The 132,331-nt window shown below is 40.2% G+C and overlaps 1 protein-coding gene across 1 annotated transcript; it reads left to right on the plus strand.

The window, feature by feature from the left end:
* The first annotated feature begins 11,535 nt into the window (after positions 1-11,535).
* Positions 11,536-96,122, plus strand: LOC128661244 (uncharacterized). The gene is made up of 3 exons (XM_053715523.1): positions 11,536-11,654; positions 69,596-72,444; positions 96,108-96,122. Exons 1-3 carry the CDS (start codon positions 11,552-11,554, stop codon positions 96,120-96,122), a joined length of 2,967 nt encoding a protein of 988 aa, XP_053571498.1. The 5' UTR covers positions 11,536-11,551.
* The last annotated feature ends 36,209 nt before the right edge of the window (positions 96,123-132,331 follow it).

Genomic DNA, 132,331 nt, shown 5'->3' on the forward strand with positions numbered 1-132,331 from the left:
TAAAAGGTTTATTTAGTGGCAGCAATGTGGGTGGCCGGAGGTTTAGGAGTTAATAACTTTATTATAGTGGCAGCGATGTTGGGGAGTGGAGGAATAGGGGTTAATAACTTTATTTAGGTGTCAGTGATGTCGGGAACGGCAGATTAGGGGTGTTTAGACTTGAGGTTTATGTTAGGGTGTTAGCTTTAAACTTAACTTTTTTTCCCCATAGACATCAATGGGGTTGCGTTACAGCAATCGCCATTCCGCACTTCAGGTGTTAGATTTTTTTTCCAACACTCTCTCCCCATTGATGTCTATGGGGGAAAGCGTGCAAGAGCACGTAAAAGCAGCCCTTGGATTTTGTGCGGTATGGGGCTTAACGCAACCATATCGCATGCACAAGGAGGCTTTACAGAATCTCGTAATGCTAGCGCTATGGAGGGTGAAATAACGCAGCTTTTGAGGTCTCCCATATTACAAGTCGCGCGGTAGGGCTATACCACAAGCGTTTTAGCATGTACCGCAAATCTCTATATTTTGAGGTCTCCCGTATTACAGGTTGTGCAGTCTGGCTATTACTAGCATTATAGCTTATACCACCCTGATCCATTCTGTGATCAGAGACCAGTAGTTATGGATTTTGCGAAACAAAAATGTTACAAATTATACTAACACCCATAAACTACCTTTAAACCCCTAAACCCCATCCCCCCGCATTGCAAATACTATATTAAACATATTAACCCCTAATCCGCCTCCCACCCACATCACCAACACTAAATAAACCTATTAACTCCTAAACCGCCGGCCCCCCACATCATGACACACTAAATTAAACTGCTAAACCTAACACCCCCCTAACTTTAAATTAAATTTAGAATATAACTATCTTAAAATAAATAAAAACTTACCTGTGAAATAAAAAAAACTAAGTAGTAAACTATAAATTTACCTAATATAACTATTTAAAAAAAATAAAATTAAAATTTTACAATACAAACTTACGTTACAAAATAAACTTTACGAAAAATAAAAAAATAATAAACAAAATTATCCAAAATAATAAAAATTAAACCTAATCTAATAGCCTTATAAAAACAAAAAAACACCCCCTAATCTAACAATAAACTACCAATAGCCCTTAAAGGGATAGAAAGGTCAACATTTAAATGTGCCTTAATGCATTTTAATTTGAAATAGAAGCATTTTTTAAATATACTTCCTTTAGCAAAAAGGCTTCTAGTAAAAGTAATTACTGTTTTTCTGTGGCATACGCACATATCCCGTGAGGGCTCGTGCCCCAGTATTAAAGCTCAGAGAGCTGGCAATGGTGCGTATTTCTTCTCTGAACTGAAGACGTAATTTGTGTTATAGAAGCCACCACATGCTGTTTTAATACTGGTGCAGGGCCCTCACAGGATATCTGCATATGCCGCAGAAAAACAGTAATTACTTTTACTAGAAGCATTTTAGCTAATGTAAGTATGTTGCAAAAATGCTTCTCTTTCACATTAATATGCACCCACATACATTTCATGTGTGCACCAAAACCAACCCCCCAAAATAAAAAACCTAAGTCTTAAGAAACATAAGATACCCATTGTCCGTAAAGTGGCATTTGTATGGGCATTGCCCTTAAAAGGGCAATCATTTCTTTTGCAGTCCATAAAAAAAAAAAAACTAATCTAAAAAAAAAAAAAAACCCAAAGAAACAAAAAACGTATTCTAACCCTGAAATAAGTACTCACCGTTCCTGAAGTCCGGCGGTGAAGGTCTTCTTCCAGGCTGTGACATCTTCATCCAGCGTGGGACCTTCTTCTATCTTCTTCCCGGAGGTGTGGAGAGGTCTTCACAGATGCGCAGATCCGGATTGGCGGTCCTCAGCGGAGTGGAGGCTCCTCTTTATGCGATCTCCACCGTACACTGAAGATTGAATGCAATGTACCCCTTTTATATTTGGGGTACCTTGCATTCCTATTGACTTAAAATTTCAAATCAGCCAATAGGATGAGAGCTGCTTAAATCCAATTGGCTGATTTTAACAGCAAATAGGATTTAAGCAGCTGTCATCCTATTGGCTGATTTGAACATTTCAGCTAATAGCAATGCAACGGTACCCCAATATAAAAGGGGTACCTTGCATTCAATCTTCAGTGTGCGGCAGAGGATCGCATGAAGAGGATCCACATCGCTAAAGACCGCAATCGCTGAAGAGGACCTGTGCTCCGGTCTCCGGATGAGGACCAGTGCTCCAGATCCGCTCATCGCCGAAGACCACTCCGCACCTCCAGGAAGAAAATAGAAGATGGTGCCGCCCTGGAAGAAGATCTTCGCCGTCTGGATGAAGACTTTGCTCCGCCTGGACTTCCAGACTTCAGGAACGGTGAGTACATTTTCTGGGGGGGGTGGTTAATTATTTTGTTTTTTTCAAGATTAGGGATTTTTTGATTTTTTTTATGTGCAGCAAAAGGCCCGATTGCCCTTTTAAGGGCAATGCCCATACAAATGCCCCTTTAGGGGCCATGGGTAGCGTATGTTTTTTTAGACTTCGTTTTTTTATTTTGGGGAGTTGATTGGGTGGTGGGTTTACTATTAGTGGGTTCTTTGTAATTTTTTTATGTAAAAGAGCTGATTGCTTCAGGGCAATCCCCTACAAAAGGCGCTTTTAAGGGCTATTGGTAGTTTATTGTTAGATAAGGGGGTGTTTTTATTTTGGGGTGGCTTTTTTGTTTTTATAGGGGTATTAGATTAGGTTTAATTTTTATTATTTTGGATAATTTCATTTATTATTTTTGTAATCTAACGGCTAGATTTAAAGTTGGGCAGTAGCCGTCAAAACCAGCGTTAGAGGCTCCTAACGCTGGTTTTGGGCTACCGCCGGTATTTAGAGTCAGTCAGGAAAGGGTCTAACGCTCACTTTCCAGCTGCGACTTTTCCATACCGCAGATCCCCTTACGTCAATTGCGTATCCTATCTTTTCAATGGGATCTTTCTAACGCCGGTATTTAGAGTCGTGTCTGAAGTGAGCGTTAGAAATCTAACGACAAAACTCCAGCCGCAGAAAAAAGTCAGTAGTTAAGAGCTTTCTGGGCTAACGCCGGTTTATAAAGCTCTTAACTACTGTGCTCTAAAGTACACTAACACCCATAAACTACCTATGTACCCCTAAACCGAGGTCCCCCCACATCGCCACCACTCTATTAAAAATTTTTAACCCCTAATCTGCCGACCGCACACCGCTGCCACCTACATTATCCCTATGAACCCCTAATCTGCTGCCCCTAACACCGCCGACCCCTATATTATATTTATTAACCCCTAATCTGCCGCCCCCGCTATCGCTGACCCCTGCATATTATTATTAACCCCTAATCTGCCGCTCCGTACACCACCGCCACCTACATTATCCCTATGTACCCCTAATCTGCTGCCCCTAACACCGCCGACCCCTATATTATATTTATTAACCCCTAATCTGCCCCCCTCAACGTCGCCTCCACCTGCCTACACTTATTAACCCCTAATCTGCCGAGCGGACCACACCGCTACTATAATAAAGTTATTAACCCCTAATCCGCCTCACTCCCGCCTCAATAACCCTATAATAAATAGTATTAACCCCTAATCTGCCCTCCCTAACATCACCGACACCTAACTTCAATTATTAACCCCTAATCTGCCGACCGAATCTCGCCGCTACTGTAATAAATGGATTAACCCCTAAAGCTAAGTCTAACCCTAACACTAACACCCCCCTAAGTTAAATATAATTTAAATCTAACGAAATAAATTAACTCTTATTAAATAAATTATTCCTATTTAAAGCTAAATACTTACCTGTAAAATTAACCCTAATATAGCTACAATATAAATTATAATTATATTATAGCTATTTTAGGATTTATATTTATTTTACAGGTAACTTTGTATTTATTTTAACCAGGTACAATAGCTATTAAATAGTTACGAACTATTTAATAGCTAAAATAGTTAAAATAATTACAAAATTACCTGTAAAATAAATCCTAACCTAAGTTACAATTAAACCTAACACTACACTATCAATAAATTAATTAAATAAAATACCTACAATTACCTACAATTAAACCTAACACTACACTATCAATAAATTAATTAAATACAATTCCTACAAATAAATACAATGAAATAAACTAACTAAAGTACAAAAAATAAAAAAGAACTAAGTTACAAAAAATAAAAAAATATTTACAAACATCAGAAAAATATTACAACAATTTTAAACTAATTACACCTACTCTAAGCCCCCTAATAAAATAACAAAGCCCCCCAAAATAAAAAAAATGCCCTACCCTATTCTAAATTAAAAAGTTCAAAGCTCTTTTACCTTACCAGCCCTGAACAGGGCCCTTTGCGGGGCATGCCCCAAAGAATTCAGCTCTTTTGCCTGTAAAAAAAACACATACAATACCCCCCCCCAACATTACAACCCACCACCCACATACCCCTAATCTAACCCAAACCCCCTTAAATAAACCTAACACTATGCCCCTGAAGATCTTCCTACCTTATGTTCACCATACCAGGTTCACCGATCCGTCCTCGGAAGTCTTGATCCAAGCCTCGGAAGTGTTGATCCAAGCCCAAGCGGGGGGCTGAAGAGTGACGTCCATCCTCGGGCTGAAGTCTGGATCCAAGCGGCGACTGAAGAAATTCATCATCGGGCTGAAGTCGGAAGTCCATCATCTGGATGAAGTCTTCTATCAAGCAGCATCTTCAATCTTCTTTCTTCGGGAGCGGAGCGGAGCCATCTTGTTCCCAGCCAACGCGGATCCATCCTCTTCTAACGACGCCTACTAGCCGAATGACGGTTCCTTTAAATGACTCAGCCAATCAGCCAATCAGATTGAGCTCGCATTCTATTGGCTGATCGGAACAGCCAATAGAATGCGAGCTCAATCTGATTGGCTGATTGGATCAGCCAATCGGATTGAACTTGAATCTGATTCGCTGATTCCATCAGCCAATCAGAATTTTCCTACCTTAATTCCGATTGGCTGATAGAATCCTATCAGCCAATCGGAATTCGACGGACGCCATCTTGGATGACGTCATTTAAAGGAACCGTCATTCGGCTAGTAGGCGTCGTTAGAAGAGGATGGATCCGCGTCGGCTGGGAACGAGATGGCTCCGCTCCGCTCCGGAAGAAAGAAGATTGAAGATGCTGCTTGATAGAAGACTTCATCCCGATGATGGCCTTCCGACTTCAGCCCGATGATGGATTTCTTCAGTCGCCGCTTGGATCCAGACTTCAGCCCGAGGATGGACGTCACTCTTCAGCCCCCCGCTTGGGCTTGGATCAACACTTCTGAGGCTTGGATCAAGACTTCCGAGGACGGATCGGTGAACCTGGTATGGTGAAGATAAGGTAGGAAGATCTTCAGGGGCTTAGTGTTAGGTTTATTTAAGGGGGGTTTGGGTTAGATTAGGGGTATGTGGGTGGTGGGTTGTAATGTTGGGGGGGGTATTGTATGTGTTTTTTTTACAGGCAAAAGAGCTGAATTCTTTGGGGCATGCCCCGCAAAGGGCCCTGTTCAGGGCTGGTAAGGTAAAAGAGCTTTGAACTTTTTAAATTTAGAATAGGGTAGGGCATTTTTTTTATTTTGGGGGGCTTTGTTATTTTATTAGGGGGCTTAGAGTAGGTGTAATTAGTTTAAAATTGTTGTAATATTTTTCTGATGTTTGTAAATATTTTTTTATTTTTTGTAACTTAGTTCTTTTTTATTTTTTGTACTTTAGTTAGTTTATTTCATTGTATTTATTTGTAGGAATTGTATTTAATTAATTTATTGATAGTGTAGTGTTAGGTTTAATTGTAGGTAATTGTAGGTATTTTATTTAATTAATTTATTGATAGTGTAGTGTTAGGTTTAATTGTAACTTAGGTTAGGATTTATTTTACAGGTAATTTTGTAATTATTTTAACTATTTTAGCTATTAAATAGTTCTTAACTATTTAATAGCTATTGTACCTGGTTAAAATAAATACAAAGTTACCTGTAAAATAAATATAAATCCTAAAATAGCTATAATATAATTATAATTTATATTGTAGCTATATTAGGGTTTATTTTACAGGTAAGTATTTAGCTTTAAATAGGAATAATTTATTTAATAAGACTTAATTTATTTCGTTAGATTTAAATTATATTTAACTTAGGGGGGTGTTAGTGTTAGGGTTAGACTTAGCTTTAGGGGTTAATCCATTTATTACAGTAGCGGCGAGATTCGGTCGGCAGATTAGGGGTTAATAATTGAAGTTAGGTGTCGGCGATGTTAGGGAGGGCAGATTAGGGGTTAATACTATTTATTATAGGGTTATTGAGGCGGGAGTGAGGCGGATTAGGGGTTAATAACTTTATTATAGTAGCGGTGCGGTCCGCTCGGCAGATTAGGGGTTAATAAGTGTAGGCAGGTGGAGGCGACGTTGAGGGGGGCAGATTAGGGGTTAATAAATATAATATAGGGGTCGGCGGTGTTAGGGGCAGCAGATTAGGGGTACATAGCTATAATGTAGGTGGCGGTGGTGTACGGAGCGGCAGATTAGGGGTTAATAATAATATGCAGGGGTCAGCGATAGCGGGGTCGGCAGATTAGGGGTTAATAAGTGTAAGGTTTGGGGTGTTTAGACTCGGGGTACATGTTAGAGTGTTAGGTGCAGACTTAGGAAGTGTTTCCCCATAGAAAACAATGGGGCTGCGTTAGGAGCTGAACGCGGCTTTTTTTCAGGTGTTAGGTTTTTTTTCAGCTCAAACAGCCCCATTGTTTCCTATGGGGGAATCGTGCACGAGCACGTTTTTGAAGCTGGCCGCGTCCGTAAGCATCGCTGGTATCTAGAGTTGCAGTGGCGTTAAATTATGCTCTACGCTCCCTTTTTGGAGCCTAACGCACTGAAAACCCAGCCATTCTGTGAACTCTAAATACCAGCGGTATTTAAAAGGTGCGGGAGAAAAAAAGCACGCGTAGCTAACGCACCCCTTTGGCCGCAGAACTCTAAATCTAGGCGTACGTGTTTATTTTTCTTAATTTAAAAAAAAAAAATTTTGGTAATGTTAGTTTTTATTTTTTGTAATTTTAGTGTTTGTTTTAGTATTTTTTTTTATAGTGTTTAGATTTTATAATTTTGTAACTTAGATTTTTTTATTTGTCGCTTATTTTAGTTTTTAAAATAGTAATGTTAGGTTTTTCTATAGTTTAAGCTTAGGTTTTTTAATTTCACAGGTAAGTTTTTTTTTATTTGAAGGTAGTTATATTTTGTAAGTTTAATTTAAAGTTAGGAAATGTTAGGTTTAGGGGTTAATAGTTTTAGTTTAGTATTAGTGATGTGAGGGGCCGGTGGTTTAGGGGTTAATAGGTATATTATAGTTGTTGCAATGTTGGGGGCCAGTGGTTTATGGGTTATTAGGTTTATTTTAGCCTTGGCTTATCGCACCATAGCACACAACAAAAGAAGGTTTTCATGTAACTTATAATGGCAGCACTATAGAGAGTGCGATACACTAAATTTTTAGCTTTATTTACGCACCGGGTGTAGCGTAATCTCGGTGATATTTAACTATTTAGCAGTTTACTCCACAAAATACAAAATTCAAACATTCCTCTTAGTGACTATCAAGAATTATAGTAATAGTCACATTTATCTATTTCATATGTATTCTTACCTTATTAAATGTATCCTCCTGAGCAGTTCCTGGTAGTAAGTTATAGTGGACACATACGTCATGAAATAGATTGCTGAGAGCGTGCAATTTGGTGCTTGCTTGTGCACATGATGCATGTATGCCTGATTATGTTTGTTTGTAGGCCCAACTGACATTACATATACAGGACAGATTATTATCATCCACATGTTGGAAACTACATTTTATAAATTAAAGACAATCACCTAGATTACGAGTTGTGCGTTTTGAGTAAAAAAGCATCGTTATGGCTCATAACGCTGCTTTTTTACTACCGCCGGTATTACGAGTCCTGTAGTTATAGCTGTACCACACACCTTTTTGGCTGTAGCGCAACATAACTACCGCAGCTTTTAAAAAGTCCTTTTCCTATGGGACTTCCACAGCGCCGGTATTACGAGTTTGCCTGTCCAGCCAAAAAGTGAGCAGTACAGGCTATAACTACAAGATCTGTACGGCACCTGAAAGTCAGTAGTTATGGGTTTTACGTTACAAAGCTGTACCATAAAACTCAGAACTAAAGTGTTACAGAGTACACTAACACCCATAAACTACCTATTAACCCCTAAACTGAGGCCCTCCCGCACCACAATCACTATAATAAAATTATTAACCCCTAATCTGCCGCTCTGGACATCGCCGCCACTATTATAAATATATTATCCCCTAAACCACCGCACTCCCGCATCGCAAACACTAGTTAAATATTATTAACCCCTAATCTGCTGCCCCCAATGTCGTTGCCACTATACTAAAGTTATTAACCCCTAAACCTAACCCTAAGTCTAACCCTAACACCCACTAACTTAACACTAATTAAAATAATTACAAATAAAACTTACAATTAATACCTAAATTATTCCTAATTAAAACTAAAAACTTACCTGTAAAATAACCCCTAAGCTAGCTACAATATAACTAATAATTACATTGTATCTAGCTTAGGGTTTATTTTTATTTCACAGGTAAGTTTGTATTTATTTTAACTAGGTAAATTAGTTATTAAATAGTTATTCACTATTTACTAACTACCTAGTTAAAATAAATACAAAGTTACCTGTGAAATAAAACCCTAACCAGTCTTACAGTTAAACCTAACATTACAATACAATTAAATAAATTAAATAAATTAAATAGAATTATCTAAATGACAAAAAACAAAAAAACACTAAATTACACAAAATTAAAAAGACATTATCAAATATTTAAACTAATTACACCTAATCTAATAGCCCTAAAAAAATAAAAAGCCCCCCTAAAATAATAAAACCCCTAGCCTAAACTAAACTGCCAATAGCCCTTAAAAGGACCTTTTGCGGGGCATTGCCCCAAAGATAACAGCTCTTTTACCTGGCAAATAAAATTACAAACAACCCCCCCAACAGTAAAACCCACCACCCACACAACCAACCCCCCCAAATAAAAACCTACCTAAAAAACCTAAGCTACCAATTGCCCTGAAAAGGGCATTTTGATGGGCATTGCCCTTAAAAGGGCATTTAGCTCTTTTCCATGCCCAAACCCTAAGCTAAAAATAAAACCCACCCAATAAACCCTTAATAAAACCTAACACTAACCCCCAAAGATCCACATAGAGTTTTCGAAGATCGGACATCCATCCTCATCCAGCCGGCGAAGTCTTCAGCCAAGCGGGCCGAAGTCCTCCTCGAAGCCAGCAGAAGTCTTCATCCAGACGTCATCTTCTATCTTCTTCCATCTGGCGCGGAGCGGGTCCATCTTCAAGACATCCGGCGTGGATCATCCTCTTCTTCCGATGGTAACCATAAAATGAAGTTTCCCTTTAAGGTACGTCATCTAAGATTGCGTCCCTTACATTCCAATTGGCTGATAGAATTCTATCAGCCAATCGGAATTAAAGGCAAAAAAATCCTCTTGGCTGATGCAATCAGCCAATAGGATTGAGCTTCAATCCTATTGGCTGACCCTATCAGCCAATGGGATTGAGCTTGCATTCTATTGGCTGTTCCAATCAGCCAATAGAATGCGAGCTCCATCTCATTGGCTGATAGGGTCAGCCAATAGGATTGAAGCTCAATCCTATTGGCTGATTGCATCAGCCAATAGGATTTTTCTGACTTTAATTCTGATTGGCTGATAGAATTCTATCAGCCAATCAGAATGTAAGGGATGCAATCTTGAATGACATACCTTAAAGGGAAACTTCATTCTATAAGGATGGATGTCCGGTCTTCAAAAACTGTAATGGATAGCTTAGGGTTTGGGCATGGAAAAGAGCTAAATTCCCTTTTAATGGCAATGCCCATCCAAATGCCCTTTTCAGGGCAATAGGTAGCTTAATTTTTTAAGATAGGTTTTTGTTTGGGGGGGGGGGGGTTGGTTGTGTGGGTTATGGGTTTTACTGTTGGGAGGGTTGTTTGTAATTTTATTTGCCAGGTAAAAAACACTGATATCTTTGGGGCAATGCCCCGCAAAAGGCCCTTTTAAGGGCTATTGGCAGTTTAGTTTAGGCTAGAGGTTTTATTATTTTGGGGGGCTTTTTTATTTTGATAGGGCTATTAGATTAGGTGTAATTAGTTTAAATATTTGATAATTTCTTTTTTATTTTGTGTTATTTTGCGTTTTTTTGTTTTTTGTAATTTAGACAATTCTATTTAATTAATGTAATGTATTTAATTGTATTGTAATGTTAGGTTTAACTGTAAGACAGGTTAGGGTTTTATTTTACAGGTAACTTTGTATTTATTTTAACTAGGTAGTTGGTAAATAGTGAATAACTATTTAATAACTAATCTACCTAGTTAAAATAAATACAAACTTACCTGTGAAATAAAAATAAAACATAAGTTAGGTACAATATAAAGATTAGTTATATTGTAGCTAGCTTATGTTTTATTTTACAGGTAAGTATTTAGTTTTAATTAGGAATAATTTAGGTATTAATTGTAAGTTTTATTTGTAATTATTTTAATTAGTGTTAAATTAGTGGGTGTTAGGGTTACGTTAGGGTTAGGGTTAGACTTAGGGTTAGGTTTAGGGGTTAATAACTTTAGAATAGTGGCAGCGACATTGGGGGCAGCAGATTAGGGGGTTAATAAATGTAGTAAGGTGGTGACGATGTTGGTGGCATCAGATTAGTGGTTAATAACTGTAATGTAGGTGTCTGCGATGTTAGTGGCAGCAGATTAGGGGTTAATAAGTGTAGGTAGGTGGCGACGATGTTGGGGGCGGCAGATTAGGGGTTAATAAGTGTAGGTAGGTGGCGGCGATGTTAGAGGCAGCAGATTAGGGGTGTTTAGACACAGGGTTTATGTTTGGGTGTTAGGTTTAAACATAAACAAAAAAAAATCCCCATAGACTTTAATGGGGCTGCGTTACGGAGCTTTACACTCCGTTTTTGCAGGTGTTAGGCTTTTTTTAGCTGGCTCTCCCCATTGAAGTATATGGGAAATCATGCACGAGCATGTAACAGCAGCTCAAAGCAGCGCTGGTATTTGCATGCGTTATGGAGCTCTACGCTGCCATACCCCCCCCCCCCCAAACGCCGGGTTTTTTAAAACCTGTAATACCAGCGCTATAGGGAGTGCCATACCGCTGAAAACAGCTACAGATGTTACTTTCCCTATATCGCTCAAAACTTGTAATCTGGGCGATAAATTGATTGAGTTAACTTAAATGACCATATGGATTAATCTCTCTCTCTGCTGGATCCCAGAATGCTTTGAATTGCCATACTTTGTGAATCTCACTGAACATATAATATCAAACCAAGAGCTGTCTGTATAACTGAGTAGTGTAATTTGTTTTATTGTTAAGAAATGTATCTAAATCATTTTCTGATTCATTTCAGATAAACAGCAATTGTAAATAAAATGAATCCATCAGGCGATGTGATGACCATAGAGATGCCTGCGTTAGGACGTCCCTTTTCCCTTGGTATGCTCTATGACTGTCGGGATGAAAAACTTATTTCAGGTAAAGAGATTACGTGACTGTGATAATTTAATATCAGGTAAGGGAATTACATGACTGTGATAATTTAATATCAGGTAAGGGAATTACATGACTGTGATAATTTAATATCAGGTAAGGGAATTACATGACTGTGATAATTTATACCAGGTGGGGATTACATGACTGTGATAATTTATACCAGGTGGGGATTACATGACTGTGATACATTTTATACCAGATAAGGGAATTACATGACTGTGATAAATTTATACCAGGTAAGGGAATTACATGTCTGTGATAAATAGTGATGTCGCGAACCTAAAAATTGAACTTCCACAAAAGTTCGCGAACAGGCGAACCGGGCGAACCGCCATAGACTTCAATAGGCAGGCGAATTTTAAAACCCACAAGGACTCTTTCTGGCCACAATAGTGATGGAAAAGTTGTTTCAAGGGGACTAACACCTGGACTGTGGCATGCCGGAGGGGGATCCATGGCAAAACTCCCATGGAAAATTACATAGTTGATGAAGAGTCTGGTTTTAATCCATAAAGGGCATAAATCACCTAACATTCCTAAATTGTTTGGAATAACGTGCTTTAAAACATCAGGTATGATGTTGTATCGATCAGGTAGTGTAAGGGTTACGCCCGCTTCACAGTGCGCAGTGTAGGTGATATACCTGCCCTGACCATGCTTTGCAGACCAGGTATCAGTGGTCAGATGGACCCTTGCCCTAACACTGTGTGCCAGACATGCCATTATAGCAGACTTATATGGCTTTGGCGTTGGTTTTTGGTAATTAGAAGGCTGCTAAATGCCACTGCGCACCACACGTGTTTTATGCCCAGCAGTGAAGGGGTTAATTAGGGAGCATGTAGGGAGCTTGTAGAGTTAATTTTAGCTTAAGTGTTGTGTAGTAGACAACCCAAAGTATTGATCTAGGCCCATTTTGGTATATTTCATGCCACCATATCACCGCCAAATGCGATCAAATAAAAAAAAATTGTTCACTTTTTCACAAACTTTAGGTTTCTCACAGAAATTATTTACAAACAACTTATGCAATTATGGCATACATGGTTGTAAATGCTTCTCTTGGATCCCCTTTGTTCAGAAATAGCAGACTTATATGGCTTTGGTGTTGCTTTTTGGTAATTAGAAGGCTGCTAAATGCCACTGCGCACCACACGTGTTTTATGCCCAGCAGTGAAGGGGTTAATTAGGGAGCATGTAGGGAGCTTGTAGAGTTAATTTTAGCTTAAGTGTAGTGTAGTAGACAACCCCAAGTATTGATCTAGGCCCATTTTGGTATATTTCATGCCACCATTTCACCGCCAAATGCGATCAAATTTAAAAAAAACTTAAATTTGTTCGCAATTTTAGGTTTCTCACTGAAATTATTTACAAACAGCTTGTGCAATTATGGCGCAAATGGTTGTAAATGCTTCTCTGGGATCCCCTTTGTTCAGAAATAGCAGACATATATGACTTTGGCGTTGCTTTCTGGTAATAGAAGGCCGCTAAATGCTGCTGCGCATCACACGTGTATTATGGCTAGCAGTGAAGGGGTTAATTAGGTAGTTTGTAGGGAGCTTGCAGGGTTAATTTTAGCTTTAGTGTAGAGATCAGCCTCCCACCTGACACATCAGACCCCCTGATCCCTCCCAAACAGCTCCCTTCCCTCCCCCACCCCACAATTGTCCCCGCCATCTTAAGTACTGGCAGAAAGTCTGCCAGTACTAAAATAAAAGGTTCTTACATTTTTTTTAATTTTTTTTTAGCATATTTACATATGATGTGGTGTAGCATCCCCCCTTAGCCCCCAACCTCCCTGATCCCCCCCCCCCCCCAAAAAAAAAAAAACAGCTCTCTAACCCTCCCCATCTGCCTTATTGGCAGCCATCTTGGGTACTGGCATCTGTCTGCTATTATTTCACAGTCAAAAAAGTGTTGTTTTTTTTAAATGTACACTACTGTTACACCAGATATGAGTGGTGGCACTGGGCAAGTGGGCAAAGTATATGCTGTGAGTCTGACACACACACTGGCAGGCAGGCAACTGCAATTAGATTACACAGGGGAAAAAAAAAAAAAGCAGACTGATGTTCTAGCCCTAAAAAGGGCTTTTTGGGGTGCTGTCCTTACAGCAGAGATCAGATGAGTCCTTCAGGACTGTAGTGGACACTGAATACACTAGCCTAGCTATCGATTTCCCTATTAAATCAGCAGCAGCTACACTGTCCCTCCTCTCACTAAGAATGCAGGCTCCGAATGAATCTAAAATGGATGCTGTCCAGGAGGTGGGAGGGTCTGGGAGGGAGGGTCTGCTGCTGATTGGCTGTAATGTGTATTCTGGCTGTGAGGTACAGGGTCAAAGTTTACTCAATGATGACGAATAGGGGGCGGATCGAACATCGCATATATTCGCCGTCCGCGGCGAACGCGAACATGCTATGTTCGCCGGGAACTATTCACCAGCGAACTATTCGCGACATCACTAGTGATAAACTTATAATAGGTAAGTGAATTACATGACTGTGATAAACTTATAATAGGTAAGGGAATTACATGACTGTGATTAATTTATACCAGGTAAGGGGATTACATGACAGTGATAGATTTATACCAGGTAAGGGGATTACATGACTGTGATAAATTTATACCAGGTAAGGGGATTACATGACTGTGATAGATTTATACCAGGTAAGGGGATTACATGACTGTGATAAATTTATACCAGGTAAGGGGATTACATGACTGTGATAAATTTATACCAGGTAAGGGGATTACATGACTGTGATAAATTTATACCAGGTAAGGGGATTACATGACTGATAAATTTATACCAGGTAAGGGGATTACATGACTGTGATAAATTTATACCAGGTAAGGGGATTACATGACTGATAAATTTATACCAGGTAAGGGGATTACATGACTGTGATAAATTTATACCAGGAATGGGAATTACATGACTGTGATAGATTTATACCAGGTAAGGGTTTTATATGACTGTGATAAATATATACCAGGTAAGGGGATTACATGACTGTGATAAATTTATACCAGGTAACTGGATTATATGACAGTGATAGATTTATACCAGGTAAGGGGAATACATGACTGTGATAGATTTATACCAGGTAAGGGGATTACATGACAGTGATAGATTTATACCAGGTAAGGGGATTACATGACAGTGATAGATTTATACCAGGTAACTGGATTATATGACAGTGATAGATTTATACCAGGTAAGGGGAATACATGACTGTGATAGATTTATACCAGGTAAGGGGATTACATGACAGTGATAGATTTATACCAGATAAGGGGATTACATGACAGTGATAGATTTATACCAGGTAAGGGTTTTATATGACTGTGATAAATTTATACCAGGTAAGGGGATTACATGACTGTGATAAATTTATACCAGGTAAGGGGATTACATGACTGTGATAAATTTATACCAGGTAAGGGGATTACATGACTGTGATAAATTTATACCAGGTTAGGGGATTACATGACTGTGATAAATTCATACCAGGTGAGGGGATTAAATTCCTGTGATAAATTAATACCAAGTTAGGGGATTACATGACTGTGATAAATTTATACCAGGTATGGGAATTGCATAACTGTGATAAACATACCACGTAAAAGGATTACTTGACAGTGATAGATTTATACCAGGTAAGGGAATTACATGACAGTGATACATTTATACCAGGTAAGGGAATTACATGACTGTGATACATTTATACCAGGTAAGGGAATTACATGACTGTGATACATTTATACCAAATAAGGGTTTACATGACAGTGATACATTTATACCAGGTAAGGGAATTACATGACAGTGATACATTTATACGAGATAAGGGGATTACATGACTGTGATAAATTTATACTAGGTAAGGGGTTTACATGACTGTGATACATTTATACCAGGTAAGGGGATTACATGACTGTGATAAATATATAACGTTAAGGGAATTACATGACTGTAATAAATTTATTCTAGGTAAGGGGATTACATTAATGTGATACATTTATACAGGGTAAGGGGATTACATTAGACTTGTGGGTTCAGTTCGGATCGATTCAAATTCGGAAAAATTCGAATGAATTTGTTTCAGATTTGTTTCGGATTCATTTGGATTCGAATAAATTCGGCTGGATTCGGTTCGATTCGGTTCGGAAATTCAGAATTTTGGTATGTGTTAGGTGGGATATGCTGTGTATTAGACTAGTATTATGTACTGTATATTAGGTGTAACCCATAGCAGAGTGTAATCCATTGCCATCCGAATCTACCGAAAAAATCTGAACTAATTCGGATTTATTCGAAGATTCGGCACTATTTTAATTCGGAAATTCGAATCGATCTGAATCTCCGAATTTACCGAATTCGGCCGAATTTCTGAATCGATCCGAAATGAATCGCACATTTCTAGATTACATGACTGTGATAAATTTATACCAGGTAAGGGAATTACATGACTGTGATAAATTTATACCAGGTAAGGGGATTACATGACTGTGATAAATTTATACCAGGTAAGGGGATTACATGACAGTGATACATTTATACCAGGTAAGGGGATTACATGACTGTGATAAATATATACCAGGTAAGGGGATTACATGACAGTGATAGATTTATACCAGGTAAGGGGATTACATGACAGTGATAGATTTATACCAGGTTAGGGGATTACATGACTGTGATAAATTTATACCAGGTAAGTGGATTACATGACTGTGATAAATTTATACCAGGTAAGGGGATTACATGACTGTGATAAATTTATACCAGATAAATGGAATTACATGACTGTGATAAATTTATATCAGGTAAGGGGATTACATGACTGTGATACATTTATACCAGGTAAGTGGATTACATGACTGTGATAAATATATACCAGGTAAGGGGATTACATGACTGTAATAGATTTATACCAGGTTAGGGGATTACATGACTGTGATACATTTATACCAGGTAAGTGGATTACATGACTGTGATAAATTTATACCAGGTAAGGGGATTACATGACAGTGATAGATTTATACCAGGTAAGGGAATTACATGACTGTGATAAATTTATACCAGGTAAGGGGATTACATGACTGTGATAAATTTATACCAGGTAAGGGGATTACATGACTGTGATAAATTTATACCAGGTAAGGGGATTACATGACTGTGATAAATTTATACCAGGTAAGGGGATTACATGACTGTGATAAATTTATACCAGGTTAGGGGATTACATGACTGTGATAAATTTATACCAGGTGAGGGGATTAAATTCCTGTGATAAATTAATACCAAGTTAGGGGATTACATGACTGTGATAAATTTATACCAGATAAATGGAATTACATGACTGTGATAAATTTATACCAGATAAATGGAATTACATGACTGTGATAAATTTATATCAGGTAAAGGGATTACATGACTGTGATACATTTATACCAGGTAAGTGGATTACATGACTGTAATAGATTTATACCAGGTAAGGGGATTACATGACTGTAATAGATTTATACCAGGTTAGGGGATTACATGACTGTGATACATTTATACCAGGTAAGTGGATTACATGACTGTGATAAATTTATACCAGGTAAGGGGATTACATGACTGTGATAAATTTATACCAGGTAAGGGGATTACATGACTGTGATAAATTTATACCAGGTAAGGGGATTACATGACTGTGATAAATTTATACCAGGTAAGGGGATTACATGACTGTGATAAATTTATACCAGGTAAGGGGATTACATGACTGTGATAAATTTATACCAGGTTAGGGGATTACATGACTGTGATAAATTTATACCAGGTGAGGGGATTACATGACTGTGATAAATTTATACCAGGTTAGGGGATTACATGACTGTGATAAATTTATACCAGGTGAGGGGATTAAATTCCTGTGATAAATTAATACCAAGTTAGGGGATTACATGACTGTGATAAATTTATACCAGGTATGGGAATTGCATGACTGGGATAAACATACCACGTAAAAGGATTACTTGACAGTGATAGATTTATACCAAATAAGGGAATTACATGACAGTGATACATTTATACCAGGTAAGGGGATTACATGACTGTGATAAATTTATACCAGGTAAGGGAATTACATGACGGTGATAAATATATACCAGGTAAGGGGATTACATGACTGTGATAAATTTATACCAGGTAAGGGGATTACATGACTGTGATAAATTTATACCAGGTAAGGGGATTACATGACTGTTACACATTTATACCAGGTAAGGGGTTTACATGACAGTGATAGATTTATACCAGGTAAGGGGTTTACATGACTGTGATACATTTATACCAGGTAAGGGAATTACATGACAGTGATACATTTATACCAGGTAAGGGGTTTACATGACTGTGATACATTTATACCAGGTAAGGGGATTACATGACTGTGATAAATATATAACGTTAAGGGAATTACATGACTGTAATAAATTTATTCTAGGTAAGGGGATTACATTAATGTGATACATTTATACAGGGTAAGGGGATTACATTAGACTTGTGGGTTCAGTTCGGATCAATTCAAATTCGGAAAAATTCGAATGAATTTGCTTCAGATTTGTTTCGGATTCATTTGGATTCGAATAAATTCGGCTGGATTCGGTTCGATTCGGTTCGGAAATTCAGAATTTTGGTATGTGTTAGGTGGGATATGCTGTGTATTAGACTAGTATTATGTACTGTATATTAGGTGTAACCCATAGCAGAGTGTAATCCATTGCCATCCGAATCTACCGAAAAAATCTGAACTAATTCGGATTTATTCGAAGATTCGGCACTATTTTAATTCGGAAATTCGAATCGATCCGAATCTCCGAATTTACCGAATTTGGCCGAATTTCCGAATCGATCCGAAATGAATCGCACATTTCTAGATTACATGACTGTGATAAATTTATACCAGGTAAGGGGACTACATGACTGTGATAAATTTATACCAGGTAAGGGAATTACATGACTGTGATAAATTTATACCAGGTAAGGGGATTACATGACAGTGATAGATTTATACCAGGTAAGGGGATTACATGACTGTGATAAATTTATATCAGGTAAGGGGATTACATGACTGTGATAGATTTATACCAGGTATGGGAATTACATGACAGTGATAGATTTATACCAGGTAAGGGGATTACATGACTGTGATAAATTTATACCAGATAAATGGAATTACATGGCTGTGATACATTTATACCAGGTAAGGGGATTACATGCCTGTGATAAATTTATACCAGGTAAGGGGATTACATGACTGTGATACATTTATACCAGGTAAGGGGATTACATGCCTGTGATAAATTTATACCAGGTAAGGGGATTACATGACTGTGATAAATTTATACCAGATAAATGGAATTACATGGCTGTGATAAATTTATACCAGGTAAGGGGATTACATGACTGTGATACATTTATACCAGGTAAGGGGATTACATGACTGTGATAGATTTATACCAGGTAAGGAGATTACATGACTGTGATAAATTTATACCAGGTAAGGGGTTTACATGACTGTGATAAATTTATACCAGGTAAGGGGATTACATGACTGTGATACATTTATACCAGGTAAGGGGATTACATGACTGTGATAAATTTATACCAGGTAAGTGGATTACATGACTGTGATACATTTATACCAGGTAAGGGGATTACATGCCTGTGATAAATTTATACCAGGTAAGGGGTTTACATGACTGTGATACATTTATACCAGGTAAGGGGATTACATGACTGTGATACATTTATACCAGGTAAGGGGTTTACATGACTGTGCTAAATTTATACCAGGTAAGGAGATTACATGACTGTGATAAATTTATACCAGGTAAGGGGATTACATGACTGTGATAAATTTATACCAGGTAAGTGGATTACATGACTGTGATACATTTATACCAGGTAAGGGGATTACATGCCTGTGATAAATTTATACCAGGTAAGGGGTTTACATGACTGTGATACATTTATACCAGGTAAGGGGATTACATGACTGTGATACATTTATACCAGGTAAGGGGTTTACATGACTGTGCTAAATTTATACCAGGTAAGGAGATTACATGACTGTGATAAATTTATACCAGGTAAGGGGATTACATGACTGTGATAAATTTATACCAGGTAAGGGGATTACATGACTGTAATACATTTATACCAGGTAAGGGGATTACATGACTGTGATAAATTTATACCAGATAAAGAGAATTACATGACTGTGATAAATTTATACCAGGTAAGGGGTTTACATGACTGTGATAAATTTATACCAGGTAAGGGGATTACATGACTGTGAAACATTTATACCAGGTAAGGGGATTACATCACTGTGATACATTTATACCAGGTAAGGAGATTACATGCCTATGATAAATTTATACCAGGTAAGGGGATTACATGCCTCTAATAAATTTATACCAGGTAAGGAGATTACATGACTGTGATACATTTATACCAGGTAAGTGGATTACATGACTGTGATACATTTATACCAGGTAAGGGGATTACATGACTGTGATAAATTTATACCAGGTATAGGAATTACATGACTGTGATAAATTTATACCAGGTAAGTGGATTACATGACTGTTATAAATTTATTCCAGGTAAGGGGATTACATGACTGTGATAAATTTATACCAGGTAAGGGAATTACATGACTGTGATAAATTTATACCAGGTAAGGGAATTATATGACTGTGATAAATTTATACCAGGTAAGGGAATTACATGACTGTGATAAATTTATTCCAGGTAAGGGCATTACATGACTGTGATAAATTTATACCAGGTAAGGGGTTTACATGACTGTGATAAATTTATACCAGGTAAGGGAATTACATGACTGTGATAAATTTATACCAGGTAAGGGGTTTACATGACTGTGATAAATTTATACCAGGTAAGGGAATTACATGACTGTGATAAATTTATACCAGGTAAGGGAATTACATGACTGTGATAAATTTATACCAGGTAAGGAGATTACATGACTGTAATACATTTATACCAGGTAAGGGGATTACATGACTGTGATAAATTTATGCTAGTAAAAACATAATTTATGCTTACCTGATAAATTTATTTCTCTTGTAGTGTATCCAGTCCACGGATCATCCATTACTTGTGGGATATTCTCCTTCCCAACAGGAAGTTGCAAGAGGATCACCCACAGCAGATCTGCTACATAGCTCCTCCCCTCACTGCCATATCCAGTCATTCGACCGAAACAAGCCGAGAAAGGAGAAACCATAGGGTGCAGTGGTGACTGTAGTTTAATTAAAATTTAGACCTGCCTGAAAAGGACAGGGCGAGCCGTGGACTGGATACACTACAAGAGAAATAAATTTATCAGGTAAGCATAAATTATGTTTTCTCTTGTTAAGTGTATCCAGTCCAGGGATCATCCATTACTCGTGGGATATCAATACCAAAGCTAAAGTACACGGATGATGGGAGGGACAAGGCAGGAACTTAAACGGAAGGAACCACTGCCTGTAGAACCTTTCTCCCAAAAACAGCCTCCGAAGAAGCAAAAGTATCAAATTTGTAAAATTTGGAAAAAGTATGAAGGGAAGACCAAGTTGCAGCCTTGCAAATCTGTTCAACAGAGGCCTCATTTTTAAAGGCCCAGGTGGAAGCCACAGCTCTGGTAGAATGAGCTGTAATCCTTTCAGGAGGCTGCTGTCCAGCAGTCTCATAGGCTAAACGGATTATACTCCGAAGCCAAAAAAAAAGAGAGGTTGCCGAGGCCTTCTGACCTCTCCTCTGTCCAGAGTAAACAACAAACAGGTTAGATGTTTGGCGAAAATCTTTAGTAGCCTTTAAGTAAAACTTCAAGGCACGGACTACGTCTAGATTATGCAAAACACGTTCCTTCTTTGAAGAAGGATTAGGACATAATGATGGAACAACAATCTCTTGATTGATACTCTTGTTAGAAACCACCTTAGGTAAAAACCCAGGTTTTGTACGCAGAACAACTTTATCTGAATGAAAGATCAGATAAGGAGAATCACAATGTAAGGCAGATAACTCTGAGACTCTTCGAGCCGAGGAAATAGCCATCAGAAAAAGAACTTTCCATGAAAGAAGTTTGATATCAATAGAATGAAGGGGTTCAAACGGAACCCCTTGAAGAACTTTAAGAACCAAGTTTAAGCTCCATGGAGGAGCAACAGATTTAAACACAGGCTTAATTCTAACTAAAGCCTGACAAAATGCCTGAACATCTGGAACTTCTGCCAGACGCTTGTGTAAAAGAATAGACAGAGCAGAAATCTGTCCCTTTAAAGAACTAGCTGATAATCCTTTGTCCAAACCCTCTTGGAGGAAGAACAATATCCTATGAATCCTAACCCTACTCCATGAGTAATTCTTGGATTCACACCAATGAAGATATTTACGCCATATCTTGTGGTAAATTTTCCTGGTGACAGGCTTTCGTGCCTGTATTAAGGTATCAATTACCGACTCGGAGAAGCCACGCTTTGATAGGATCAAGCGTTCAATCTCCATGCAGTCAGTCTCAGAGAAAGTAGATTCGGATGATTGAAAGGACCTTGTATTAGAAGGTCTTGTCTCAGAGGCAGAGTCCATGGTGGAAAGGATGACATGTCCACTAGGTCTGCATACCAGGTCCTGCGTGGCCACGCAGGCGCTATCAATATCACCGATGCTCTTTCCTGTTTGATTTTGGCAATCATACGAGGGAGCAGAGGAAATGGGGGAAACACATAAGCCAGGTTGAAGAACCAAGGTGCTGCTAGAGCATCTATCAGTGCCGCTTCTGGGTCCCTGGACCTGGATCCGTAACAAGGAAGCTTTGCGTTCTGGCGAGACGCCATGAGATCCAATTCTGGTTTGCCCCAACGGAGAACCAATTGAGCAAACACCTCCGGATGGAGTTCCCATTCCCCCGGATGAAAAGTCTGACGACTTAGAAAATCCGCCTCCCAGTTCTCTACACCTGGGATATGGATAGCTGACAGGTGGCAAGAGTGAGTCTCTGCCCAGCGAATTATCTTGGAGACTTCTGACATTGCTAGGGAACTCCTGGTTCCCCCTTGATGGTTGATGTAAGCCACAGTCGTGATGTTGTCCGACTGAAATCTGATGAACCTCAGTGTTGCTAGCTGAGGCCAAGCCAGAAGAGCATTGAATATTGCTCTTAACTCCAGAATATTTATTGGGAGGAGTTTCTCCTCCTGAGTCCATGAACCCTGAGCCTTCAGGGAGTTCCAAACTGCACCCCAACCTAGAAGGCTGGCATCTGTTGTTACAATTGTCCAATCTGGTCTGCGAAAGGTCATACCCTTGGACAGATGGGCCCGAGATAACCACCAGAGAAGAGAATCTCTGGTTTCCTGATCCAGATTTAGTAGAGGGGACAAATCTGTGTAATCCCCATTCCACTGACTGAGCATGCATAATTGCAGCGGTCTGAGATGCAGGCGCGCGAATGGCACTATGTCCATCGCCGCTACCATTAAGCCGATTACTTCCATGCACTGAGCCACCGTTGGGCGCGGAATGGAGTGAAGAACACGGCAAGCATTTAGAAGTTTTGATAACCTGGACTCCGTCAGGTAAATTTTCATTTCTACAGAATCTATTAGAGTCCCTAGGAAGGAAACCATCGTGAGAGGAGATAGAGAACTCTTTTCTTCGGTTACTTTCCACCCATGCGACCTCAGGAATGCCAGAACTATCTCTGTATGAGATTTGGCAATTTGAAAGCTTGACGCCTGCATCAGGATATCGTCCAGGTAAGGAGCCACCGCTATGCCTCGCGGTCTTAGCACAGCCAGAAGTGAGCCCAGAACCTTTGTAAAAATTCTTGGGGCTGTAGCCAACCCGAATGGAAGAGCTACAAATTGGTAATGCCTGTCTAGAAAGGCAAACCTCAGGAACTGATGATGATTCTTGTGAATCGGAATGTGAAGGTAGGCATCCTTTAAGTCCACTGTGGTCATGTACTGACCCTCTTGGATCATGGGTAAAATGGTTCGAATAGTTTCCATCTTGAATGACGGAACTCTGAGGAATTTGTTTAGGATCTTTAAATCCAAAATTGGTCTGAAGGTTCCCTCTTTTTTGGGAACCACAAACAGATTTGAATAAAACCCCTGTCCTTGTTCCGTCCGCGGAACTGGATGGATCACTCCCATTACAAGGAGATCTTGTACGCAGCTTAGGAATGCCTCTTTCTTTATCTGGTTTGCAGATAATCTTGAAAGGTGAAATCTCCCTTGTGGAGGAGAAGCTTTGAAGTCCAGAAGATATCCCTGAGATATGATCTCCAACGCCCAGGGATCCTGAACATCTCTTGCCCACGCCTGGGCGAAGAGAGAGAGTCTGCCCCCTACTAGATCCGTTGTCGGATAGGGGGCCGCTCCTTCATGCTGTCTTAGAGGCAGCAGCAGGCTTTCTGGCCTGCTTGCCCTTGTTCCAAGACTGGTTAGGTTTCCAGGCCTGCTTGGATTGAGCAAAAGTTCCCTCTTGTTTTGAAGCAGAGGAAGTTGATGCTGCACCTGCCTTGAAATTTCGAAAGGCACGAAAATTAGACTGTTTGGCCTTTGATTTGGCCCTGTCCTGAGGAAGGGTATGACCCTTACCTCCAGTAATGTCAGCAATAATTTCTTTCAAACCAGACCCGAATAAGGTCTGCCCCTTGAAAGGAATGTTGAGTAATTTAGACTTTGAAGTCACATCAGCTGACCAGGATTTGAGCCATAGCGCCCTACGCTCTTGGATGGCGAATCCGGAATTCTTAGCCGTTAGTTTAGTCAAATGAACAATGGCATCAGAAACAAATGAGTTAGCTAGCTTAAGAGTTCTAAGCTTGTCAACAATTTCAGTCAATGGAGCTGTATGGATGGCCTCTTCCAGGGCCTCAAACCAGAATGCCGCCGCAGCAGCGACAGGCGCAATGCATGCAAGGGGCTGTAAAATAAAACCTTGTTGAATAAACATTTTCTTAAGGTAACCCTCTAATTTTTTTATCCATTGGATCTGAAAAAGCACAACTGTCCTCAACCGGGATAGTGGTACGCTTTGCTAAAATAGAAACTGCTCCCTCCACCTTAGGGACAGTCTGCCATAAGTCCTGTGTAGTGGCATCTATTGGAAACATTTTTCTAAATATAGGAGGTGGGGAAAAGGGCACACCAGGCCTATACCACTCCTTACTAATAATTTCTGTAAGCCTTTTAGGTATTGGAAAAACATCAGTACTCACCGGTACTGCATAGTATTTATCCAGCCTACACAATTTCTCTGGCACTGCAATTGTGTCACAGTCATTCAGAGCAGCTAATACCTCCCCAAGCAATACACGGAGGTTCTCAAGCTTAAATTTAAAATTAGAAATCTCTGAATCAGGTCTCCCCGATTCAGAGACGTCACCCACAGACTGAAGCTCTCCGTCCTCAGGTTCTGCATATTGTGACGCAGTATCAGACATGGCTCTTAGAGCATCTACGCGCTCTGTATCTCGTCTAACCCCAGAGCTATCGCGCTTGCCTCTCAATTCAGGCAATCTGGATAATACCTCTGACAGGGTATTATTCGTGATTGCAGCCATGTCCTGCAAAGTAATCGCTATGGGCGTCCCTGATGTACTTGGCGCCATATTAGCGTGCGTCCCTTGAGCGGGAGGCAAAGGGTCCGACACGTGGGGAGAGTTAGTCGGCATAACTTCCCCCTCGACAGACCCCTCTGGTGACAATTCTTCTATAGATAAAGACTGATCTTTACTGTTTAAGGTGAAATCAATACATTTAGTACACATTCTCCTATGGGGCTCCACCATGGCTTTTAAACATAATGAACAAGTATCCTCTGTTTCAGACATGTTTGCACAGACTAGCAATGAGACTAGCAAGCTTGGAAAACACTTTAAAGCAAGTTAATAAGCAATATAAAAAACGTTACTGGTAACCACGTGGCGGGGTGTCTGATGACTCTACGCTGACACTTGAGATCACAGAGTCCCTTTTTTGCAGCAGAGTTACCTGCTTCTTGCCTTCATTTTATAAGAATCTACGCCGCAATTCAGCTCTCCCGGTTATTGTTTTTACTCTGCTCTTATAGCCAAATTTGTCCAGAGAAGTGACCTACGGTATATTTTAACATCAGCTCACTGTGCAAGTACAATGAACACAAAACGCTCCACGAAATTGAATAAACCCCCTAAGATGCACAGCCACAGAGACAGTATGGTCGCTCAGTTTTTCTCACCCCCTGCTACAAAAGTTAGTGAAGGTATTGAATCTAACAAGTCGCCCAAAAAGAGGGTACAGACCTCCCTAGTGCAAGAAGAAGACACCGAAGAGAGCACACCTATCCCTAACACTATCCTCTCCACTTTGGCTTCCAAGCAGGATATAGCCGACATAATCCGCTCTTGTATCCGTGAGGAGATAGCAGAAATAAAACAGGACCTCCATTCTGTAGGCAACAGGGTGGAGGCCTTAGAAGAGTTCACAGACCACCTTCAAGTAGAGATCAACTCGACTCATGATTCAACAACCCATCACACAGCCCTTATTGCAGATCTTTTCGACAAAATCGAAGATCTGGAGAATAGGAGTCGCAGAAAAAAACTCAGAATTAGAGGTGTACCTGAATCGGTATTACCCAAAGACTTCCCAATTTATCTCCCGGCTCTATTCGCACACCTCAGAAAAACCACCCCAACTACCGATATTCCCTGTGTTCGGGCCCATAGAGCCCTCAGACCGAAGCCACCGGACACCACTCCCCCCAGGGACATCATCATGAAGTTCAGAGAGTTCAATGAAAAGGAAGAGCTTCTAAACCTCTCCCAAAGGCACCAGCCTGTGAAATTCAGGGGGGTTGTTCTTCATTTTTTTCAGGATCTCTCTCAACATACACTGCAAAGGAGGAGAGACCTTGCCCCTGTAACGTCTCTGCTTAGACAGAAGAAAATTCTCTACAGGTGGGGATTCCCCTTTCATTTATATGTGCTTCATGGAAATAGAAAACTAATCTGCAGAACCTTGGAAGATGTCAACACCTTCTGCCACGCACTAGAACTGGACCCGCCGGAGGATCTTTCCCCTGAGAATTCCCACAAGCCTCCTAGAAAGAAATCTACAGGATCTGCCCAGAAAGAATGGCAACGTATTCCACCCAGATCTCAGTTTAAACCATTGGCCAAGCCTCCAAACCCGCTCCCTAGAGCTACAACTTAGCTGGTATTTCTTAGCCGGGCTACCCCCACGAACTGAACAATCCATCAGGGGCTTTACCCGATGCTCCACTTTTGTCGTTGGGTAATGTATAGCCTTATTGGTCATTATGCTTTACCTGTCAGACGACTCCTGGTCTAGAAATTTAGAAATTTAGAAAATTAGAAACTTAGATATGTAGAAATTTAGGAATTTAGGAATTATTGTATTTATGTAATTGAGTTTTAGTTAGTCTTAAATGCTTAAACCACTTACTATGGAATGGATTATAATCCCTCCTCTTTAACACCAACAGTTAAATGTTTTCTTTAGTATCTAGAATTTCTATGAGAAAATGTATGTTCTATTTTATGTTTTTGTTCATGTTTTTTTTGCTATGTGACAGAGGTATGGGTCCCCGGGCCTATTTTACCACCAAACGTTTCATGTCTTCGTTAGTATCTAGAATTTCTATGAGAAAATGCATGTTCTATTTTATGTTTTTGCTTATGTTTTTTTTTGCCATGTGACAGATGCAGGCTATAAGGCCTACCTAACACAGTCTATTTGTTTCATCCTACTCCCACATTTGCATGCCTATCACCTCTTGCTGCCTTCAATCCACAGACACCAGACACATCAACCTCATGGAAGCCCCCACTAAAACTCTCACCTTAATAAGCCAGAATACTAAGGGATTGAATTCTGCACAAAAACGTTCATTAGCCATTAGAGACCTACATAGGAAAGGGGGCGATATTCTCTTCCTTCAGGAGACACACTTTTTAAAACACAAGGAGCCTACTTATTTTGGGGGTTTCTACACACAGAGTTTTCATAGCTCTTTTGACCACAAAAGACACGGTGTAAGCATCCTCATTAGCAGACAGATTCCCTTTACACACATTCACACTTTTACCGACGCTGAGGGTAGGTTCCTATGTGTAACAGGCATTTTGTTTGGCTCCCCTGTGACACTAGTCAATCTGTACGCTCCTAACACCAAACAACTCCCTTTCTTTAAGAGAAGTTTTGCACAGATTTTAGATCACACAATAGGAGCACTATACCTTGGGGGTGATTTTAATCTCCCCATTCAACCGCATTTGGATTCATCAAACCCAAGACCCACAACACCTAAGCACACGACTAAACAACTGTGGAAACTTATGCTAGACCAAACACTGTTTGACACCTGGAGATTTATCCACCCAGAGAAGAGGGATTACACCTTCTTTTCAGCCCCTCATAGATCATATAGCAGAATCGATTACCTTTTCACTAACCAAAGAGGCCTTTCCAATGTAGCATCTTCCCGTCTCTCACATACAGTATGGTCAGACCACTCAGCGGTACTAACAACACTTAATTGGCCATCGGCACCTAGCGGCAACTATCAGTGGAAGCTGGATGAGAAACTATTAGATTCCCCAACCCTGGTGTCCAATTTAGAAAAGCTCTTACAAGAGTATTTTAGATTTAATTCCCTGCCGGAAACAGACCCTTTTGTTGTTTGGGAGGCTCACAAATGCTTCATTAGGGGGGAACTTATAAAACAACAAGCACAAGTTCGAAAGAAAGCACGACAGGTATATAAAACTTCCACTGACCTATTAGCCAAACTCGAATACGACCATAAACGAAACCCTTCCTCCCCCCAGCTATTAGCAGACTTAATGAATGCCAGGAAAACAGTCCATGACTTACAACTTAGTGAGGCCAATGCATTGGCTTTATTGACCAAGCAAAATTTTTATTTTGAAAGTAACAGGGCAGGAAGTCTCCTAGCTCGTTCCTTAAAGCTTAAAAAACTTAAAACTTTCATTCACGAAATAAAATCTCCAACGAATCAAACAGTTAATACCACACCTGAAATCCTTTCCCAATTTGAGTTGTATTATACCAATCTCTATAACCTCACTAACCCTGACCGCCCCTCTGACCCTAGCAATGTTATAAACAATTATCTCCTAAACACCTCTTTACCACAACTCTCCGATGCACAAGCGACAGAACTGGACGAACCCTTCTCAATGACTGAACTCGCAACCACCCTTAAAAATCTACCCTCGGGCAAAAGCCCTGGCCCTGATGGATTCTCGGTCGCTTACTACAAAAAATTCGCCCCCAGCCTGCTTCCACAGTTATGCTCTTTATTTAACTTAGTTGACCGGGAACACCCTTTTCTCCCCCCCCATGCTGGAAGCACATATTTCGGTGATCCCTAAGCCTGGAAAGCCTGCAGACAGCCCCTCTAATTTTCGACCTATCTCGCTATTAAATGTAGACGTTAAGCTTTATGCTAAACTCATATCCTCTAGGCTTAACAAATTCCTTCCTCAACTGATCCACACAAATCAAGTAGGTTTTGTCCCTAGTAGAGAGGCGCGAGACAACACCATCAAAATTCTAAATCTAATCGAATACTCTCAGTCTCAAAAAATCCCCTCTATCTTTCTGGCCATCGATGCCGAAAAGGCTTTCGATAGGTTGGATTGGTTGTTTCTCAGGTCAACACTAACCCGATTTGGCCTGGGAAATAGACTCATTGAGAAAATAATCGCCCTATATCAATTGCCGACAGCCCGTATTAAGTTAAACGATTCCCTGTCAAATGCATTCCCCATTTCTAATGGTACGAGGCAAGGTTGACCTCTTTCCCCCATATTGTTCATTTTAGCCATGGAGGTTCTGGCCTCCAGGATTAGGAATGACGAAAAGGTTCGCGGCATTCATATAGCTGATACTCACTACAAACTAACACTTTACGCGGACGACATCCTATTCTCACTGGCCTCTCCCTCACAATCCCTAGAAGCACTTATGCCGGTTATTAGTACTTATAGCACCCTTTCCAACTTCAAAATAAATAAGCAGAAATCCGAGTTCCTAGGTATCGTTATCCCCGATCAGACAGCCCAACAGATCACTAACCTTTACCAATTTCGGTCCCAACCCTCTTCCATAAACTATATAGGGATAAAATTAACGACCTCGAGAGAGGCTCTGTTTCGCCTAAACCACCAGTATCTTCTGGATTCCATCAAAGCAGATATGGGAGCTTGGCGTAATAAATCTCTCTCTTGGCTAGGCAGAGTTCAAGCCTTTAAAATGAGTATCCTGCCTCGCTTTTTATATCTGTTCCAAACCCTACCTATCCAGCCTCCCCTACATTATATTCGCAGTGTGCAATCCTTCGTTAATAGCTTTATATGGGCCCATAAACGCCCTAGAATATCCAAGACCACCCATTATAGAAACAGAAACGAAGGGGAACTAGGGGTACCCAACCTTTTGTTATATTTACAGGCAGCGCATCTTACTAGAATAGTTGACTGGTGTAGAAATAATGCTGACAAGGAATGGGTTAAGCTCGAACACGACCTGTCTACCTCTGATAGCCTGGGGTCTATGTGTTGGACATATAGACACCATAGGACTTTTCCACCTCTGACACCCTCGCTAGTATTCGATACATTCTACACATGGGACCTCCTTACGAGATCACAGAAAGGCATATCGACTGTACCCTCTCCTCTTACCCCCTACTACACAACAAAGACTTCCCTCCTTTACTTCACAAACGGTCTCTGGTACAATATTCTCTATCTGCGGGTTTACCCTGCCACCTTGTCCTTGAAGGAGGCACTATCTTACAGAAAGCCGCTCTTTCGGACAGAAACATAGTTTTTTTCGATAGATGGTTTGAATACCTGCAATTAGCCCATTTTTTCTCCCATCACAAAGAAAAATCCAACTTGGCTAGAAACCTAAACACTTTTGAAACACTATGCCATTCCCCACTTTTAGCGAAGGGCACTCTTTCTAAGATATAAAATTCTTACTACACTACACTCCGTAAAACTTCCGCCATACACCAAAACATGGGAAACCGAGTTGGGATATGAAGTCCCTTCCGAGACATGGGACATAATATTTCAACAAATGGGGAAGGCCCCCTCCTCAATGGGCATCACTGAAACGAACATAAAACTCTTAGAAAGATGGTATCTTTACCCCAGCAGGCTCGCTAAGATTTATCCCCATACTGATCCACTATGTTGGAGAGACTGCAAACAAGTAGGAACACTCCTTCACATCTGGTGGGACTGCCCCACACTTCAGCCCTTCTGGCTAGATATCCACAGGGAAATACAAAAGGTTCTCAACATACCCATCCCCTTTGATCCTTTAACACTATTATTTAACAAACCCCCTATGGTCAAATGCAAGTACAGGCAGGTCTTATTATATATTATGTTAAGTGGGGCTAAGCAACTGGTCCCCAGACTTTGGAAACAGCGAAATATCCCTACTCAGAAAGATTGGGTGCAAAATGTCACCCTCCTCCTCTCCCTGGAAAGGTTTAATTACCAAAAAACAAAAAGGATGGACTTCTATTGCGCCATGTCATTCTATTGGGAAACATATACCCACACACTTACTAGGACTCCTTTGTAGCTAATTAATAACTCTCTAGTACTAAGATACCCCGCATACCCAAAACACCCCCATAGTTCATAGCAACATTAAGAAACATTCGATTTACCTCGGGGTACCACCTTTAAACTGTAATTTGCCCGGCCTGGTCCCCTAGACCTTACACCCGACTATTTAGCCACTACCTCACTGACTGCATCCCTTTTTTATGTGTGTCTACATAAGCAAGACCTTTTCTTTCGTGTTTGGTTCTCTGTCGCATTGCAGGATTTAAATGTTAAGTGGAAGTTTCATCTACTAGTGTTAGTTCAATAAAATAAAAACGCTACAAGCTACTATGAACTTTGCCAGAACTTTTTATGGGACTCTGCAAATGCTAAGTTCTATGGATCAGTATATAACAGATATTGTCGATCCCGCCCTTTGTATCTTTCTTCCTTATTGTTTTCTTATCAATGTTATATAACGCCGGATTAATTCCATGGCAATTGTAAATCTTTTTTATTACCAATAAAGCTTGTTGAAAAAAACAAACAAACAAAAAAAAAAAACGTTCCTGTGCCTTTAAGAGAAACAAATTTTGACAAAATTTGAAATAACAGTGAAAAAAGGCAGTTACACTAACAAAATTTTTACAGTGTATGTAACAAGTCAGCAGAGCATTGCACCCACTTGCAAATGGATGATTAACCCCTTAATAACAAAAACAGAATAATAAATGACAAAAACGTTTTTTGTTTTTTTTAAACACAGTCACAACAACTGCCACAGTCTACTGTGATTGTTACCCTCCTCAAACACGACTTTGAAGCCTTTTGAGCCCTTCAGAGATGTCCTGTATCATGCAGAGGGAAGCTGAATGTCTCTGTCAGTATTTTTATCTGCACAGAAAAGCACTAAAATAGGCCCTTCCCACTCATATTGCAACAGTGGAAAGCCTCTGTTTCTAGGCAAAAATCAAACCAGCCATGTGGAAAAAAACTAGGCCCCAATAAGTTTTGTCACCAAACATATATAAAAACGATTAAACATGCCAGCAAACGTTTTAGATTACACTTTTATAAGAGTATGTATCTCTATTAATAAGCCTGATACCAGTCGCTATCACTGCATTTAAGGCTTTACTTACATTAATCCGGTATCAGCAGCATTTTCTAGCAAATTCCATCCCTAGAAAAATATTAACTGCACATACCTTATTGCAGGAAAACCTGCACGCCATTCCCCTCTGAAGTTACCTCACTCCTCAGAATATGTGAGAACAGCCATGGATCTTAGTTACTTCTGCTAAGATCATAGAAAATGCAGGCAGATTCTTCTTCTAAATACTGCCTGAGATAAACAGTACACTCCGGTACCATTTAAAAATAACAAACTTTTGATTGAAGTTAAAAAACTAACTATAATACACCACTCTCCTCTTACTACGTCCATCTTTGTTGAGAGTTGCAAGAGAATGACTGGATAGGGCAGTGAGGGTAGGAGTTATATAGCAGCTCTGCTGTGGGTGATCCTCTTGCAACTTCCTGTTGGGAAGGAGAATATCCCACAAGTAATGGATGATCCGTGGACTGGATACACTTAACAAGAGAAAATAGTTAAGCACTATAAGCACGGGTTAATATACTATAAAGTGTTATAAAGTGTTATCTAACTAATAGCGCTTATACCTAACTTGTAACAAGTAAGTTAATGTATGTAACCAATTAAATCGTATGTCAGAATAAATATGTAACCAATTAAATCGTATGTCAGAGTAAATATGTAACCAATTAAATCGTATGTCAGAATAAATATGTAACAAAGGGATTACCATCCAATAAATAAAAGTAGCAATTTAATCAAATATAAACAAATTACATCCACTATAGCATATACATTTTAAAAATAAAAATAGAGTAAAAGGGACGTCTCCCTTATAGCAACATAGCTAATATTAGCCAAGTTAAAACACAACAGAACATTTTTTGTACTTGCGCTTAAAAGATGAAGCAAAGTCTTGGCCTTAGGCTATAATAATATCTTGACATAAGAGGGAAATTGCGATGTTCGCAATTTATGAAAGATAAACGGTGAACGCTGTTTGGCAATATCGGAGAGACCAAACACAGCGTGTTGTGTGGCGGGTAGGCTCACTTCTCCTTTGTGGTGAGGCATTACCGACTGAAAGTGGGTGGCGGCTTTTGTGTGATGCATTTGATGTCACAGGTTAATCTTCCGAAACATGAAACAGCCGGAGTAACTTCTTAGATTTATTTGGAATGCAATATAGCAGACAAATTCAATATATTTCTTTTGTATTAGCCCCTATTCCTTACCAAGCTAAGGGGTCTTGGGGGAAATACAGATAGTCTTGGCGGTCACAGATTGTGACTCTGTTCTCTTGCTATCGATTGTTGAAAAGTGATGATCGATAGTGGAAATACAAAACTTGAGCTAGAAGAGTATGTAGACAAACTTGGCGGTCGCAAGTAGTTGTTATTTTTGATGTAGGCAAATGGCAAAAGCCCACAAAAGGACAAGTTATTTCTGCAGACCCCTATTCCCTAATTTCAGAGGAAGTCCTGGGGGAAATTTACTGTAGATGGTCTTTGCGGTCACAGATTGTGACTCTTTTCCTTTTTTTTCCTTTGTTGAAGACGATGAAAGGAACTTCACAATGCCTTGTGGTGTTTGCAGATGGTCTTTGTGGTCGCTATTTTAAGCAACTAGAGAGTCCTCTATTTCAAGGCACAGTACATATAGTCCTTATTAAGAACAATGTATACAAATGGTAACAGAATAAAGGTGACAGCAGTGTCAAATCAACGCATTTCGCCCTTAGGCTTTATCAAGACATGTGTGTCTGTGTCACCTCAAAATATTTAAATGCTAACAAACTTTCCTATTGGATGTATGGGAGATGGCAATTAAAGGTGGAATAAGTGAATTAAAGGTTATGTGTTTAAAGGTGGAAATCACATCTTCTATAGGCATAAGAGTATATTGTAAAATATATCACAAAAACATATAGAAAATATGTAACAATGTTCTACTAAATGAGTGAGTAAGTCCCTATGGTTATAGAATACAGTAAAATGAAAATAAATATGTTCTTATCACAACCTGACTGATTTTTCCATATGCAACAGTGTTATCTCATCCAAAGAACTAGAACAATTATGACATCTTTAAGTGTATGTTATATCCCACAATGATTTAACAATAGTGAAGAGAACTAACTAATTAAAGAATATGTATAACAATATTATACTAAATTGTATATAAATCCCTATGATTAAGGGATATATTTATCATATAAATGGTGTAATAGAAATGGTGTCAGAAATATGGTATAAGAAATACATACAAAGAGTGTGTTCTTCAAAGACCTGTTTAATATGTAACAAAGTTGTCTTATCCAAAAAGATAAAGTAATTGTGACATCTTAAATGATTTCTATATCCTATAGTGAGTTTAACAAAGATAAAGGGAACTAACTCAATATGGGGAAATATCTTATTCGCTTTGGGCCCTAGTGTATTCTTTATATAAACTAATTCAGTGTTTGAGGTGGTATTACAAGTATAAAAAGGGGAGAAGTTTTATAGGTAAGTCTTCATAAAAATGGTGAAATATCCAATTCTGAGTTGAGGCCTATTGGTTGCAAAGTATCCATATTATAGATTAATTTTGCTTCTAATTTTAGAAGTTGTTTTTCCAGATTACCCCCTCTCCAGTTTAACTTGACCTTTGTGAAACCCCAAAACCTAAAGTGTTTGAGATTATTATTATGGACTTCTCGAAAATGTGAGTACAAGTGTGTATCAAGATTACCTCTGTCTATGCATGATAGATGTTCTCTAATTCTCTCGCGGAGAGTTCTACTTGTTTCTCCAATGTAATACTTTTTACATGAGTATTCAATAATATAAATAACCCCTTTGTCTTGGCATCTGATGGTTTCGTCAATTTTGAAATGAAAGTTATTAACCTCTGTCTCTTTAATTTTACAACTATATTTGCAGGAGCGACATCCAAAGCAGGGGAAGAAACCCCTTAGTTTTTTACCTTCTAAATCTGCGTCATTACTTTTAGGTTATAGGGGTTTTAACTCACTCTGTGCTAGAGTACTTTTAAGATTCTTGGCTCTGTAAATTGTCTTAGGGTATTGTGATACTTTGTCTCCTATGATAGGGTCTGCTTGCACTAAGTGCCAATGTTTTTTTAGGGTTTTGTTAATGATTTTACTGTTACAATTAAAATCTGTTATGAAAGCTACTTCTATGGTATCTGGATTGTCAACATAGTTATTAACCATTTTTTTATTTTTATATGTTAACAGATTTTTTCTGTCTATTTTATCTGCCTCTTCTTTTGCCAGGTTAATAATCCTCTCATCGTATCCCCTTTCTTTAAATTTGTTTTCTAGAACTAGTATTTGTTTTTCATAGTCAATGTTCCTAGAACAGTTTCTTTTTATACTAAGGTATTGCCCTTTAGGAATGTTATTTTCCCACCTATCCAGGTGGCAGCTTCTGTAGTGTACAAAATTATTGGCATCTGCCTGTTTGAAGTGGGTTGATGTAATTAATTGGTTATCTATTACTTCAATATCTAGATCTAAAAAGATGGCCAAAAAATTGTTAATAACTATGTTGACAATCCAGATACCATAGAAGTAGCGTTCATAACAGATTTTAATTGTAACAGTAAAATCATTAACAAAACCCTAAAAAACATTGGCTCTTAGTGCAAGCAGACCCTATCATAGGAGACAAACAGGCCCATTTATCAAGCTCCGTACAGAGTTTGAAGGGCCGTGTTGCTGAAGACTCGCCAGAAACACAACTTATGAAGCAGCGTTCTAAAGACCGTTGCTCCATAACCCTGTCCGCCTGCTCTGACCAGGCGGACAGGAATCGCCGGAAATCAACCCCGATCGAATACGATCGGGTTGATTGATACCTCCCTGCTGGCGGCCGATTGGCCGCGAGTCAGCAGGAGGCGGCGTTGCACCAGCAGCTCTTGTGAGCTGCTGGTGCAATGTTAAATGCGGAGAGTGCATTGCTCTCCGCATTTAGCAAGAATTGAGGACCTGATCCGCAGTGTCGGATCAGGTCCGCAAGACCTTTGATAAATTCGGGCCATAGTATTACAATACCCTAAGATAATTTACAGAAGAGCCAAGAATCTTAAAAGCACTCTAGCACAGAGTGAGTTAAAACCCCTAAAACCTAAAAGTAATGAGGCAGATTTAGAAGGTAAAAAACTAACGCCTAGATTTAGAGTTTGGCGTTAGCCGTTAAAACCAGCGTTAGGGGCTCAGTCAGGAAAGGGTCTAACGCTCACTTAACAGCCGCGACTTTTCCATACCGCAGATCCCCCTACGCCATTTGCGTATCCTATCTTTTCAATGGGATCTTTCTAATGCCGGTATTTAGAGTCTTGGCTGAAGTGAGCGTTAGAAATCTAACGACAAGACTCCAGCCGCAGCAAAAAGCCAGGAGTTAAGAGCTTTCTGGGCTAACGCCGGTTTATAAAGCTCTTAACTACTGTGGTCTAAAGTACACTAACACCCATAAACTACCTATGTACCCCTAAACCGAGGTCCCCCCACATCGCCGCCACTCTAATAAATTTTTGTAACCCCTAATCTGCCGACCGCACACCGCCGCAACCTACGTTATCCCTATGTACCCCTAATCTGCTGCCCCTAACACCGCCGACCCCTATATTATATTTATTAACCCCTAATCTGCCGCCCCCAACGTCGCCGCCACCTACCTACACTTATTAACCCCTAATCTGCCGACCGGACCTCACAGCTACTATAATAAAGTTATTAACCCCTAATCCGCCTCACTCCCGCCTTAATAACCCTATAATAAATAGTATTAACCCCTAATCTGCCCTCCCTAACATCGCCGACACCTAACTTCAAGTATTAACCCCTAATCTGCCGACCGGACCTCACCGCTACTCTATTAAATTTATTAACCCCTAAAGCTAAGTCTAACCCTAACACTAACACCCCCCTAAGTTAAATATAATTTTTATCTAATGAAATAAATTAACTCTTATTAAATAAATTATTCCTATTTAAAGCTAAATACTTACCTGTAAAATAAACCCTAATATAGCTACAATATAAATTATATTGTAGCTATTTTAGGATTAATATTTATTTTACAGGCAACTTTGTAATTATTTTAACCAGGTACAATAGCTATTAAATAGTTAATAACTATTTAATAGTTACCTAGTTAAAATAATTACAAAATTACCTGTAAAATAAATCCTAACCTAAGTTACAATTAAACCTAACACTACACTATCAATAAATGAATTAAATAAAATACCTACAATTACCTACAATTAAACCTAACACTACACTATCAATAAATTAATTAAATACAATACCTACAAATAAATACAATTAAATAAACTAACTAAAGAACAAAAAATAAAAAAGAACTAAGTTACAAAAAATAAAAAAATATTTACAAACATTAGAAAAATATTACAACAATTTTAAACTAATTACACCTACTCTAAGCCCCCTAATAAAATAACAAAGCCCCCCAAAATAAAAAAATGCCCTACCCTATTCTAAAATTAAAATACAAAAGCTCTTTTACCTTACCAGCCCTGAAAAGGGCCTTTTGCGGGGCATACCCCAAAGAATTTAGCTCTTTTGCCTGTAAAAAAAAAAACATACAATACCCCCCCAACATTACAACCCACCACCCACATACCCCTAATCTAACCCAAACCCCTCTTAAATAAACCTAACACTAAGCCCCTGAAGATCTCCCTACCTTGTCTTCACCTCACCGGGTTCACCGATTCGTTCTGGCTCCGACGTCTTCATCCAAGCCCAAGCAGGGGGCTGAAGAGGTCCATGATCCGGCTGAAGTCTTCATCCAAGCGGGAGCTGAAGAGGTCCATGATCCGGCTGAAGTCTTCTATCAAGCGGCATCTTCAATCTTCTTTCTTCCGGATCCATGTTCATCCCGCCGACGCAGAACATCCATCTTCACCGACGACTTCCCGACGAATGACGGTTCCTTTAAGGGACATCATCCAAGATGGCGTCCCTCGAATTCCGATTGGCTGATAGGATTCTATCAGCCAATCGGAATTAAGGAAGGAAAATTCTGATTGGCTGATGGAATCAGCCAATCAGATTCAAGTTCAATCCGATTGGCTGATCCAATCAGCCAATCAGATTGAGCTCGCATTCTATTGGCTGTTCCGATCAGCCAATAGAATGCGTAAAAGATGCGTAAAAGAGCTTTTCTATTTTAATTTTAGAATAGGGTAGGGCATTTTTTTATTTTGGGGGGCTTTGTTATTTTATTAGGGGGCTTAGAGTAGGTGTAATTAGTTTAAAATTGTTGTAATATTTTTCTAATGTTTGTAAATATTTTTTTATTTTTTGTAACTTAGTTCTTTTTTATTTTTTGTACTTTAGTTAGTTTATTTAATTGTATTTATTTGTAGGTATTGTAATTAATTAATTTATTGATAGTGTAGTGTTAGGTTTAATTGTAGGTAATTGTAGGTATTTTATTTAATTAATTTATTGATAGTGTAGTGTTAGGTTTAATTGTAACTTAGGTTAGGATTTATTTTACAGGTAATTTTGTAATTATTTTAACTAGGTAACTATTAAATAGTTCTTAACTATTTAATAGCTATTGTACCTGGTTAAAATAATTACAAAGTTGCCTGTAAAATAAATATTAATCCTAAAATAGCTACAATATAATTATTATTTATATTGTAGCTATATTAGGGTTTGTTTTACAGGTAAGTATTTAGCTTTCAATAGGAATAATTTATTTAATAAGAGTTAATTTATTTCGTTAGATTTAAATTATATTTAATTTAGGGGGGGTGTTAGTGTTAGGGTTAGAATTAGCTTTAGGGGTTAAAAAATTTATTAGAGTAGCGGTGAGCTCCGGTCGGCAGATTAGGGGTTAATACTTGAAGTTAGGTGTCGGTGATGTTAGGGAGGGCAGATTAGGGGTTAATACTATTTATTATAGGGTTATTGAGGCGGGAGTGAGGCGGATTAGGGGTTAATACATTTATTATAGTAGCGGTGCGGTCCGGTCGGCAGATTAGGGGTTAATAAGTGTAGGTAGGTGGGGGCGACATTGGGGGCGACAGATTAGGGGTTAATAAATATTATGTAGGTGTCGGCGGTGTTAGGGGCAGCAGATTAGGGGTACATAGGGATAACGTAGGTGGCGGCGGTGTGCGGTCGGCAGATTAGGGGGTAAAAAATTTTAATAGAGTGGCGGCGATGTGGGGGGACCTCGGTTTAGGGGTACATAGGTAGTTTATGGGTGCTAGTGTACTTTAGAGCACAGTAGTTAAGAGCTTTATAAACCGGCGTTAGCCCAGAAAGCTCTTAACTCCTGACTTTTTTCTGCGGCTGGAGTTTTGTCGTTAGATTTCTAACGCTCACTTCAGCCACGACTCTAAATACCAGTGTTAGAAAGATCCCATTGAAAAGATAGGATACGCAATTGACGTAAGGGGATCTGCGGTATGGAAAAGTCGCGGCTGGAAAGTGAGCGTTAGACCCTTTCCTGACTGACTCTAAATACCAGCGGTAGCCCAAAACCAGCGTTAGGAGCCTCTAACGCTGGTTTTGACGGCTAACGCCAAACTCTAAATTTAGCCGTAAGATAGCTACAATGTAATTAATAATTACATTGTAGCTATTTTAGGATTTATATTTATTTTACAGGTAACTTTCAGGCCCATTTATCAAAGGGCTTGCGGACCTGATCCGACACTGCAGATCAGGTCCGCAAGACCTCGCTAAATGCGGAGAGCAATACGCACAAGAGCTGCTGGTGCAACACCGCCCCCTGCTGACTCGTGGCCAATTGGCCGCCAGCAGGGAGGTGTCAATCAACCCGATCGTATTTGATCGGGTTGATTTCCGTCGATTCCTGTCTGCCTGCTCAGAGCAGACGGACAGGGTTATGGAGCAGCGGTCTTTGTGGCCGCTGCTTCATAAGTTGTGTTTCTGGCGAGTCTGAAGACTTGCCAGCAACACGGCCCTTCAAACTCTGTACGGAGCTTGATAAATGGGCCTGTTTGTATTTATTTTAGCTAGTTAGTATAGTTATTAAATAGTTATTAACTATTAAATAACTACCTAGCTAAAAGAAATACAAAATTACCTGTAAAATAAATCCTAACCTAAGTTACAATTAAACCTAACACTACACTATCATTAAATAAATTAAATAAATTAAATACAAATAACTACAATTAAATACAATTACATAAACTAACTAAAGTACAAAAAATAAAAAAAGCTAAGTTACAAAAAATAAAAAAAATAAGTTACAAACATTTAAAAAATATTACAACAATTTTAAGCTACTTACACCGAATCTAAGCCCCCTAATAAAATAACAAATCCCCCAAAAATAAAAAAATGCCCTACCCTATTCTACATTAAAAAGTTAACAGCTCAATTAGCTTACCAGCCCTTAAAAGGGCCTTTTGCGGGGCATGCCCCAAAGAAAACAGCTCTTTTGCCTGTAAATTAAAATACAACCCCCCCCCCCAACATTAAAACCCACCACCCACATACCCCTACTCTAACCCAAACCCCCCTTAAATAAACCTAACACTACCCCCCTGAAGATCATCCTACCTTTAGCCGTCTTCAGCCAGCCGACCACCTATGGAACCGAAGAGGAGATCCGGAGTGGCAGAAGTCATCATCGAAGGGGCGCTGAAGAAGTCTTCCATCCGATTGAAGTCATCATCCAGCCGGCGTCTTCAATCTTCATCCAGACGAGCCTACGCGGAGCCATCGTCTTCCACCGACGACTGAACGACGAATGACGGTTCCTTTAAGTGACTTCATCCAAGATGGCATCCCTCGAATTCCAAATGGCTGATAGGATTTTATCAGCCAATCAGAATTAAGGTAGGAAAAATCTGATTGGCTGATCCAATCAGCCAATCAGATTTAGCTTGCATTCTATTGGCTGATCGGGACATCGGGATATTCTCCTTCCCAACAGGAAGCTGCAAGAGGATCACCCACAGCAGAGCTGTCTAAATAGCTCCTCCCCTAACTGCCACCGCCCAGTCATTCGACCGAAGACAAGCAAGAGAAAGGAGAAACTATAGGGTGCAGTGGTGACTGTAGTTTAAAAAATAAAAAACACCTGCCTTAAAATGACAGGACGGGCCATGGACTGGATACACCACAAGAGAAATAAATTTATCAGGTAAGCATAAATTTTGTTTTCTCTTGTAAGGTGTATCCAGTCCACGGATTCATCCATTACTTGTGGGATACCAATACCAAAGCTATAGGACACGGATGAAGGGAGGGACAAGGCAGGCGCTTAAACGGAAGGCACCACTGCCTGTAAGACCTTTCTCCCAAAAATAGCCTCAGAAGAAGCAAAAGAATCAAATTTGTAGAATTTAGAAAAAGTATGAAGCGAAGACCAAGTCGCCGCCTTACAAATCTGTTCCACAGAAGCCTCATTTTTAAAAGCCCATGTGGAAGCCATCGCTCTAGTGGAATGAGCTGTAATTCTTTTAGGAGGCTGCTGGCCAGCAGTCTCATAAGCTAAGCGGATTATACTTCTTAAAGGGACACTAAGGTTAAATTAAACTTTCATGATTCAGATACAGCATGTAATTTTAAACAACTTTCCAATTTACTTCCATTAAAAAAAATGTGCATAGTCTTTTATATTTACAATTTTGGAGTCACTAGATCCTACTGAGCATGTGCAAGAATTCACAGACTATACGCATATATGCATTTGTGATTGGCTGATTGCTATCACATGGTACAAGGGGAGTGGAAATATTCATAACTTTGAAATTTGTTATAAAAAAATCTACTACTCATTTGAAGTTCAGACTAAGGGGCCTAGTTATCAAGCCGTCAACCTCAAATACGCGTATTTGTGGCGAGGCTGATTCGCCTTAGTTATCAAAGGCTAGAGACCGGCAAAAGTAGAATTTAGTGACGTAAGCTTTGTTCCACCGGACTCAGTCCGACACAGATCGGACTGAGTACGTAGGGCGCACTAAAAGGAAGATAAGAAGTAGACTGACAGAACATTTATACAATATAAAAGAAAAAGTCGATAATCACAGTGTACCAATACATTTTGCAGAACATCATGGGGGAGACCCTAGGTCTCTAAGAATACAAGCAATTGATTGGATACCTAACAGTTGTAGTAATAGGTTGATGAGCCTAAGGAAGCAAGAAACCTTTTGGATACAAAAACTTAATAGCTTACATCCAAAAGGATTGAATATAGATATTGACATAGCAGCTTTTATGTGACTATTGATTCGATCTAAATAGATTTAGGGTTCCTTAGTAGCACTTCTTGTATAATTTTTTCTTTTTCAATTTTTTCTTTTTCATTTCTCCTCAGTTTTAAACAAAGTTTAAATAACCTCTAATTATCACATTTTAAATATAAAATGAATTTTTTAATAATATAGTGTTAGGTAATAATCATATTTTTAATATACACAATACCGTTTAAATGTGATCTCCAGAATGTTTTTCACATATAGATGAATTTTGATTAGCTTGCAGGGATTCAACTTCTTAATATGTGCATAAAATATTTTGTATTAATTTTAAGTATTAATTTTACATATATCTCTTATAAAATTTTACCTAGTTTAAGGATTTTAATATTATTGCTACATATTTATGTTTTAGGATATTTATATTTGGTGCAAATTATTTGTTGTTTGCGGCATGTATTAATTTTAGATATGTTGTTATTAAACCGTATATCCTTGTTATCAGGAAAAGTAACATAGCATTATGGATTTGGTCTCTAGGACCCAGAGCATATATATTTTTTACCTGTAGAACATAGAGGAAATTTTAACCAATAGGATCTGCCATGAGGGTTTTTATTGTGACTGACATCGCATCCACCCAGCATTTGACTCTTCATCCTCTTGAGAAAGTCTGCACGATAGCAGAAGAAACGCGTAGAGGTATCATAGGATTGTACTTTGGTTCTTCAGAGGAGCCGTAGTTCTAGGAATAGAACGCTTTGCTTTTTGGACATTTAGGGCTACCATAGCCCCAGGAACAAGGATTTCCCATACACGGATAGTTCCGGTGAACAGCTGAAGGGAACGGACATTGAAAAAAAGACAACTAGGCTGAGTATTTGGATATTTTACCCTAAAGGAGAAAGCTGTGTTTTTAAACTGCTGTATTATTAATAAAACATTGTAAGTGCATATTTTTAAGAGCAGCAGCGTTTGTGTTATTTATTGCACTTGAGTCTCTCTTTGCGCTTTTTCAGAGTGAAAGTTTTTGCCCTACTTCATTTGGTGTGAAGGATCCATTTGGTAAACAAGCAGCAGAGGACTATAGTGATTTATGGACTGACATCTTTTGGAAAGTGGTAAAACGTTTTTGTTATTCCATTTGTTTTACTGTTGATTTGTGTGTATTCTATTTTGATTACCCTATAATTGCATACAGGGATTTGATTTATTAATTTAATATTTATTGGATACCACACATGTTTGTTGTAAGAATTGATAAACAGAATTGACATTAGTGATTTTATTATATTTTAAGAGGGAGTTAGCGCCACTATTATTTTTTTTTTTTGGTGGGTTAGTATTTTGGATCTTTTTATAAATAGGCAGCATGACTACCCTGTTAGATAATATTGAAACCCCAGAGACCTTTGGGGACTATAGCGCTAGGAATAATAGGAAAAGGGATTTAGATCTTACTAATGACATTTTAAATTCTACTAACAATAGTATAGAATCACCCGATTTGCTTTTTAAAAAATTAGAGAAGTTATTACAACAGGATACACGTGAATGGCAGGATTTAATACTGCTAGATAATTATGTACTTCATAATGTGGTTCCAAGGGGCCTTCGTATTTTTAAATATCCTGCTTTTGACTTGGAGGATGTGGAATACACTAGCGAATGGGAGGAGGCTTTACAGGAGTGTTCTCTTAAACTAATCAAAGTTCTTATTAAATATAGAGAGTTCAAGTTAAATAGGATTAAAAAGGATCTGGATGAAATACTTCCCAAAATACAGGTTTTTAAAACTGAGGAGAAATGGGTGACTAGGAACAATAGCATCCAAAATAGAATCAAACAATTAGAATTAGAACTTAAGAGGAGTAAACAACAAAAATTAACTAGGGATATACAAGATTTTAAGGAGGATAAAGTTTACAATTTTAAAAAGAAGACTGAAAATATGCGATTGATAAATAGAGGTAAAAACCCACAGGGAAATTATTTTAAAAGAGGAGGCAACACTCAAATAGGTATTCATTATCAATATACTGAGGAAAAACCTGAAGGAGGTATGAATAGAAATGAAGTAGGTTATAATAACAACAATAGGATAGCTCCGCCAACTAATAGAACATATATGGATAATTATAATCACAATAAGAGTGGGAACCATAGAAGACCTTTTAATGATAACACTAATAGGCAGGTTTGGATGGATAAACATTATGAATATCCAAATAAAAATCATAATAGTTATGGCAATCATGAACAATGGAAGGGAAGAAGGGAGGATAGAGATGGCCCACCTAATTTTAATAGGAGGGACAATCCCAGAGAAAACTTAAATGGTCCCAACATTAATACATCGAATAGATTTGAAGTGCTTAATCAATTTCAGAATGAATCAAGCTGGTCTGCTTTGGGGGCTCGCCCCAAATCTGACTATCAAGAATATAACCATAGATCAGAGAATAATGAATGGAGAAATAGTCAAAGACATGAGGGGAATATCAACCATCAGAACCATTTTTTAGGGAAAACACCATTGCCCCACAATCCAAGATTAGAACCAGAACCGAGGCACACACAACAAGGAGCGTGGGAGACCAGACAAAGACAAAACAAAAGAGGTTTAGAACAAGGAGAGGAAAGAGAGGAGGGGCCAGAGCTACAACAACCAAACAGAAGGCAGAGACGAGAAGAAGACAGGAATTAGATATCTTTAACTTGGCTAATTTAGAATTAGATGCAAATGATATCAAACTTTTAAACAAAGGTCTTAATTTTTCACCTAAAACATTACCTAATGATTTTGAAGTGTTTATCGACATTCAGAAATTTGTTAGAAAGTTAGTTTTAAAAAGATTTTATGCTAAAAAGGAATGTAATTTGAAATCAGCCGTTAACAAAGATCATTTAGAAGGGAAAGATATAGAAACTTTGTCCATTCTAAAATCCCTAGAAGATATGGGTGTGAATGGCCAGGATGTTAATGAGAGTATCAATACAATAGAGGAATTGCTAAATATTTCTATATACGAGGAAGAATCTACGATTAAGCATAGTAATTTGAAAAGACCTTCTACATTTTATCCAGTTGGGACACAGGGGGATCAAATTCCAGTTTTTACAAAAATGGTTATGGAAGAAGTTTTTAATTTATTCCACAAGAAAAGGAAGAATTTAGTTAATAAGTACAATGATAATTTAACCTCCCAGGAGAGAAACTCTCTTAAGAAATTGATGGATAATAAAGATATCATTTTTAGGGCAGCAGATAAGGGGGGCGGGATTGTCATACAGAAGAGGGAAGACTATTTAGCTGAAGCTTACAATCTACTAAAAGACACAGATACTTATCAAATTATTAATGGGAATCCAACTAAACAATATCAGAATAAGCTGAATAAAATATTAGTGTTAGCAAAAACAGAAGGAGTCCTTGATAACGATGAGTTTAGATACCTACAGGAGAATGAACCTAGGATCCCAATTTTCTATCACCTGCCAAAGGTGCATAAGGATATACAAAAGCCACCTGGGAGGCCTATAATCTCAGGGATTGATTCCCTGAGTGACAAAGTCTCAAAATATATTGATTTTTACTTACAACCAATTGTTAAAAATACTAAATCATATATCAAGGACACCACACAAACCATCAATATATTTGAAGGTTTAGATTGGAAAGAAAGTTATTGTTGGGTAACTTTAGATGTGTCAGCGCTTTATACCTCAATCCCCCATGAGAAAGGATTGAAGGCCTTTGAAATGGAACTGTTGAACTGGAAATTTTCAATAGAACAATTGAATTTTATCCTTGATTGCACGAGATTCATTTTAGAGCACAATTATTTTAGTTTTGAAAATGTGTTCTATAAACAGGTCAAAGGAACAGCGATGGGGACTACATTTGCCCCATCGTATGCTAATATTTATATGCACAGATTTGAAATTGAGAAGGTATGGAATAATAATCCTTTTATAAATAATATTATAAAATATTATCGTTATATAGATGACGTAATTATCCTCTGGGATGGTGACGAATCATTGATAAATAATTTTTTATTACATATGAACAATAATGATTTTAACTTAAATTTTACAGGTAAACACTCAAGAACAAGAATAGAATTTTTAGACCTTTGGTTATATGTAGAGGACAACTTAAAAACAGCGGTGAGTAATTTTAGTAAACCAACGGATAGAAATAGTTACATAGACAATGGAAGTGCACACCTTAAAAGGTGGAAAGATAATGTGCCATATGGACAGTTCTTAAGACTCAGACGCAACTGTACGGATATAGAGATGTTTAAAAGAGAGGCTGAAAATATGAGGACTAAGTTCAGAGAAAAGGGCTATAACAGAAATATAATAGAACTAGCATACAATAGGGCGCAGGAAGCAGATAGAGATTCTATCCTAAAACCTAAAAGTAATAAATCAATTCAAGACAATAAGGATACTTTAAGGTTTATTACTACCTACAATGAGGGTCATAAAATTATTAAGAATGTAATTAAAAAACATTGGGGTGTTCTTAAGACTGACCCTGTACTGGCTCCTATTCTGACAGAAGAACCTGTGTTCACCTTTAAGAAAGGGAGAAGTTTGAAAAACCTTCTAGCTCCCAGTAAATTGAGGAAGTTTGAAACAACAGAAATCAATAGAAAAAGCAATTCGCTGAGTCTAAAACCAGGCACATACAAGTGTGGGAAGAAAATCTGCAGTATGTGCAAACATATCAATAAGGATAATCAATTTAAAGATAGCGATGGCATTAAGTCTTTTAATATTAAGAGTAGATGTACATGTGACACCACTTATGTAGTGTACCTCTTAACCTGTGGGTGTAACAAAATCTACGTAGGGCGCACTAAAAGGAAGATAAGAAGTAGACTGACAGAACATTTATACAATATAAAAGAAAAAGTCGATAATCACAGTGTACCAATACATTTTGCAGAACATCATGGGGGAGACCCTAGGTCTCTAAGAATACAAGCAATTGATTGGATACCTAACAGTTGTAGTAATAGGTTGATGAGCCTAAGGAAGCAAGAAACCTTTTGGATACAAAAACTTAATAGCTTACATCCAAAAGGATTGAATATAGATATTGACATAGCAGCTTTTATGTGACTATTGATTCGATCTAAATAGATTTAGGGTTCCTTAGTAGCACTTCTTGTATAATTTTTTCTTTTTCAATTTTTTCTTTTTCATTTCTCCTCAGTTTTAAACAAAGTTTAAATAACCTCTAATTATCACATTTTAAATATAAAATGAATTTTTTAATAATATAGTGTTAGGTAATAATCATATTTTTAATATACACAATACCGTTTAAATGTGATCTCCAGAATGTTTTTCACATATAGATGAATTTTGATTAGCTTGCAGGGATTCAACTTCTTAATATGTGCATAAAATATTTTGTATTAATTTTAAGTATTAATTTTACATATATCTCTTATAAAATTTTACCTAGTTTAAGGATTTTAATATTATTGCTACATATTTATGTTTTAGGCTATTTATATTTGGTGCAAATTATTTGTTGTTTTCGGCATGTATTAATTTTAGATATGTTGTTATTAAACCGTATATCCTTGTTATCAGGAAAAGTAACATAGCATTATGGATTTGGTCTCTAGGACCCAGAGCATATATATTTTTTACCTGTAGAACATAGAGGAAATTTTAACCAATAGGATCTGCCATGAGGGTTTTTATTGTGACGGACATCGCATCCACCCAGCATTTGACTCTTCATCCTCTTGAGAAAGTCTGCACGATAGCAGAAGAAACGCGTAGAGGTATCATAGGATTGTACTTTGGTTCTTCAGAGGAGCCGTAGTTCTAGGAATAGAACGCTTTGCTTTTTGGACATTTAGGGCTACCATAGCCCCAGGAACAAGGATTTCCCATACACTGATAGTTCCGGTGAACAGCTGAAGGGAACGGACATTGAAAAAAAGACAACTAGGCTGTGAAAACAGACCGGAGCAGCTGAGTATTTGGATATTTTACCCTAAAGGAGAAAGCTGTGTTTTTAAACTGCTGTATTATTAATAAAACATTGTAAGTGCATATTTTTAAGAGCAGTAGCGTTTGTGTTATTTATTGAACTTGAGTCTCTCTTTGCGCTTTTTTCTTTTTCAGAGTGACAGATCGATTCTTACGTCACTCCAGATGTTCCGCACACAAGTGCAGCACAATCTGACTACTTTTGCTAGTTATCAAAAAACTAGCAGGTACGCTCGCCACTTTTCCGGCCCAGCGTACCTGGTTTTCAATCCGCCGCCCTGGAGGCGGCGGATCCCATAGGAATCAATGGGAGTCTGACCATAGCGAAAGTACAAGTTCGCTGCTGCCAGACATCCCATTGATTTCTATGGGAGATGTCTGCACCTAACACCCTAACATGTACCCCGAGTCTAAACACCCCTAAGCTGTCCCCCCCTACACCACCGCAACTAAATAAAGTTATTACCCCCTAAACCGCCGCTCCTGGAGCCCACCGCAAACTACTCTATACATATTAACCCCTAAACCGCCGCTCCCGGACCCTGCCGCAACCTATATTAAATTTATTAACACCTAATCTGCCCCCCCTACACCGTCGCCACCTATAATAAATTTATTAACCCCTATCCTACCCCCCTACACCGCCGCCACTGTAATAAATGTATTAACCCCTAAACCTAAGTCTAACACTAACCCTAACACCCCCTAACTTAAATATTAATTAAATAAATCTAAATAATATTTCTATTATTAACTAAATTAATCCTATTTAAAACTAAATACTTACCTTTAAAATAAACCCTAATATAGCTACAATATAAATTATAATTATATTGTAGCTATCTTAGGATTTATTTTTATTTTATAGGTAACTTTCAATTTATTTTAACTAGGTACAATAGCTATTAAATAGTTATTAACTATTTAATAGCTACCTAGCTAAAATAAAGAGAAATTTACCTGTAAAATAAAAACTAACCTAAGTTACAATTACACCTAACACTACACTATACTTAAATAAATTATTCCTATTTAAAACTAAATACTTACCTGTAAAATAAACCCTAAGATAGCTACAATGTAATTAATAATTACATTGTAGCTATTTTAGGATTTATTTTTATTTTACAGGTAACTTTGTATTTATTTTAGCTAGTTAGAATAGTTATTAAATAGTTATTAACTATTTAATAACTACCTAGCTAAAAGAAATACAAAATTACCTGTAAAATAAATCCTAACCTAAGTTACAATTAAACCTAACACTACACTATCATTAAATAAATTAAATAAATTAAATAACTACAATTAAATACAATTACATAAACTAACTAAAGTACAAAAAATAAAAAAAGCTAAGTTACAAAAAATAAAAAAATAGGTTACAAACATTTAAAAAATATTGCAACAAGTTTAAGCTAATTACACCTAATCTAAGCCCCCTAATAAAATAACAAAGCCCCCCAAAATAAAAAAAATACCTACCCTATTCTACATTAAAAAAGTTCAAAGCTCTTTTACCTTACCAGCCCTTAAAAGGGCCTTTTGTGGGGCATGCCCCAAAGAAAACTGCTCTTTTGCCTGTAAAAGAAAAATACAACCCCCCCAACATTAAAACCCACCACCCACATACCCCTAATCTAACCCAAACCCCCCTTAAAAAAACCTAACACTAATCCCCTGAAGATCATCCTACCTTTAGTCGTCTTCACTCAGCCGAGCCACCGATGGAACTGAAGAGGAGATCAGGAGCGGCAGAAGTGATCCTCCAAGGGGCGCTGAAGAAATCTTCCATCCGATGAAGTGATCCTCCAGGCGGCGCTTAAGAAGTCTTCCATCCGGGCGATGTCATCTTCCAAGCGGCGCTGAAGAAGTCTTCTATCCGGGCGATGTCATCTTCCAAGCGGGGTCTTCAATCTTCAATCTTCATCCTGCCGACGTGGAACATCCTTCTTTGCTGACGGACTACCGACAAATGAAGGCTCCTTTAAGGGACGTCATCCAAGATGGCGTCCCTTCAATTCCGATTGGCTGATAGGATTCTATCAGCCAATCAGAATTAAGGTAGGAAAAATCTGATATCTGATTGGCTGATTCAATCAGCCAATCAGATTTTTCCTACCTTAATTCTGATTGGCTGATAGAATCCTATCAGCCAATCGGAATTGAAGGGACACCATCTTGGATGACGTCCCTTAAAGGAGCCTTCATTTGTCGGTAGTCCGTCGGCAAAGAAGGATGTTCCGCGTCGGCGGGATGAAGATTGAAGATTGAAGACCCCGCTTGGAAGATGACATCGCCCGGATAGAAGACTTCTTCAGCGCCGCCTGGAGGATCACTTCATCGGATGGAAGATTTCTTCAGCGCCCCTTGGAGGATCACTTCTGCCGCTCCGGATCTCCTCTTCAGTTCCATCGGTGGCTCGGCTGAGTGAAGACGACTAAAGGTAGGATGATCTTCAGGGGCTTAGTGTTAGGTTTTTTTAAGGGGGGTTTGGGTTAGATTAGGGGTATGTGGGTGGTGGGTTTTAATGTTGGGGGGGTTGGATTTTTCTTTTACAGGCAAAAGAGCAGTTTTCTTTGGGACATGCCCCACAAAAGGCCCTTTTAAGGGCTGGTAAGGTAAAAGAGCTTTGAACTTTTTTAATGTAGAATAGGGTAGGGAATTTTTTTATTTTGGGGGGCTTTGTTATTTTATTAGGGGGCTTAGATTAGGTGTAATTAGCTTAAACTTGTTGTAATATTTTTTAAATGTTTGTAACCTATTTTTTTATTTTTTGTAACTTAGATTTTTTTTATTTTTTGTACTTTAGTTAGTTTATGTAATTGTATTTAATTGTAGTTATTTGTATTTAATTTATTTAATTTATTTAATGATAGTGTAGTGTTAGGTTTAATTGTAACTTAGGTTAGGATTTATTTTACAGGTAATTTTGTATTTCTTTTAGCTAGGTAGTTATTAAATAGTTAATACCTATTTAATAACTATTCTAACTAGCTAAAATAAATACAAACTTACCTGTAAAATAAAAATAAATCCTAAAATAGCTACAATTTAATTATTAATTACATTGTAGCTATCTTAGGGTTTATTTTACAGGTAAGTATTTAGTTTTAAATAGGAATAATTTATTTAAGTATAGTGTAGTGTTAGGTGTAATTTTAACTTAGGTTAGTTTTTGTTTTACAGGTAAATTTCTCTTTATTTTAGCTAGGTAGCTATTAAATAGTTAATAACTATTTAATAGCTATTGTACCTAGTTAAAATAAATTGAAATTTGTCTGTAAAATAAATATAAATCCTAAGATAGCTACAATATAATTATAATTTATATTGTAGCTATATTAGGGTTTATTTTAAAGGTAAGTATTTAGTTTTAAATAGGATTAATTTAGTTAATAATAGAAATATTATTTAGATTTATTTAATTAATATTTAAGTTAGGGGGGTGTTAGGGTTAGTGTTAGACTTAGGTTTAGGGGTTAATAAATTTATTACAGTGGCGGTGGTGTAGTGGGGGGCAGGATAGGGGTTAATAAATGTATTATAGGTGGCGACGGTGTAGGGGGGGCAGATTAGGGGTTAATAAATTTAATATAGGTTGTGGCAGGGTCCGGGAGCGGCGGTTTAGGGGTTAAACTATTTAGTTGCGGCGAGGTGCGGGATCAGCAGGATAGGGGTTAATAACTTTATTATAGAGGGCGGCGGTATAGGGGGGACAGGATAGGGGTTACTAGGTATAATGTAGGTTGCAGCGGTGTCCGGGAGCAGCGGTTTAGGGGTTAATACATTTATAAGAGTTGCGGCGGGGTCTAGGAGTGGCGTTTTAGGGGTTAATACATTTATAAGAGTTGCGGCGGGGTCTAGGAGCGGCGGTTTAGGGGTTAGTAACTTTATTGAGTTGCGGGGGGCTCCGGGGGCGCCGGTATAGGGAGTAGAACAGTGTAGTTTAGTGTGGGTGTTTAGTGACAGGCTAGCAATAAAGCTGTAAAAAAGCCGAAGAGCAGCGAGATCGGATGAGTGATAACTCTCACAGTCCGCTGCTCATTGCCCCGTACTTGGTCCGCGGCTTTTTGACAGATTTATTTGATAAATTAGGCGAAATTTTTCAGGTCCGCGGCGGCGAAGGTAGGCGAGCTTAGGCAGGCGTATTGGGCCGGCGAAGGCAGGAAAGTTGACACGTTGATAACTACCCCCCTAAGTGTTATTGCATTGTCTTGTTATCTTGCATTTGTTGATTATGCAAATCGAATGTGTTGACTGGTCCTTTAACCAAAAAGAAAGAGAAGTTGCTGAAGCCTTTTGGCCTCTCCTCTGTCCAGAGTAGACAACAAACAATGCAGATGTATTTATTATACAGTTAACAACATCAGCATATTTACAAATTTTTGGTCAGTTGATTTCAATTGTCTTTTCTTAATGGAATACACAGTGACATGGATATCTTTATTGAGTCAACACACCTTAAATGGCTATCACATACATCTCACTTTTATTAAAGGCTTAATCACTTTAATCACATCCACAATAAAGGATAGATTGATTATTTCATACACCTCCAATTGCCACAATGAACACATGATTCATGGATCATGCTAAATTTTGGTTTTTGTTCTATAAGAATTATTCTTATTTACACCAAGCAACACATGCAAGCTCTATTTGATTCACTTTTATTATAATTTAAATTTTTTGTTATAGGATTAACCTGTAATACAATATAAATGACCACTTTTTTGACACTTTATTCTCTCTTTTTCATACAAGAAAAAAGAAGCACCAATGAATACACTTTGATATTCTATACACCCTATTGTATTATTCATCCTAGAAGTGATAGATTGACTATTTCACCTTATTGCATTACTCATTTCAGAAATGAGAGATTGATTTTTGCATATACCTTTAAATGCCTGATGTACAAATAAATATATTATCACGTATATCAATTAGTATAAAATACGCTATTTATTATTTATTTTTAGGATGGAAAAACTCTTTCTATTTGTATCAAGACAGAGGTAATATTAAGCATATGCAATACAGTTTTGCAATTATCTCAGTTTAGGATATATCCAACTCTCATACAATTATTTTTGCGTCTGTTTTCTAACAATTGCTATTCATTTTTTAGCTATTTTTTAGCTATTGTTAAAACTTTATTTATGATATCCCAACATACCAGAAATTATGAAACTCTTAATATATGCGCATATATACCATCAAACACATTTATCAGTACAAAAGCTGTTACCCTTTGTTTATTTTTAAGACGGAATATGTTGTCTTTCTTTGTATCACATCGAAACATAGATTTCTAAACTATTCCAGTTTAGGATATAGCCACTATCTCAGAGATTTCATGCCGCTTTTAGTAAAATTATATCTTTTGACTGCTCCTATACATCCTCTTACTTATGATATCATAACAAGGTATAAAGATTCAGTTCATGAATATCGATATAAAACTTTTTTTATACTAAAGTGGAAACACTATTCATATTGTGTTGATATAATCGCTAATGTGATATAGACCACAATTTTTCAACAAACTCCTTTACGCATCACAATAATATTTATAGGGTAACATCCTCTAACATTTGTACTAATAAAAATGATAATGTATCTGGCAACTCCTTTCAAAATGACAATGTATCTGACAACTACTGTCGAAATGTCAAAATGTTGAGTCTTCCCGTTCTGACTTAACAACCAGTGACGCTTGAAAACATATCGAAATGATTGGTCCATTCAAAGGCATGCTCAAATTATGTTAATCAATTGCAATTGGAGAATAATATCATGATGATCCAATCAATGGATCTGGTCGGGTCTTACATTAGCTTATTACCCGCTTAGTTCGGCCGGCGCGTACCCCTCTGAAGAAGCGTTATGTGAAACGCGCGTCAGGGGCACTGTTCACGAGGTCATAGTACCTCACTGCTTTTAGATGCTCGCTCATTCAGATCGATGATATTTTCCAATACTTGATCAATCGTATTTAGTTCAGGATAACGTTAATACAGTCTCCAATATAGTAGAGACTTTTCTAGCTCAGTTATGTGTTTGTTCTAAAAATCCAGCCAGCATAATGTTAATCATAGCCTCCGCTATAGAAGAGGCTTTTTGTAGAAAGGCAATACTTTGTATCCACTAGGTCTTTTGCTACCACGCTTAAGCAACTTATTGCTCTAAATATCTTGACAATATCTATTTCAAGTAATTTGGTATATTTGGAAACAAAGTTATATCGTTGGGCAATGTTATAATTGACAGGACATGCTTGCATTTATTTCAGAGTTGGCTTAAATGACTATTATGACAGTATTTGCATATGTGAATCAGTGCATCAGTGAAGTCAACTGGGGGGTTGCCGTGCCCTTCAAGTAAGCTGTGAATGTTTGAGCCAGCAAGGGACTTCTACTTGTAATAGCTTATAGTACTCAATTGGAATCCTATCAGGGCCTGGGGTCTTGCCCAATTTGGCTGCTTTAATAGCTTTCATGACTTCCGACGCATGAATTGGGGCATTAAGATGTTCTAAATTGTCTGAACTAAGGGAGGGAGGATCGACCTGGCCCCAGAATCGGTCCCTGTCATTCTGTGTACAGTACATGGCTGCGCGGTGTAGGGTGTGGAATAGAAGTTCAAGAATTCCGTCGTAATTGATCTGGTGTCTGAGTGGAATACCCCTTGTGTTTGTATGGAGGGAATTATGGATTTAGGATTTTCCAGTTTTACCACATTGGCCAATAATCTCCCCGTCTTATCTCCGAATCTATAGAACCGTCCTTTTCTATGTGTTTGAAATAGATGGTCCTGTTGAGACAGGGCATCCTCCCTTAGTTTCTTTTTCTCGTAAAATTTGTTTCTATTTTGGGGGGAGGGGTGGGCTATATACTGGTTGTATGCGGCTGTCACTTCTGCGGTGGTTGTGGTCTCTACCTTTTTTCGTTTAACATTATAGTGGGCGGTGAAACTAGTAATTTGCCCCCTCATGACTGCCTTGGATGCCCCCCAAAAAATGCCTGGGCTATTAAAATGCTGGGCATTGAAGTTGTGATATTCTTCCCACTGGGTTTTTAGGTGCTTCCTGAACTCAATATTGTGGTATAGGTAGGTAGGGAATCTCCAGTTCCTTTGAGTAGGAGTACTGGGCCAAGGGCCAAGTTGCAGCCAGATGGGCGCATGGTCTGAGATTATTATGTCTGAGATGTCTGTTTGTGGGATTTGTGCATGTAGTTGTTTAGAACACAAGAAGAAGTCAATATGGGAGAGTATCCCGTGTGTTTTGGAAGCGCACGTGAAGTCCATCCTGGTCGGATTGCGTGAGCGCCATAGGTCAATGAGGTTTAGTGAGTTTTTGAAAGCAGCTATAGTTGCTGTTTCCTTTTTCCATTTTTTAGTGTAGAGTCTTTCCTGTCTCTTTGTGTGTGTGTCAACCCTGCGATCTAGTGGCAAATCTTGGGCCAGGATGAAATTCCCCCCATATTAGAAGCGGTTTATCAGCAAGTACAGCTAGGGAAGTTTGTAGGGAGTGCCAGAATAGCGTCCTTAATTGGTTGGGGCCGTAGATGTTACATATAGTGTATGTTTGGTTATCTAACTATAAGCTAGCTATAATGTACCTATCCCTTGGGTCTATTGTGATGGGGTTGATATGGGCTGACAGTCCCTTTCTAACCAGTATAGCCACTCCCCTTTTACGCTCCTCCGTGGGAGTGTAGTAGACCCGGTCTACCCATCTGCTTTTTAATTTCTCATGTTCCGCCTCCGTGAAATGCGTCTCTTGCAAAAGAGCAATGTCCGTATGAAGGCGCCCTAGGTGTTGCAGGATAATACTGCATTTGGCCGGGGAGGTAATGCCTCCCACATTCCAGGACACAATTTTAAGGGGGCGTGCCATAATGTTGAGAGGTGAGAGGTAAGTTTGGTAGATGCCTTATAGTGAGTGTGCAAATTGTGAATCTATACTGTCTTTGCTTGGTTAAATGAGGGGTGATGGATTTTTTGTTTGGTCCATGAAATGATTGAGAGGCGGGGTCAGTGTGCTTATGAGTGTGTGTCTGAGGCTTTAGAAACTTACAATCCAAGGTATACGTGATTATCAATCTGGACGGAATCCGGGTGCTCCTCCCACAGCCTGAGGAATGAAAGGTGCATAGATGTAAAGAGATTACAACCTGATGTCTGGCGGGGGGAGAGGGTAGGGGAGGGTAGGAGGAATGCAAAAAGGATGAGATAATGGTTGGGAAGGTGAAGGGAGACACATGGGGCAAAAAGAAACTTAAAGGGACACTCAGGTTAAATTACCTTTTCATGATTCAGATACAGCATGTAATTTTAAACAACTTTCCAATTTACTTCCATTAAAATAAATGTGCACAGTCTTTTATATTTACAATTTTTGAGTAACCAGATCCTACTGAGCATGTGCAAGAATTCACAGACTATACGTATATGCATTTGTGATTGGCTGATTGCTATCACATGGTACAAGGGGAGTGGAAATATACATAACTTTGAAATTTGTTATAAAAAAATCTACTACTCATTTGAAGTTCAGACTAAGTGCTATTGCATTGTCTTGTTATCTTGCATTTGTTGATTATGGAAATCTAATGTGTTGACTGGTCCTTTAACAGTAAACCCATAGGGGTTCAAATATACGCATTTGCAGAATTACATCAACATAAACATAAACATGAACATATAAGAGCAGATACTTAGTCCTTAAGTTAGATGTTAGTAGGAGTCTTTGAGGCAGGATACCCATTCTATAAGATGAATGGGGTGAGAAAATGGATGTACACAGGGTATCCCCCTCAACCCTCGCCATTACAAGTTTCAGCGTTTAGGAACTCTTGCAGCTGTTGTGGGTTCAAGAAGAACTTAGGGCCTCCAGGTGTCATCAGTCTCAACTTGGCTGGATAGAGAAGTGAGGTTTGCCGACCCATGGAGTGTAACTTGGAGCAGAGGGGGGCAAACTCCTTTCGTCTTCTGGCTACCTCCGCAGAGAAGTCTTGAAAAATGAGAAGTTTGTGACCCTCGTAAAGTAGATCAGGTTGAGACCTTTATGCCTTTAGGACCACCAGCTTCTCTTGGTATCTAAGTAGCTTGAAGATGACTTGTCTTGGCCTCTGGTTGGATTTGGCTGGCGGTAGTTCTGGGCCTATTCTGTGTGCCCTCTCGATATCCAGTGGCATTGTCTCTTGGTCCATCTTTAGTAATTTAGGCAATGTGTAGGCCGTGAACTCCAGGAGATGCTTATTCTTAATCGACTCAGGGACCCCCACAATCCTTAGATTGTTGCGATGAGATCTATTCTCGAGGTCGTCTAGCTTTTCCTGTAGCATTGAGTTATGGCATTCTAGACGTTGTACTGCTATGGTGGATGTTTGTTGGGAGTCCTCCACATCAGATATCCTTTGCTCTGCATGTCGCAGTCTAGTGGAATATTGTCGAATCTCAGTAGTGAGAGTGTCCATTCCCGCCTGCAGCGTGTCCATCTTAGGTAGAAAGAAGGCATTTAGGTCTTGGAGTAAGTCAGGAGGTGGTTCAGAACTAATGTCTCTCTGAATAGGGGAGGCAGGGTCTGGGTGGATTTCTGCAGCATGTTTCTTGCTCTTATCTGATGCTTTTTGTTTACCCACCATAATGGGTATAGCCTGTGATGCCGATACTTTAAAGTATTTGTCGACTTTCATAAGGGATGCTGTTCGCTGTACTCCCTCTATATGTGGTCTCAGTTAGTGTTCTGCGATGGGTTGCACAGTTGCAACTGCAGTTATAAAAGATGTTCCTAGGTGTCTGATTTATTATATCTTGGTAGGGGATGCAGGTGCAGCTCTGTCTCTCTCACCCTCCTAGTAGGGTATTTCTATCAAAGTGTGACCCTTTCTTAATGCAGGAGCTGGTAACAAAAGTTCCTGGCGTAGGACGTGAGGGTGACAGTCCCTTTTTCTGATGCAGTGATTTTTCTCTGCACTCTCTACTGACAGATGTAGTGTGGAGAGTTAATGCTTTATCGCCAGTTGGCTTTGCTTGCTTCTTCTCTCTGGGTTAGATAGGTCTGAGGCCTAAGCCACGTGTGTTAAACGCAGCCAGGTTAATGAACACCCTGCCCCTCAGCAGTCTCTAACATATGTGTCCTTATGCAACCGGACAGTGGGGACCCTTAATTTGATATCCCTTCTATGGATGTGATATCCCTTCTATAAATGTGTTAACCTGCTGGGGGTGTCCAATAGTCTGTGACCCGTGTAGCTCTCCTGTCCCCCTTTGCGATTTCTCAGCTGCCCAATCTGAGCTCAGCAGTGTCTTTCACCCCTCACAACTCCCAAGAGAAGATCTCCTTTCTGGATGTTAGGCCGATTGCTGTGTATTCAGAGCAGGCCGTGCCTGCAAGGATTCCATGATGGCGCCGCAGCATCTGATGCCTTTTGCAGTCCGGAGCTCCCGGCGGCCAGGATCATTGTTCTACGTCCTGCACACTGAAGTAGGCAGCCGGCATAGGTGTCCTCTATCCGGCAAGTCTGCTGTGTGGGGTCTGGCAGCTCAAAAAGCGGCGTTATATGAGGCAGTTTACTCCATTTTGCGGAGCTCTCTCTTTCTGCGACTGCACAGGAAGCCCGCCTACCGGAAGTCCCTATAGTATACATTTTTACTAGAGATTTTTTTCATATTATCACTATTATCACTCACACCCTTTATACTATATTCAATTAATTAAATTTATATTGCTACAGCATTATTACTGCAGACATTAAGACCTAATTATGAACGTGCGAGCGGACATGATCCGATATTGCGGATAATGTCCACTGCACATTGATAAATGCCGACAGCATACACATTTATCATTGCTGGTGCAATGCTGACCCCTGCAGATTTGGGGCCACTAGCAGGGGGTGTCAATCAACCCGATCGTATTTGATCAGTTGATTTCACCCGATCTCTGTCCGCCTCCTTAGAGCAGGCGGACAGGTTATGGAGCAGCGTGGGTGTGTAACCAAGGACTAAAATTATCTTTACACCCTCCATCCCGCATGTTCATGTCGTCACATATGGGGAGTGGTCAGCGTCCTTGCGCTTTACCGATCCTATGTTCTCACAAGCATCTGATTGGATAACTACATGGCCCAGAATATAGAGGTTAAACTAGACTCCTTCCATGAACATCGCACTATTATCGTTTGAAGATTGATCTGACATTTAGACAGTATGCTATTTCACAGTTGGTGAGCGCTTGTTGATTGCAGATGTCTATGTGTAATTGGAATCACGTCTTGTTAGCTTTGGTCTCGCTTTAATTTGGGGCTGAACGCGTTAGTTTAGCCTGATGAGTATATCATTCATTAGTTTAAAGTGTCAGAATTAGGTATTATATGGGCTGATTTTATGCTATGTTTATGTTTTTGTTTTCATGGTGATATAACTTTTAAAATATTACAATATTATCTTTATTGTTATGTTATGATGGTTTGACACCATAGTCTTTTGTGTATAACACGTATTTAATTATATTTATTTATTGGTACATTTATGTTTTAATGATGTTTTATATTGTTTTTATTATCATTCCAGTATGATACCCCTTTGTGTGTCTTTTATACTTTGTGCACCATGACTACTAATTGATGAGGGCAGGATGTTTTTTAGCCTCATGGGTGTTTTTCACCAAATAACGACACACATAGGTGTATATATAGCAAGTGTCAGTAGTATATTGTATTAAGCCTGAGGAAACAGCATATTCCCCACTCATCTGCTTTGGAGGCTGAGAAACGCTTCACTTTTGTTTTAATAATAAACTACATTTATTCATCTACACACTTGCTAATTATATTTGCCATTTGGGACCATTTGGAGAGTATCCTTCTATCGTTTGGTGTAACAGTCAGCTGGGCGGCTGCAAAGCATCAGCCTGTATAAACTGCACCTGGAGGTGCTTTTGTTTTGTACCCACCTTTGTGTTCCTCACGCAGAAGTCTTCACTCTTTACCGGAGATAGTTAGCTGGGCAACTACGAAGTTCCAGCACACTCATACCGCACCATACAGGTGCCGTCCTCTTGTGGGTTTAACTGACTTAATTACTATATAATTTAGTTTTATTGAGACTGTACTATGCTATTTGGCACTTTTGTATTTTTAGAGCTTTTACCTTTGGGAGTCTGACCACCTTCGTACCTAGGGTGATTACTTAAGTCTGTGAACCCTGACTTGTTCCCAGTTTGATTATTAGCCTTCATTTGTGTGCGTGGCTGCAGTTGTGTGGCTGTATTAGGGACTTAGGTACTTGGAAGAGACCTTGACAGGGTACCTGAGATTGTCCCCATTTGGCCAAATGCAGTATCTAACTCTTCCAGTTTTGCTTTTAATCCTAGCTGAGAGCTAGTGAGTGAGTGCTGAATTTTTTTAATGTGTGTGTTGTAGTGTCTGATTTTGTAATTCACCCTATGGATTTGCACCCAGGCAGGCCCGGGGTTAATTGTCTGTCACTCTGTTAATATGGTAACTTTATGTGAATGCATTAGCAACTAAAGATGGGCCTTGTCTGAAATGGGATGTGTACCCGGTCCTGTCTGGTTGTGCAGACTTTTCTCCTTGTTTTGTTAGCTGCCTGTTATTGGACGTCACTATTGCCATCTTTATATGGACTTATATATATTGTATATCATTGTTGCTTACAATCATATCATTTTATTAGAGAATGCCCCCTAGAGGCTGCTTATGTGATACCAGTACATGTGTGTGTATGCCAGTACATGTGTGTGTATGCCAGTACATGTGTGTATACCAGTACATGTGTGTATACCAGTACATGTGTGTGTATGCCAGTACATGTGTGTATACCAGTACATGTGTGTATACCAGTACATGTGTGTGTATGCCAGTACATGTGTGTATACCAGTACATGTGTGTATACCAGTACATGTGTGTGTATGCCAATAAATGTATGTATATGCCATTACATGTGTGTATGCCAGTACATGTGTGTATACCAGTACATATGTGTGCATGCCAGAACATGTGTGTGTATGCCAGTAAATATGTGTGTATACCAGTACATATATGTATGCCAGTACATGTGTGTGTATGCCAGTACATGTGTGTATACCAGTACATGTGTGTATACCAGTACATGTGTGTGTATGCCAGTACTGTTATTGGACGTCACTATTACCATCTTTATATGGACTTATATATATTGTATATCATTGTTGCTTACAATCATATCATTTTATTAGAGAATGCCCCCTAGAGGCTGCTTATGTGATACCAGTACATGTGTGTGTATGCCAGTACATGTGTGTGTATGCCAGTACATGTGTGTATACCAGTACATGTGTGTATACCAGTACATGTGTGTGTATGCCAGTACATGTGTGTATACCAGTACATGTGTGTATACCAGTACATGTGTGTGTATGCCAGTACATGTGTGTATACCAGTACATGTGTGTATACCAGTACATGTGTGTGTATGCCAATAAATGTATGTATATGCCATTACATGTGTGTATGCCAGTACATGTGTGTATACCAGTACATATGTGTGCATGCCAGAACATGTGTGTGTATGCCAGTAAATATGTGTGTATACCAGTACATATATGTATGCCAGTACATGTGTGTGTATGCCAGTACATGTGTGTATACCAGTACATATGTGTGCATGCCAGAACATGTGTGTGTATGCCAGTAAATATGTGTGTATGCCAGTACATATATGTATACCAGTACATGTGTGTGTATGCCAGTACATGTTGTATACCAGTACATATGTGTGCATGCCAGAACATGTGTGTGTATACCAGTACATGTGTGTATGCAAGTACATGTGTGTATACCAGTACATGTGTGTATGCCAGTACATGTGTGTGTATGCCATTAAACACTCACATGTACTGGCATACACACACATGTACTGGTATACACACATGTACTTGCATACACACACATTTACTGTTATATACACACATGTACTGGTATACACACACATGTACTGTTATATACACACATGTACTGGTATACACACACATGTACTCTTATATACACACATGTACTGGTATACACACACATGTACTGTTATATACACACATGTACTGTTATATACACACATGTACTGGTATACACACACATGTTCTGGTATACATTCACATGTACTGTTATATACACACATGTACTGGTATACACACACATGTACTGTTATATACACACATGTACTGGTATACACACACATGTACTGGTATACACACACATGTACTGTTACATACACACATGTACTGGTATACACACATGTACTGGTATACACACACATGTACTGGTATACACACACATGTACTGTCCTACACACACATGTACTGGTATACTCACACATGTACTGGCATACACACACACATGTACTGGTATACACACACATGTACTGGCATACAAACACATGTGCTGGTATACACACACATGTATTGGTATACACACACATGTACTGGTAAACACACACATGTACTGCCATACACACACATGTACTGGTATACACACACATGCACTGGCATACACACACATGTACTGGTATACACACATGTACTGGCATACACACATGTACTGGCATACACACACATGTACTGGTATACACACACATGCACTGGTATACACACACATTTACTGGTATACACATACATTTACTGGTATACACACACATGTACTGGTATATACACACATGTACTGGTATACACACATGTACTGGTATACACATATGTACTGGCATACACACATGTACTGGCATACACACATGTACTGGTATACACACACATGTACTGGCATACACACACATGTACTGGTATACACACACATGTTCTGGTATACACACACATGTATTGGTACACACACATGTACTGGTATACACACACACATGTACTGGTAAATACACACACATGTACTGGTAAATACACACATGTACTGGTAAACACACACATGTACTGGCATACAAACACATGCACTGGTATACACACACATGTACTGGCATACACACACATGTACTGGTATACACACATGTACTGGCATATACACACATGTACTGGTATATACACACATGTACTGGTATACACACATGTACTGGTATACACACACTTGTACTGGCATACACACACATGTACTGGCATACACACATGTACTGGCATACACACACATGTACTGGTATACACACATGTACTGGCATACACACACATGTACTGGTATACACACACATGTACTGGTATACACACACATGTACTGGTATACACACACATGTACTGGCATACACACATGTACTGGCATACACACACATGTACTGGTATACACACACATGTACTGGTATACACACATGTACTGGCATACACACACATGTATTGGCATACACAAACATGTACTGGCATACACACATGTGCTAACATACACACATGTACTGGTATACACACACATGTACTGGTATACACACACATGTACTGGTATACACACACACATTTACTGGTATACACACAGAGGTACTGGTATGCACACGTGTACTGGCATACACACATGACTGGCATACACACACATGTACTGGTATACACACACATGTACTGGCATACACACACATGTACTGGCATACACACATGTACTGGTATACACACACATGTACTGGCATAAACACATGTACTGGCGTACACACACATGTACTGGTATACACACACATATACTGGCATACACACACATGTACTGGTATACACACATGTATTGGTATACACACACATGTACTGGCATACACACATGTACTGGCATACACACACATGTACTGGCATACACACACATGTACTGGTATACACACACATGTACTGGTATACACACATGTACTGGCATACACACACATGTATTGGCATACACAAACATGTACTGGCATACACACATGTACTGGCATACACACACATTTACTGGTATACACACACATGCATTGGTATACACACATGTACTGGTAAACACACACATGTACTGGTAAACACACACATGTACTGGCATACACACATGTACTGGCATACACACACATGTACTGGTATACACACATGTACTGGTATACACACACATTTACTGGTATACACACACATGTACTGGTATATACACACATGTACTGGTATACACACACATGCACTGGTATACACACACATGTACTGGCATACACACACATTTACTGGCATACACACACATGCATTGGTATACACACATGTACTGGTAAACACACACATGTACTGGTAAACACACACATGTACTGGCATACACACACATGTACTGGCATACACACATGTACTGGCATACACACACATATACTGGTATACACACACATGTACTGGTATACACACACATTTACTGGCATACACACACATGTACTGGTATATACACACATGTACTGGTATACACACACATGTACTGGTATACACACATGTACTGGCATACACACATGTACTGGCATACACACATGTACTGGTATACACACACATGCACTGACATACACACACATCTACTGGCATACACACACATGTACTGGCATACACACACATGAACTGGTATACACACGTGTATTGGTACACACACACACACATGTACTGGTAAACACACACATGTACTGTTAAACACACACATGTACTGACATACACACATGTACTGGTATACACACACATTTACTGGTATACACACACATGTACTGGTATATACACACATGTACTGGTATACACACATGTACTGGCATACACACATGTACTGGCATACACACATGTACTGGTATACACACACATGCACTGACATACACACACATGTACTGGTATACACACATGTATTGGTACACACACACACATGTACTGGTAAACACACACATGTACTGGCATACACACACATGTACTGGTATACACACACATGCACTGGCATACACACACATGTTCTGGTATACACACACATATACTGGTATACACACACATGTACTGGTATACACACATGTACTGGTATACACACACATGTACTGGCATACACACATGTACTGGCATATACACACATTTACTGGTATACACACACATGTACTGGCATACACACACATGTACTGGTATACACACACATGTACTGACATACACACACATGTACTGGTATACACATGTACTGGCATACACACACATGTACTGGTATACACACATTTACTGGCATACACATACATGTACTGGTATACACACACATGTACTGGCATACACACACATGTACTGGCATACACACACATGTACTGGTATATACACACATGTACTGGCATACACACATGTACTGGTATATACACACATGTACTGGTATACACACACATGTACTGGCATACACACACATGTACTGGCATACACACACATGTACTGGTATACACACATTTACTGGCATACACATAAATGCACTGGTATATACACACATGTACTGGCATACACACACATGTACTGGTATACACACATGTACTGGCATACACACACATGTATTGGCATACACAAACATGTACTGGCATACACACATGTACTGGCATACACACACATTTACTGGTATACACACACATGCATTGGTATACACACACATGTACTGGTAAACACACACATGTACTGGCATACACACATGTACTGGCATACACACACATGTACTGGTATACACACATGTACTGGTATACACACACATTTACTGGTATACACACACATGTACTGGTATATACACACATGTACTGGTATACACACACATGCACTGGTATACACACACATGTACTGGCATACACACACATTTACTGGCATACACACACATGCATTGGTATACACACATGTACTGGTAAACACACACATGTACTGGTAAACACACACATGTACTGGCATACACACACATGTACTGGCATACACACATGTACTGGCATACACACACATGTACTGGTATACACACACATGTACTGGTATACACACACATTTACTGGCATACACACACATGTACTGGTATATACACACATGTACTGGTATACACACACATGTACTGGTATACACACATGTACTGGCATACACACATGTACTGGCATACACACATGTACTGGTATACACACACATGCACTGACATACACACACATCTACTGGCATACACACACATGTACTGGCATACACACACATGAACTGGTATACACACGTGTATTGGTACACACACACACACATGTACTGGTAAACACACACATGTACTGTTAAACACACACATGTACTGACATACACACATGTACTGGTATACACACACATGTACTGGTATACACACACATTTACTGGTATACACACACATGTACTGGTATATACACACATGTACTGGTATACACACACATGTACTGGTATACACACATGTACTGGCATACACACATGTACTGGCATACACACATGTACTGGTATACACACACATGCACTGACATACACACACATGTACTGGTATACACACATGTATTGGTACACACACACACATGTACTGGTAAACACACACATGTACTGGCATACACACACATGTACTGGTATACACACACATGCACTGGCATACACACACATGTTCTGGTATACACACACATATACTGGTATACACACACATGTACTGGTATACACACATGTACTGGTATACACACACATGTACTGGCATACACACATGTACTGGCATATACACACATTTACTGGTATACACACACATGTACTGGCATACACACACATGTACTGGTATACACACACATGTACTGACATACACACACATGTACTGGTATACACATGTACTAGCATACACACACATGTACTGGTATACACACATTTACTGGCATACACATACATGTACTGGTATACACACACATGTACTGGCATACACACACATGTACTGGCATACACACACATGTACTGGTATATACACACATGTACTGGCATACACACATGTACTGGTATATACACACATGTACTGGTATACACACACATGTACTGGCATACACACACATGTACTGGCATACACACACATGTACTGGTATACACACATTTACTGGCATACACATAAATGCACTGGTATATACACACATGTACTGGCATACACACACATGTACTGGTATACACACATTTACTGGTATACACACATGTACTGGCATACACACACATGTATTGGCATACACACACATGTACTGGTATACACACATTTACTGGCATACACATACATGTACTGGTATACACACATGTACTGGCATACACACACATGTACTGGTATACACACATGTACTGGCATACACACATGTACTGGTATATACACATTTACTTTCATACACATGCATGTACTGGTATACACATACATTTACTGGTATACACACACATGTACTGGCATACACACACATGTACTGGCATACACATACATGTACTGGCATGCACACACATGTACTGGTATACACACATTTACTTTCATACACATGCATGTACTGGTATACACATACATTTACTGGTATACACACATGTACTCGCATACACATACATGTACTGGCATGCACACACATGTACTGGTATACACACATTTACTGGCATACACATACATGTACTTGTATACACACATATGTACTGGTATACACACATGTACTGGTATACACACACATGTACTGGCATACACACATGTACTGGTATACACACACATTTACTAGCATACACACACGTGTACTGGTTTATACACACATGTACTGGTTTACACACACATGTACTGGCATACACACATGTACTGGTATACACACATGTACTGGTATACACACACATGTACTGGTATACACACACATTTACTAGCATACACACACATGTACTGGTTTACACACACATTTACTGATATACACACACGTGTACTGGCATACACACATGTACTGTTGTATACACACATGTACTGGCATACACACACATTTAATGGCATACACACACATTTACTGATATACACACACATGTACTGGCATACACACATGTACTGGCATACACACACATTTAATGGCATACACACACATTTACTGATATACACACACGTGTACTGGTATACACACACATGTACTGGTATACACACACATATACTGGCATACACACACATGTACTGGTATAAACACACGTGTACTAGCATACACACATGTACTGGTATACACACATGTAATTATATACACACACATGTACTGGTATACACACACATGTAATTATATACACACACATGTACTGGTATACAGACACATGTAATTATATACACACACATGTACTGGTATACACACACATGTAATTATATACACACACATGTACTGGTATACACACACATGTAATTATATACACACACATGTACTGGTATACACACACATGTAATTATATACACACACATGTACTGGTATACACACACATGTAATTATATATACACACATGTAATTATATACACACACATGTACTGGTATACACACACATGTACTGGTATAAACACACGTGTACTAGCATACACACATACGGGCTGGAATAAAACACATACAAACACAAATAGGGTTATATTTACACACAAAGGCACATACACACTTACAGATAGGGCCACACACTGGATAACAATTACACACAGGGTACACACAGTTACAGACACTTAAACATAGGAACATAAACACAAATAGGGTTATATTTCCACGTGAGGCATTTTGTTTTTATACCATGTCAGTGTGTATTTGTAGCAGTAAGTAAACAATCCAATATGCTTCATTATTTATAAAAGGCTAGACACTCTAAGATCCAGAAGCAATCACACATTCACTAATATTGGATATAAACAATAGTAATAATATTTGAATTAAGTACATATTTATTTAATTGTTTATTTATTTTTTTGCTTTTTCTTTTACACAGGTATCACTTTATGGAACCTGGAAGAACTTAAAAAAGACATTGCTACATCATCTCAAGATAACACGTCCTTTGAGATTCTAGCATCAGATACGGTCTCTGATAAGTCTTCTACAATGAATATCACAGCTTCCCTAAAAGCCAGTTTTTTGGGAGGTCTGGTACAGGTTGGAGGAGCTGCTACATACATGAATGACAACAAGACGTCTAAAAACCAAGCCAGAGTCACTCTTAAATATTCAAGAACCACAAAGTTTGAACAACTGAATATGAGTCACTTAGGATCCCAGAACATAATCTATCATGAAGTGTTTGATAAAGGAACAGCCACCCATGTGGTCACTGGTATTTTATATGGGGCTGATGCCTTCTTTATATTTGATCAAGCGGTGTCAACATCAGAAGACACTGAGGACATCCAAGACAATCTTAATATTATGATAAAGAAAATACCAACCATGAAAATGAAAGGAAATGGTTCCCTGTCAATGAATGATAAAGAAAAGGAAATGTGTAAAAGAATTAGCTGCACATTTCATGGGGATGTGACTCTTGATTTTAATCCAGTGAATTATGAAGAAGCTGTTAAAATCTATGTCAGTCTTTCAAAAGCTTTAGGGCCAAATGGGGAAAAGGCAGTGCCAGTGAAGGTCTTGTTGTATCCTCTAAAGAAGCTGGACAACAGAGCAGCTCAATTGGTTCAAGAGATGAATGTGGACCTTGTTTATCGGGCAGAAAATATAATTCAGCAGCTGGAAGACATAAACATGCAGTGTAATGATCTGATAAAACACCCAGCTGCTGTGACCTTTCCTGGACTAAAAAAGAAAATTAATATGTTTAGAAAGCAAAGCTCTCAACTTAAACTCAATTTCCAAAAGCAACTTGCAAAGACATTGCCCTGTATTCGTGGTGGAGAATCCAATGAATCTGAGCTTGTGGATATTTTAACTAATATAGAACAGTCACCATTTGGATCTTTTCATGTTGACTTGTTTCTGAGCACAAAACATCAAGAAATGGATTTTGTTAAATCATATCTCAATGTCCTGTCAAATTTTAAAATATTACATACAGACAAGGAGCTAAAGGATACATTAAGAGATCCCACCTATGACAATGTTGTATGTTTTAATTTTTCCTTAATCAATGAAAATGACCAATACTTACAAGATGTTAGTAAATGGTTAGATAATCAATATCAAGTAGATTTCTATAAGCCTGAGAAACCAGCCATGCCATGGTTCAAAAACAGGAATGTTATAAATATGTCCAGGCAATATTTAAAGGCATTTCAAAAATTTGCTCAAACCAATGAACCCCATAGTCATACCTGCTACGCTATTTCTTGTGCTTCTGATCCCACATACCCTGAAGTTTCCAATCATCTCTATGAATATGGGCAACTGGTAAATGCCAGGTTTGAACTTCCATCAAAACTAGATACACATAACAGTATGGAACTGCTCCTGCAACCAGCAGACTTTGGAAAGCAAAATATTGAAGGTTACAAAGTGGGATATAAATGTGCTGAGTCAAACAACTGGTTATCTATAAATATAAAGAAGAAAGAGGAGAAGATTATAGTAACTGGGCTTAAAGCCAATACGTACTATACCTTTGGGTATTCTGCACTGTGTAAAGCAGGACAAAGCATGAACAGTGACATTACAGCTGCACATAAGCCCATTCCCAAAGGTTCACAAGAATCACTACAGATTATAGCTGAACCAACGTCTTTGATGGTATCTTGGAAAACTCCAAAAGTTGTGGGAGATGATGAGACTATAAAGGAACATAGATTTGAATATTCAGAGGAAAGTGTCATTAAGTGGCTTAAAATTCAAACCCAGAAGAATCCTACAGAGTGTGTTATTCAGAGCCTTAAGTCAAACACTGAATACCAAGTTAGCGTTAAGGCCATTTGTGAAGATGATCATGTGGAAAATCTGCTCATTTCAGCCCCAAGAGAAGAATCATGTGGTTTAGCTAGTAGTCTCTGTCAAGAAAGTACTTTGCTAGTCAATGGAACACCATCTGTTTACCAGCTTAATTCTGTACTTTCTCAAGGTCAATACCAAAATTACATCTGTAAAGAGAATCTGTACTCAAGTAACAAAGTCATCTTGTTAGTAGGTGCTACAGGGACAGGAAAAACCACACTCATAAATAGCATGGCTAACTACATTTTGGGAGTGAACTGGGAAGATAACTTTCGATTTAAACTTGTAAATGACGTTACACATCTGTCTCAAGCAAACAGTCCGACTGCAGCAGTTACTGCTTACAAGATGAATTATAGCAGTGGGTTTACAATACCATTCTCCCTCACTCTAATAGACACACCAGGATTTGAGGACCTTGGAGCCACTGAACAAAATGAAAAGATAACTGAATCTATCTATAACTTTTTCTCCTCTTATAATGGAATTGATCATATAGATGCTGTGTGCTTTGTAGTACAGTCCTCACTGCCTCAGCTGACACCTACACAGAGATATATATTTAACTCTATATTTTCTATTTTTGGAAAAGATATCAAAGACAACATATTGATACTTACCAGCTTCTCAGATGGACAGAGACCTCCCATTCTAGAAGCTTTAAAAGAAACTGACTTCTCCTGTGCTGTGGATGACAATGGTGACCCTCTCCACTTCAAGTTCAATAATTCTGCTCTGTTTGCAAACAATGAACCAAATGAAATGGGTTTTGATAAAATGTTCTGGGCCATGGCACAACATAGTATGGAGAAGTTTTTTAGAGCATTAAACAAAATGAAGACTAAAAAATATGAAGAAGCTCATCGAAAAATCTTGATTGATGATATAATCTTCAAAGACTTTAGCAAGGTATGTCCCGAGGAAAGCTTTATTTAAAAAAATAAAAATGGTTAAAGTGGCTCTGAGATTGGTCTAAGGTCAAACCCTTAATAAATCCCAAATGCATTGATCTAATGATATGATGGTTTGTCGAGATATTCTAATAAAAGGGGTGTTTCTGAGCAATGCCAGCGAGCAGGGATGTTTGTCCCTTAGAAGTCAATCCACCCACATCGCCGCTTATCGGCATTTTGCTGTGGCCACGGGAGGGCCCTATTTGAAGTGTGCCTACACATGGATCAGACAGTGCGTTCACTTAAACTAAAATTAGTTTCTGAGTAGGCACATGTCAAATGTTGCCGTGGGGACCTAGGTTTAACCTACACTAACTTGCTCAGGCAACAAACACGGCTGCTCTCAAACATGGCCGCTATCCTTTTAACCTGCACTTCATTGCTTCGAGCATATCAATATTGTGTCGATGTGTCCGAATCAAATTGCAGGCTACTCCCACTAGCATGCCTCACTTACTCCTCCTGAATGCCTATAACAATGCCTACACTCCCCCTGCTCTGCCCAGCTAACTCATGCCTAACCTACATACCCCCAGAATGCCAATTGAAGTCCCTAATACTGCCTACACTTACATAATGCCTAACCTACACTCCCCTGGAACACTCCAGCTCACTCCCACATACTGCCTATAGTAAAAAAAATAACTCACTATAATAAATAATACTAAATAATAAACACCTGTATTGTAATTATGAAGCTATGTCACTGAATTGAACCGCGGTCCACTGTTTCTTAAAAGGGGTGCAAATCTAGCAGGGTGCAGGGGAACAAGTCGCCACTTGTTTGGGGGCTACCTTCTGGGACACTTTAAATCCAGTCCTTTCTATTGGATTATTAAAATTTAAAAATGTTCTTGCTTTTGACTGATTTAAATAAGCCAATAGGGATTAACTTATTTAAAATCAGCCAATCAGAATTAAGTGGTACCCCTATATATTGGGGTTCCACGCTTCCATAATTTCAGTCTATGGCAGCAACCACATAAAGATGAAGGCTCGTAAAAGAGAGCTGAAGAAAAGAAGATGCAGAGTGGAGGTGGAAGAGGCCGCTAGATGTCTGCTCCACTGCCTTGAAGGTGGGACCCCGGTGCCAGGTGCTGGGATGAAGAGGGCACCCTCTTGAAGAAGATTGTGGAACAGAGGTGGCAGAAAATGCCGCCAAAGTCCGCCTCCGCAAAGACGTCCCCCCGGCGCCAGAAACCAGTATAAAAAGGGCCTAACATCAGATCAAAAGGATATGGTTTTGCCAATGGTGAATACTCTTATTGGGGTTATCTAAGGCTTTTTTGGGGGTAGGTTTTTTTACTTTTATTTTCTAGGTTAGATTTTTTTTAGGTGGATTTTGTAATTTTGGGGGGTGAGGTTAGTTGTATTATAGATGTTTTTTTTGTAATTTTCTTTTTGCAAAAGAGCTGATCACTTTAGGGCAATGTGGGGCTTGTAGTTTTTTCTCTCTCTCTTTTGATGCTGTTTATTTATTGTAACTTAGATTTTTTATTGTAACTTAGATGTTTGTTAATTAGTGGTGCTAGTTTTGAGGGGGTTTATGTAGGGTTAGATGGCATTTAGGGTTCTGGCGGTTTAATTTAAAATTTAGTTTTTTTATAGATTTTTATTTTAACTTAGGGGGTTAGGTGTTATTTTGCATTTGATGTTATGTGGCAGAATAGGGGTTAATAGTTATTGCGGTGGGTATGTGGCGGCATAGGTGTTAATAGTTATTGCGGTGGGTATGTGGCAGCATAGGGGTTAATAGTTATTGCGGTGGGTATGTGGCATCATAGGGGTTAATAGTTTGTTTATTGTGGTGGGTATGTGGCAGTATAGGGGTTAATAGTTACTGTGGTGGATATGTGGCAGCCTAGGGGTTAATAGTTACTGTGGTGGGTATGTGCCAGCATAGGGGTTAATTGTTACTGTGGTGGGTATGTGGCAGCATAGGAGTTAATAGGATAGATGAGTATGTGGTGGCTTAGATCTTTATTAGTGCAGTGTTAGTTTGTGATCGTCGGGTACTTCATCGTCAATATGGTCTGCAATGCTTGGTGTTGTCTTTAGCCAGCATCTTTGCCCAATGGCGTGCATAGTAAATGCCTCTCAGTGATGCCACTTTGTAGACAGATTCGCTCAACATAGTGGCGGATCCCTTGGAATAGTTTGCTGCCTCGTAGCACTTTTGATCATTGGAGCCATAGGCTGAAGAACATGATGCTAAAGCAGGATATAAGGACATGGTCCAGTCACTGAGTTCAGATATCAGGCTAGGTTAAAACAGAAGAGGAAAAGAAACAAGCAAGTCAATAAATGGAGTAGCTGGAGAATAACACATATATTATAATTCATATTGTTTACTGTGCAGCAGGACAAGTTTAATATCCACATATCTCAGTATAGACCATGACTACCAAGAGTGAGCTATCATCATGATGTTGGATTGTTCTGTGGGCTACAGCCCCCAGTAATAGACTTCTAAGGGGTGAGCTGAAAACCCATGTCGGCTACTGCTCCAACACTAAGCTGAAGGTGAGCTAAACCTCAGCTAAAGTAGTGGAGTTCCACTTGTGAGAATTAATAGTGCTCCTTGCGCTAAAGATTTAAAAGTATACTGTGAGCTAAAAAATTTGAAGCCATGTTATCTTTATCTGTAAACCGTCCAATTATAATACCATAAGAATACTCAACCTGTGCTATCGATAGCGCATCAATTGTAATCAACTCTATAATTTGTTTTACTTTTGTTTTATGTTTCACAAAAAAATAAAAATATAGTTTATGCTTGACCAATCAATTTCTTTCTTTCCTAATGATGGGAGTATATGAAATCATACCTGACAAGTGGGATAAATGTCCTGTCCACCAGGAGAAGGCAAAATACTCAAACATTACAGACCTGTGTCCACCCTGTACTCCCTGCATTCCCCTACCATTGTCAGTTATACAATTGGCAAAGCAGAGACGGAAATGCCAGAAGGAACCAGGCAGATGAAGTACAATCCAGGACATGCCGCCAACTGACTGATGGTTGTCCCAGCTTTATTCTGTTTACTACTCTGACTAGCATCACAAAACGGGAAGATATTTACCTAAGGGTGAATTATATTGAACCACTAAGGCATATCCACCAAAAAATGCTGAGTGTGTTATAATTTTGGGGTAGCTAGGCCTCAGGATCTGTCTCTGGTCAAAAACTTCCTGATGAAGAGAACATTTCCCTGGAGGGAAGCATTGACATTTGAGAGAATACACCTACCTTTTGTTTACCCATGGAATATGAATGGCTGATATCAAAGTCTAAAGGTGTTCTGCCAATCTGAGGATGTGTAATCTGCCCCACCACAAGAATCGTCTCCTGATTGGAGGAAACACATTCATGCTGAGTTGGTAGTGGGAGTGGGCTTCTAGGTCTTAGACCAAGATAAAGCTAGCTTCTAGGAGCATTTTGTTGAAGGTAGATGTAGTCTTAATTGCCAAGTGGAGCCTGGACCTTGCCTTGGACTTTTCTGTGGCAGAAATGTTCTTTTGCTACAAGTCACAGGGGATATAATAGCATCCAAAACTATTTCAAACAGGATTTAACACTGAAAGGGAAGCATCGGAAGCCTGCCATTGGAAACAATATCAGTATACCCTTATTTAAACCATAGTGATTACCTAGCCAAAGTCTTAAAAAGTGAAGAGGAAGAGCACAGACTCAATTCAAATGTAGAGTAAGGATTTTAATATAAATATACACACTAATAGTATCAACTCACAAGATGTAAGAATAAAAGCAACACATCACATAGCATATCACACAGATGTAGTGCTGCAGAATCTGTTGCTGCTCTACAAATAACCGATTATAATATTAATAATGTAGGACTTGTGCCAGATACGTGTAGCCAGACTCCGGTATCCCAGTCTGATGTGGTCCCATACTGTGAAAGGAAATAGTAAGATTTCAATCCGGTATTCAAGCCGTTTTTCATTGCTACTAGGAAGTCCAGTAAGCCTGCTAAAAGATGTTTTCCAAAGGAGCACACACCCTCAGCTCTAACCAATAGAAACCTCACTGCAGACGAGGATCTACGGAAGCCTCACTGGGTCATAAAAGTTCATGTAATATTTCCACGCGTTTTTTTCCGATCAACAGGAATTTCTCAAGAATAGATTCTGGACAGCGATGTGCTCTATACGAAGGGTGATAGATGCACATGCCCCCAGAAAAGAGACAAATCATTGGCGGTTAGAGATAAGGGTAATTCATACAAAGCAGAGTATATTTGCTTTTGCATTTATATGTTTTACTGCCATTAACATTTGTAAAGCTTAGACAACCTTTTAAATCTGGACATTTAACTAATTGGTGTGGAGCACCTTTGGGCCTTTATCCTTGTAAGATAAAAGATTGCATAATGTGTCCATGTATAGGACACAATAGTGCTTCTTTTACAAATTTTAATGGCAGATGTACTTGCCACACAACATATGTGGTATATCAATTAATCTGCAAATGTGGCTAAATTTACATTGGCCGAACTAAAAGAAAAATTAAATACAGATTAAAAGAGCACATTAGAAATATTTAGACCGGGTTTGAAAATCATAGTATATCATATCATTTAAAATTATTCCATAACCAAAATCCTCAGGATCTTAGTATCAAAATTGTAGAATGGATTGCACTGAATGTTTGGGATACAAACAGACTTTTGAAACTTAGACAAAGGGAAACTTTTTGGATTAAAACCCTAGACTGTTTGGAACCCAAAGGGTTAAACATTGAACTTGACATGAAGGCATTTTTATAAATTGTTTCTGAATTTTATCTTATATATGATTATGTTTTTCATTATTATTTTTTGGTTTATGAGTTTCTATTATGAATTTTCGTTGTTGCACATTTTGTACTCTATAAATACATGAATTCGTGTTTTTGTAAATGTATATACTTATGACATATTTTAAATTACTCTTAGAACAATTACTCCATTTGTTTATATATTTATTTAAATGAATTGTTTTGTGTTTTTTAATCTTATCAGATGGTTGTAATATGATAAAAAAAAAAATTAATATACATGAATTGCCATTTGTTGCAATAGAATGTTTAGTGTGTCATGTTGGGGCCAACGTTGCGCTCTGTATGAATTACCCATCTCTATAACCGCCAATGATTTGTCTCTTTTCTGGGGGGCGTGTGGATCTATCACCCTTCATATAGAGCACAGCGCCGTCCAGAATCTATTCTTGAGAAAGTCCCGTCGATCGTGTAGAAATATTACATGAACTTTTATGACCCAGTGAGGCTTCCGTAGATCCTCGTCTGCAGTGAGGTTTTGTTACAGAAGCATTAGTTATTTTGTTGTGAAGAGCTTATTTCCCAGCAGCAATGCCTGAACCAGCAAGCCAGCGCCTAAGAAGGGCTCCAAGAAAACCGTAACAAGTATCATTTCATAAAGAGTTAACTCTTTTTTTTCAGCTTTTAGAAACTATTGCCTAAATACACATTTTTGCTGGCCTCAGCTCTAAGTTTAGGGATAACCAATCCCATTGTCTAATCACCTCTGGAGCCAGACTGCTAATTGATAAGATGAACTTGTAAACTTGTTATCTTAAGTACTGTAATCCTATTGTGGCCTGTCAAAGGACAGTGCTCTCTATCTAAATGTGTGATGGGGGATTTTGTGCTTCCCCCCCCCTCTCCCCCTGGGAGTGCCCTGTGTGCATGTAACCTTAATAAAAAGCAGGCTGGGCATCCCAGTGCTGAGTTCTTGTTTGACCCTCAATCGCAGCGTTGACTCGTTTTTGTGGGCAGAAGGGTATCCTAGCTGTACTACAGCTAAGGGAGATTATTCTATATTTGCGAGACTCATATAGAATACTATGGAAAGCAGCTTCTCCCCTCTTTAGCAATAGGGATCCAGGCTACTAAGCGGTCCATCTCTCAGCGAGACTAAGGGTAACCGTAACATTTGGCGGCAGCGGCGGGATTTTCCTGGATTTCCTAGGAGAGGTACAGAACGGATGGAGAGCGCTTACGAAAAATTGAAGCGTACAACCCTAAAGGATTTACTTGAAAGCAGAGGGGGGTACACCAGCAACCGGCCGAGGAGAGAGCTGATCGCAGAATTGAACGAACTGGATCAGAGCTTCACAATGGTGGAAACACCGACCACGATTAGTGACGAAAAAACCAGGATTGTTCGGGAAAGGCTCTCATTATACGGGCCGAACCCCTCCATGGAATTGGTACAGCAGTTGATGGCGGAGGCGGACGAGGATATACGAGAGACTCGAGCCCACGAACTCAACCTAGCGAACGCACACCGCAATGCTGTAGCCCCGCAGGTAATCATCCCTGTCGAAAATGCTGGGAGGCCCAAGATACCCTATACAGCATTTCGACCCTTTCTAGAGAGCGAGACAGGGATTGATGAATATTTGGCGGACTTCGAAAGGCAATGTGCCCTGCACCAGATTCCCAACAGAGAGTGGCCCACGATATTGTCTGGGAAACTATCCGGGCGAGCCCTGGAAGCCTTTCGTACTCTGGGTGCTAAGGAAGTGACACAGTATGAGCTAGTTAAGGAGACACTGTTGCGACGGTACGCTGTAACTCCGGACATGTATCGCCGACAGTTTCGGGGCACGGAAAAGAAGCCTAACGATACCCATATGGAATGGGCGCACCGAATGCGGAGAGCGGCAAATCACTGGCTGAGCGGAAGTAAAGCGGTGACTGGGGAGGAAATTTTACAATTGTTTCTCTTAGAACATTTTTATAATGGCATGGAACAGCAAGGGAAGGAATGGCTGCGAGACAGGCGGCCTTCTACCTTAGAAGAAGCAGCCAAATTGGCCGATGAACATTATGACTCCCGTCTTCACGAACCCATGAACTACCGAGCTCCAGCACGGGTCGAACCCAGAGAGGTTTACCGTGCACCCCCTCGTGCTGAATTCCGAGCCCCGGTGCCCACAGGGCCCGTCCGACACTCAGGACCACCCAATAACAGCTCTGAGCATCACAGACCGACTTGCCACCGATGCAAGCAACCAGGGCATTTCATGGCTAGCTGCCCCCTTAATACGCACCAGACACCCAGGAATTACAATTACCCCTCTGGGTCCTATCGTCCGGCCCGGGTCCTCTGTGTTAACCAAGAGGCCCCTATGGAGGGATATGTGGGGCCGCTTCACGAGGCAGACCCTGTATATGCTGCCTCAGATAACCGCCAGCACCATCGGCAGAGGGTATGGCTCGAGGGGCGATCTACCGAGGGATTGCGAGACACAGGGGCTACTATCACGCTGGTACAGAGTCATTTGGTGCCAGAGCACAAGCGATCCGGACAGACTGTGGCCGTTAGAGTGGCGGGGGGGGATGTGTACAAAATTCCAACAGCTAAAGTGCATCTTGATTGGGGAGCGGGAAAGGGGGCTGTGAACGTGGGCCTAATGGATAATTTACCTGCCGAAGTACTACTGGGCAACGATTTGGGCCCCATGACTTCTGCCTATGCTCCAGTATGCAACAACGAGGCGGACCCAGTGACTACACGGGCCCAAGCCCGGACGGAGCGAGAGCTCTCACCCGTGCGGGAGACACAGGTAAGACCTACCCCGACCTTGCCTGACAGGTTAGGCCCCATACCCTGGGACACCCCAGATGCTTTCGAGGCAGAGTCTAAGACTGACCCGACCTTACAAAAGTACCGGGAACGAGCAGAGACCGGAGGGGGCGGGGCAGATAACGAAACATTCTTATGGGAAAAAGGGAAACTATACCGCTGGACAGAGAAAAGGGGACAGCGTAGGCGACAGCTGGTAGTGCCCCACAAATACCGTCAAGAAATCCTCAAAATAGGCCACGACATCCCCTTAGCAGGCCACCTAGCCGTTACTCGTACCCTACACCGCATTACTCACACGTTCTTTTGGCCAGGGGTGCACGCTGACGTTAGAACTTACTGTAACACCTGCGATGTGTGTCAAAGAGTAGGAAGGCGAGGCGATCACCCTAAAGCCCAGCTAGTAAATATGCCCATTGTAGAGGAACCCTTCAGCCGGGTTGCTATTGACCTAGTGGGACCACTGGCTACCCCTAGTCCCTCCGGTAAGCGCTACATTCTTACCGTAGTGGACTACGCTACCAGGTACCCAGAGGCTGTCGCCCTATCCAACATACAAGCGGATACTGTAGCGAATGCACTAGTACAGGTGTTCTCCCGGGTAGGATTTCCAAAAGAAATCCTATCCGACCGAGGCACCCAATTTACGGCTGAATTAACCCAACAACTCTGGCAGGTTTGCAAAATTAAGTCCCTCCTGAGCTCCCCATACCACCCCCAGACGAACGGGCTGTGTGAGAGGTTCAATGGGACCCTCAAGCAAATGCTCAAGACGTTCACTCAGGAATACCGAGACTGGGAACGCTTCCTGCCACACCTCCTATTTGCTTATCGGGAGGTGCCCCAGGAAACGACAGGGTTCTCTCCCTTCGAGTTGCTCTACGGAAGAAAGGTACGGGGACCCCTAAACCTGATCCGGGAGCACTGGGAGGGAGAGATGGAGGCTGACGGTGTCCCCATTGTGCCATACGTGCTGGAACTCAGGGACCGAATGGAGCAATTAGCCAAATCCGTGCGGGCTAATCTCCAGTTGGCCCAGAGAAGACAGAAAGTATGGTACGATCGGGGGGCCCAAAAGAGAATCTTCACCATAGGACAAAAGGTGTTAGTACTTAAGCCGGTGAAGACAGACAAATTGCAGGCGTCCTGGCAGGGTCCCTACCAGATCGTAGAGAAAAGGGGAGACACCACTTATGTGATAGCTAGCTGCCATGACAACAATCTTAGAAAGACATTCCATGTAAACATGCTCAAGGAATATTTTGAGCGACCAGAGAACGTGACGGCCGTATGTTGTTCCCCTCAGGAAGACCCCGACAGTTTACCCATTCCAGACCTATTAGAAAAGAGTCTCCCCACAGGTATAGTGGCGCAGGTTCAGATAGGGGACCGACTTAGCCCCACTGAAAGGGAGCAGCTCAACCAACTCCTCCAGTCCAAACACCTCACCTTCTCCCCGAAGCCAGGGTACACTACTTTAACCACCCACCAGGTAGATACTCCGGGACAAGCTCCCTTGCGCCAGGCTCCGTACCGAATCCCCGAAGCAGTTAGGACAGGAATGAAGAAGGAGATCGATGAGATGCTCCAGCTCAGGGTAATTGAGCCCTCCGATAGTCCATGGGCCTCCCCAGTTGTCTTGGTGCCCAAGAAAGATGGGACCACCCGGTTCTGTGTAGACTATCGGAGGCTCAATGAAAATACCGTGACGGACGCTTACCCTATGCCCAGGGTAGACGAGCTACTCGATCGTATAGCCAGGGGAAATTACCTGACCACTATTGACCTCTGCAAAGGTTACTGGCAGATTCCCCTGGCCCCGGAGGCTATCCCCAAGTCGGCATTCGTCAACCCATTCGGCTTATATCAGTTTAGGGTAATGCCGTTTGGGATGAAGAATGCCCCAGCTACATTCCAGCGCTTGGTGGATAGGCTCCTGGATGGCTTCCAGAGTTTTGCTTGCGCCTACCTGGACGACATAGCGATCCACAGTGAGTCCTGGGAGGACCACTTAGCTCATGTGGGAATGGTTCTGGATCAGATCCGGGCTGCTGGCCTGACTCTGAAGCCAGAAAAATGCCACTTTGGGATGGCCGAGGTACAGTACCTGGGTCACCGGGTGGGGTGTGGAAAGCAGCGACCAGAGCCGGCCAAAATAGAAGCTGTCGCCAATTGGCCCACCCCCATCACTAAGACTCAGGTCCTAGCCTTCCTGGGCACGGCAGGGTACTATAGACGGTTCGTACCAGACTACAGCACACTTGCCAAACCCCTGACTGACTTGACCAAGAAGAACTTACCTCGACAGGTCCTGTGGTCTCCCCACTGTGAAACGGCTTTCCAGGCTCTCAAAAATGCTCTAATTAACGCTCCTGTCTTGGCGGCCCCAGCCCTTAACAAACGTTTTATCGTCCATACAGACGCTTCCATGTTCGGGCTGGGAGCTGTCCTCAGCCAAGTAGGCGAAGATGGAGGGGAGCATCCAGTTGCCTACATCAGCCGGAAGCTCCTGCCCCGCGAAGTCAGCTATGCAGCGGTCGAAAAGGAGTGTTTGGCTTTGGTGTGGGCATTAAAGAAATTGACTCCCTATTTATATGGTCAGGAGTTCACTCTGGTCACCGACCATAACCCGTTGGTGTGGCTGAACCGGGTCTCTGGAGATAACGGCAGGCTATTACGTTGGAGCTTATCGTTGCAACCCTTCAATTTCACCATTACTTACAGACCTGGGAAACAGAATGGCAACGCCGACGGGTTGTCCAGACAAACAGACCTCAGCCCTGCATAACCAGCGGTCTGGACAGCCTTAGTCTGCCCCGAAAAGGGGTCAGACCGTGTCTGCCAGAGTGTTCCACAGAAAGGGAGCACTGTTACAGAAGCATTAGTTATTTTGTTGTGAAGAGCTTATTTCCCAGCAGCAATGCCTGAACCAGCAAGCCAGCGCCTAAGAAGGGCTCCAAGAAAACCGTAACAAGTATCATTTCATAAAGAGTTAACTCTTTTTTTTCAGCTTTTAGAAACTATTGCCTAAATACACATTTTTGCTGGCCTCAGCTCTAAGTTTAGGGATAACCAATCCCATTGTCTAATCACCTCTGGAGCCAGACTGCTAATTGATAAGATGAACTTGTAAACTTGTTATCTTAAGTACTGTAATCCTATTGTGGCCTGTCAAAGGACAGTGCTCTCTATCTAAATGTGTGATGGGGGATTTTGTGCTTCCCCCCCCTCTCCCCCTGGGAGTGCCCTGTGTGCATGTAACCTTAATAAAAAGCAGGCTGGGCATCCCAGTGCTGAGTTCTTGTTTGACCCTCAATCGCAGCGTTGACTCGTTTTTGTGGGCAGAAGGGTATCCTAGCTGTACTACAGCTAAGGGAGATTATTCTATATTTGCGAGACTCATATAGAATACTATGGAAAGCAGCTTCTCCCCTCTTTAGCAATAGGGATCCAGGCTACTAAGCGGTCCATCTCTCAGCGAGACTAAGGGTAACCGTAACAGGTTTCTATTGGTTTGAGCCCAGGGTGTGTGCTCCTTTGGAAAACAGCTTTTAGCAGGCTTACTGGATTACCTAGCAGCGGTGAAAAACGGCTTGAATACCAGATTGAAATCTTGCTATTTCCTTTCACTGTATGGGACTACATCAGGCCGGGAAAACCAGAGTCTGGCTACACGTATCTGGCACATCTGTGTGATACACTATGTGATGTGCTGCTTTGATTCTTTTAAAATCCTTACTCTACATTTGAATAGAGTCTACGCTCTTCTCCTCTTCACTTTTTCAGATTTTTTGGTGGGTCTTCTGGAACTACCCTTTTAAGAGGAGCAGTCAGACTTTATTTTTCTGGACTGTGAGTATTGGATTTGACTGTAATTGGATACATCTATTTTTCTTTTTCCATGGGAACATTGATCTCTCATGCGATAAAACATTTATAACCTCACAAGGTTTTTTATATTTGCCAAATATCTTTAGGATTGGTTACCATTGTTTTTATTGTTGTGTTTTATGTTTATATTCATAGGTTTGTATATATTATATATACTCCATATACTTCTCTCTAATTTATATTTTGCACACGTTTACAGCGCTACTCTGTGTATTTTTATACATCATTTTCTTGTCTGTGTAATACCTAACCAAAGCAATTCACAATTTTTTTTTTTAATGAGCCAGACACAATTTTGAATATCCTTCAAGGATACTTCTGTTGAAGCTACCTTAGAGAGTCTGTAACACCAAACTGACACAGCTGTCGTAAATTCCACAAGTTGAAAAGAGCATATATGGAAACCTTCAAAGTTCCTGTCCATTGGGTCTAAAAAGAAGGTGCTAACCTGTAGAGGGATCGTAGCCAGTCTGAACAAAGTGGAGATCTCTCCATCCACCATATGGACTGTCTCCTAGACTTCCACATTAGAGGCTATTAAAGGAAACATAGCCTTAAACTTTTAGTTGATCTAAAAAACCTGCCCATCATGTTTGCTGTGCACTGGTCTGGAATACTAGAAAACTCCACCACTTCCAGCAAGGTTAACCCTTTCCTTAATACAGAGCATATGTGCTCTAGCCTGAAGATTAACACTGCATTCTCCCCCACTGTAACATCTGGGGCACCCTCTGAATCACGGATTGAATCCACATCTGAGGAACAGTCTGTATCAAAGGTTCCCCTTTTATTCCTTAGTTACCTGGATTACTCGCTATCCATAGGTGATACAGGGGAAATTGTTCATAAGGAAAAGATAGGAGCCATAGCAGAGTGAATACAATCCCTACATCTAGGGGACTGTAACTCAGAAAGCAACAGACCCCTGGTTACCATGAGGGATAAGTAACACACTAGATCCCTCTTTAGGGTTAGACCAATGCTCAGCACAGGAGTTAAGAAGCTCAGAGAGGGCAAACATGGTAGAACATTTAGAAATTATAAATAAATTATAGGGGCTTATGTGATCAGCAGATCTACCCTCCCCTAGAGACCTGAGTACCACTGCCCTGCTGCATAGCAGATATAGAAGGGAGGAAAATGAAATATGTCTGAGGCTCAAACCCACTAGTGGGAGAAGCATAACACTAAACTTGCACAGTGAAAAAAGCAGCTATACAACCCTGATATACGTGCACAGAGTAAAACACACGGCCCAAAAATAAAAGCACACTATACAGGTTCAGCATGTAGATGAAAATCCCATAATGCCACATATTGTGCTCATTCCCCTAACCCTTTGCTTTCCTGTCCAGCTATGCAATATCCTTTGAGGACCCGGAGCCCAAAAATAAGTGAAACATAAGTATGCAGCTTCTGAAAACACTGGTGTAGTTTACAAGGTCTCTTTAAGAGACAATACCTATATTTTGCCAGATTAGCTAAAAAGTGGCAAAATGTGTTTAATGCCCTCAGGATAATAAGTCAGTGTGTAGGCCTGTAGGTTTGTACTTACCTGTAACATCTTTCTTTATACACCACATCAGCTGTACAAGTCTGCATCAAGTAGAAGGGCCAATCCACAGATTTGCAAGCAGAGTTCCAAGGAAATCCAAGGAAGAGTACACTGTAGGCCAGAAAACTGGTCGATAAATCCACATTTACCTGTGGTACAGTGACATTTTGCACTAAGTGAAGATCATTCACTTCCTGACTGCATTTCTGTTTACCCCTCTGTCCATGAGACACTATTAAAATGGATAATGGTTCTCATATCAGTCCGAGAACTCAAACATTGTCATAAACTGGAGCACTTTAAAGTTTCACCTTCTCCTGCTGGAAGCAATGCTGTAACCGAGGATGGTGCAGTAATGGTGAGCGTATAGGGTGGAGCAAAGCTCTAGAATGAATAGGTGTTTTTGCCTCCCACATTAAGGCCTCTAGTTATCAAGTTCTGTACTTACCTGCATTCGACGGCCCCAATATGCTCGCCTATGTTCGCCTAACATCGCTGACGCGGACTTGAATACGCTCTCCAAAATTATCAAGAAAGCTGTCAAAAAGCCGTGCACCAAGTACGGGGCGATGAGCAGCAGATTGTTAGCTAACAGTCATCGATCTCGCTGCTCTTCGGCTTTTTCCCAGCTTTATTGATACCCTGTCACTAAGCACTCACACTATACTATACAGTTTAACCCACTAAACCACCACTCCCGGAGCCCCCCACAACTAAATAAAGTTCTTAACCCCTAAACCGCCGCTCCCGGACCCCGCCGCACCTACATAAAGTTATTAACCCCTAAACCTCCACTCCCGGAGCCCACCACCACCTACATTATACATATTAACCCCTAATCTGCCGCCCCCTATACCGCCGCCACCTACATAAACTTATTAACCCTTATCCTACCGCTCCCGGAGCCTGCCGCAACTAAATAAAATGTTTAACCCCTAAACCGCCGCTCCCGGAGCCCACCCCCACCTACATTACATTTATTAACCCCTATCCTGCCCCCCCTACACTGCCCCACCTATATTAAACTTATTAACCCCTATCCTGCCCCCCCTACACCGCCGCCACCTATATTAAACTTATTAACCCCTAAACCTAAGTCTAACCCTAACACTAACACCCCCCTAACTTAAATCTAATTTAAATAAATCTAAATAAAATTACTATTGTTAACTAAATTATTCCTATTTAAAACTAAATACCTATAAAATAAACCCTAAGATAGCTACAATATAATTAATAATTACATTGTAGCTATTTTAGGATTTATTTTTATTTTACAGGCAACTTTGTATTTATTTTAACTAGGTACAATAGCTATTAAATAGTTATTAACTATTTAATAACTAACATATAAATACATTAAAAAAGCGCCCCAAATTCACAAACTATTTTTCAATATAAATGAATGACACATAAAATTTGCACATCAAATAGTATCAATAAAAGGATATATGTCTGTAGATAGACTGTCACAGGCTAGGAGGATCGCATAGGTCACATCAAAGGGTTGCTGCCACCATATAAACACAGTTCTGGTGACTGGATGAACTAAAAGAATGGACAAAAAGAGAAAAACAGGGCACAACCCCTCTAAGTGCAATATGTTAGTTAAAACACAAATATTTATTCAAATCACAAATTCCCACTCACAAAGTCGAACCTCAAACATATGAGGTATGATATGCGCACTGGGGAACAGATTGTAGGTCTCTCAAGGCACAAACACACTGCAGCTTGTTCTATGAAGCTCACTCAGTCTGGAGGTCCGGTCTGTGTATATCTCAAAGTCCGTGGCAAACAAATTCCACTTAAACAGTCCCAGTTTTACCTTAAATCCTCTTACTGTCCCCAAATGTCATGAATGCCATTCCATAAATGCATATCATATCGTAGATGTAAAGCACAAAAGTCTTTATAAATACCACCACGTCTAATCCTCAAACGGTGATCACACAAGTTGATAAGCCGGCTGCTTGTGGATACTGGGTTCGGTAAACGTGATGACGTAATACGGTGGGCGTGGCCTTTAATAACTACCTAGCTAAAATAAATACAAAATTACCTGTAAAATAAATCCTAACCTAAGTTACAATTACACCTAACACTATACTACAATTAAATAAATTAAATTAATTAAATACAATTACCTACAATTAACTAAAATTAACTAAAGTACAAAAAACAAACACTAAATTACAGAAAATAAAAAATAAATTACAAGAATTTTTAACTAATAAAACCTAATCTAAGCCCCCTAATAAAATAAAAAAGCCCCCCAAAATAAAATTCCCTACCCTATACTAAATTACAAATAGCCCTTAAAAGGGCTTTTTGCAGGGCATTGCCCCAAAGTAATCAGCTCTTTTACCTGAAAAAAAAAGAAATACAACCCCCCCAACATTAAAACCCACCACCCACACACCCTACGCTAAAACCCACTCAAACTCCCCTTAAAAAATAAAAAAAAACACTAACCCCCTGAAGATCACCCAACCTTGAGCCGTCTTCACCCAGCTGGGCCGAAGTCTTCATCCAATCCGGGCGATATGGTCCTCCAGACGGTCTGAAGTCTTCATCCAATCCGGGCAGAAGAGGTCCTTCAGACGGGCAGAAGTCTTCATCCAGGCGGCGTCTTCTATCTTCTTCCATCCGACGAGGAGTGGGTCCATCTTGAAGCCATCAGACGTGGAGCATCCTTCCAGCACGACGACTACTCGACAAATGACGGTTCTTTTAAATGACATCATCCAAGGTGGTGTCCCTCGAATTCCGATTGGCTGATAGGATTCTATCAGCCAATCGGAATTAAGGTAGGAAAAATCCGATTTGCTGATGCAATCAGCCAATCGGATTGAAGTTCAATCTGATTGGCTCATCCAATCAGCCAATAGGATTTACCTTGCATTCCATTGGCTGATCAGAACAGCCAATAGAATGCGAGGTCAATCCTATTGGCTGATTGGATCAGCCAATCGGATTGAACTTCAATGGAAGAAGATAGAAGATCTTCTGCCCGTCTGGAGGACCTCTTCTGCCCGGATTGGATGAAGACTTCTGCCCATCTGGAGGACCTCTTCTGCCCGGATTGGATGAAGACTTCGGACCGTCTGGAGGACCACATCGCCCGGATTGGATGAAGACTTTGGCCCGTCTGGGTGAAGACGGCTCAAGGTTGGGTGATCGTCAGGGGGTTAGTGTTAGTTTTTTTTAAGGGGGTTTGGGTGGGTTTTAGAGTAGGGGTGTGTGGGTGGTGGGTTTTAATGTTGGGGGGGGTTTATTTCTTTTTTTCAGGTAAAAGAGCTGATTACTTTGGGGCAATGCCCCGCAAAAAGCCCTTTTAAGGGCTATTTGTAATTTAGTATAGGGTAGGGAATTTTATTATTTTGGGGGGCTTTTTTATTTTATTAGGGGGCTTAGATTAGGTGTAATTAGTTTAAAATTCTTGTAATTTATTTTTTATTTTCTGTAGTTTAGTGTTTGTTTTTTTTGTACTTTAGTTCATTTTAGTTAATTGTAGGTAATTGTATTTAATTAATTAATTAAATTTATTTAATTGTAGTATAGTGTTAGGTGTAATTGTAACTTAGGTTAGGTTATATTTTACAGGAAATTTTGTATTTATTTTAGCTAGGTAGTTATTAAATAGTTAATAACTATTTAATAACTATTCTACCTAGTTAAAATAAATACAAACTTGCCTGTAAAATGAAAATAAATTCTAAAATAGCTACAATGTAACTATTAGTTATATTGTAGCTATCTTAGGCCTAGATTTGGAGTTTGGCGGTAGCCGTCAAAACCAGCGTTAGAGGCTCCTAACGCTGGTTTTAGGCTACCGCCGGTATTTGGAGTCAGTCAGGAAAGGGTCTAACGCTCACTTTCCAGCCGCGACTTTTCCATACCGCAGATCCCCTTACGTCAATTGCGTATCCTATCTTTTCAATGGGATCTTTCTAACTCCGGTATTTAGAGTCGTGTCTGAAGTGAGCGTTAGAAATCTAACGACAAAACTCCAGCCGCAGAAAAAAGTCAGTAGTTAAGAGCTTTCTGGGCTAACGCCGGTTTATAAAGCTCTTAACTACTGTGCTCTAAAGTACACTAACACCCATAAATTACCTATGTACCCCTAAACCGAGGCCCCCCCACATCGCTGCCACTCTATAAAAAATTTTTAACCCCTAATCTTCCGCTCCGTACACTGCCGCCAACTACGTTATCCCTATGTACCCCTAATCTGCTGCCCCTAACACCGCCGACCCCTATATTATATTTATTAACCCCTAATCTGCCCCCCCTCAACGTCGCCTCCACCTGCCTACACTTATTAACCCCTAATCTGCCGAGCGGACCGCACCGCTACTATAATAAAGTTATTAACCCCTAATCCGCCTAACTCCCGCCTCAATAACCCTATAATAAATAGTATTAACCCCTAATCTGCCCTCCCTAACATCACCGACACCTAACTTCAAGTATTAACCCCTAATCTGCCGATCGGAGCTCACCGCTACTCTAATAAATTTTTTAACCCCTAAAGCTAATTTTAACCCTAACCCTAACACCCCCCTAAATTAAATATAATTTTATTCTAACAAAATAAATTAACTCTTATTAAATAAATTATTCCTATTTAAATCTAAATACTTACCTGTAAAATAAACCCTAATATAGCTACAACATAAATTATAGTTATATTCTAGCTATTTTAGGATTTATATTTATTTTACAGGCAACTTTGTATTTATTTTAACCAGGTACAATAGCTATTAAATAGTTAAGAACTATTTAATAGCTAAAATAGTTAAAATAATTACAAAATTACCTGTAAAATAAATCCTAACCTAAGTTACAATTAAACCTAACACTACACTATCAATTAATTAATTAAATAAACTACCTACAATTATCTACAATTAAACCTAACACTACACTAGCAATAAATACATTAAATACAATTCCTACAAATAAATACAATTAAATAAACTAACTAAAGTACAAAAAATAAAAAATAACTAAGTTACAAAAAATAAAAAAATATTTACAAACATTAGAAAAAAATTACAAAAATTTTAAACTAATTACACCTACTCTAAGCCCCCTAATAAAATAACAAAGCTCCCCAAAATAAAAAAATGCCCTACCCTATTCTAAATTACAAAAGTTCAAAGCTCTTTTACCTTACCAGCCCTGAACAGGGCCCTTTGCGGGGCATGCCCCAAAGAATTCAGCTCTTTTGCCTGTAAAATAAAACATACAATACCCCCCCAACATTACAACCCACCACCCACATACCCCTAATCTAACCCAAACTCCCCTTAAATAAACCTAACACTAAGCCCCTGAAGATCTTCCTACCTTGTCTTCACCTCGCCGGGTATCACACCGATCCGTCCTGGCTCCAAAATCTTCATCCAAGCCCAAGCGTGGGCTAGACATCCATCATCTGGTGGCTGAAGAGGTCCAGAAGAGGCTCCAAAGTCTTCATCCTATCCGGGAAGAAGAGGCGATCCAGACCGGCAACCATCTTGATCCAAGCGGCATCTTCTATCTTCATCCGATGAGGACCGGCTCCATCTTGAAGACCTCCACCGCGGACCCATCTTCTTCTTCCGACGACTTCCCGACGAATGACGGTTCCTTTAAGGGACGTCATCCAAGATGGTGTCCCTCGAATTCCGATTGGCTGATAGGATTCTATCAGCCAATCGGAATTAAGGTAGGAATATTCTGATTGGCTGATGGAATCAGCCAATCAGAATCAAGTTCAATCCGATTGGCTGATTCAATCAGCCAATCAGATTGAGCTCGCATTCTATTGGCTGTTCCGATCAGCCAATAGAATTCGAGCTCAATCTGATTGGCTGATTGAATCAGCCAATCGGATTGAACTTGATTCTGATTGGATGTTCCGCGTCGGCGGGATGAACATGGATCCGGAAGAAAGAAGATTGAAGATGCCGTTGATAGAAGACTTCAGCCGGATCATGGACCTCTTCAGCTCCCGCTTGGATGAAGACTTCAGCCGGATCATGGACCTCTTCAGCTCCCGCTTGGATGAAGACTTCAGCCGAATCATGGACATCTTCAGCCCCCCGCTTGGGCTTGGATCAAGACAACGGAGGAGCTCTTCTGGATCGATTGGTGAACCTGGTATGGTGAAGATAAGGTAGGAAGATCTTCAGGGGCTTAGTGTTAGGTTTATTTAAGGGGGGTTTGGGTTAGATTAGGGGTATGTGGGTGGTGGGTTGTAATGTTGGGGGGGGGGGTATTGTATGTGTTTTTTTTAAAGGCAAAAGAGCTGAATTCTTTGGGGCATGCCCCGCAAAGGGCCCTGTTCAGGGCTGGTAAGGTAAAAGAGCTTTGAACTTTAGTAATTTAGAATAGGGTAGGGCATTTTTTTATTTTGGGGGTCTTTGTTATTTTATTAGGGGGCTTAGAGTAGGTGTAATTAGTTTAAAATTGTTGTAATATTTTTCTGATGTTTGTAAATATTTTTTTATTTTTTGTAACTTAGTTATTTTTTATTTTTTGTACTTTAGTTAGTTTATTTAATTGTATTTATTTGTAGGAATTGTATTTAATTTATTTATTGCTAGTGTAGTGTTAGGTTTAATTGTAGATAATTGTAGGTAGTTTATTTAATTAATTTATTGATAGTGTATTGTTAGGTTTAATTGTAACTTAGGTTAGGATTTATTTTACAGGTAATTTTGTAATTATTTTAACTATTTTAGCTATTAAATAGTTCTTAACTATTTAATAGCTATTGTACCTGGTTAAAATAAATACAAAGTTGCCTGTAAAATAAATATAAATCCTAAAATAGCTATAATATAAATATAATTTATATTGTAGCTATATTAGGATTTATTTTACAGGTAAGTATTTAGCTTTAAATAGGAATAATTTATTTTAGTTCATTTTTATTTTAGTTCATTTATTTCGTTAGATTTAAATTATATTTAATTTAGGGGAGTGTTAGTGTTAGGGTTAGACTTAGCTTTAGGGGTTAATACATTTATTAGAATAGCGGTGAGCTCCAGTCGGCAGATTAGGGGTTAATGTTTGAAGATTGGTGTCGGCGATGTTAGGGAGGGCAGATTAGGGGTTAATACTATTTATTATAGGGTTAGTGAGGCGGATTAGGGGTTAATAACTTTATTATAATAGCGGTGCGGTCCGCTCGGCAGATTAGGGGTTAATAAGTGTAGGCAGGTGGAGGCGACGTTGTGGGGGGCAGATTAGGGGTTAATAAATATAATATAGGGGTCGGCGGTGTTAGGGGCAGCAGATTAGGGGTACATAGGGATAATGTAAGTAGCGGCGGTTTATGGAGCGGCAGATTAGGGGTTAATAATAATATGCAGGGGTCAGCGATAGCGGGGGCGGCAGAATAGGGGTTAATAAGTGTAAGGTTAGGGGTGTTTAGACTCGGGGTACATGTTAGGGTGTTAGGTGCAGACGTAGCAAGTGTTTCCCCATAGCAAACAATGGGGCTGCGTTAGGAGCTGAACGCGGCTTTTTTGCAGGTGTTAGGTTTTTTTTCAGCTCAAACAGCCCCATTGTTTTCTATGGGGGAATCGTGCACGAGCACGTTTTTGAAGCTGGCCCCGTCCGTAAGCAACGCTGGTATCGAGAGTTGAAGTTGCGTTAAATATGCTCTACGCTCCTTTTTTGGAGCCTAACGCAGCCATTCTGTGAACTCTCAATACCAGCGGTATTTAAAAGGTGCGGCCAGAAAAAAGCCAGCGTTAGCTACGCACCCCTTTGACCTCAGAACTCTAAATCTAGGCGTTAGGGTTTATTTTACAGGTAAGTATTTAGTTTTAAATAGGAATAATTTAGTTAATAATTGTAATATTTATTTAGATGTATTTAAATTATATTTAAATTAGGGGGGTGTTAGGGTTAGGGTTAGACTTAGGTTTAGGGGTTAATAACTTTAATATAGTGGTGGCGGTGTAGGGGGGGCAGGATAGGGGTTAATAAGTTTAATGTAGGTGGCGGTGGGCTCCGGGAGCGGCGGTTTAGGGATTAAACATTTAATTTAGTTGCGGCGGGGTCCGGGTGCGGCGGTTTAGGGGTTAATAAGTTTAATGTAGGTGGCAGCGGTGTAGGGGGGCAGATTAGGGGTGTTTAGACTCAGGGTACATGTTAGGGTAAAAAATAATAATAAGCAAAGTCACACTTGCAGTTAAATGGAGTAACACACAGCACTTCAGTTATTGGCGGACAGAGACACCGGTGTACTCCAAGTACAAACTCCTCTCTTCACCTGCCACACCGCTAATAAACCCCCTCACAGTGTTACCTGACTTCGGCAGTAAATCACTGTATCTCTCTTCTGGGGCGGCTTACTTTGGTTCGGCAGAGATGGTGACCACGATGCAAACGGGATCATCAACCTCTTTCTATTCCCCGGCGTTGCCAATAGCGGGTGCAGGACTTACTCCCGGAAGTGACGTGGGTGTCTTCGGTCTCCGTTTCAGCTCCGCTCTCTCCTGAATATCCGATCCAGGCTATGTAGGTGAATATTATAATCATGCTTAAACTTGCATATTGGGAGAAAAGAGCAGGGGCTCCTCACAACCCTCGGTAGTAGCAATGAAAAAAGAAAAAACAGTCCCAAAAAAAGTATGCTATAATAAAAAGCGTATACTTTATTCCATATTTTAAAACAGCATAGAATTCAAAAATAAAAGTGAAAGAATAGGTCTAAGAGACCTATTCTTTCACTCTATGCTGTTTTAAAATATGGAATAAAGTATACGCTTTTTATTATAGCATACTTTTTTTGGGACTGTTTTTTCTTTTTTCATTACATGTTAGGGTGTTAGGTGCAGACACTTCCCATAGAAATCAATGGGATATCGGGCAACAGTGAACATGAGCTTTCGCTGCTGTTAGACTCCCATTGATTCCTATGGGATCCACCACCTCCAGGGTGGCAGATTGAAAACCAGGTACGCTGGGCCGGAATAGTGGCGAGCGTACCTGGTCTTTCTTTGATAACGTCCAAAAGTAGTCAGATTGTGCCGAACTTGCGTTCGGAACATCTGTAGTGACGTAAGTATCGATCTGTGTCGGACTGAGTCCAGCGGATCGTATGTTACGTCACTAGATTCTACTTTTGCCGGTCTGTAGGGCTTGATAAATATGGCGAATCAGCCACACCACAAATACGCTGCAGAATTCCAGCGTATTTGCGGTTGACGGCTTGATAAATAGAGGCCTAAATCTTTTTCTGGACTCTCACTGTCTTATGAAAGAAAAAAGATTATGAAATAAAAAGTCTATGTTTAGAAAAGTTGAATAGATCCTTTTTTTTTTGTTTTTTTAGATTTTACCAACTTTTTTTTTTATATATAGTCTTTTATTGAGGATTATTAAAGACACAAAACAAAAGAAAAACATTTTGACAGCATAAAGACAAATAAATCTCAATGATGCTACCAACAACTGTACTGTCAACATAAAATGATAAAATGCAGCATAAAATTATAATCAATTTTATCTAAGTAAAAACCTCATTTTATATATTCATATAGCCCAGTATAAGTAGCTATTATCAAGGCCCCAATTGGGCCAACTGAGGCAGAAAGAAATCTAATTAGCTACAGTTCTGACCTACAAGGTTGTATTCTTAAGATTGCTATGGGTCAGTAAAGGTTTTATATTGGGTGATATAGTTAGAATTATTCTTCTTCATCCTTTAATATAGAGGGGTATAAGTAAATGAAGAAATATTGATATCAGTTATGAATAAGCATGTAATCCAATGTATTAATTGACCCATTACAATTGGAGGTCTTGTTGTATAAATGTAAAGTGAGTAAGGGGGAGGGAGTTCAGCGGGTAAGCCCCGCTATATGAGTTGGATGGATGTAAGGTACTGAGATATAGTACGTAAATGCATTAGCAACTGATGTTTAATATGAAATATATATATAAAAGGCTAGTACACTAATAAAGGCAGTCTGAGATTGAATCTACAGGGTGGCTTCATACAATCTAGATGTAGACTACAGCTTAATTAGAGGGTATCCCCTTCTGATCTATAGTGGTCATTAATTGAATATTCAATGTGGGGTAACCTATAGTCTGCATAATGTGAAATGTACACCTTGTGCTGATAGAATTGCTAGTGGTGCAAATGTACATGGGTGCATGTAAAAGCAAGTATACAGGAGTACATAAGAGTTGCAGTGTAGGATGTAGATCCCTCTTAATACGGATCAAATTATAGTAGGTAAAGCTCTATTGGCAAGAACAATAGATACCCTTTTTTTTTTTTTTAATATTTTTTATTAAGATTCAGTGACTAGCAATACAAATAATGCAATCCAATACAGAATATGTCAAAATTAAAGATTATGTCTCCATATACATCAAATGTTAATTGAACAGACTGTATGTAGAAATATAGCTGAAACAAGAGACCACTTTTGGACCTCCCATTGTCAGAAAAACCAAAAACAAACAAAGCTCTAGGAGACTGACTTGGATATTGGGGGACGACTCATGCATCCCTATGATGAATCTTAATTTTCTTTTTTATAGGATGTTCATAATTAAACATTCACTTATGTTACTTAACATTATAAATATAATTCAATAACATATCCATTAAAAGCATGCCATTCTTGAATTCTAGTAATCTGGAGCATAAATATAATCTACATTCTTAGTCAATATAATATCATATCGACACAACAAAAGTAGCTGGGCTATTAAGAGTGTTATCGTAACTGATTTAAGAACGTAGGTCAAACCGTGAATTACAATACAAATGGACAATGGAAGATAGACATACATGAACCGCATAGGCAAATTTCTATCGGATATATTTTCCTTTGCCTACAAAGTAGGTCCAACGGTGTATGGGGGTGGAGTTCTTATATATGTAATATGGAGCTAAAAGCTAGTGTGATATAGGTTTGCAGATCATAGATTATATAAAAGGCAAAATACAGACCAAAAAATTGTATCAGATATGTAGTATATGTCCCAAACTATATTGTGACATATAAAATCATAGACAATATGGGTCCCAAAAACTATAAAAATAGTACCTAACTGTAGTAGGGTGTAGGTCATCACATTGGGCTAGCAGACTTTGGCATGCCAGAGTGCTCAGAAGAAACTTACATAATGAGAACTATGTGAAGACCTGTATTAGAACAGATCACCATATTCTGTCCCTCTGCTTTGCTATATAGTAGTAGAATTGGTTTGCTTATTACATAAGATGGACATATCAATTGCAATGCCTACATTCCCACTTGATTGTAAACAGAAGGACTAGTTTAACAGATTAAGAAACTGTCACAAAACTTTCAGCACTCATAATAGCCATAAAAAAACAATGTAAACCTATATAACATTTATAACAGCAGATCAACTACTCTGAACTACACAAAAAGTAGGCATATATATGTACAGTATATACTGGAACAATAAGTCTATAGGGGTATCCTGTGGATCCAGTTGGGGACCATTATATTGGTAAAGTGGGATTAAATATCTTGTATTCAGGTGTTCCATTTGATTGCAGATCATCTAACAGTCTATAAGGACAAGATCCATTGTGCAGAAAAACAGTTAACCTATTCATATTATTAGGGGATGTCCAACTATGAAACATGGAGCCAACCAGTGCAATAAAATTCTGTCCTAGGGGCATGGGCCCTATGCCCCAGAACAAAGGATATATAGTTCACCTCACTGGCTTAACATGGGCTGTATAATACAATCAATATGGAAATATAGCTAGTACATAAGAAATAAGGCCTTGGGACTCATACGAAATAGGGTATATTAGTACATCATAAGGGAGCCACTCCATAGGTATATACTAAACTAGAGAGGAACCTAAGCACTATACTAATTGAGAACAGAATTATACCTGACATAGTTTCCCTGTCAATATGGCGGCCTGAAGTAAGAATGTAATAGAAGATATATAAAGGAGTAAATAGCCTAATTCAGAATCCTTAAACATTAAGCTATGTTCAAATTTACCTGGGTTAAAACTTTATATAATAACAATTAGGGTACGAGATTGTTACGGTACCAACAGGATGCCAAGGGTTAACACCAGATGAACAATGTCCTGCATAGGGAATCAGCAATTCACAACCCAGCCAGTTTTCAGGTTTAAAACAGAATGTCATTTATTAAAAGGCTGTGCCTAGTATTTATGCAGGTCTGACCCCCCAGATGGGGGGGGTTGAAGGAATGTTGTAAATTACATGGAGGGACAACACCCTTTTACAGGCCACATAGATTCACATTACTTTACTTAGGCAGATAACAAGTTAAACATAAGACACAATGTAGTCCTTATCACCAACAGTCTGACTCTGGAGGTGATTAAACAATGGAATGTTTATTACTTAAACGTAATTATAGCACACAATAGCTGAGGCCAGCAAACCTGTCTTTAGAAATTAGCTTCTTAAAGCTAAACACAGTTAACTCCTTCAGTCCTGACAGAAGGGTCTGTCACAGAGATTAGTCTTGTAGGATACATATTGTATACTAGACCTAGCACTTTAAACATAGAACATAAAGATAAGGACGGAGCAAACAGATTCAAAACCTTCATGAAGTTGAGTATCTCAGTAAGCATTACTGACTGTAAAAAATACTGCAAAAGAACACAGGAAGTCTTAAAGCATAGAGAGAGTTCGGGTGTCGGGAAACACAATAGCTTACAATAATCATCTCCCCTTTAGTCCCTCATAGAACTCAGTACCTATCCCACACCAGATGGCCAAGGTAGTAGAGTTCTAAAACTGTTCCCTGGTAGTGGCCGGGCAGGCATAGCCGATATGGAGCAGTAAGATTCTAAAGATTTATGACCCCTATGAAGTATACCCTTTTCGTTACTGTTATGGGGACTAAGCAGGGTGAGTAGTGACTTGATCCTAGGAGCAGCCACTAGGTCCAGGACTATCTCGTTATTACGAGTATTTCTGGGTATATATGGACCTGCCTTCAGAGCATAGGTGGAATGCTGTAGTGGGACTCCACATGACTCAAGTCTCGAAGGTCTCAAATCTCTGTTGCGATCAGAAGGCCAGGACTTTCCAGGGTTAGCCCCCAGACCGGTACCAGGTAGGTCAGCAGTTGTCTCTCTCTTTTTTATTGATCTTGCCAGTACTATATTGCGGTCCTCCTCCCATATCTCGCCGTAAGTATCTGCTCCGTTAACTGCTTCTGTCACCTGGCTCGGCTGGTAATTATCTTTAAGAGCAAGGTTCCGCTCCTGGATCACAGCTTCTTCTCTCTGCGGGGAGGAGATTGTGGTAGGGGCAGTATCCTCTGGTCTAAGTAGATCTATCAGGAGATCCCCTTGATCATTTGGGATAGGCATGTAGCCCCTGGAATGTTTAGGGCTAGTGTAGTTTGTAGGTTCAGTGTCCCTTGTTGCCTCCAGCGGCATGGTGTATTTAGTGCGGGTGATCTGAGGTAGGGAGTCCAATTCTCTGAGGAGTAATTCCTCTAGCTTCGTACAGAGAGCAATCAGTGTAGTGGAAATATCTTCCATATTTAAGGTTCAACTGGCTCCCAAAACAGCTATGACTCAAGTGACTCCTTCCGTGCTGTTAATGCGGGTGTATTCAGCGATCTAGGCCTCCAAAACAGCCATGCGATCCCAGTCAGGGGTAAAAGATTAGAATATTAGCAGATTGTACATTCCAGCTTCCAGATCATTATCAATAATTTATATTGCCATAATTATATTATAAGTGGGTCACAAATATTGTTAGATTTTATCCTTTAAACTTAAAAAACATAAAAAAGGAGTTCTCATGCATCACGTCCTGTGGCTTTGGCTGCCGGCTCCGCCCCCCTAGATACCTTTTTTTGGTAGCTATAAGTGATTGTCTGGGCAATCATAGGAGCTTTGTTATATTTGTAAGAGGGAAGGGAAAAACATAAGAAGGCATATCTATAACCAGTAACATATTATTATAAAGAAACAGCTGGAGAATCAATGGTTCCATTGCGATATGAGATTAAAACAGGTTATGCTAACATAAGATATCCACAACTGGAGGGTAACCAAGTACCTCATAGTAGCCAATTAATAACAGTCAACTAACTCCTCTTCTTCGTAACAGAGCATAGTTTGAAATACGACAAAAGGGGGGGTCAAGCAGACTGTAGTGAAGCCGCATGTCAGGTATGGTTTCTTGGGCATAAGACAAGGAGAGTTGTAAAATATATTGGAGAACATTCATATAATATATAAAAGCGCTATATATGGCACAAGGCACAAATACATTAGGTAAGGTAATCCTAGTCTCCATTTAATTATCATCTTAATTTAACTAGGACTCCCTTGTTTGAAGTATCTAAATTGCTATGTGGGGGGACCATATCGAGATGAGATCCATGGAAAAAGTATTGGAATTATGGAGATACTATTAAAGCTGGTAAACATCTATACATACAAGTTATATTTGCTCTGCCAAACATCTTGGTAATATTTCGTGAAGGTAAAAAGGTACTTATAGAATTCTAATAATTTATACAGATATTGAGGCCCATTTATCAAGCTCCGTGTTTCTGGAGAGTCTTCAGACTCACCAGAAACACAAGTTTTGGAGCAGCGGTCTAAAGACCGCTGCTCCATTACTCTGTCTGTCTGCTCTGATGAGGCGGACAGGAATTGCCACAATTCAACCCGATCCAGTACGATCGGGTTGATTGACACCTCCCTGCTGGCAGCCCATTGGCCGCGAGTCTGCAGGGGGCGGCGTTGCACCAGCAGCTCTTGTGAGCTGCTGGTGCAATGCTGAATACGGCAAGTGTATTGCTCTCCGTATTCAGCGAGGTCTGTCGGACCTGATCCGCACTGTCGGATCAGGTCCGACAGACATTTGATAATTCGTTAGTTATATATAATGTATGGGGGCTTGTCAAAAGGGAAGGCATGAATTCAAATCTATCTATGCGAATAGTTATAGGCTGTTACAATATAATTTAACTCTAACTTTCAGATCTAAACATATAAACTGCAATTGAAATATATGGTGATATAGGTTGTACACTACCTTGGTAAAACATGTAAATTACTGTGACAAAAAATGATTATATAGATCACTGGATTAAAGCTAGTTAGAGAAAAAATAAAAATAAATAAAAGACCCTCAACTGGAGAGATTAACTATAACAGGCGTTTCCTCAAGGACATATGACCCCAATAAGGGATAGGGTAAAGTTTGGTTAACCCACACCAGAGGCAGGTAAACGTCCTGAATGCCAAGAATCCCTGGATAATACCAAGGGCTGGATCAATTTCAGGGCGATTTGGTTCCGAACAGTGTGGCACAGTCTGATTAGGGTGGTGTCAGTTAGTAGTTGCGGGCCTGCTCGAGCCCATAAACTGGCAATTTTTATCTTCTTAAGTCTGTCCATAAGTCCATACCTCCCCCGTACAACTGGTGTCTTATCGCAGATGCTCCAAACTCTGTGATTGTTGCTAATGCCCATCAGGAGGCCGGCCGCACCATCTCGATTTCTGCCTGATGGAAATTCTGCATAGCAACTCTCCCCTAGTATGGCAGGGATATAGCCGTCGGAGGTAGGTCTATCCTCGAGTAGAGAAAAAACATGCTGCCCTTCTAGCACAGAGGCCCAATAAAAGCTGGCTTCCGTGTTTTCAGTGTTGGGATGGCGTTTATTAGCGACGGTTTGCAATTCTGTGCTGCAAATGCTATCTACCATCTCTTCCGTCATTTTGGATACGCACTAGAATCAGGAATGACTTCTTGTGAGGCAGGTAAAGTTATTATAGCAAAATCTGAAAATATAGTTAGTGAAAAACTATTATTATTACCAACTAATTTGACTAATAATGCTAATGCTCTACCAGTACAATTCAAATGTAAGTTAAAAACATACTTTAAATAATTAAAAACTTCAAAAGTACTAATGCACTACATATGTAATATAAAATACTAATTTAGGGCCAGATTACGAGTGGAATGCTATCGTAAGTGCGAGAAGCATAAACGCGATCATGAGATTGTGGTGTTCTTTACGCTCAAATTCATTTTACAAGTGGCGTGTTGTTTAAATTAACGCAAATTAATTCACTCAACTTTGCTGTAATTTACGCTCCCCATATTTTCTATGGGCAGTGTTGAGTGGCAATATCAGATCTTATTACAAGTTAAAATTAAATTTGATCGCTCAAACGCAAACGCTTTAGAGCTCAAACTTTTTATGCAACCTGAAAGGTCACGTAAAGAGTTTGGCCAGAGGAAATAATTGCACTAAACTATTCTATTTATCCCTAAACCGCCACACACCTCCATCGTAAAGTAACCCACTATGTTATTAACCCCTAAACTGCCACACCCCAACGCAAAGTAACCCACTAACATCTAAAACCCCTAACCTAACACCCCTAAGTTACCCCAAAACAGACTTATCTTACCTGTAAAAAAAAAAAAACTTAACCATACCTTAAAACTAACAAACCAGAAATAACTGAAAAAATCTAACATTATAGAAAAAAAAACTACCGTTACAAAAAAAACTACCACTACAAAAAAGAACAAACAAATTACCAAAAATAAAGAGTTATGCCTATTCTAAAACCCCACCTAAAAGAGCCTTCTGTAAAAATAAATCTACAAAACTCTACAATTAACCCCCCAAAAAGGCTATCTAACAATAACTACTCTATAATTGCTCTGATAAGGGCATTTGGCAGAGCATTTGCCTTAAAAAGGGCATTTAGCTCTTTTGCTGCACATAAAAACCCTACTCATAAAAACCAACCTAACACTAAACCCCAAAGATAGTACTCACCAAAGATGAATTTGGGCGGTGGCACTCCATCTTCATCCTGCTGGAGGTCTTCTTATATTCACTCCAGTGGCACTCTTCATCCACTTTCTTATCTTCCATCCCCGACGTCCTCTTCATGAAGTCACAAGACACATTTTATTGGTTGATTTGAACTTTAAATTGAAAATCAGCCAATAAGATTGCAAGGTTAAAGGGACAGTCTACCATAGAATTGTTATTGTTTTAAAAGATAGATAATCCCTTTATTACTCATTCCCCAGTTTTGCATAACCCACACAGTTATATTAATGTACTTTTTACCTCTGTGATTACCTTGTATCTAGGAACCTTCTTCCAGCCCCCTGATCACATGACTGTGACTGTTTATTATCTATTGTATTAAATTTAGCATTGTATTGTGCTAGATCTTAAATAACCCCCTGTGCCTGAACACAGTGTTATCTATATGGCCCATGTGTACTTTCTGTCTCTTTGTGTTGAAAAGCAATTTAAAAAGCATGTGATAAGAGGCAGCCCTCAAAGGCTTAGAAATTAGCATATGAGCCTACCTAGGTTTAGTTTAAACTAAGAAAACCAAGAGAAAAAAGTAAATTTGATGATAAAAGTAAATTGGAAAGTTGATTAAAATTAAAAGTCCTATCTGAATAATGAAAGTTTAATTTATACTAGACTGTCCCTTTAACCCTATATAAAGAGGATACCTTGCATTCAAAATTCAGTGTGTGGCAGTTGACCGCATGAAGAGGACATTGTAGACGGAAGATACGAAAAGGATGAAGATAAGACTGTTACAGAAGCATTAGTTATTTTGCTGTGAAGAGCTTATTTCCCAGCAGCAATGCCTGAACCAGCAAGCCAGCGCCTAAGAAGGGCTCCAAGAAAACCGTAACAAGTATCATTTCATAAAGAGTTAACTCTTTTTTTTTTCCAGCTTTTAGAAACTATTGTCTAATTACACGTTTGCGTTTGCTGGCCTCAGCTCTAAGTTTAGTGATAACAAATCCCATTGTCTAATCACCTCTGGAGCCAGACTGCTAATTGATAAGATGAACTTGTAAACTTGTTATCTTAAGTACTGTAATCCTATTGTGGCCTGTCAAAGGACAGTGCTCTCTATCTAAATGTGTGATGGGGGATTTTGTGCTTCCCCCCCTCTCCCCCTGGGAGTGCCCTGTGTGCATGTAACCTTAATAAAAAGCAGGCTGGGCATCCCAGTCCTGAGTTCTTGTTTGACCCTCAATCGCAGCGTTGACTCGTTTTTGTGGGCAGAAGGGTATCCTAGCTGTACTGCAGCTAAGGGAGATTATTCTATATTTGCGAGACTCATATAGAATACTATGGAAAGCAGCTTCTCCCCTCTTTAGCAATAGGGATCCAGGCTACTAAGCGGTCCATCTCTCAGCGAGACTAAGGGTAACCGTAACATTTGGCGGCAGCGGCGGGATTTTCCTGGATTTCCTAGGAGAGGTACAGAACGGATGGAGAGCGCTTACGAAAAATTGAAGCGTACAACCCTAAAGGATTTACTTGAAAGCAGAGGGGGGTACGCCAGCAACCGGCCGAGGAGAGAGCTGATCGCAGAATTGACCGAACTGGATCAGAGCTTCACAATGGCGGAAACACCGACCACGATTAGTGACGAAAAAAACAGGATTGTTCGGGAAAGGCTCTCATTATATGGGCCGAACCCCTCCATGGAATTGGTACAGCAGTTGATGGCGGAGGCGGACGAGGATATACGAGAGACTCAAGCCCACGAACTCAACCTAGCGAACGCACACCGCAATGCTGAAGCCCCGCAGGTAATCATCCCTGTCGAAAATGCTGGGAGGCCCAAGATACCCTATGCGGCATTTCGACCCTTCCTAGAGAGCGAGACAGGGATTGATGAATATTTGGCGGACTTCGAAAGGCAATGTGCCCTGCACCAGATTCCCAACAGAGAGTGGCCCACGATATTGTCTGGGAAACTATCCGGGCGAGCCCTGGAAGCCTTTCGTACTCTGGGTGCTGAGGAAGTGACACAGTATGAGCTAGTTAAGGAGACACTGTTGCGACGGTACGCTGTAACTCCGGACACGTATCGCCGACAGTTTCGGGGCACGGAAAAGAAGCCTAACGATACCCATATGGAATGGGCGCACCGAATGCGGAGAGCGGCAAATCACTGGCTGAGCGGAAGTAAAGCGGTGACTGGGGAGGAAATTTTACAATTGTTTCTCTTAGAACATTTTTATAATGGCATGGAACAGCAAGGGAAGGAATGGCTGCGAGACAGGCGGCCTTCTACCTTAGAAGAAGCAGCCAAATTGGCCGATGAACATTATGACTCCCGTCTTCACGAACCCATGAACTACCGAGCTCCAGCACGGATCGAACCCAGAGAGGTTTACCATGCACCCCCTCGTGCTGAATTCCGAGCCCCGGTGCCCACAGGGCCCGTCCGACACTCAGGACCACCCAATAACAGCTCTGAGCGTCCCAGACCGACTTGCCACCGATGCAAGCAACCAGGGCATTTCATGGCTAGCTGCCCCCTTAATACGCACCAGACACCCAGGAATTACAATTACCCCTCTGGGTCCTATCGTCCGGCCCGGGCCCTCTGTGTTAACCAAGAGGCCCCTATGGAGGGATATGTGGGGCCGCTTCACGAGGCAGACCCTGTATATGCTGCCTCAGATAACCGCCAGCACCATCGGCAGAGGGTATGGCTCGAGGGGCGATCTACCGAGGGATTGCGAGACACAGGGGCTACTATCACGCTGGTACAGAGTCATTTGGTGCCAGAGCACAAGCGATCCGGACAGACTGTGGCCGTTAGAGTGGCGGGGGGGGATGTGTACAAAATTCCAACAGCTAAAGTGCATCTTGATTGGGGAGCGGGAAAGGGGGCTGTGAACGTGGGCCTAATGGATAATTTACCTGCCAAAGTACTACTGGGCAACGATTTGGGCCCCATGACTTCTGCCTATGCTCCAGTATGCAACAACGAGGCGGACCCAGTGACTACACGGGCCCAAGCCCGGACGGAGCGAGAGCTCTCACCAGTGCGGGAGACACAGGTAAGACCTACCCCGACCTTGCCTGACAGGTTAGGCCCCATACCCTGGGACACCCCAGATGCTTTCGAGGCAGAGTCTAAGACTGACCCGACCTTACAAAAGTACCGGGAACGAGCAGAGACCGGAGGGGGCGGGGCAGATAACGAAACATTCTTATGGGAAAAAGGGAAACTATACCGCTGGACAGAAAAAAGGGGACAGCGTAGGCGACAGCTGGTAGTGCCCCACAAATACCGTCAAGAAATCCTCAAAATAGGCCACGACATCCCCTTAGCAGGCCACCTAGCCGTTACCCGTACCCTACACCGCATTACTCACACGTTCTTTTGGCCAGGGGTGCACGCTGACGTTAGAACTTACTGTAACACCTGCGATGTGTGTCAACGAGTAGGAAGGCGAGGCGATCACCCTAAAGCCCAGCTAGTAAATATGCCCATTGTAGAGGAACCCTTCAGCCGGGTTGCTATTGACCTAGTGGGACCACTGGCTACCCCTAGTCCCTCCGGTAAGCGATACATTCTTACCGTAGTGGACTACGCTACCAGCTACCCAGAGGCTGTCGCCCTATCCAACATACAAGCGGATACGGTAGCGAATGCACTAGTACAGGTGTTCTCCCGGGTAGGATTTCCAAAAGAAATCCTATCCGACCGAGGCACCCAATTTACGGCTGAATTGACCCAACAACTCTGGCAGGTTTGCAAAATTAAGTCCCTCCTGAGCTCCCCATACCACCCCCAGACGAACGGGCTGTGTGAGAGGTTCAATGGGACCCTCAAGCAAATGCTCAAGACGTTCACTCAGGAATACCGAGACTGGGAACGCTTCCTGCCGCACCTCCTATTTGCTTATCGGGAGGTGCCCCAGGAAACGACAGGGTTCTCTCCCTTCGAGTTGCTCTACGGAAGAAAGGTACGGGGACCCCTAAACCTGATCCGGGAGCACTGGGAGGGAGAGATGGAGGCTGACGGTGTCCCCATTGTGCCATACGTGCTGGAACTCAGGGACCGAATGGAGCAATTAGCCAAATCCGTGCGGGCTAATCTCCAGTTGGCCCAGAGAAGACAGAAAGTATGGTACGATCGGGGGGCCCGAAAGAGAATCTTCACCATAGGACAAAAGGTGTTAGTACTTAAGCCGGTGAAGACAGACAAATTGCAGGCGTCCTGGCAGGGTCCCTACCAGATCGTAGAGAAAAGGGGAGACACCACTTATGTGATAGCTAGCTGCCACGACAACAATCTTAGAAAGACATTCCATGTAAACATGCTCAAGGAATATTTTGAGCGACCAGAGAACGTGACGGCCGTATGTTGTTCCCCTCAGGAAGACCCCGACAGTTTACCCATTCCAGACCTATTAGAAAAGAGCCTCCCCACAGGTATAGTGGCGCAGGTTCAGATAGGGGACCGACTTAGCCCCACTGAAAGGGAGCAGCTCAACCAACTCCTCCAGTCCAAACACCTCACCTTCTCCCCGAAGCCAGGGTACACTACTTTAACCACCCACCAGGTAGATACTCCGGGACAAGCTCCCTTGCGCCAGGCTCCGTACCGAATCCCCGAAGCAGTTAGGACAGGAATGAAGAAGGAGATCGATGAGATGCTCCAGCTCAGGGTAATTGAGCCCTCAGATAGTCCCTGGGCCTCCCCAGTTGTCTTGGTGCCCAAGAAAGATGGGACCACCCGGTTCTGCGTAGACTATCGGAGGCTCAATGAAAATACCGTGACGGACGCTTACCCTATGCCCAGGGTAGACGAGCTACTCGATCGTATAGCCAGGGGAAATTACCTGACCACTATTGACCTCTGCAAAGGTTACTGGCAGATTCCCCTGGCCCCGGAGGCTATCCCCAAGTCGGCATTCGTCACCCCATTCGGCTTATATCAGTTTAGGGTAATGCCGTTTGGGATGAAGAATGCCCCAGCTACATTCCAGCGCTTGGTGGATAGGCTCCTGGATGGCTTCCAGAGTTTTGCTTGCGCCTACCTGGACGACATAGCGATCCACAGTGAGTCCTGGGAGGACCACTTAGCTCATGTGGGAATGGTTCTGGATCAGATCCGGGCTGCTGGCCTGACTCTGAAGCCAGAAAAATGCCACTTTGGGATGGCCGAGGTACAGTACCTGGGTCACCGGGTGGGGTGTGGAAAGCAGCGACCAGAGCCGGCCAAAATAGAAGCTGTCGCCAATTGGCCCACCCCCATCACTAAGACTCAGGTCCTAGCCTTCCTGGGCACGGCAGGGTACTATAGACGGTTCGTACCAGACTACAGCACACTTGCCAAACCCCTGACTGACTTGACCAAGAAGAACTTACCTCGACAGGTCCTGTGGTCTCCCCACTGTGAAACGGCTTTCCAGGCTCTCAAAAATGCTCTAATTAACGCTCCTGTCTTGGCGGCCCCAGCCCTTAACAAACGTTTTATCGTCCATACATATGCTTCCATGTTCGGGCTGGGAGCCGTCCTCAGCCAAGTAGGCGAAGATGGAGGGGAGCATCCAGTTGCCTACATCAGCCGGAAGCTCCTGCCCCGCGAAGTCAGCTATGCAGCGGTCGAAAAGGAGTGTTTGGCTTTGGTGTGGGCATTAAAGAAATTGACTCCCTATTTATATGGTCAGGAGTTCACTCTGGTCACCGACCATAACCCGTTGGTGTGGCTGAACCGGGTCTCTGGAGATAACGGCAGGCTATTACGTTGGAGCTTATCGTTGCAACCCTTCAATTTCACCATTACTTACAGACCTGGGAAACAGAATGGCAACGCCGACGGGTTGTCCAGACAAACCGACCTCAGCCCCGCATAACCAGCGGTCTGGACAGCCTTAGTCTGCCCCGAAAAGGGGTCAGACCGTGTCTGCCAGAGTGTTCCACAGAAAGGGAGCACTGTTACAGAAGCATTAGTTATTTTGTTGTGAAGAGCTTATTTCCCAGCAGCAATGCCTGAACCAGCAAGCCAGCGCCTAAGAAGGGCTCCAAGAAAACCGTAACAAGTATCATTTCATAAAGAGTTAACTCTTTTTTTTTCAGCTTTTAGAAACTATTGTCTAATTACACGTTTGCGTTTGCTGGCCTCAGCTCTAAGTTTAGTGATAACAAATCCCATTGTCTAATCACCTCTGGAGCCAGACTGCTAATTGATAAGATGAACTTGTAAACTTGTTATCTTAAGTACTGTAATCCTATTGTGGCCTGTCAAAGGACAGTGCTCTCTATCTAAATGTGTGATGGGGGATTTTGTGCTTCCCCCCCTCTCCCCCTGGGAGTGCCCTGTGTGCATGTAACCTTAATAAAAAGCAGGCTGGGCATCCCAGTCCTGAGTTCTTGTTTGACCCTCAATCGCAGCGTTGACTCGTTTTTGTGGGCAGAAGGGTATCCTAGCTGTACTGCAGCTAAGGGAGATTATTCTATATTTGCGAGACTCATATAGAATACTATGGAAAGCAGCTTCTCCCCTCTTTAGCAATAGGGATCCAGGCTACTAAGCGGTCCATCTCTCAGCGAGACTAAGGGTAACCGTAACAAAGAAGATTGCCGCCTGGATGAAGATGGACTACCGATGGGGTGAAGATGAAGCTACATCGCCTGGATTCATCTTTGGTGAATACCATCTTTTGGGTTTAGTGTTACATTTTTTTTTTTTTTTAAATTGGGTTTTTTTTTGTAATGGGCAGCAAAAGAGCTAATGGGGCCTGTTTATCAAGTCATGCTGGAATTCTGCAGCGTAGTTGTGGAGAGCCTGATTTGGCTTATTTATCAAACCCTACAGACCGGCAAAAGTAGAATTTTGTGACGTAACATACGATCCGCCGATCAAATTCCGACACAGATCGATGCTTACGTCATTACAGATGTTCCGAATGCAAATTGGGCACTATCTGACTACTTTTGCTAATTAAAAATAGAGAAAAAGAGTCCCAACTAGACTGTAGAATAAACTGCCCCACTGTAAGTTAACTGGATTGGTAATACAAGCCACTGAGTATATTCAAGCATTCAGTCCAAAAAACAGCACTAGTATTGTATGTGCTTCCGTTCAGCCTTATACAGGAAACAGTACCCGATGAGCTTATCTTAGGGGGAATTTAAATATTATACCAAACAGTCAAATAAGATTTATATATCCCTTTGCGAACACACAGTGACAGGAAAACGGCCGCCCCAGTGTCTTGCGTACAGATTAATTGTAAGGGCACCTTTGTGTATACCCAAGCATTCAGTATAACAGTTTTAACTTTGGTTAACTTAAAAGTTCCTTTCTCAAGGACGCTGAAACTCTCACCGGCTAGAAGTTATGCTCTCCCAGGCTCCAGCCTGTCCACCATCCGCGGATTGAGCGTTCACACAGCCGGGCGTCCTCCGAATGCAGGGAACCACGTGTGCTGTCCTTCCATCACTCTAATTGGTCCACACAAGGTGACATATCCTCCGTGTCACTCCTGCATCTATACTCTGGTAATCAGGTAGGGAAATCCGAACCCCCCAAACCGCTCTATCGGGTACTGTGTATAAGCGGCTCCACTCAAGGCGATGAGCTCTTGAAGTTGTTCTCACTTACTCAAGGTAGCTCCGGTGGACAATGCAGCTAGGTGCCAGCTTGTGGCAAACAATTACAAGCCAAAAAAAACAGGAAAAACGCCAAGCACCTGAATTGTTATATAAAAAACATTAAACTTAATTAGTTATCATTAAAAAAAGTTTACAAAGAGTATGGGGTAACCCCCAAAAAATAGACTAACGTGTTTCGGCTAGGCGAGCCGTATTCATAGTCCCTAAAACACAAACTGATACACTGCTTTAAATATCCAGTGCTCTGTTACCATTGGAGGGTTTGCTGATCAGATATTAAAGGTACAGAGGCTGAAAAAGATATACTGGTGTTGTTAGTAATCGCAAGTTGCAAACATAACGCAAATATACACCAAGCCTTTTCCCTGTTCATTTAATATCTAACCCAGGTGAACATATATACATGACTAATTAAAAGATATATGTTTATGAATTTAGAACCCCACTTCTGTATCATTTAGGTTTTAGTCCACATATGGAACAGATATCACACCATCTTGAATGTAGTATTACCCATAATGAAAAGTGGATACCTGTGAATCCAAATGAAATATATGTAATTAACTAGAAATGCCCATCTTAAAGTAACAGTAATATCCAATATATTCAAAAACAGGAACAGGGGGAGCATGAGATATATTATACCACATGACAAAAAACTGAATACATACATATATAGCCTAACCTTAATAAACTTATATGCATTGATGGAAATAAATCCACGTAAACCAATGAGCCTATGACAAGAGGTTAAATACACTTGATCAGCCTGAGAGTCCCCAAATTGGAACACACGCACAGAACAAGGATTTCAAACATGGAATAATGGGATTATAGGAAATCATAAATAAATACATAAATACATAAATAAATAAAGATTCCCCTAAAAATGAGCCTATGATAAGAGAAAAGTATCACAACTTCCCTATATCTCTTTAATTACTTAAACAGAAGAGAGGATGACCCACCATTGTTAGGACCAATAATTCATGAAATCGTACTCTGAATTCAGGCCCCGAGGTCTCTTAGTTTGGAGCCTGAAAATCCAGTACAGTTCTTGCCTTGATAACATTTTGTAGCAATTCCCCCCCCCCCCTCTTTTGGGGCTGGATTTTTTCAATAATCATCCATTTCAGAGAACGACAATCTTTGTCATGTCGCTGTACAAAATGGGTCACCAATATAGTACTACTTGTACACACCGGATAGTGGAAAAATGCTCACGTATCCTTGAGCGGACATCTCTGGTGGTCAACCCTATGTACTGCAAATTACATGTTGAACACTAGAGCAAGTAGATACAATATGTGGATCTACAGTTTAAACAGGAAGAGATCTCAAAGGTTTCCCCTGTGACTGCTGAGGAAAAAGAGGAGCCCACTTGAACATACTCGCATGCCTTGCATTGTGAATATCCACATCTGTAGGTTCCCTTATGTCTGAGCCAGGAGGATGATGTAGCTGTTTCAGAGCTTGGTCTTCTTAACTGAGAAGGTGAGATCATATTTCCTATTGTTTTATTTCTTCTGTAGGAAAACCTACAGCCCTTCTTGACCGTCTCTGAAAGAGCATCATCAGCCACCAGTAAGCGGAAGTGGTTGCGAATTACATCACAAATCTGTGTATACTGGGCTGAGTAATCTGTCACAAAAGTCAGAATATTGTCTGTTTTCTTTCTTGGGGCATGTTTCTCTTGTAGGAGGGCTTCTCTTGGCATAAGGTTCACTTCGTTCCTTGCCCTCTTTATAACCCTCCTACTGTAACCCCCTTGTTGCAGGTGTCTTTCCAAGTCGTCTGCATGTGTGTTATAACTCTGGGGCATGGTGCAGTTTCTTTTAATCCGCACAAATTGGCCTTTGGCCACTGAGTGGGGCATGTGCTTGGGGTGACAGCTCCTTGCCTGTAAGAGGCTATTCCCCGTAATGGGTTTCCTGTAAACCTGCAAGGTTACTCTCCCCGAAGGCCAGCCCCTTAACTCCAGGTCCAAATAATGTACCCAACCTGTATTGTACTCAGAAGTGAACTGTAAATTCACATAATTGAGTCCTAGATAGTTTACAAAACTATCTGCAAAATTCTTATCTCCCCTCCAAACGAACAGGAGGTCATCAATATACCGAAGATATAATCTGATTTCCGACCTGAAGGGGTTCCCACCTGCATAGACGCAGGACCGCTCCCACCAACCCATAAACAGGTTGGCGTAAGTGGGCGCAAATTTTGCACCCATAGCGGTCCCATGCCTCTGCAGGTAGAACTCCCCCTCAAATCGAAAATAGTTGTGGGACAACAAGAATTGAGTAACTTCCAACACAAAGGCAATAAATGGCTCACTGTGAGCGGTCCCCTCTTCCAAAAAACAGCTTTTACACCCCACTCATGGGGTATTGAGGAATATAAAGAGACCACATCCGCAGTGAGTCATCCAAACCCCTGCTCCCAGTGTATCTTTTCCACTGAGTTTAGAACCTGCTTGGAATCCCTAACATAGCTAGGGAGAGATTTAACCAGAGGTTGTAGTACTCCATCCAACCACTCCGAGAGATGTTCAAGCATAGACCCTATACCATTCACTATGGGTCTACCCGGAACATTTTCCAGTGACTTGTGCACCTTCGGAAGATGGTGGAACAGAGGGATGACTGGATGCTCTACATAAAAATACTGGGAGGTCTTCTCATCAATTAGTCCATCCTCTACCACTCCATCCAGAAGGTGCACAAGTTCACACTGGAATTTATTGGTTGGATCCTGCTTTAGGTGTTCGTAATTATCTGCATTCTCCAACTGCCTTAGGGCTTCCTTAACATAGTCAGACCTGTTTTGGAGGACCACTGAACCACCCTTGTCCGCCTGCTTAATTACCACATTAACATTCTCTTCTAGAGATTTGAGGGCCTTCCGTTCATTAACAGTCATGTTTCTTGGTGGACTCTCCTGGGACAAAGTTAAATGCCTCAAATCTGATTCCACCCTTTTATAGAAAGTCTCGATTATGTTACCCCTACTCTGAATGGGGTAGAAGGTAGAGGGGTTTCTATATCTTTTAACCCTATCTGGGTTAATCTCATCAACCATTAATAGCCCCTCTCTTTACAACTCCCTCAGAGTAATTAGGTCACATGTTTCAAGAATGTCTAGTTCCTGATGGGAACCCCTTTGGATTGTGGTCTCGGGGGTCACTACTTCCTGGTCTCGGTCTGTGCCTGAGAAATGTTTTTGCAGGGTAATATTGTGAATGAACCTATTGAGGTCCAACATTGTCTTAAATAGATTAAAATTCACAGTTGGCACAAAACCCAGACCAAGCGATAGTACCCTTTCCTCATAAAATTTCAAATTATGGCTAGACAGGTTTATGACGGTATGTACTTGGACGGGGCTCTCGTTTGATGAGATGGGTACCTCCCCTGCTGGGGTCCTTGCACTGTCGTGCCCCCCCCCCTTCCCGGGAGTGGTGGCTCACCTGAAAAACATGTTCCAATTGTACTAACTCATCATCCCTATTTGGATTGGTATTATTGGCAGATTGTATCTCTAATAAATTTGGTGTGCTTGATGTTAACTATCTCACTTTTCACCTCTAGTATAGTACGCTGCAGCACTTTATCAAAGTTAGGATAATCTATTGCATTAGAATAGGTATTGAGGAGTAATTGAACTTCTACAATTTCAGACCTAGTTGAAGACAATAGTTTTGACTTATAAGTAATCAGAAGTTTCATCAATCTAAAAGAATAATCACTAAGTACAGTAGTCCACATCTCTATGAATTCTAAGTCCTCTGTCTCAAAGGTAGTGAATTTGTTAACTCTGAGTCCCCTTGGTATCGTATTAAGGGCCAATAACCTGGAGTTAAGGGGCTGGCCTTCGGGGAGAGTAACCTTGCAGGTATACAGGAAACCCATTACGGGGAATAGCCTCTTACAGGCAAGGAGCTGTCACCCCAAGCACATGCCCCACTCAGTGGCCAAAGGCCAATTTGTGCGGATTAAAAGAAACTGCACCATGCCCCAGAGTTATAACACACATGCAGACGACTTGGAAAGACACCTGCAACAAGGGGGTTACAGTAGGAGGGTTATTAAGAGGGCAAGGGACGAAGTGAACCTTATGCCAAGAGAAGCCCTCCTACAAGAGAAACATGCCCCAAGAAAGAAAACAGACAATATTCTGACTTTTGTGACAGATTACTCAGCCCAGTATACACAGATTTGTGATGTAATTCGCAACCACTTCCGCTTACTGGTGGCTGATGATGCTCTTTCAGAGACGGTCAAGAAGGGCTGTAGGTTTTCCTACAGAAGAAATAAAACAATAGGAAATATGATCTCACCTTCTCAGTTAAGAAGACCAAGCTCTGAAACAGCTACATCCTCCTCCTGGCTCAGACATAAGGGAACCTACAGATGTGGATATTCACAATGCAAGGCATGCGAGTATGTTCAAGTGGGCTCCTCTTTTTCCTCAGCAGTCACAGGGGAAACCTTTGAGATCTCTTCCTGTTTAAACTGTAGATCCACATATTGTATCTACTTGCTCTGGTGTTCAACATGTAATTTGCAGTACATAGGGTTGACCACCAGAGATGTCCGCTCAAGGATACGTGAGCATTTTTCGACTATCCGGGTGGGTACAAGTAGTACTATATTGGTGACCCATTTTGTACAGCGACATGACAAAGATTGTCGTTCTCTGAAATGGATGATTATTGAAAAAATCCAGCCCCAAAAGAGGGGGGGGGGGGAATTGCTACAAAATGTTATCAAGGCAAGAACTGTACTGGATTTTCAGGCTCCAAACTAAGAGACCTCGGGGCCTGAATTCAGAGTACGATTTCATGAATTATTGGTCCTAACAATGGTGGGTCATCCTCTCTTCTGTTTAAGTAATTAAAGAGATATAGGGAAGTTGTGATACTTTCCTCTTATCATAGGCTCATTTTTAGGGGAATCTTTATTTATTTATGTATTTATGTATTTATTTATGATTTCCTATAATCCCATTATTCCATGTTTGAAATCCTTGTTCTGTGCGTGTGTTCCAATTTGGGGACTCTCAGGCTGATCAAGTGTATTTAACCTCTTGTTATAGGCTCATTGGTTTAGGTGGATTTATTTCCATCAATACATATAAGTTTATTAAGGTTAAGCTATATATGTATGTATTCAGTTTTTTGTCATGTGGTATATCTCATGCTCCCCCTGTTCCTGTTTTTGAATATATTGGATATTACTGTTACTTTAAGATGGGCATTTCTTTTTTATTACATATATTTTATTTGGATTCACAGGTATCCACTTTTCATTATGGGTAATACTACATTCAAGATGGTGTGATATCTGTTCCATATGTGGACTAAAACCTAAATGATACAGAAGTGGGGTTCTAAATTCATAAACATATATCTTTTAATTAGTCATGTATATATGTTCACCTGGGTTAGATATTAAATGAACAGGGAAAAGGCTTGGTGTATATTTGCGTTATGTTTGCAACTTGCGATTACTAACAACACCAGTATATCTTTTCAGCCTCTGTACCTTTAATATCTGATCAGCAAACCCTCCAATGGTAACAGAGCACTGGATATTTAAAGCATTGTGTCAGTTTGTGTTTTAGGGACTATGAGTATGGCTCGCCTAGCCGAAACGCGTTAGTCTATTTTTTGGGGGTTACCCCATATTCTTTGTATACTTTTTTAATGATAACTAATAAAGTTTAATGTTTTTTATATAATAATTCAGGTGCTTGGCGTTTTTCCTGTGTTTTTGGCTTACTTTTGCTAGTTAACAAATTTGTACCAAGTACGCTCGCCACTATTCCGGCCCATATTGATGCCATAGGAATCAATGGGAGTCTGAAAGCAGCGAAAGCTAATGTTCACTGCTGCCCGATATCCCATTGATTCCTATGGGAGAATAAAAGTTATGTTTACACCTAACACCCTAACATGTACCCCGAGTCTAAACACCCCTAATCTGCCGCCCCCTACACCACCGCCACCTACATTATGTTATTAACCCCTAATCTCCCCCCCTACACCGCCACCACCTACATAAAATGTATTAACCCCTAATCTGCCGTCCCCAATGTCGCTGCCACTATATTCAATTTATTAACCCCAAACCTAAGTCAAACCCTAACACCCCCTAACTTAAATAATATAATTTAAATAAATCTAAATAAATATTCCTATCAATAACTAAATAATTCCTATTTAAAACTATATACTTACCTTTAAAATAAACCCTAAGCTAGCTACAATATAACTAATAGTTACATTGTAGCTAGTTTAGGGTTTATTTTTATTTTACAGGCAAGTTTGTATTTATTTTAACTAGGTAGAATAGTTATTAAATAGTTATTAACTATTTAATAACTACCTAGCTAAAATAAATACAAAAGTACCTGTAAAATAAAACCTAACCTAAGTTACAATTACACCTAACACTAAACTATAATTAAATACAATTAAATAAATTACATACAATTAACAATATTATATACAATTATCTAAAGTACAAACCCCCCCCCCCCACTAAATTACAGAAAATAATAAACAAATTACAAAAATTTAAACTAATTACACCTAATCTAATAGCTCTATCAAAATAAAAAAAGCCCCCCCAAAATAAAAAAAACCCTAGCCTAAACTACCAATAGCACTTAAAAGGGCCTTTTGCGGGGCAATGCCCCAAAGTAATCAGCTCTTTTACCTGTAAAAAAAAAATACAAACAACCCCCCAACAGTAAAACCCACCACCCACACAACCAACCCCCCAAATAAAATACTAGCTAAAAAAAACTAAGCTCCCATTGCCCTGAAAAGGGCATTTGGATGGGCATTGCCCTTAAAAGGGCAGTTAGCTCTTTTGCAGGCCCAAAGCCCTAACCTAAAAATAAAACCCACCCAATACACCCTTAAAAAAACCTAACACTAACCCCCTGAAGATCGACATCTTCATCCAAGCCGGGCAGAAGTGGTCCTCCAGACGGGCAGAAGTCTTCATCCAAGCTGGGCAGAAGTGGTCCTCCAGGCAGCAGAAGTCTTCATCCAGACGGCATCTTCTAAATTCTCCCATCCGGCGCGGAGCGGGTCCATGATTGCATCAGCCAATAGGATTTTTTTCTACCTTAATTCTGATTGGCTGATAGAATTCTATCAGCCAATCGGAATCTAAGGGATGCCATCTTGGATGACATCATTTAAAGGAACCTTCATTTGTCGGGTAGTCGTCGGCCGATGAGGATGCTCCGCGCCAGATGTCTTGAAGATGGACCAGCTCCGCGCCGGATGGATGAAGATAGAAGATGCCGTCTGGATGAAGACTTCTGCCATCTGGAGGACCACTTCTGCCCGGCTTGGATGAAGACGTAAGTTGATCTTCAGGGGGTTAGTGTTAGGTTTTTTTTTAAGGGTGTATTGGGTGGGTTTTATTTTTAGGTTAGGGCTTTGGGCCTGCAAAAGAGCTAACTGCCCTTCTAAGGGCAATGCCAATTCAAATGCCCTTTTCAGGGCAATGGGGAGCTTAGGTTTTTTTAGCTAGTATTTTATTTGGGGGGGTTGGTTGTGCGGGTGGTGGGTTTTACTGTTGGGGGGGTTGTTTGTATTTTTTTTTACAGGTAAAAGAGCTGATTACTTTGGGGCATTGCCCCGCAAAAGGCCCTTTTAAGGGCTATTGGTAGTTTAGTTTAGGCTAGGGTTTTTTTTTTTTTTGGGGGGGCTTTTTTATTTTGATAGGGCTATTAGATTAGGTGTAATTAGTTTACATTTCTGTAATTTGTTTATTATTTTCTGTAATTTAGTGGGGGGGTTGTACTTTAGATAATTGTATATAATTTAGTTAATTGTATGTAATTTATTTAATTGTATTTAATTGTAGTGTAGCGTTAGGTGTAATTGTAACTTAGGTTCGGTTATATTTAACATTTACTTTTGTACTTATTTTAGCTAGGTAGTTATTAAATAGTTAATAACTATTTAATAACTATTCTACCTAGTTAAAATAAATACAAACTTGCCTGTAAAATAAAAATGAACCCTAAGCTAGCTACAATGTAACTATTAATTATATTGTAGCTAGCTTAGGGTTTATTTTATAGGTAAGTATTTCGTTTTAAATAGGAATAATGTAGTTAATTATAGTCATTTTATTTATATTTATTTAAATTATATTTAAGTTAGGGGGTGTTCGGGTTAGGGTTCGACTTAGGTTTATGGGTTAATAAATGTAATATAGTGGTGGCGATGTTTGGGACGGCAGATTAGGGGTTAATAAGTGTTATGTAGGTGGCGGCGGTGTAGGGGGCGGCTGATTAAGGGTTAATAAGTATAATGTAGGTGGCGGTGGGCTCCGGGAGCGGCGGTTTAGGGGTTAATAACTTTATTTCATTGCGGCGGGGTCCAGGAGTGACGTGATAGGGATTAAACATTTTAGTATAGTGTGGGTGTTTAGTAACAGTATACCAATAAAGCTGGGAAAAAGCCGAAGAGCAGCGAGATCGATGACTGCTAGTTAACAACAGTCCCCTGCTCATCGCCCCGTACTTGGTGCGCGGCTTTTTGACAGCTTTTTTGGTAACTTTGGAGAACGTATTCAGGTCCGCGGCAGCGATGTTAGGCGATCTTAGGCGAGCGTATTGGTGCCGGCGAATGCAAGTAAGTTGACGGGTTGATAAATAGGGGCCAATGTCTTTTTAAGTGTAATACCCAGCTAAATGCCTTTTTTAGGGCAATTGTTATAGTATTTTTTTTAGATAGCCTTTTTTGGAGGGGGGTGGGGGCTAATTGTAGGGTTTTGTAGATTTCTTTTTTATGTAAAAGAGCTGATACTTTAGGACAATGTCCTACAAAAGGCCCTTTTACAAGCTATTTCTATAGTTTAGTATTAGTATAGTTTGTTTTCTATAGAGGGGGTTTAGAATAGGCATAAATCTTTTTACATTTTTTGTAATACGCTGTTTTTTTATAATGGTAGATGTTTTTTGTAATGGTAGTTTTTTTGTGTAATGGTAGTTTTTTTGTAATGGTAGTTTTTTTTAATGGTAGTTTTTTTTTGGTAATGGTAGGGATTGTTTTATAATGGTAGTTTGTTTTGTAATGGTAGGCTTTGTTTTGTAATGGTAGGGATTGTTTTATAATGGTAGTTTGTTTTGTAATGCTAGGGTTTGTTTTGTAATGGTAGTTTATTTTTGTAATGGTAGTTTGTTTTGTAATGGTAGGGTTTGTTTTGTAATGGTAGGGTTTGTTTTGTAATGGTAGGCTTTGTTTTGTAATGGTAGGGTTTGTTTTGTAATGGTAGGGTTTGTTTTGTAATGGTAGGGTTTGTTTTGTAATGGTAGGCTTTGTTTTGTAATGGTAGGGTTTGTTTTGTAATGGTAGGGTTTGTTTTGTAATGGTAGGGTTTGTTTTGTAATGGTAGGCTTTGTTTTGTAATGGTAGGGATTGTTTTATAATGGTAGTTTGTTTTGTAATGCTAGGGTTTGTTTTGTAATGGTAGTTTATTTTTGTAATGGTAGGCTTTGTTTTGTAATGGTAGGGTTGGTTTTGTAATGGTAGGGTTGGTTTTGTAATGGTAGGCTTTGTTTTGTAATGGTAGGCTTTGTTTTGTAATGGTAGGGTTTGTTTTGTAATGGTAGGGTTGGTTTTGTAATGGTAGGGTTTGTTTTGTAATGGTAGGCTTTGTTTTGTAATGGTAGGCTTTGTTTTGTAATGGTATTGTATGTGTTTTTTTTTTTTTTGCAATAGTAGGGTTTTTATTTCTAAGGGTAGTTTTTTTTTGTAATGGTGGTTATTTTTTGTAGCAATGTTTTTTTTTGTTTTAGACATGTGCTATTTGTTATGTTTGATGTATCCGAGTCTCCGAAACACCCTAGTAACCAAACTAAACTAATTTGAACTCATTTGTTATGGAACATCCAAATTAGATTCATTTGTTTTATTCGAATGGACCAGGTTATCAGTACTGTACAGGAACGCCACAAGTTCCACATGTGCTAGGTCTTTGCGGTCTGGGTGTATACAGATGCCGGCATATGGTCCCAAACAGGTTGTGCTGCCCGACAATACTTATCATAGAGTGTCTGTTGAGGACCTGGGTTGGATGGAGCCAGATTGCACTCCGTATCATTAAACAGAGATCGCAAGTATAATAGGGACTGTATGTGACCAATACTACTATGATGTCGCAGAGGCTGCTTAATTGCTTATAAGGTTGCACGAGGCGACATGCTATCAAGGCTATACTGTAAAATATGCTCTGCTGAATGTCTGTGTATATTATTAACAAGGCTAGACCAGATAACATGCTAAAAAAGTCCCTGTGTGAATTATCAAGGCGACAAGCTGCTTTATATATGATACGCATGACCCCACAAACTTACTAATTGACAAATTAATAGATGCACATGTTCTGAACCCATGGGCCTCTAGTTATTAAGGTCTGGTGGACCTGATCCGACACTGCGGATCAGGTCCGCCAGACCTCGCTGAATATGGCGAGCAATACACTCGCCGTATTCAGCATTGCACCAGCAGCTCACAAGAGCTGCTGGTGCAACGCCGCCCCCTGCATACTCGCGGCCAATAGGCCGCCAGCAGGGAGGTGTCAATCAACCGGATCATACTCGATCGGGTTGATTTCCGGCGATGTCTGTCCGCCTGCTCTGAGCAGGCGGACAGGTTATGGAGCAGCGGTCTTTGTGACCACTGCTTCATAACTGCTGTTTCTGGCGAGCCTGCAGACTCGCCAGAAACACGGGGCATCAAGCTCCAATCGGAGCTTGATACATATGCCCCATGGACTGGTTACTAACATTACGCTGTGCTATACCACATGCTGGGTCAGTGTGAAAGCTGTGGCTGCAGATATCAGAACTTTTCTTTTTTGGGATTTAACTACATACTAATAACTGACTTTCAAGTATTTCAACATATGGCATTAAACCACTGTTCATCCTTTCAAGTTATCTGCAGATCCTGATGCTGATGATTTCTTCACCCTAGGGATGCCTTGGGGGTGTGATTTTTTGCATATTCTTTATGCTATGGTGTTAAAGGACCGGTAAACACAGTAGATTTGCATAATCAACAAATGCAAGATAACAAGACAATGCAATAGCACTTAGTCTGAATTTCAAATGAGTAGTAGATTTTTTTATAACAAATTTTAAAGTTATGTATATTCCCACTCCCCTTGTACCATGTGATAGCAATCAGCCAATCACAAATGCATATACGTATAGTCTGAGTACTTGCACATGCTCAGTAGGATCTGGTGACTCAAAAAGTGTAAATATAAAAGACTGTGCACATTTTTTTTAATGGAAGTAAATTGGAAAGTTGATAGCAATCAGCCAATCACAAATGCATATACGTATAGTCTGAGTACTTGCACATGCTCAGTAGGATCTGGTGACTCAAAAAGTGTAAATATAAAAGACTGTGCACATTTTTTTTAATGGAAGTAAATTGGAAAGTTGTTTAAAATGACATGCTGTAACTGAATCATGAAAATTTAATTTGACCTGAGTTTCTATTCTTTGGGGAACCCTATCATAACATAAATTGATATATTTCCTTCTTAATACAGGGAGAGTCCACAGCTGCATTCCTTGCTTGTGGGAAATACTGAACCTGGCCACCAGGAGGAGGTAAAGACACACCAGCCAAAGGCTTAAATACCTCCCCCACTTCCCTCATCCCCCAGTCATTCTTTGCCTTTCATCACATGAGGTTGGCAGAGAAGTTTCAGAAGATTTCGGAGTAGTTCCAAGGAAGGGTATCTGCCCTTCGATAAGGGACTGGAGTTTTAAGTAGTCTAGTCAGCCTCTCAGTGAGAACATTGATGAAAGTTGAATCTGGAGATGCAGGTAGAGGCTATTCTGCGAACCCATCTAGACTCAGATTAACAGTTCCTTAGCATTCAGTGTTGATGAGTTTCACTGTCTGCTTTTTCTCACTCAAGTCAATATCAGGAGCGACGCTACAAGACTGTCAAATTTGAGAGGCTGTGTTCCTCTTACACATATTGCAAATGCTAGAAGACAGGGTCACAGTGTGGCTCCTCTTATCTTTATGGAATCAAGGGTTAATATTACCTGAGGGAGATTATTGAACAGTGGGGATTAATCATATGTGTTCATTTGATTTTAAGATGCTTTAGGTGTATGTGAGGTTTTTGGCTCATCGGCTTATATGGAACATACAGGTGGCTCTTTAATATGAGAGTTGTGCAGCCTTTTATGCTTGGCATACTTTCTTCCTATAGCAGGGGTGGCCCTGCTTGTGCACCATGTGACCGGGTGTGGTCCCGGTTTTCAATTTCCTAATTCTGACCGAGTGTCTACGGAGAGGAGTGAAGTTTCTCTACACTGTCTGGGTCAAAGGAGGTGATGAGTGCCCCAGCCATTGAGGGTATAGGTGCCAGTGTTTCTTCTTGCTTCTAAGGAGTAGAAGAATATAAAAATAAAACTATATATTTATATCTTTATAGGAAAGAGAGTTATAATTATGGACGATTCTGGGATTTTAGGAGGATCCTTCTACTACATAATCTGATACCTGTGTATATATATATATATATATATATATATATATTGTGAGGAGGCCCGATAGATCAGCCTGCTAAATTATGTTCCATATGCCGCAACAGGGTGTTTTCTTCTCCCAATGTTGAGATAGTAGATGCCACGGAGCCTTCCGCCTCTGAGGACGCTTTGTCCCGTGAGGTGTGTTCCCTAGATACATCTGCTCCTACACATGCAGCTTCCCCTTGCACTACTAATCCTCCACCTAGAGCGGGCCTTTTTCCACCAGACGTTATTGCGCATTTCCATATGGCGATGTCTGTTGCCTTGTGTACTTTACTGCGGCTTTGCAGTACTAGGTAAAGCACACAAGGCAGGGAGCATCATGTAAGGTGTCAGTTGCATCTGGGGATGCGGGTCCCTCTGAGGCTTCAGAGTATAGATTTTCGGGTTGGAGCCTGCTGAGTCTTCTCCTCCGTCAGTGGAGGATATAGCTTTTAGATTTCATGTGGCGGTATTAGAGACTCCTGCGATTGATCTGCTGGTGTATTCTGAGAGCCATCAATCAGATAGCGATTTGGATTAGGACAGGAGAAGCAGGATGACGATCCTTTTCCCCTTCATCTAATCCTTTCAAATTCCGGGCTCTATGGGGGGGGGGGGTTATACCTTTCTTTCCTTTTTGGTTAAGCACTATTGTGCAGTTGCCAATAATTTGACTATTCCGTTTTTCTGAATAGTCTATTGTAGAGCTCTTGGATCTCGATAGAATCTCCTTTATTTTAAGGACGTTTCATGGGATATTTAGTGATTACTTTTATTGTCCCACTTGATAAACCGCCTGCCTATGGAGACGATCTTTTCTCGACTCAATATCTTCAAGAAAGAATTAGAGCCTTGGAGTTGATAATTATTTATCTGTAATACTTTGCAGATCTTTAGTCCAAAGCTAAGGCTTCGGATTGATCATTCTGTTCAAACTCTGGCAGAAATTACCTTTGCATTTCTAATTTTTCTTTGAGCGTGAGGGAAAAATTTAGAACTGGTTTCTTGTTCCACGGTTTTTACAGTTTTTACCATTTGGTGAGAAATCTGGGAAACATATAACATGATCGAGCTCAGTGTCAGAAACCTCCTCTAGATCAGGTCTATCCAAAAGGGTGTTTGGAGACCGGCTCGGTCTCGCCCGATCTGAGCAAGCATACTGCAGAACCTAAGTTGGCATGAGGGGCTGGTTCCGGGTCTTATACAGGACTGTGGGACTGTCTATAGCCCTTATCTGTCACTTGACTCAGGGACTGTTTATTAGTCATTAGTCATTATGAGTCATTGTCCCGGCTTCTATTGCAGAAGGGGGTTTGGGAGACCAAACCATTTTATTTATGGTTCCTTCATGGTGGGAATTCCAATGTCCTACTTGGCTAGTTATATCGTCTCCTCACTGCTGAGAGAGACTGTGGGTCGATTCTACCCATATACTTCTCAGGGTCTGACCCCTATGGTATGAAGGATATCATTCCTTGACTTTCTCATCAACGTTTAACGTTCTGGTCAGTACTTTCCCAGTTCATTGCTCTTCTGTTTGTTTTGACTACCGTTTCCAGATCTTTACTCAATGTAGGGATTTTTCTGGCAATTGCTCCCAGATATTGCAGTTTTCCATTCTGGACAATTTTGGCCCTTCCACTATCGTCTGGTAGGTCTGAGGACCTTTTGGGTGTTTTTTCTACCTTTTCTGATTCTCAGGAATGGCAGGAATTCTAGCTCAGAATTCCATGGTATAAAAACACCAAGGCGGTCCTTTGGGTTCTATGAATTTCATAGACATCAGAACTTCCTTCTGACTAGGTGGTGGCAAGCATAGCTTCACCAGGTCATTCCCCCCAGACCTCCTCCTGGCCATTGTTGGCTTAGGTTTGGGGGTGACAAATTTCATGGGGTCCATCATGGACTCCTTCAGGCCTCTTTAGGTCTCTTTTCAGACCAATGCTCTGCTTATGCTGTGGCAGTGGAGCAGAGTAGTATCAAATCTGTTCTACAGGTTTCCTGGGATCTCTGGTCAAGAGTTCTCTCTCTTATTAGCTTGGTCCAGATCTACTTTCCCAAGGGACATCCTTCTTAGGAGCATCCTGGGCGCTTTGGACCACGGTCAATAGGCCATAAGGATAGTGAGGGTGTGCTGAGAGGGCACGGGGCCCGGTTCCTTTTTGGATCTTCTGGCATTATCTTTACCTTTTCAGACTGTTCTTTCCCCTGTGGTTCTCATACCTATCTGAGGGGATAGGGAGACTCCCTAGAATGAGGGTTGTGTCTCGGGTCTGGGGTGGGCAGAGGCCCACTATTGCTCGCTATCGGCGATCCACACTCCGGGTGTGTTTATCTGGGACAGAGATCCTGGTGTCCCGTCTCGATTCAAGTTACCCAGATTTGGGTTAAGGTGCAGGAATTCTCAGGCGGGACTATTTTAATCATTAGTGATGCCTTGGAGGTTCAATATTTTCCCTTTTCAACTTTTTTCCACTCCTTCATGAGTGGTAGCATCTAGTGGGAGCAGTTGTAATTGACACTGACTGCTCCATCGCAGCGGTGACAGGGGTGCTTCATGAGTAGTGGGGATTTTTCTCTTATCCTCCATGTGTGTTGTCCTGTTGCAGTGTTCTGCAGGTACAAGATCATTAACCCTGTTTTCTCTGATGACTCTCAGAGAGAGTTTCCTGAGAGGGTTATGGTACTTTCATTCAGTTTTTCGGCTGGGTACTCTTCACACCTACCTTAAGGTGTTGAGGACCCTCTTACGCTGTTTTTTTTGTCCCAGCTCAGGTTCTGCTAGGACTACTTCCTAGTCTCCAGGGTGGAGAAAGGGGAATTTAAGTTCCTTGGGGACAGCTTTAACCCTGTCTGTTTTTTAGGCACAAGAGGCTCGCTTAGCTTCAGGATGCTCTGTTTATTTTTAGCTAGGCTCTGACTAAATTCAGGCCGGTGTTTTGACTTGATGCTCCCTCTGGGAGTTTAAGTCTCTTCTTAATGCTTTGTTAGCATTGCATTTTTATCTGGGAAGGTCCCTTCTTATAATTATGGCTTGATGTGTTGAGTCTCTGTGTTTGTTGCTTTGCTATGCATCCCTCCTTATTTGGGGTTGCTTGCTATGAAGGCTGTTTGACAACCTAATTAGGATTTTGTCCTAGGGTCGAATCTATTCACTCTTCAATCATGAAGAAATTGTTCCTTCTTTTCATTCTTTCCTCTTCAGCAAAGGAATGGTTTCTGATACTTGTCATTCCTTGAGGTTCTTCTTCAGGTTATGACGGAATAACTGTTAGCTAGTTAGCTATTTAAGTATCGCAGGGTCTCAAATCCTTTCGACTTTCATTTTTGTTTTAATGAGGAGTACCGTCCGCTTGGGACTTAGCCTCCTCAGAGGATTAAGGCTCCTTTTGGCAAGATCAATGGTTTTCTCTGGGGCCTCAATACTGGGGACCTCTATGGTTCAGAGGGTAGGGTGGCTGCCTGGTCCTCCTTACATTTATTTTCCAAATTTTACATGTGTGATGTTTTGGGCTTCTGCTAAAGCAGCCCTTGGGAGAAAGGGTTTGGCAGGCTGTTTACCTGTTTACCCTCCCATTAGCATTCTGTGTCCTCTAGAGCTTGGGTATTATTTTCCACAAGTAAGGAATGCAGATGTGGACTCTCCCTGTACAGAAGGAAAGGAAAGTATCTGGTAAGCATAATTTATGTTTTTGCTTGCTAAGATTTGTCAATACATTTTATTGTTATTGCATACTTGATTGTGCTGGGATTATTTATTTGATGTATTTGTAGGGTAGTGACAGTACCTTATCCCGTGCACTGGTAAACATATCTTTGAGCTGTGCTGTCACATTGTATATTTATAATAAACTAAACCTATTAACCCATAAACCACCAGCCCACCACATCACAAAACACTAAATTAAACTAGTAACCCCTAAACCTAACACCCCCCTTATTTAATTGAAAATATAACTATCTTTAAGTAAATAAAAACTTACCTGTGAAATAAAAAAAAAAAATTTAACCCTTAAATTAACATAACATAACTATTCTAATAGAATAAAAAAAATACTAATTAAAAATCCTAAATTACATGATTAAACTAACTTAACACTACGAAAAAATAAAAAACCTAAATTGCGGGAGGGGCGGAGCCTACTACTGGAGGGATAAGACGTGTTTCAGAGGAGCTCTGGACTTTAATTTATATATTACTATTATTCCCTCAAAATGCACTGCAGTATAACTGATATTAAACTACTGAAGTGAATTAGAGACTTTTCCCATAGGCTTGTCCCTACTTTACATTCCTCAGTGAAACCTAAAAGCCATTGAGAAAACGTTTTTGATAGCACGGCCCAGCAATATGGAGGATCTTATAGTTACTGCAGACCTTCTTTAGGGAGTTTGAAGCGGGTATAAGTAGATGTGTAGAGCATTCATACTTGACCCGACGGATGACCCTTTGAATCTAGCTCTTGCAGCGCCATTTTGGATAACAAGAGTCAGCGAGACGCAAGCTGCTAGACACTCTGTACCACAGTGCAATAGCCTGACCTCGTGGGACTTAGCCAATCCCGTGGAGAGGGTCTCAGATGATTTAACCCACAATAAAATCAAGGAAGCCTCTGTGGATACTAGTGGTGAAGTGCCGGTCACACCAACATATCCATCTACCATAAGGAGGTCGGAAGTGAAGAGCCCTAACTACCCGAATATTGCGCAACAAACTTCTAAGTGGGTGGCCATCTTAAAGCTTCTGAAAGACGTACATGCATCGGAATGATCTCACTATCTTGCACTATTTCAAGACTGAAGAGACTGACCAGCAGGTTTTAAAACAATCCTACACTCCCTACCTAAAGCAATTGATCCAGAAGGCTGGTGTGGGATAGAAACTTCTCTTTCTCTTCACAGACACCCCATCAATAAGGAGAACTGGAGTGGAATAGATCACAACTAGATGAGCTTTTTTGCTACGCATATCCACTAGCATTAGGTATTGTTTATGATGATGACTTTGGAGTCAGATTTCTTGGATTCTTGGATTTCTTGGATTTCTTGGATAAGTTTGTATGGGACACACAGTTACTTCTATGCTGCAAACTTTTGATATAAGGTATTGGGACTCATAAAACAAATTATATGACTGCTGTTAATTTTCAGTGTTTGCTTAAATATATACAAAATATGCTACAGAAAAGTCAAAGCTTAAATGCTGAGTTATAATAGTTGATGCCCAACATATTACTCTATATATGTTTTGCATACAATAGTATTCTTGTTTAATGTGATAACTATACGCTGTCAGCATAACAGGATCCAATTTTAAGGCTTGAAGATGTCATATACTGTGTTGAGGACCTGCACATGCCACTATCTCGCACTGAACAATGCCCTGATACGCTTTAATATTAACATTATCACTTATTTCTGCAGTTATATATGTTTGTTGATAACAGTTCTTAATTGATTATTGTATGTAGGTATTATATGTGTTTTCAGACCTGCCATACAGTTATATTTTGATATAGTATTATATAAATAATGTCTCTTATACCAGTAACTCTTCTGCATAAAACAAGTGGAGCCAGGTTTAGGACACCACACTTATTTTTACCCATACTGCTGGGCTGCCTGTGGACCGGGTAGCCTAGTAAAGACCATACATGTGTACTTATATATAGTTGTATTTTATGGTGTCTTACGTACACAGCTAAAACTAGGTCCCTTAGACCACTTACATTAAAACACACAACAGAGTTATAGAGAAAATATACCTCTTACTTAATAACAAAATTATATATTATCTCAGAGGTCCATGCTCTATACCATTTATTTTATTCTCCTACACAAGGGTACTCTAATACCCATTCTGTCCATTTCATGTATTTAGAAATACTACCTTATAAATAATGGTAATTTTGTTTCTGCTTTACTCCAATTCTTCTGACTTTACTGAGCTTATCCTGTTATACTCTCTACAGTCTTCATCTGCAAGAGGTGTACTACTCCGATTATCCTGCCATCCATAGGTTTAATATTTTTTATGCTGCTACTAGATCATCTCAGTTAGTTGTAAGTTATAGCGGCATATGTGCTCTCTCTTTTAGAGTCCTATATTTTATCAGGATGTGGGGTTCCTTATTTATCTGCAAATTGTAACTTACATGTATTTGGATCGTTATACACTCTCCTATAATATTGATTTAAGTAGCCTCTACACCTGACAGTTACCTGCATAGCCACTGATTTCTTCCATTAGTCTTTAAGGTACCCATATTCTAATCTAATATTACATATATCCTTATTCAGGGTATCAGCTACTAGTCTATACTACACACAGTTATAGTAGCTCTTATAGAACATATGTGGCAAATTAGCTTCCCCCCCCCACACACACATCGAAATGCTTCCTACTCAAACCCTATTTTACTCCTTTCCTTATCCCCCTAACAAAGTCCCCCTCAGTAATAATTAATACTTTAGATGTCCATGAGATACCCTTGCTCACTACTTGGAGACAACACTCCATAAGATGCTTATTTATAGTAGAAGGGGATATACGTCCACATTTACAGTTTGAAAATTTCTAAAAAATTAGATGTCACGCTGTCTGCTTATCTTTCTACATTGGACATGTTTATCCTAAGACACTCCTCCACATTAATATACCATTCCATTAGGTGATAACTCTGAAAGGATGTCCTATTATACATTACTTGTGTTATTTTGTACCATCTATTCATCTCAATGTACAAGTGAAACTCGAAAAATTAGAATATCCTGCAAAAGTTCATTTATTTCACTAATGCAATTTAAAAGGTGAAACTAATATATGAGATAGACTCATTACATGCAAAGCAAGATAGTTCAAGCCGTGATTTGTCATAATTGTGATGATTATGGCTTACAGCTCATGAAAACCCCAAATCCACAATCTCAGAAAATTAGAATATTGTGAAAAGGTGCAATATTCTAGGCTCAAAGTGTCCCACCCTAATCAGCTAATTAAGCCATAACACCTGCAAAGGGTTCCTGAGCCTTTAAATGGTCTCTCAGTCTGGTTCAGTAGGAATCACAATCATGGGAAAGACTACTGACCTGACAGTTGTGCAGAAAACCATCATTGACACCCTCCATAAGGAGGGAAAGACTCAAAAGGTAATTGCAAAAGTGCTGTATCAAAGCACATTAATAGAAAGTTATGTGGAAGGGAAACGTGTGGAAGAAAAAGGTGCACAAGCAGCAGGGATGACCGCAGCCTGGAGAGGATTGTCAGGAAAAGAACATTCAAAAGTGTTGGGGACTTTCACAAGGAGTGGACTGAGACTGGAGTCAGTGCATCAAGAGCCACCACACACAGACGGATCCTGGACATGGGCTTCAAATGTAGTATTCCTCTTGTCAAGTCACTCCTGAACAACAAACAACGTTAGAAGCGTCTTACCTGGGCTAAAGAAAAACAGACCTGGTCTGTTGCTCAGTGGTCCAAAGTCCTCTTTTCTGATGAGAGCAAATTTTGCATCTCATTTGGAAACCAATGACCCAAAGTATGGAGGAAGAATGGAGAGGCACACACTGCAAGATGCTTGAAGTCCAGTGTGAAGTTTCCACAGTCTGTGTTGATTTGGGGAGCCATGTCATCTGCCGGTGTTGGTCCACTGTGCTTCATTGAGTCCAGGGTCAACGCAGCCATCTACAGGAGATTTTGGAGCACTTCATGCTTCCTTCGGCAGACGAACTCTATGGGGATGCTGACTTCATTTTCCAGCAGGACTTGGCAGCTGCCCACACTGCCAAAAGCACCAAAACCTGGTTCAATTACCGTGGGATTACTGTGCTTGATTGGTCAGCAAACTCGCCTGTCCTGAACCCCATAGAGAATCTATGGGGCATTGCCAAGAGAAAGATGAGAGACACGAGACCGAACAATGCAGAATAGCTGAAGGCCGCTATTGAAGCATCCTGGTCTTCCATAACACCTCAGCAGTGTCACAGGCTGATAGCTTCCATGCCACGCCACATTGAGGCAGTAATTGCTGCAAAAGTGGCCCAAACCAAGTACTGAGTACATACAGTATGCATGCTTATACTTTTCAGAGGTCCGATATTGTTCTACAGGTATGTACAATCCTTGTTTTATTGATTGCATGTAATATTCTAATTTTCTGAAATTGTGGATTTGGGATTTTCATGAGCCATAATCATCACAATTATGACAAATCCCGGCTTGAACTATCTTGCTTTGCATGTAATGAGTCTATCTCATATATTAGTTTCACCTTTTAAGTTGCATTAGTGAAATAAATAAACTTTTGCACGATATTCTAATTTTTCGAGTTTCACCTGTATAACAAGCTTGGTATATGTTATGTATCGACTCTCTGTTTGTATAATCTCAATAAAAGTTATAAATTAAAAAAAAAACTAAATTGCAAATTTAAATAAACCTAATACTATGAAAATATAAAAAAATCTAACATTACAAAAAATAAAAAATAAAATTACTAAAAGTAAAAAAGTAAGCTTGCAAAAAATATTTTTATAGGACTATTAAATTAGGTGTAATTGTTTTTATTTTTTATAATTTCAATTATTTTTTGTAATTTTAGTGTTTATTATTTCTTATGTTCGATTTTTTTAATTTTTTCGTAGTAGTTTTATTTATATTTTTTAATTTAGATATTTATTTTTTCAAAGTGTTAGTTTTTTTTTTTTTTTTATATTTTTATTTTTATTGAGGGAGAAAAGAAACAAACACACAGTATTGCTCGCAAAGCAATCAAACATAAATATAACAGGAAATTGCTAAGTACAGTCTGCAGGATACAATATTTTGCCCCACTCCACAATCAAGATAGCTGCGGCCGCATGTGGGCATCTGTGGAACCTTCTAAGCTAGGGGCTTTAAACACTATACGCTCGCCCTCCAATTTCAGAAGGACCTCGGGTGGGTCCAGAAAAAAATAATATTACACTAAGGGGGGGCATATGGGTGCAAGGAATGGAAGATCACTATAGTAAAACTCGGAGTACAACCGTAGTACTCCGAGCAGGGCAGAGACTGCTTAACTCTGCCAGAAAATACAGAGGTCAGGAAAGGGAAAGGGAGCATAAAACACTGTGGGTATACAGGTACATTCTATTACAAGTTTAATCACTAGGTTTTCACGAGCACAGGAGATCTATTATGAACCAGAGCAATTTCAGTGCTGATAACTCACAGCCTACATCTTCACTCATCAAACATAGGAGTGTGTTGATCTACCTATCACAGCCCCCAGGAAGTTCACATCTAACACATTAGTATTGTAGATAGATTGCTAAATCACCAGAAGAGCTTAACAAGTCCCCAGGCTGCCTTTACAGAGATAAGACCCCCAGAAACTACATTAGGCTAGTGTTCAAATATAAGTGGCCTTCTTAGACTGTCCTGTGTAAACGAAAAAAGGCAGGGATAAACTATTTGATATGGGTTAAGTGAATGTCTCATGAACCAACCCCTCTCCTACATATACCTGGCATGGTAACAGTCACATACACAACGTTATAAACTAAAGTTTGGCTGAATTATATAACATCAGTTTGCATTATAGAAAGTCTGTCACATGTAAGATACGGCATCAGACAGTTAAGTCTTCATGAAACAAGGGGAAAGAGAAAGTTCAATGCATTGCTTAAAATTTCACATGTGTTGAGAACTGCATAGCTAAAAGAGCTGCTGCTCGGTACGCCATGGTAGACAAATCTACTAA

Source organism: Bombina bombina, chromosome 5, assembly GCF_027579735.1.
Source record: "Bombina bombina isolate aBomBom1 chromosome 5, aBomBom1.pri, whole genome shotgun sequence".
Taxonomy (NCBI): Eukaryota; Metazoa; Chordata; class Amphibia; order Anura; family Bombinatoridae; genus Bombina; species Bombina bombina.

Coding starts and splice junctions, on each gene's coding strand:
- LOC128661244 (XM_053715523.1), top strand. CDS start 11,552: ATGAATCCATCAGGCGATGTGATGACCATAGAGATGCCTGCGTTAGGA. Junction 11,655..69,595: donor GGATGAAAAACTTATTTCAG/GTAAAGAGATTA, acceptor TCTTTTACACAG/GTATCACTTTATGGAACCTG.